This window comes from Sodiomyces alkalinus (assembly GCF_003711515.1).
Source record: "Sodiomyces alkalinus F11 unplaced genomic scaffold SODALscaffold_8, whole genome shotgun sequence".
Lineage (NCBI taxonomy): Eukaryota > Fungi > Ascomycota > Sordariomycetes > Glomerellales > Plectosphaerellaceae > Sodiomyces > Sodiomyces alkalinus.
In genome coordinates this window covers 1-136,358 of record NW_021167086.1, presented here as the reverse complement: position 1 = coordinate 136,358, position 136,358 = coordinate 1, and the positions used below count along the sequence as shown (strand labels likewise).

At 47.1% G+C, this 136,358-nt stretch overlaps 28 protein-coding genes across 28 annotated transcripts in view; 12 read left to right on the top strand and 16 right to left on the bottom strand.

The window, feature by feature from the left end:
• The window catches only part of SODALDRAFT_334900 (eukaryotic translation initiation factor 3 subunit 3), a 2,104-nt gene extending 66 nt beyond the window's left edge, over nucleotides 1–2,038 (bottom strand). The window contains exons 1-3 of the mRNA XM_028612324.1: nucleotides 1,787–2,038; nucleotides 1,163–1,635; nucleotides 1–1,001 (exon numbers count right to left, since the gene is read on the bottom strand). The exon at nucleotides 1–1,001 is cut by the window's left edge and continues 66 nt beyond it. Of these exons, the coding sequence (XP_028464505.1) occupies nucleotides 434–1,001; nucleotides 1,163–1,635; nucleotides 1,787–1,840 (1,095 nt within the window). The 5' untranslated portion in view covers nucleotides 1,841–2,038 and the 3' untranslated portion in view covers nucleotides 1–433. The remainder of the gene's footprint in view (nucleotides 1,002–1,162; nucleotides 1,636–1,786) is intronic.
• Nucleotides 2,039–2,418: 380 nt separating this feature from the next.
• On the bottom strand, nucleotides 2,419–3,388 carry SODALDRAFT_340922 (hypothetical protein; the record flags this gene model as incomplete). Its single annotated transcript, XM_028613002.1, has 3 exons — nucleotides 2,419–2,632; nucleotides 2,722–3,105; nucleotides 3,333–3,388. The coding sequence occupies 3 exons, from the start codon at nucleotides 3,386–3,388 to the stop codon at nucleotides 2,419–2,421; spliced, it is 654 nt and encodes a 217-aa protein (XP_028464504.1).
• Nucleotides 3,389–3,573: 185 nt separating this feature from the next.
• SODALDRAFT_281150 (mitochondrial carrier) lies at nucleotides 3,574–4,802 on the bottom strand (the record flags this gene model as incomplete). Its single annotated transcript, XM_028608271.1, has 4 exons — nucleotides 3,574–4,012; nucleotides 4,049–4,400; nucleotides 4,509–4,692; nucleotides 4,785–4,802. 4 exons carry the CDS (start codon nucleotides 4,800–4,802, stop codon nucleotides 3,574–3,576), a joined length of 993 nt encoding a protein of 330 aa, XP_028464503.1.
• Nucleotides 4,803–56,250: 51,448 nt separating this feature from the next.
• Nucleotides 56,251–57,822, top strand: SODALDRAFT_314188 (casein kinase I isoform delta). The gene is made up of 3 exons (XM_028609255.1): nucleotides 56,251–56,432; nucleotides 56,495–56,974; nucleotides 57,076–57,822. The coding sequence occupies exons 2-3, from the start codon at nucleotides 56,560–56,562 to the stop codon at nucleotides 57,516–57,518; spliced, it is 858 nt and encodes a 285-aa protein (XP_028464502.1). The 5' UTR covers nucleotides 56,251–56,432; nucleotides 56,495–56,559; the 3' UTR covers nucleotides 57,519–57,822.
• SODALDRAFT_345417 (chaps-domain-containing protein) lies at nucleotides 57,808–60,923 on the bottom strand. Its single transcript, XM_028613201.1, has 6 exons — nucleotides 60,646–60,923; nucleotides 60,433–60,559; nucleotides 60,233–60,363; nucleotides 59,878–60,158; nucleotides 58,753–59,765; nucleotides 57,808–58,659 (listed from the first exon to the last, which is right to left on the bottom strand). Exons 1-6 carry the CDS (start codon nucleotides 60,666–60,668, stop codon nucleotides 58,117–58,119), a joined length of 2,118 nt encoding a protein of 705 aa, XP_028464501.1. The 5' UTR covers nucleotides 60,669–60,923; the 3' UTR covers nucleotides 57,808–58,116.
• A 397-nt stretch (nucleotides 60,924–61,320) lies between these two features.
• SODALDRAFT_334895 (hypothetical protein) lies at nucleotides 61,321–68,253 on the top strand. Its single transcript, XM_028612323.1, has 4 exons — nucleotides 61,321–61,454; nucleotides 61,523–61,597; nucleotides 61,661–65,631; nucleotides 65,696–68,253. Exons 1-4 carry the CDS (start codon nucleotides 61,452–61,454, stop codon nucleotides 68,091–68,093), a joined length of 6,447 nt encoding a protein of 2,148 aa, XP_028464500.1. The 5' UTR covers nucleotides 61,321–61,451; the 3' UTR covers nucleotides 68,094–68,253.
• A 247-nt stretch (nucleotides 68,254–68,500) lies between these two features.
• On the top strand, nucleotides 68,501–69,684 carry SODALDRAFT_334894 (hypothetical protein). Its single transcript, XM_028612322.1, has 3 exons — nucleotides 68,501–68,969; nucleotides 69,140–69,251; nucleotides 69,355–69,684. The coding sequence occupies exons 1-3, from the start codon at nucleotides 68,828–68,830 to the stop codon at nucleotides 69,392–69,394; spliced, it is 294 nt and encodes a 97-aa protein (XP_028464499.1). The 5' UTR covers nucleotides 68,501–68,827; the 3' UTR covers nucleotides 69,395–69,684.
• Nucleotides 69,505–71,456, bottom strand: SODALDRAFT_334893 (phosphoglycerate kinase). The gene is made up of 3 exons (XM_028612321.1): nucleotides 71,350–71,456; nucleotides 70,728–71,148; nucleotides 69,505–70,618 (listed from the first exon to the last, which is right to left on the bottom strand). Exons 1-3 carry the CDS (start codon nucleotides 71,413–71,415, stop codon nucleotides 69,852–69,854), a joined length of 1,254 nt encoding a protein of 417 aa, XP_028464498.1. The 5' UTR covers nucleotides 71,416–71,456; the 3' UTR covers nucleotides 69,505–69,851.
• Nucleotides 71,457–71,809: 353 nt separating this feature from the next.
• On the top strand, nucleotides 71,810–72,071 carry SODALDRAFT_361507 (hypothetical protein; the record flags this gene model as incomplete). The annotated part of the gene is made up of 2 exons (XM_028614378.1): nucleotides 71,810–71,865; nucleotides 71,966–72,071. 2 exons carry the CDS (start codon nucleotides 71,810–71,812, stop codon nucleotides 72,069–72,071), a joined length of 162 nt encoding a protein of 53 aa, XP_028464497.1.
• Nucleotides 72,072–72,772: 701 nt separating this feature from the next.
• SODALDRAFT_280926 (vacuolar membrane protein) lies at nucleotides 72,773–74,009 on the bottom strand (the record flags this gene model as incomplete). Its single annotated transcript, XM_028608264.1, has 4 exons — nucleotides 72,773–72,889; nucleotides 73,007–73,551; nucleotides 73,655–73,745; nucleotides 73,941–74,009. 4 exons carry the CDS (start codon nucleotides 74,007–74,009, stop codon nucleotides 72,773–72,775), a joined length of 822 nt encoding a protein of 273 aa, XP_028464496.1.
• A 7,399-nt stretch (nucleotides 74,010–81,408) lies between these two features.
• Nucleotides 81,409–83,602, bottom strand: SODALDRAFT_351966 (hypothetical protein; the record flags this gene model as incomplete). Its single annotated transcript, XM_028613566.1, has 1 exon — nucleotides 81,409–83,602. The coding sequence occupies exon 1, from the start codon at nucleotides 83,566–83,568 to the stop codon at nucleotides 81,409–81,411; it is 2,160 nt and encodes a 719-aa protein (XP_028464495.1). The 5' UTR covers nucleotides 83,569–83,602.
• Nucleotides 83,603–83,844: 242 nt separating this feature from the next.
• SODALDRAFT_314169 (hypothetical protein) lies at nucleotides 83,845–85,373 on the top strand. The gene is made up of 3 exons (XM_028609254.1): nucleotides 83,845–84,002; nucleotides 84,073–84,384; nucleotides 84,444–85,373. Exons 1-3 carry the CDS (start codon nucleotides 83,909–83,911, stop codon nucleotides 85,226–85,228), a joined length of 1,191 nt encoding a protein of 396 aa, XP_028464494.1. The 5' UTR covers nucleotides 83,845–83,908; the 3' UTR covers nucleotides 85,229–85,373.
• Nucleotides 85,374–85,626: 253 nt separating this feature from the next.
• On the bottom strand, nucleotides 85,627–85,940 carry SODALDRAFT_361502 (DNA directed RNA polymerase; the record flags this gene model as incomplete). Its single annotated transcript, XM_028614377.1, has 2 exons — nucleotides 85,627–85,651; nucleotides 85,720–85,940. 2 exons carry the CDS (start codon nucleotides 85,938–85,940, stop codon nucleotides 85,627–85,629), a joined length of 246 nt encoding a protein of 81 aa, XP_028464493.1.
• Nucleotides 85,941–86,315: 375 nt separating this feature from the next.
• SODALDRAFT_334889 (HIT-like protein) lies at nucleotides 86,316–87,545 on the top strand. The gene has a single exon (XM_028612320.1). It carries the CDS (start codon nucleotides 86,488–86,490, stop codon nucleotides 87,082–87,084), a length of 597 nt encoding a protein of 198 aa, XP_028464492.1. The 5' UTR covers nucleotides 86,316–86,487; the 3' UTR covers nucleotides 87,085–87,545.
• SODALDRAFT_298165 (GCY protein) lies at nucleotides 87,159–88,488 on the bottom strand. Its single transcript, XM_028608838.1, has 2 exons — nucleotides 88,346–88,488; nucleotides 87,159–88,237 (listed from the first exon to the last, which is right to left on the bottom strand). Exons 1-2 carry the CDS (start codon nucleotides 88,360–88,362, stop codon nucleotides 87,358–87,360), a joined length of 897 nt encoding a protein of 298 aa, XP_028464491.1. The 5' UTR covers nucleotides 88,363–88,488; the 3' UTR covers nucleotides 87,159–87,357.
• An 831-nt stretch (nucleotides 88,489–89,319) lies between these two features.
• Nucleotides 89,320–90,375, top strand: SODALDRAFT_205013 (ubiquitin-conjugating enzyme). Its single transcript, XM_028607236.1, has 2 exons — nucleotides 89,320–89,425; nucleotides 89,515–90,375. The coding sequence occupies exons 1-2, from the start codon at nucleotides 89,402–89,404 to the stop codon at nucleotides 89,992–89,994; spliced, it is 504 nt and encodes a 167-aa protein (XP_028464490.1). The 5' UTR covers nucleotides 89,320–89,401; the 3' UTR covers nucleotides 89,995–90,375.
• Nucleotides 90,376–90,546: 171 nt separating this feature from the next.
• Nucleotides 90,547–91,878, bottom strand: SODALDRAFT_314154 (sterol desaturase family; the record flags this gene model as incomplete). The annotated part of the gene is made up of 1 exon (XM_028609253.1): nucleotides 90,547–91,878. Exon 1 carries the CDS (start codon nucleotides 91,570–91,572, stop codon nucleotides 90,547–90,549), a length of 1,026 nt encoding a protein of 341 aa, XP_028464489.1. The 5' UTR covers nucleotides 91,573–91,878.
• A 2,327-nt stretch (nucleotides 91,879–94,205) lies between these two features.
• SODALDRAFT_281636 (alpha/beta-hydrolase) lies at nucleotides 94,206–97,031 on the top strand (the record flags this gene model as incomplete). The annotated part of the gene is made up of 2 exons (XM_028608297.1): nucleotides 94,206–95,943; nucleotides 96,007–97,031. The coding sequence occupies 2 exons, from the start codon at nucleotides 94,206–94,208 to the stop codon at nucleotides 97,029–97,031; spliced, it is 2,763 nt and encodes a 920-aa protein (XP_028464488.1).
• An 8,601-nt stretch (nucleotides 97,032–105,632) lies between these two features.
• Nucleotides 105,633–107,440, bottom strand: SODALDRAFT_361495 (hypothetical protein; the record flags this gene model as incomplete). Its single annotated transcript, XM_028614376.1, has 8 exons — nucleotides 105,633–105,922; nucleotides 106,045–106,148; nucleotides 106,189–106,280; nucleotides 106,351–106,785; nucleotides 106,872–106,961; nucleotides 107,054–107,107; nucleotides 107,188–107,255; nucleotides 107,368–107,440. The coding sequence occupies 8 exons, from the start codon at nucleotides 107,438–107,440 to the stop codon at nucleotides 105,633–105,635; spliced, it is 1,206 nt and encodes a 401-aa protein (XP_028464487.1).
• Nucleotides 107,441–108,086: 646 nt separating this feature from the next.
• SODALDRAFT_361493 (hypothetical protein) lies at nucleotides 108,087–108,393 on the bottom strand (the record flags this gene model as incomplete). Its single annotated transcript, XM_028614375.1, has 2 exons — nucleotides 108,087–108,099; nucleotides 108,212–108,393. 2 exons carry the CDS (start codon nucleotides 108,391–108,393, stop codon nucleotides 108,087–108,089), a joined length of 195 nt encoding a protein of 64 aa, XP_028464486.1.
• An 813-nt stretch (nucleotides 108,394–109,206) lies between these two features.
• Nucleotides 109,207–113,953, top strand: SODALDRAFT_380188 (hypothetical protein; the record flags this gene model as incomplete). The annotated part of the gene is made up of 11 exons (XM_028615093.1): nucleotides 109,207–109,227; nucleotides 109,351–109,698; nucleotides 109,795–109,861; nucleotides 109,964–109,973; nucleotides 110,052–110,108; nucleotides 110,285–110,411; nucleotides 110,474–110,566; nucleotides 110,787–110,868; nucleotides 110,900–113,732; nucleotides 113,799–113,859; nucleotides 113,927–113,953. The coding sequence occupies exons 2-11, from the start codon at nucleotides 109,498–109,500 to the stop codon at nucleotides 113,951–113,953; spliced, it is 3,558 nt and encodes a 1,185-aa protein (XP_028464485.1). The 5' UTR covers nucleotides 109,207–109,227; nucleotides 109,351–109,497.
• A 1,019-nt stretch (nucleotides 113,954–114,972) lies between these two features.
• Nucleotides 114,973–117,505, top strand: SODALDRAFT_325290 (hypothetical protein; the record flags this gene model as incomplete). Its single annotated transcript, XM_028609970.1, has 2 exons — nucleotides 114,973–117,074; nucleotides 117,184–117,505. The coding sequence occupies 2 exons, from the start codon at nucleotides 114,973–114,975 to the stop codon at nucleotides 117,503–117,505; spliced, it is 2,424 nt and encodes an 807-aa protein (XP_028464484.1).
• Nucleotides 117,506–117,721: 216 nt separating this feature from the next.
• On the bottom strand, nucleotides 117,722–120,764 carry SODALDRAFT_334883 (hypothetical protein). The gene has a single exon (XM_028612319.1). It carries the CDS (start codon nucleotides 120,349–120,351, stop codon nucleotides 117,949–117,951), a length of 2,403 nt encoding a protein of 800 aa, XP_028464483.1. The 5' UTR covers nucleotides 120,352–120,764; the 3' UTR covers nucleotides 117,722–117,948.
• Nucleotides 120,765–121,237: 473 nt separating this feature from the next.
• Nucleotides 121,238–122,578, top strand: SODALDRAFT_204714 (hypothetical protein). The gene is made up of 3 exons (XM_028607233.1): nucleotides 121,238–121,259; nucleotides 121,402–121,630; nucleotides 121,739–122,578. The coding sequence occupies exons 2-3, from the start codon at nucleotides 121,555–121,557 to the stop codon at nucleotides 122,239–122,241; spliced, it is 579 nt and encodes a 192-aa protein (XP_028464482.1). The 5' UTR covers nucleotides 121,238–121,259; nucleotides 121,402–121,554; the 3' UTR covers nucleotides 122,242–122,578.
• SODALDRAFT_204735 (hypothetical protein) lies at nucleotides 122,540–123,589 on the bottom strand. The gene has a single exon (XM_028607234.1). The coding sequence runs from the start codon at nucleotides 123,422–123,424 to the stop codon at nucleotides 122,837–122,839; it is 588 nt and encodes a 195-aa protein (XP_028464481.1). The 5' UTR covers nucleotides 123,425–123,589; the 3' UTR covers nucleotides 122,540–122,836.
• On the bottom strand, nucleotides 123,589–125,096 carry SODALDRAFT_204800 (hypothetical protein). The gene is made up of 2 exons (XM_028607235.1): nucleotides 125,056–125,096; nucleotides 123,589–124,979 (listed from the first exon to the last, which is right to left on the bottom strand). The coding sequence occupies exon 2, from the start codon at nucleotides 124,756–124,758 to the stop codon at nucleotides 123,754–123,756; it is 1,005 nt and encodes a 334-aa protein (XP_028464480.1). The 5' UTR covers nucleotides 124,759–124,979; nucleotides 125,056–125,096; the 3' UTR covers nucleotides 123,589–123,753.
• A 1,813-nt stretch (nucleotides 125,097–126,909) lies between these two features.
• SODALDRAFT_401571 (hypothetical protein) lies at nucleotides 126,910–128,566 on the bottom strand (the record flags this gene model as incomplete). The annotated part of the gene is made up of 3 exons (XM_028615331.1): nucleotides 126,910–127,893; nucleotides 127,966–128,204; nucleotides 128,291–128,566. The coding sequence occupies 3 exons, from the start codon at nucleotides 128,564–128,566 to the stop codon at nucleotides 127,386–127,388; spliced, it is 1,023 nt and encodes a 340-aa protein (XP_028464479.1). The 3' UTR covers nucleotides 126,910–127,385.
• Nucleotides 128,567–131,041: 2,475 nt separating this feature from the next.
• Nucleotides 131,042–132,681, top strand: SODALDRAFT_334880 (hypothetical protein). Its single transcript, XM_028612318.1, has 2 exons — nucleotides 131,042–131,515; nucleotides 131,610–132,681. Exons 1-2 carry the CDS (start codon nucleotides 131,158–131,160, stop codon nucleotides 132,365–132,367), a joined length of 1,116 nt encoding a protein of 371 aa, XP_028464478.1. The 5' UTR covers nucleotides 131,042–131,157; the 3' UTR covers nucleotides 132,368–132,681.
• The last annotated feature ends 3,677 nt before the right edge of the window (nucleotides 132,682–136,358 follow it).

The window sequence follows — 136,358 nt, the reverse complement described above, 5'->3', positions numbered from 1 at the left end:
TCCCAACTTGTCACTTTACAACACAGGTCCGACCTAAGTTTTCGTGAAAAATTGCTGCCGATAATTCTTACCAGAGAGATCATCAACACCCCAGGTCATTGAGATGTCGATTATCTGCACTGCCCGTCATACCTATGTAAGAGACACACAGAGAGCGGGCAGCCCCGTAAAACGCCATGTAGAAATGCTGAAATGATCCGCTCCCCAGATCCAGATCAACCATCCCTGACCCAGACCGACATCCGAGGACCTTCACGTCTATGTGCCGCCCTATTTCCCCGATAAGTCGTTGTTCGGTCATCAGCCCAGCTGTCCCTGTCCTTTTGATTCTCCCAGCCTCCTCGTTGCGTAAACCTTGTGCTTTTTGTCCCCTTTTAAAGCCTTAATTCATTCGCTTCGCCGGGGGAAACCCAAATTCGAAGCGCCGCCCCCTCTACGCGTGCTTGGGAAGCAAGTTCTCCCGCACGGCAAACATCTTGGCGCTGATATTGGCCGTGAACCCGTCCACCTGCTTGCTGTACTGCTCGACCTGCTTAGCGTTGAGCATGCCCTCCAGCCGGCTCGGCTCCTGCGGCAGCTTGAACAGCCGCTGCCACTCGTCCTCGGGGAGCAGCTGCTGCTTGGCCAGCGTCCGCTGCGCGTTCTCGGCCTTGCGCTTGGCCTGCCACTGCGAGATCTTGGCCTGCTCGCGGCCCAGCTGCCGCTGGTAGAACTGGTAGTTGTTCACCTCGTTGTAGTGCGCGTCGATGCTGTCGAGGAGCAGGTCGCACGTCTTCTCCAGGAACGGGTCGATCGACAGGTCCAGGTTGTCCACCGACGGGTACAGCGGCTGCCGGGACGGGTCGTCCTTGAGCTCCGAGATGGATGTTGGTGGCTCCAGCGTGTCGGGCTGCGGGGCCTGCGGGAGCTGGTGCAGGAAGGTGGTGAGGAGGTGCGTGTTGTGGACGGTGACGGGGAATTCTTGGAGGATGTCCCTGAAAGTGAGTTTGGATTTCTGCAAGCTGCACATCCGGAAAGGTACCGTTAGCATCGGTGACGAGGTAATACCAGGGGCGCATACACGGCGAGTTGACACATTGGGAGAGGGAGCAACGGTAACAGAAGCAGAACCATAAAAAGGGGGGGAAAAGAAAAAAGAAAAAAGAAAGAAAAAACACCATACCTCTCCGTCGTAAACTTGCCCTCCTTATAGGCAGCCATAAACGCCGGCGTCAGCTTGAAAGCACGAAGGCTCAGAGAACCCTGCGAGGTGCGGCTGACGTCATGGACGACGGCAACGGTTTTCTCGTTGTCCTTCTGGTAGTGGTACTGGTTCTCGATGAAGCCGAGGTTGACAAAGTTGCCCATGGTGGCGCTGGTGTACCAGCCGACGTTGTTCGCGTCGACGTTGACCTCCTTCAGGTGCCTGATCATCTCGTTTTGGTAGGCGATGTTGGCCTTTTGCCTCGGCGCGGCGACGGCCAGGGCCGAGGCGTCGTTCTGGTGGGAGGAGGAGGAGTCGGCCGAGGTCTCGACCGTGGGGAAGTGGAAGGAGTTTGTGATTTCGAGGACGCCGTTGCGGTCCATGCCGACGATGGACCCGGTCGCGATGGTGGGGAAGTTGGACGAGCCATGCTTGACGATCTTCATCACCACCTAGAGATCGAAGAGAAAGAGAAAGACGGTCTGGTCAGTCGACTATGGGCGGCTCATGGAGTGGGGCGACCCTTAGAGGGGAGGACTGGGAAAAGCGGCTGCGCTCGCGCAAGGAAGAGTGAGTAGGCGCCTGCAGGACGGGAGGACTTACTAGGGCCTCGACGACCACCGAGGTGATGGGGACATCCTTGATAACGTCCGCCATGTTTGCGATGTTGTTTTCTCTCGTCTGCTAGGAGGGTGTGGGCGGGGACCTCTGTGGGTAAGGAAAAAGAAAAAAGTGCGGACGAGGTATCGGGAGTCGTGATATCGCGCTCGGTTGGAGGGGCGGAGATTACGGTTGGACGTCTGGAATATCAACATATCCAACTTTTTCGCCCATGGCTTGGAAAGTGGGATTGTGGGCGGAGAGGTGGTCAAGGGCGGCAGTATTGCCTAATTAGGGAATTCTTGCTGGATTACCTCATCCTGTCCGATGAACTAATCAGTCCGCGCGACATGAGAGACCGATGGTGAGCATTGAGTATTGAGAAGAGACAGACATGTCTAGGAATTCATGCTTTCATCGCCATTCAAACGAACTCTAGATTCAATGTTCTAACCACAAGACTGCAACTGCAGCCAAGTTCTGGCATCCAATTACCTTGCCAAAAAAAAAAATATAAAAATATAAAAAAAAAGAAGAAGAAGAAAGAAAGAAAGAAAGCCAATCGCTATGTTCTTTTCCTGTCGCAACAAATAATTTTCTAAAAAGAACAAAGACATCCCTCTCAGTATCAGACGTCAGTCCTCCCAGTCGATAAACTCGAAGCTCTCGGCACCCTCGCGGACGGTCAGTTTGTGGCGGTCAATCCTCCAAAACGAATACATGGACGCCGTAGCCCTCGCGGCCTTCCGATGAGCCGGGCCCTGTCCTGCCCTGACAGCATCTCCCCGCGATCGCCAGAAACAGGTCGCCAGGTTCCGGCCCTCGGCGGTCGGTTCCCCGAACCAATACCTATATTTTTCCCTCTCGCGTAAGTCCAAGGGCACGGGGGGAACTCTTTCTCATTCACGCGGTTCTGTTCTCTTCTCCCGTTTTCTTACTTCAGAAATCCCCCAACGGCATTGGCTTCGCGATGAGCATCCTTATCCAGTGCACCGAGGTCGGCGTAGATGGTGGTAGGCGGGATCTGTGACCGGAAGGCCACGACGTAGAAGGACGTCTCCCTGAAAGGCTTGCCCGACTTCCGCACCAGGTGCTTGAGTTCCCCGAAGACCTCGTCCCAGTTGAAGGACTCGGTGTAGGGAGCGGTGGCATAGTCCGGCCGAGTGTTCTTCATGCGAGCCAGTGCTTGGGCGACCAGTGCGTTCTCGTGGTCGAGAGTGTGCAGATCGAGTTGGTGCTCCGGCTCCTCGTAAGGCGAGTGAATAAACCAACGGGGGGGATCTTCCTCATCTTCCGGCTCTACGTCGGCGGTGGTGATAATGCTTTCGCTCTTGGTATGCACTGGGCTTTGCCGCGGGATGCTGGTGGTCAACTCTGCCACAGAGCTCACGGTTGCTGCCATGATGGATATCGGTGAACGAAGGAGAAATCGCTAGCAAGCCCAGTGAAACCCCCAAAGACAACACAGGACGGGAACACTTTGTTTGACATGGCAGACCAGACCCTTGTGTAGGATGGTCCGGGCTTATAAACTGTCGTCGGACTTAACAGACCAAAAAGCTGGCATGCCAGGGCCTCGGGACGATCGCGCACGTCTTCTGCCATGACGATTGCCTCACCGAACTCGAGGTGGGTCCCTGGCACACGGAACAAGTCGGTCACCTTGAATCGGCCATTTTTATAGCGTTCGTGGGGCTATGGCGCCATCGGGAGTAATTCTGATGCGAGAAGGTCCTCGAATCCTTTTATCAGCGGCATTCCCCATTTTGACTCTGGCCAGTGAATGAGGATCAGGATGGCTCCCCGAGAACGTCTTGCTCGGTTTTATCCCGAGTCAGCCACACCTTGGACATCTCGTACGTCCCCAGGTACAGACCACTCCCCAAGGCCGTCCATACAGAACGCAGCAGTCCTCCACGAAAGAGGCCTCGCAGTCCGTTATTGCGATACACTTCGCGCGCAGTCGACCAGCTGCTTCTGCTTCTGCTTCTATTCTGACAAGTCTCCGGGTCTGACCTTGACCTTGTTGACGCAGGATCTTTGGGGTCTTCACCATCGCCCGCGCTTAACATCATCCGCGTCTTGACAACATCGCTCGGTGCTGTGACGAAGGCCGCCATGGCGCCCGCCGCCCCCGCACTCACGCCATTAACGACTGCCGTCTCCAGGAGGCCGCGCTCTCGTTTCCGTTTCCGTTGCCGTGACCGTGCCTGCGACGGATCTGTTCGGCTTACGGTGACCCCTGGCGGCGATTGATCCCGCCACTCCCAGATCCGATCCCGCAAATGCTCGAAGATGGGGAACTGCAGGGCCGTGAAGGGGAGGTTCCGAGCCACCAAAGCCGTGTACCCGGTGAACAGCCTCTTCCGGGCTCCCGAGGCAGCGATCTGATAGACTGCTTGCAGAGACGTGGATGAACTCGCCCTAGTCCCATTCTGCTGCTGCCTGCGTAGCATCTGCGCATTCTGCTTGACGACCTCTGCTGGTGCCAGCACCACGCACGAAGCCATCTCGGCGATGGCGGACGCGGAAGAGTGGACTAGCGGTTGCGGCGCCATGGGGACGGCCAGAGATATGCTCTGTTTCATGCTTTCGTAGGTGGCAAAGAAGATGCCCGCTGTGTATCGTTCGGTCAGTTGGTCTTTACGAAGATCCATCGTCCCCGTCTGTCACAGCCGTGGAATGGAAGGACGAAAAGGAAAGAGGCAGGAGTGGACGACTGTACCCGCTGGAAGGGTTGCGACAATGACGCTGCCGATGCCCTGGTATAAGCCGCGAAATACCGGCACCTTGGCCTCGCCCGGACGAGAGGCAAATGTCTTGAGAAAATCCTGGCTTTGGTAGCGTGTCTTGAGCGTATCGAGTGGGTAAACGAGGCAGTCAACGGTGAAGGCCGCCGCTGCACCGGCCTTGTGTGGTCCATCCTCGTCAGCAGGAGGCCAGGGGCGGCAGGGCCCAGCAGCTGGGTCAAGTTGAGAGGACTCCGGGGTCCGGAACTCACGGCGTAGATTTCGTACATGGTTTGGTCTTTCCGATGTTGGTCTGTGGGCTCATTTCGATGGGGTTGAGAGCTTGATTAACAGGTCTAAGGTAGATGTGGATATGAGCGGAAGTTGGGGAGTGGCAGATGTGTGGGATGGGACCGATGGGACCGATGGGTACCGGTACCTCAGAGAAAAGGAAGCTGATGACATCATATGTACGGACGACAATTCCAGCTCTCATTTTCAAAACAGCTGCTACCAAACCACCATGTATTTGTTACGGGTGTCACGTGACTTCGCTCGTGACTCCGCTCGGCCAACCAATCAGGTTACGCCGCCTAGGTAGTCAGACCTCCTATAACCTGTGCCGAGGCTATGGATAGCTTCACACACACTTAATATACGTAAGTGTTATACTCTCTATAGGTTATAAGCCCCTACTTTCGTAATTAAGAATAAAATAGGTTAAAAACCTAATAGGATCTCTGATCCTTAACCCTCTATCCTTTTTCCCAGATTAGATACCACTTCTTTCGATCCCTTTCTAGGATTAGAGTATAATTTTCACCGAAAGCGCATTCGTCAATTTAATAACGAGTGGATAAGATAGCTCGCGAAACGCTATACAGCTAAGCAGGGCCCTTAAGGCCGTAAGAGTCACTAGAAATAATCCTAGAAGAAGACGACTACGATAAGACACGCCTTTAAGAAGAAATAGAAGCTAATATATAAGCTTAGCAATAATAGTAATACTAGAGGATAACTCCTGATTAATAGAGAGCAGGCATAGATAACATATAAAGCCTTATTAATACCCTTAAGAATAACTAGAAGGATATACCCTAGGATATTAGAGAGAGCCTTAGGCATTCCTTTAGCCCCTCGTTCTTCGAAACAGGCGAGCCTTAAGATATAAGGTATCGTAACCCCTACTCCCTGGAAGACGATTAACCACCTCCACGATAAGGTAATCCATAAAACGACTTTATAAAATAGCTAGTTATAAATCTAAAGATATAACTAACATAAATTAAGTTCCCCGTTCTTAAGGAAGATACTAACTATAACGATTAGGAGTATAAAGTCAAGGCCTCTCTAGCCAGCTATAAGCTACTAGATATTATCGACTACCCTTAAAATCACTCCCGTGATACTATAACACGTTAATAAAGGGTAATAGTTTATAGCGCACTTCTAACTATAATTAAGCCTATCAAGCTTCGCCTAAAGGGCTCTATATAGAAGAAGGACGATATAGATCCGTATAAACTACTTAAGGCAGTAAAGTGTAACGGCTTATCAAAAGTTGTTTATGTATTAAGGCCGAAAATATAGATTATTCGAACTAAGAAAGGAAAGGAGGAAAGGAAAAGTCTACGCGGTGTGTAGGCGGCTAAGTATATATAGAATCGCACGGGCCTTACTAGGAGGTCCGTGCTCCTTAGTCCCGGCCACTGCCGGGGACTATTCCGCGGGCTATAGCCCGTAATATACCCCCCCCCCTGCCGGAGGCGAGGTCGCAGTCGTATTATAGTCGTATAGTTACAACCTTATACTACCCTAGCCTCCCCGCGTATAATCTAAAAATAGCTTTCTTAATATGCCGTATACGGCGTCACAGGCGATATAAACAATCAGAAAATATAAAGACGTGAAGATCTAGAACTATCTCTAAAGCTCCTAGAGCTCTATAGCAGAGAACTAATAAGTAGTCTCTACCACCTACTAACTTATCCACTAATACTAACGATATGTCTATATAGCTATAGCTATAACTATATATCTACGCGTAGTAATACCCTCCCCTATAAATATAATCATCCCGATTACTATCCGTCGTTAGATTATTCCGTTAGCCCCTAAGTCAAAATTCCTTCCTAGGACTAAAGCAAAATTCTTAGCCTCTATAACCTAATAACCTATCCTAAGTAGCCGGATCCTCCGTCTCTTAATCACCTTATAGTTATCCTCCGTTCGTTAAATCCAAAGCGTCTACTATTCGTTATCCTCCTCGTTATCGCTAATAATAATCGGTAGCTAAGGTTACTAAGGCTACGCCTACGCCTACGGTTAAGGCTATAATTACTTCTATATAGCCGGTTTTGATTTTATCTATACCTATTATTATTATAATTATATATACTTTTAGATAACGGGCTACGGCTACGACTATTTCTATACAGAAGATTATAACTACCCTTACGACTAGTTTAAAGACGATAAAGGCTTAGAATATAGTTATGATTTCTTAGGTATCGATATAGGTATTAAAGTCGGCGTGAGCTTTTTAATATTCGCCTATAATTAGCTCACTACTAGAGCCGAATTTCCTTATCGAACTATAAAATCGTTAATCTTTTTATACAGATCTTTGAATTACTTAATGTTATTAATCTTCTGTGTGTCGACTAATTACCTTACTCTATTAATACTTTACTAACAGGTATCTCGATAGGCTGTTATCGTCTATTATATAATTGCCTAGAAATTATCTATATTATCCCGTAACTATCTAAATTTATCTATTATCTTTTTCTCGAGTGCCTTTATATTAGTCGTAGTAGTTATACCCTATAAAATAGTCTGGTTAGTTATCGTCGTAGGTTAGGAGCTAACACCTTATTATACGGGAGGTATCGTCGAGGCATTTCTAATATTCGTCTTCTACCTTTTCGGGTTTACTTTAATAAACTCTAAATCCTCGCTTAGGGATCCTAGTCTCTTACTATATCTATTAGTAATACCCTCGTCACGCTATCTAATGGTTTCGATTATAATATTATCTTTATTAGTTATTATAGGCTAGTTAGCTCTAATCGCGCCACTATCTCTTAACGCTAACACGATAATATAGTAAATAAAGTATTTATATCCCTTAGCGATCTTGATCTTTAGACGCTATACTAGATCCGTGGGATCTAGCAGTATAGATCCGATTAATCGATCCACTCTAGTAATAAGGTGCTAGTTAATAGTCCTATTAGCACCGGCGACTATAAAGCGCTAGTCTATAAATATCCGCCTAACTAGCTTATCTATATATAAGACTATACCTGTTGTGGTAGTAGCCGTAGGTTATTATTATATCGTATATTAAGGCTACGTGGTATTAGGTTATTACTGGAATGGCTGTTTCGTTTACGGTGCTATAGGTTATATCTAAGCTAGTTATTATATCTATAGTATTATATACTATATTGGACTCGGAGACTACGGCGTGGTTATCTATAGAGCTGGCGATACGGTTATCTATATCTAAGGTACGGCTATCTGCGGGACTTGGGGTATAGCTATTTATAGAGTCTGTGGTACTAGTATCGTCTATATTACGCCAGTTCCGGTTATATTTGTATAAGGACTATAATCATTATCTCCGTATAACTAAACATTTTCATTATCTATCTTGAAATTACCCTTAGATATCTTCTAGCGTCTCTTATTAGGTACTAAGTCTAGATCCTATATATCGGTCAGGAATTCTGGATCTTTCTAGTATCTATATAAGGCTATTACCACTATAGCTTGCTCGAAAAGATAAAGCGTATTTTAGTCGTCTAAGAGATAATCTTTATCGTTAATACGCGGCTATACTATTACCCACTTATTTATCTAGCCCGGGAATTTCCGGTCTCCTCCTTTTATTTATATATAGTATACCACCTCCCACGCCTCTAGTATATAAGGACTAATACCGTAATCTTTAGTATCTTCAATAATATTTTACAGCTTATTCTTATTATTACCGGTGACTACTGCTTAGAACGAGTAAAATATGGTCGTTATACCTTTTTCCTAGACTATGCGAGACCACTATACCGATAGGAAAAGGAGAATATCGTGAAACTATTCGTACCTGCGGTAATTCTTATATAAGCACTTAGAGATCTTATAAAAGAACTGAATATTACTTCTAGTAGTGTTAACGATAAGTAATTTCTTCTCCTAATAATTATAGTCACCGGGTATAGGGTTTATCGGTCTAGTATAGGTAGCTGCCTTACCGCCTTTTTTTGAACCTATATCGAGGTATAATATAGGGGAATAGAATAAGTAGATAAGGGAGTAGGGATTTAATGAAAATAAAATTAAAGAAAAGTATATAATAACTATCGAGTATACTATAAATATATCGGGATTTGCTAATAAAGGAAAAAGCGTTCTATAGTACGAAAAGATATAGAAGAGAAAAGGAAAGAAAAGAAGGAAAAGAGAAAGGAAATTAAGTTAAAGAGGGTATAGAAATAGAATTAGTTTTAGTGCTATAGGTTATAACGTTAGAAATTACCGCGTGACTAGAAAAGTGAATAGGATTTAAGAGTATTATAGTATTGATAATATAATATTTATACTGAATTAAAGGAAAAAGAGCCCTATAAGGGACGCGTGAATAGAGATAGTAAGGAGTTAATTATTAATAGAATATAAAAGGTCGCTAATAGGAAAATAGATAATAACTTACGCTATTAATCGCTCTCTATATTATACTACCACCGGGATAGGTAAATATATTCCGTTTACGGCTAATCCGTCTTATTAGAGGTTATCGTCGTCGAAATCCCGATACTCGGAATTATCCGCCCGTCGCCGTCGTGAAATCTATACTTTGACTAGCCGTTAATACTTTATCGCGCTTCGTTCTAATAAAATCCGGTTATCGGTAGTCTCGCTTCCTATTAATTCCTCCATGATAATAGGCTATCGTTTCTTAAATTCGTATACTAAATAGCTCGTATTTTCTATTAAAATCTATCACGGATACTACTTATTATACTAATCGGGCTATCTCCTCTATCGGATTAGGTATTCGGTATATAGATATCCCCCTTATCAAATAATACGCCTTTTTAGAAGCTTTTCGATCTTATACGAAGACTACTCGTTATTATTACTATTAATAGTAATCGAACCTGCTTTATTCGTTCTCGGCCGAAAGGATCCCTAACTAGGGCTAGAATAAGCTAGGTAATTAAGACGACTCTATATACTCGCTATAACTATAGAAAATCAAGCTCGTAAGCTAGAGGACTTACTACTCGTATAATACGGAAAGGTCCTACGCGCTGCTAGGACTATTTACGGGAATCCTTAGTCTAGCCTAGTAACTTATTTCCTCTATAAAGATATAGATATACTATTATATTAACTTTAAATATATATAATCTATATATAATATTATAACGCCTTTTTATATCCGCTATAGCAATCGCTACTAGATATTCCGCTTCCTAATAGTATAGTTGCCGAATATAATCTATCTATTCCTTATCGAATATTTATAGTAAACCTATATTCGCTATTATATCTACTATAGATTACGGTCTAAAAGTAAATAGAAACTCGTTCGGAGAAGTATCTAATATCGCCGTATAGGCCTAATTAAGCGCGTACTATACCGCGGGTAGTATATCGGGCCACGGAATATCGCTTATCGATATATAGTATCGTAGAATAATCTTAGGGAAGGATTACGGCGCCCGGACGTTTTACTATTGAGCCCTGAAATGTGGATCCATGATAATATAAGTCCCCTTACCTATAAACCCCCTATTTTATAATACTAAAACGAGGTCCGGCGGGGATAAGGTATATACCGTTATATACCATTATATTTAACCACCCTTAATTAAACTATAGTTAATTTGCGTTAATTATGCCTAAGGTAATACTATAATAATAATAATAATAATAACCTAAGTAGCTAGCTAATCTATTTCCGCGAGCTCCTTAAGAGCCTCCTGCAGTGCCTCTTCCTTAATCTGTCTTAGTAGTGTATCGATAGGACCTTTAAACTCTGCCGAAATCGTGATATATAGATACTCGAGGGAGTTAATAAGGGTATCCTCCTCTACCTCGGCCTCCTTTTCGTAGATCCGATAGCTCCTACGTGGAGCCACGGTCCCCGGCTTATATATATTAATAGTAGGGAGCGCCGGAGGCACTATAGATAGAGGGGTAATTACCTCGTTCTGTTCTTCTGCTTAGACTATCTCGAAAGTAAAGGGTAGTCTCCGTATACTACTCGCCCCGTGGCCTCTCGCGTGGCTCGAATTCGATATTGTAATAGCGCCTTTTAGGCGGCCTTTTCCACGAACGATTATAGGATCTAAGGGCAATTAAGGCGTAAAGGGGCTAGGCGTATCTCCGCCTTTAGTAGTGCTTCCTTCGTTATTACGATCCTATGCATTAATCTAATCTTAATCCTACCGCTAGTATAGATTAAAAGACCGGATCTTAAGTAGCGTATTATCACGTATATAGCGGGTAAGTATGTGATAATAAGGTAGGCCGTGGGTTTACTAAATAGGGCAGGATAAGTAGGCTATAAGAGGTTAGGGTTAAGGTTATTAATTATAACCTTATCTCTCCTAGGGTAGGCGAGGGATTTCGTCGCGTTATAGAATCTAGAGAGCCTAGGAGATAAGTTAATAGCGAACTAGGCTAAAGAGAAAGCCTTATATAGTAAACGCTACCTTATTTATTCGCCTATTCCTCTTAAGTAAGATCTCCTCCTCTTAGTTTCTTTAGTATAGCTTTAGTTTACGAAAGACTATTACTAAATCCCTAGTCGGATAGTATAGGAAGGTCTTAAGGCTTGCGTATAAAGATTCTATAATAGATATCGTGAAGTGCCCAAAGTAAGGTACTTTATTTAGCTAGTAAATAATAAACCTCTCTTTCTATAGTATAATCCAGGTATTCACCGCGTAATTAATAGCGTTTCTTAGGTAAACGCTATCACGCTAGAACTCTCCTAGTTACCGGTTAAACTCCTTCTTTATACTGCTATTAATTAAGGTATTCTAGGCCTTAAGGAAAATAACGAACTAAGGGTAGCGCTTAATCCGGCCGTTAGTTATTCGAGTTAGCTTCAGAAAGGCGCTTTTAGTCTTAGCCAGGATATTAGCGTTAATATACTAGCGGTATAAAACGAAGTTAATACTGCTCGACTTTAGGTGGTTCCGAAGGGCTTTAATTAAGGCGAGTTTACGGTCCGTAATAATATGACGCGGTATAGGGTAAGAATCGCCTAGGAACGCGAAAAGGTATTCTAAAGACTAGTTATATTAAGCCTCTTTTTCCCCGTTTAGGAAGGTATAGGTAATCTAAAACGCTTTTCGGAAAGGCGTGATACCGTAGATACTAAGTAACGGTATATTAAAGCGATTAGTCTTATAGGTATAGTTAAATAGTAAAAGGTCGGGGGATTAACGTAGTAGCTTAATAAAAGATCGCGGCGTGATAAATAAGTATTTAACGCGGCCTAGGTCGTCTTAAAGGTCTCGGTAGAAGAAGCTCGACGCGTTATCTAATTACTATAGAAATAGTAGGTATTAGCTAGGTTTCCGATATCTAAGAGAGAAAGGGTTACCTTATAAAGCCACTATAATGGGCTACGGCTAGTAAGCTCGTCTTTACGGTGTTTAGTAAGTAAGTTTATAATATCCGAACGAATAACCTAAAATAGTGCTTATTCTGACGATTCTGGGTTTCGGAGCCTTATTATAATCTACTAGGGCCGAATACTAGTATTCTATATATTAACGACCTTATCTTTAAATACAGAGAGCTATAAGTTATAAAAGGATAGGAAGGACGAGGCTTTAGCCTATAGGTGGTTATAGAAAGAGGCCGTATCGTTTCTATGGCCACGAATAGGATCTATAACCTATCGCCCGCCCTACTCTTTAATATTAATCCGAAAAGGATAGTTAGTTATCTACGTAGAGGTCTTCCTATGCTTAGTCTCGTGGACTTAGGATAATCGAGCGCTTTTAGAACGTCCTTTCCTATACCGGAACGTGATTCGTATCGGACTTCTAACTATAAAGGCGGGCAGATACTATTCTTTAATAATAAGAGAGTAGCCGTTCGAGAAGGTATATTCCTGAATAGCTCGTTAAGCCTCTTCTGCTAAGCCGTAGGTGGTAATCGGCGGCGTAAGGCCGTAGGGTCGTTCTATCGTGGGCGTGGTGGTGATAGTTATAGATTTTAGGTAGAGTGGTTAAAGTCTATAGTATAAGGTAGGCAGGTAATTAAGGGTGGTTAAATATAATAGTATATAACGGTATATACCTTATCTCCGCCGGACCTCGTTTTAGTACTATAAAATAGGGGGTTTATAGGTAAGGGGACTTATATTATTATGGATCCACATTTCAGGGCTTAATAGTAAAACGTCCGGGCGCTATAATCCTTCCCTAATCTTAACTACCTGATGTTTTCGCTCCGAAAAGCTATTTATTTACGAATACTATACCGTGGCTAACACGAGCTATATCCCTAAGCACTTCTAGAACTCCTGCTAAGATTCTAATATAAATTTCGGATCTTAATCCGAGATAATACGGACTAGTAGACCCTAATCTATTAGTTATAGTATTCTTAGAAAGACCTTCGCCTAATTTTTTACCGTATACATTAAGTGGCCAGGTATTAAAATAGTCTTCTTACTAGTCTTATATATAACTATTAGCAGTATATTAAACCTATTAACGGGCTTATCTTTAAGCGCCGAAAATAAATATTCATATTTAACTAATAGTAAGCCGACGATAAAATTAATCGTGATCGTTAAGAAAGGTATAATAAGTGGTATAATTAGCTACAGCTCGCCTAAAGGCTTTTACCGATCCGTGGTATTTTCGAGATATACTAGATAGTATTATACCTATTCCGTGATTACTACCCGTTTTCCCCGGAAGCTAAAGCTATCTAATACGTGGATTATCCGCTTAACTCCGAAATAATAGTTATCGTTATATATTATGTAAAGTATCCTAGGTATTAGCTTTTATAAGACGATTAATCGTAATCTATCGCCTTCGCCGACTATATATAGTAGTCCGTTCTAAAGATAAGCGGGTAGAATCTTCTATCTACGACTACTCGAATTTTTAGTGCTATCCTATTATATACGTAGTTCGCTTATAATAGGTTTATATTTTACGTCCTTTTCGTATACCTTTTAGAACTCGTTTTATAGACTATTAGATATTATATAATCGACCGCGATATAAGCTAAAGCGGCCTTATGTAAATTCTTATATCTCGATATAATATATACTTATAGAGCGTCGGTATAGACGGTCTAAATATCGTCTAACTTACTAGTATCTAATAGCTTTACTTTATTTATACGCTTAGCTTTCTTCTACTCTATTAACTCCTAAGAGTCTTTATTATCTACGATAAGTAATCTAGATAAAGCGTCTAGAACTAAGTTTTACCGACCAGGAATATAGCGTACCTCTAGCCTAAACTAGCTAAGGAAAGTCGAGGTAGCTATTAATCGAGGGTTTAACTTATTAATATCTATCGTCTTTAAAGACGTCTAATAAACGATACTTCGCGTCGCTTAGTAATCTATTAGGACTATTACCGGTTAACGATAGAATTATAGTCTAGTTCGTAATATTTTATAGGCCTAGACTAAGGCATAGATCTCTAGTTCTATAGCCTTATATTATATCTTTATAGCTATAAGCTTCCTGGATAGAAATAGGATCGGCTAAAGTATATTAACTAGTACTTTACCTTCATCCTATAGCACCGAGAGATAGAAAAGGAATATACCTAGTCCGCTTCCGCTAGTATCCAGGTTAAGGAACGTTATTTAGTTAGGGTTATAGTAATATAGTCGTATCTCCTCTATAACCTACTTCTAAATAATCTTAAAAGCTTATCTTTTAATATCTATCGGTTTATATATTAACCTACTTATCTATCGCTGCCTTAGATACTTCGGAGCTAACTACGTAATCTGGCCGGAGTCTTTAGCGTTATTAAGTAGCGTAGTCTTACGTTTTTATAGCGGGTCGACCTTAACACAAAACTAAGGCATAAATCGTCGTAGAAAACCGACTTTTCCGATATAAGTCTCTAAATCGGATAGCTTTTCGGGTATTTTAAGCTATCGTAGAGCTTCAATACGATTAGCGGTTATATATAGACTAAGTCTATTAACTTTAAAACCGAGTAAACGCACTAAGTTATACGTATAGAATAATTTTACTAGCGATAACGCGAGTCGGATATCTTAAAATAGCTTTATAATAATCCGTAGATACTTAAGGTGCTCCTTAAACGTATTAGAAAAGATAATAATATTATTAGTATACGCTTTATAGAAATACCTATACTTAAATAGACGTTAATCTATAAAGCGTTATACGAACGGCGGGGAGTTACGAAATCCTATTAGTATAACTTTAGAGCGTTTTAATCCTTAAGGAGAGACAATAGTTATTCGATCCTTATATCCTTCCTATACCGGTAGCTAGTAAAAGAATAAGCTAGCGTTAAACATACTAAAATACTTCTGCTCTTAAAGACACTAAATAATCTTATCTTATAACGGGATCGGATATACGTTGGGGAGTATAGCGGCGTTAAGTCTTCGTAGATTAACGACTACTCTACCCTTACGCGTCCTGTTCACGGTACGCTAGACTATAAACGCCGGATATATAAAGGGAGTAGGCTTATATTACTATATTATTCTACCGACTTTATATATATCGTTAAACTTATTATCTAAATAGCCTTTATCTTCGGTACTAAGTTAATACGGACGGGAATATAGACTTATACCTTATTAGTTATCGACTAAGTCGACGCGTATACGCTTATCGGATAGTAGAGGAATAATTCCCCTATTACGCTATATATTAAATTCTTTAAGTAATTTATAAACCCGTTATGCCTTATTAGGTAATATAGCGTAGATATATACTCCGTCTTTTATCTTAGCCTTTAACCGCTATTAACGCGTAAGCGTTCGCCTATTTAACTAGCTCTGCCTTATTATTATTCTATAAGTCTATAATATAGCCTACTCTATTATTCCGATAAACTATATAGCCCGTATTACTATAGTTAACGTAGTAAACTACTTTAGGAGTATATATATCGTATATACAATATAGTATAGTATACTTAGGATCGGGTACGAAATAGTATTCATGCCCTATAAGTAGACTAGTATAGCTACTAGGATTAGAGTCAAGGATATTAGTAGAATAAATACTATCTACGCTGCTATCACTCTACGGATGTGATATCCTATAAACTTCTTCCGGTATCCCGAGATTAGAATCCTTATACTATAGTATCCTACAACGCGTACTTACCCTATGGAATAAAGGATATTAATACCGTAGGTGCTAAGGAATACCGCTCTAAGTAGTATTTTAGCCTTTAACTTATTAATCACCTATACCGTTACTATATAATGCCCTAGATTTAGTATATTTTGGATATAGCCGTTAATATAGAAATCGAATATCGTAATCTCCTTAGTAATAGTCTTCCTAGCGATACCGTGTATCGGTCTTAGCTTCGCTGCCTCGGCGAAACGAATATTATACGTATAGTTCTATAGCCACTATCTATCGACTATTATCGTGGTATAACCCGAGTCGATATAGACGTTTATAGTTATCCCTAATAGCGTAAATTTTATCGGGATTTAGTAGTATATATATACCGATTAAGACTTCTAGCGACTAACGCCTAGGCGTTAACTATATTGTTTAGCCGGAAAGCATAAAAGCTATACAGGGTATCTAGCTTTAATAGCCTTAGCGGTCTATTATCTACTAATCCGTTAATAGACTCCTATCTTAAGTCCTAACCTTATACTGAGAAGTCCTCGGCCTATAAGTAGGCGGGTTCCGGTATCGCCGGTTCCTTAGCCTATATAACCGTAGATTACACGGCGGCCTGCTATATATCCGTAGACTCTCGCACCGAAATAGATAAAGCGTTAGTCTAACCGATCTATTACTCGTAAATCCGATATAGATTCTATCCTTTAGGTTTTGGTTCTATACACGTGTTAGAATAGACGTACTAATAGAGCTAAGAGTTACTAAAGAAATATACTATATATTTACGATATTAATACGTAAGGGGCTTTATATCGGGATTTACGTGTGGTTTTATCCGCCTTAGCGAGGTTTACTTATAACTATTCGTCTATAATCTCGTAGCCGTATATTTAAAGGTCTAATAGGCTATAGAAGATAACGTTTAAGAAGAAGAGGGATAGCCTATATAGCCTATAAAATCAGAATAATAGATATTAATTTCGTTAGAAACTACCTTATCGGTCTCGTAAAAGTATGTCTCTTCTCCCTCGCTTAAAACTTCGTCGATAAACTTAAAACCTTTAGCGCGAAGGTCCTCCTTATCTTATAGTCTATAAGGATTATCTATAATAACGTAGACTACTTATTTACTACTATTCGATCGTCCTGGTTTAACCTACTATCTTATACGATAAGTATATAAACGTTTTATTTCTAACGGTAGAACCTAATACCTCTACGAACCTAACGGCCTCCGCGGCTATAATATCCTCGATTATTCTAATTTCCACGGCTACCTCGGTTATTCTAGTTTCCCTAATATCTACCGCAACTAAAATAATTATCTATAGACCGGTTACCCATGAATCGGTTATTAAGACGGTTAGTAGAGCCGCCTTTACCGCCGTAACGACCCTAATTAGCGTTATTAGTGTTAGTATCCTTATCTATTACCGTGTATATAAGTATTCTATTATCTAGCAGAACGCTAGTAATAGAAGTAGCGGATAGACCTCCGAGTATATTTACACGGATTATACCGTATCGAACTTAATACTATAAAAATTATTAGCAATTAGTAATCTAGTCCTTAATAGTATATATAAAATCGTTAAAATATTTATCGATATCCGGGCGAGGGCAGATCTTATAAAGTAAGGGATCGATACGGTTCTAGATTTCCTGCTATAATTCGACGTTCGTACGAACTATAGCAGCTAAAGCTTTATAGTAGCGAGCTACTCGGTTAGCCTATTCTGCGAATAATTTTCCGTCTAGAATATCGTGTGCTATAAAACGTATATCGCTTATCTTATTAGCTATAATCTCCGGTTTAATCCGCTAACGTCTATGGAGTAGAGTATATATATTATTAAGGCTACGATAAACCTTATTACGCTATACGGCTATAATACTACTAACCTACTAGGTATTAGCTTTACCTAGGAAGAGTGTATCGAGATTAATATAAGCCTCCTCTCTTAGCTCGGGAGTATAAGTAACTAGCTCCACCTTCTTAATAAATAGATCGATATTATACTAGATTACCTTATCTTTAGAGACTATCTATATCGCTAATAGATTTAAGGGGTTTACCGGTAGACTAAATTACCCGATTAAGCTTAGCTTATAGCGAAATAAGGATTATCCGTCTCCTCCCGTGCTATTATAGCTAGCTTAACCGTTCTTTACGACCTGGATTAGAGTGCTAAAGAGTATCTAGAATTAGTTATTCGTTAGTATTACTAAAGGGGCGGGGACCTACGGCGCCAGTAGCTACTATAGGAACTAAGTCTACGGAATCTGCTACTACGGAAATTAGGGAGTTTACTAGCGCTATCTATATTACTACAGGATATATCGCTACTTAGTTTACCGTTACTATTACTCCGTATACTATCGTTATTCCTCTACTAGCTACTACTAGCGTATAGTATACTATTACTCCTACGTTACTTACTACTAGGTCTACTACTATTAGCCCAAAGTCGGCTACGTAGCCTAAGTTATATCTATATCTATATCTATAGAATTCTGCAGAATCTCGGCTAGCTCGGAATTAATATTAGTAAACGGTTCCTAAGACTAATAAGGAGAGGGCGAGGATTATAGTGAATTAGAGTCCTATAGTTATTTAACGCGAGGATATAATCTAAAAGATATTTACGAATAAAGAATATTAACGGAATTTATCGGAGATACTCGGGTAAAACTAAATAGCTTATAAGGGTAGGGTTCGAAAGAATAGAAAGAGTTCTAACGCCTATATTTCTACTAGTAAAGCTATAACACTTTACCTATTTATGGGGAAGACTATAATACTTATAGAGGGAGAATCTACTATACTCCGATACTCTATTAGGAAAAAGACCAAGGCACTTTACTTATCTACCGGGAAATAACTTTACTGGATAGCCTACTCTTAGTGATATTAAGAAACTTAAGGACTATAGTTAACGTTCCTTATACTTACTGCTAATCTATTAACCACGCTATAAGAAAGGTTAGGCCGGAATCTAGCGATTAGCTCCTAGCGCGGTAGTTAGTAGATCTCGTAATCGCCTACGATTACTAATACTCGGCTTTAACTCTTTACTATAGGAGAGATCCTTCCTATTCGATAACTAATAAACTACTATTAGGCAGGTCCTGCTTTTATACCTAATCGGAGTATTCCTGGATAAACTTATAAATATAGAGAAGTTCCTTCTCCTTAGAGGATAACGTGTCTATCTACTATAGATATAGGTAAAGGAGGGTAGGAGGAAAATAAGAGTAGTAGGTATGCTCTGCAGGATTATAGATATAGAAAAGAGGATCTATAGCTAAGAATAAGGTTTAGTGCGGAGGTATAACTATCGTGTTACTAACTATTAATAACTGGATAACGTTAATAAAAAGAGGGGTAAACACGATATAAATAAACGCCTCGTGCTCGTAAATATATAAAGGCGGATTATATAAGAAATAAAAACGTTTAGGGCGTTTAAAAGTGTGAAATCGCTTAATTAGTAAGTTAAAAAGCTATAATAGTGTAGACGTTAAAGTTATTAAAAATACGAGAAAATAGCTACACGTCTATAGCTTAGCGCTATCAGATCTATAGAACTATAGGGGTGCGAGATATATACTAAGGATCTACGAGGACGATAACAGATTAGGTAACGTTATTAATAAACGCGTGGAAAAATACAGATACGTAAAAATAACAGAAAAGGATATAGTATAGTAAAGGGTCGTAATAAACAGTTACTACTATTAATACACCGTATACGGCGTTATAGGCGATATGAATAATCAGAAAATATAAAGACGTGAAGATCTAGAACTATCTCTAAAGCTCCTAGAGCTCTGTGGCAGAGAACTAATAAGTAGTCTCTGCCACCTGCTAACTTATCCACCAATACTAACTATATGTCTATATAGCTATAGCTATAACTATATATCTGCGCATAGTATTCCTTTATCCGATTCTATTAAAGGGCTCCTTTAAAGGGAGGTAATCCGTAGTAGCTAAGATCCTTTTAAGGCTACAATAGTATAAAGGAGCTCTTATATAGCGGTGCTATTGCGAGCTCCTCGCCGGCGTGTATACTTATCACGAACGATATACCTACCGAATATATAACCGGGGGTTATTCCTTCCACCTAAATAGCCTAGAAAGGGTAATAAAATATACCTCCTACTATTCCTCGTTTTCCCCTATTTTCTTCCCCCTCTATAGCTTCTTTTTAGGCATTTTCCTATTTTTTTTAATTAATTTCTTTTATACCGTGAGTAGCCCCGAGATACCTTATAGGTCCCTTAATAGTATAACTAACATCGCCGAGTAATAGCTTATCTATTAGGCCGCCTATATCCTCCTCGCTATAAATTAGCACGCCCCCCGCCTATAGTTTAGCGCCGTAGCTAACCGTTAGTAGATATCGGATTTTACCTCGCCTAGTAAGCGCCCTTATAAGGGTAGTAGTAATAACGATATAAGTTCCGCCTATATTATTATCGGTTACGAGGTCGGCCGTAACTAATACTAAGTAGACTCCGACCCCCCCTCCTAAGAAGCGTAGAGCTCCTAAAAACCGCCCGGTCCTCGCCGCTTAGCTCTCTATGCGTAGTATACTACTCGGTAGTGTAACTAATAATATACCGTTAAGTATTAATACTAGTCGGGCCTTAGCGCGGCCAGGGCCGACGCTAAGTATTATAAGTATTCCTACCGAATATATAAGTGCTCCCTTATAGGTAGTCCTTATTAGGTATAAAGTGACTATAACTCATAGGCGATATAGCTCCCCGCCGCCGTCCACGATGCTATTAACGCCTTATAGAATACCGCTTATACTATAAATAAGGACGATACTAATAAGAATATAAGTTTATATCGGCCTTTTATATCGCAACTTCTATACTAACTATCTGCGTAGAATCGCTATTAGTTTTAGGAAGTATACGGTCGCTTCTAAGTTACTCTTAGTTAGGCTAAATTAGGCTAGAGCATTATAGATCCCTTACTAGCTCCCGCCCCCGTCGTCGCCCCTACCCCTATCGCTACTCCCGCCCCTACCGCTACTCCTACTCCCGCCGCCGCGCCGCTTACCGCTATCGCCCTACCGCCCGCCGCCGCTACCCCTATTACCGAGTTCTAAGTAAGTATAGTATATAATTGTAAGGAACTAAGTGGCACGGTGGATTAGCACTATAAATAATCGGGGATACGCTCGGATCGCCGAGCACTCGGCGAGACTAAATTACCACGTTAGCGTAGAGGGGGAAAAGTCCCCTTTTCCTCCTTAAGTTGAAGTCTTAATAATATACGACTATTAAGTCGGAACTATACTATCCGTTACAGTGTATCTTTTCCCTGGTATTACAGCCTATTCCTTCATAAATTCTTTAACTTCTATACCTATAAGGTTACCGGGCCGAAGATACTATTAAAGCGGACTTTACGAAGTACTACTAACGCTAAGCGGGCGGATACGGGCGTATAATAAAAAGAGCCTATTCGAGGTATCGAAGAGCATTAGGACCGATAGGATAATAATAACGATACGGCCTTATCGTTATCCCTTAGTTCGGTGCGAACGCGGATATTATCCGTGGATAATCGTCTACGGAGACTCGATATCGAATAAGCGAGAAGCGCTAAACGGTCGGCGAGCTACGCGTCTTCCGACCGTATAGGGGAACCGTCCCCGATAACTACTAAGAACCTATTCGCCCTACTAACGCGTTAGATATAATAGCAGTAAGAGTTTAACTAGTAGATATAGAGGCAGAACGAAGCTATCCTATAAAGGCTTATTAAATACCCGGCGACGAACCGCGAATATAAAAAGCCACCGGTTTATAACTATAAAACGCTAGGAGAGAACGCGACTATTATTAAGATTAACGACTAGGTATCTGCAGTTAAGGCTAAAAGCCGTTTTCGGGTAAAGGCCCCCGTGCTCTAGCTAATTAAATAGGCTTTAACTAAGCTAGAACACTCTACTAGATATTATAGCGGAGCTATAAACGAAAGCTCTTATTGCCTATATAGGACGACTTTAAGGCGTTTATTCGGCGAGAATACCTATCCTACGACTTATAGTATTTCTACTACCGGGAGGAGCTATATAAGTTATATATTATCGGCGAGATAACGCCGATAAAGTTATTCGAATAATAGGATAACTATTATCGCCTATTAGGGTAAGAGACGTATAGTAGCGAAGAGCGTGCGTATAACTATTTTCGACGACTACCCGCACGGTTCCGCGATAAGCTTTATAAGCGGCGGGTTAAGCTTAAAAAGGCTTACACGGTAGCGTAGGAGGCGTAGTTACTTTAGAAGATATACTCCTTAAATAATAGGTCTAATAGCCTGAAAAGGTCCTACTCCTACTATTAGAAGGATAACCCGTGTTAAAGGGGATAGTATCCGTCCGCTAAATAGTCGGAAAGCACCTTAAAGGGGTAGTAATAAACGATAAAATCTTTATCGTCGACGACTACGCCTAACGCCTAAAAGACCTCTAGGTTAGATAAACTCTTTAATAGAGAGTGCTATAACTATAGTAAAAAGAGATACTGGTCTAAGGACTACTATAGTAAAGACTATAAGGATAGCGGTAAAGACTTAGCGAAGAAAAGCGCTAATATAAGTAATATTCAGGTTTAAGGGAAATTAGCCCTTAACGACGATATACGGATTACCGAGATCCCTAATAGCCCGGGAAACGGATCGGCGTAGTATAGGGGATAAGCACTATATCCGTAAAAGCCCCGAAATAGGTCTTAGTTGGTAAAGTCGTGCGAGGAGTTACGTACGTTATCCGAGAAGGGCGCGAGGTTAAGCTTAGCGTTAACCTTAATACGGGTATATAAGTTAATATTATTAGCCTAGCACTAGTAGAACGGTTAAAGTTATAGCCGTTAGGCGGAATCCAGGCCCCGGCTCTAAAAGGTTTTAATAGCTAAGCGGCGAGTAGTCGCGGAGTATACGGCTTAGCTTTTTATTTAGTAGACTCTAAAAGGAGGCCCTAACTCTTAAAGAGACTATTTATTTATATAGACCGGCTAAAGGGGTTAGGTTATTTACTATTATCGAATAATAGTATAGGTTAGGAGAGTATCCTAATTAATACGGCTAGCCGAATATTCGGCTTTAGACCGCTCTTTATCGCGGAACCCGAGGCCTAGGCCCGGGAGGTAGTAGAGTAAAGGGTAAAGGCATACGTTATATACGTTATTATAGCTACCGCTATCACGGGTAGTACCCCGGATATAACGATTCCGTTAGTAGATAACGATAAACCACGGCCTAAAGGCGTGCGTTTACCTTTTAGTCTACGATAGTTCGAAGATATATTTTCGGAAGAAGTAGCGAAGGAACCACCTTTATTAGAGGACGTAGAATATTCTATTAACCTATAAAAGGGGAAGGAGCCTCCGTTTAGGCCCTTATACCCGCTATCGCCTATATAGCTCGAAGAGCTAACAAAGTATATCGCTAAAGCCATAATAAGTGGTTGTATTCAGAAATCGACTAGCCTAGCGGGGTCGCTAGTCCTATTCGTGCCGAAAAAGGATAATAGCCTCCGCCTATATATTAACTATTATAGGTTAAACGCCGTCACGATTAAGAACCAGTACTTACTCCTACTAATTAGGGAACTACTAAATCGCCTCTTAGGCGCCTAATACTTTTCGAAGGTCGATATCCGAGGCGTCTATTATAGGATCCGTATTAAGAAAGAGGACCGCTAGAAAACTGTATTCAGAATATAGTATAAACACTTTAAGTATACGGTTATACCGTTCGGGTTAACGAACGCGCCCGCGACGTTTTAGGCGTATAGTCACCGAGTACTCGCCGGTTTACTTAATATCTACTATATCGTATACCTTAACAATATCCTGATTTACTCCCGTACTAAGGAGGAATAAACGAAGTACCTATAATAGGTCCTTAGAAGGTTACGGCATTACTAATTATATACTAAACTATCGAAGTGCGAATTTTATAAGGACTAAGTAGACTTCTTAGGGTTTATAGTAAGCCGTAAGGGTATTACGATAGACCTAAAAAGGGTATAAACGGTAGCCGACTAGCCGGCGCTAGAATCTTTTAAGGACGTGTAAGTCTTCCTAGAATTTATAAATTTCTATAAGAGATTTATTAAGGGGTACTCGAAGGTTATAATACCCCTATCCGCGCTATTAAAGGGTAGTAAGGCCGGCGTAAAGAAAAGGCCGTTTTATTTTCCGCCGGAGGCTTAAGAAGCTTTTAAAAGACTAAAGGTCGCCTTTAACTTAGCGCCTATTCTACGCTATTAAAACCCTATACTAGATTCTAGAGTCGAGATAAACGCGTCGGATAAAGTAGTATCCGGAATTTTAAGTCCGAAGCACAATTTATAGTAGGGACTAATCGCCTACTATTTACGAAAACTCACCGACACGGAATAATAGTAGGCTATAGGATAATAGAAGTTATTAGCTATCGTGGAAAGCTTGGAGTACTAAAAATACTACGTTAAAGGTACGGGGTAGGCGTTTACAGTCCTAATAGACTATAAAGCCCTAAAGGGCGTGCTGCGGGCGCTAGTATAAGACCTTCGCGGAAGGCTTGCTAGATAGGTGTATCGGCTTATATCTTTCGATTTCGAAGTATAATATCGCCCGGGAAAGATAAACCCGGCGGATAGTCTATCTAGGAGACTAGACTATATAGGGGGGGGAATATCCTATAGCAATATCCTCCCTACTCTCTCTAACAAGCTAAGTCTAATTAATAATATATAGGCGAGCGTTCGCTGATAGATCGTATAAATCTATATTACCCTAGAGAAGGCGGTTCTTTTCGTATATATATAGGCTATTAGGAGGTTATTTTAGGAGAAGGACCTTAGACCTAAGAGATAACGGGTCGCTCCGCTAAACGAAGATATCGCGTAGCTAAGCTTTAGAGTAGGGCGATAAGGGTAATAGCCACCTCTAAGCCTAGAAGACGGTACCTCGCGTGTCGTCTTTATAGTAATTATATAGGCTAAGAAAACCCGCGGTAATAATATAACGGCCCGGCGGGCCTTTACTAACTATACGCCAGAGGAGGAGACTAAGGCTAGAGTTACTATAATCCCGGATTAGTATATCCTATACTCTATAGTATAGGAGCTTTTTAGGGGCGAAACAGTAAATCGTTTTATATCTAATAAAGAGTTTAAGTAATTAGTTAGAGGGCTATAGACTACTAACGCTAACTATATATCTTTAGCGGCGAATATTCGATAAAAGACCAGAAAAAGAGCGGGGTACTCTCTCGATTAAAATGGTATACTACGTTATAGGGGAAGACTAATAATCCCCGAGGAGACGACGATTTGGAAGGAGATTCTACGCTAATACTATAATAACCCCTATACGGGGTATATAGGTGCGAATAAGATATTAGAGCTAGTATTAAGGAAATTTTATTAGGTTAACCTAGCGTATAATATTCGCGAATACGTCGCTATATACTCGGCTTATAAAGGCACTTAGGTATTAAGGTATAAACGGCACGGATAACTATAATCGCTACTATTACCGTTATACCCGTTTCAAGAGATCGCTATAGACTTTATTACGGGTTTCCTACCCGTAAAGGGTAAAGACGGTTAAACCTATAACGCTATACTAGTAATTATCGACCGCCTAATAAAGTATATACTTTTTATACTAACCTATAAGATACTTATAGTACCCTAGTTAGCTGCTATCCTTTATAGCGAGGTTAAATATCGTTTCGAGAGCCTAAAGGGAATTATAAGTAATAGGGATAAGCTTATTACGAGTCGGTTTTAGGAGGAGTTCTGCCGCGAAAGGGCGATTACTCGCCGACTATCCACTACGTTCTACCCTTAAACGGATAGGTAAACCGAATAGATATATTAGACGCTACTTAAGTTCTTGAGGATAATAGGAGCGGGGGCCGCCGAGTATTAGCCGATCTAGTTATAAAAGGCTAAATTTATATATAATAATAGCCTATATAATTTTATTAGGGTATCCCTATACAAGGTACTCTACGGGTATTACCCGAGGATAATAGAGTACGTTAAACCTAGAGACGATACCACGGTATAAGACGTTAAAGAACGCGTTAAACAGTTAGCGGACGTCCGCTAACGGGTCCGCGCTTATTAGGAGGCGGCGGTTCAGACCTAGGCTAAGCACTATAATAAGAGGTATAAGCCTAGGAGTTTCGAAAAGGGAGAATTCGTAGGGCTTACTATTATTAATTGTCTATTTAAGTCCGGCTTAAAACTCATACCGCGGTATATCTGGGTAGAGGTTTTAGAGCGGATCGGCGAGCTAGCGTATAGGGTTCGCCTATTACCGTAATACTCGAGGATATATAATATATTTTCGGTATCGCTATTAGAATTATAAAGAGACGGGCTTATAGCAGAAGGTTCAGCGATTAACCTATTACCGCTTATAGAGGAGTAGGACGAGTAGAAAGTCGAGGATATTATAGCTTATAAGGAGGAATAAGGATGGAAGTTCTATATTATAAAATAAGCGAGCTAGCCGGTAGAGTATGATACCTAAGAGCCCGAGGACTACTTAGGAAACGCTCCGGCTATTATAAAGCGATACTAAAAGTAAAAGAAATATATATATAAAAAGTAGGATAACTATTAGCGCCGAATAGCCGGTATATAATTAGAAAATATTAGGAGAATCGATACTATCTTATATAGCGGAATAATATATAAGGTGAAAATATAGGCTATAGATATAGGAGATAACGCTAAAAGGCGACTATAAAATAAATTAGATCCTAGCCCTATTAGTATAGCGCCTTATAGCCGCCGATACTATACCTCTTAATTATCGAAACCCTTAAAGGAGTCGTTATCGCTGCTAACGATAATAACCTCCTTTAAGGGATCGGTATCCTTTATCTCGATATTATCGGAGTCGGGCTTAATACCCTCCTTCTTTATCTCCTCCTCCTCCCCCTCGAATAGGGCGGCCACGGGTAATAACTCGGCGATAGCCTTAGGGCTATTAGCGGCTATAAGCGAGGCGGTAGGGGAGATAACGCTAATAGCGCTAATATCGTTAGCGGTATTAGCGGCGGTATTAGCGGTATCGGCGGCGGGTAAAACGGGAGAGGCGGTATTAGCAGAAGTAAGCGGCGACTACTCGATAATACCCTCCTTATTATCCGAATAAATATAAATCTAAGGCCCACGGGCGGCGGTATAGCGGCCGGCGAAGGCGGCGGATATAAGGGGGCGACGATAAGGCTCGCTAGCGTTCGTGAGGGTAGCGGCTAGTCCCCGTAGGCGAGGGAACGAATGTATACCGCGCTGGTTAAGGCCGGCGGTTTAAGCTAAACGCTTATCGGGGTATTCCTCGATATCCGCGCCCCGAAGCTCACGGATAGCACGCCGTAACGTGGTAAAGGTGATAAGGCTATAATCTCTAAGGAGCGTAACTATATCTATAAGGGAATAGGCCTTATCGGCCTAGAGGTTATCGACTTAAAAAAGGTTAGTATAAGCTAACCGAATAGCGAACGATAGGTATAAACCCGTATTATTAGGTCGATAGTTAATAAAGACCGAATTAATAATAGTTTATCGAGTATAAGACGATTAGTGTTAGCGGCGGTGGGAGGGCGAGTAGCTTTATCTAAAGCTTTACGGAATTATTTATATACGGCCTAAAGCCGTAGATAAAAGTAGCGCCGATTAATCGGCGTTAGCTCTTCGTCGGCCTCTTTCTAAAGGATACTAGTAGTAATATTCTAAATAGGCTAAGTAACTCCTAAAAGACCGTCCGGAATCTAAATACTTTAGAAGCCAAACGCTCGGTAAAAGTAAGGATAAACTTATAGATATACACGCCTAGTATAAATAAAGATAAATAATATACCTATATACGTTAGAGTTAGAGTAGTTAATATAATCTATATAAATATCGCTAGCTGGGGAAGCTATATAATAATAACTATAAGGCAGATTATTAATAAAGCTCCCTAATCACCTATTATCGGTATTATAGGATATACGATATAACTCTCGGGTAACGCCGAGTAAAAGAGATATATTAGCGATTAGTCGATATTAGGAAATAAGAAGAATATAATAGCGATTATTCGGCTATAATATAGATATAGATATAAATATAAATATATAGTAAACTAAAATATAATATAAAGAATACGGATTATATAACAAAAAGAAAGAAAAGAAGAATAACTACGGGGGAGCTATAAGAACTTTTATCTACGAGGCGAACGGTCGCCTTAACTATAAATCCGGCTAGAGAGGGAGTAAGTATAAAGAACGGTAAGAATAAATTTAGTAATACTATATACCACGATAATAAAGGAAGGTATAGCGACGAGCGCGATATTATAAAACGCGGCGAGTAATCGACGGCTATGACGCGGGATGCTAGAAAAGGGAATAGTATTTAGTAAACGAGTCGGCTACGTAATTACCGCCGACGGTTTACCGATTGCCTAATAATACGTGGAAGGAAGTTATAATATTTAGAAAGAGGTACGTAGCCTTACCGGTACCGACTAATTATAAGCGCCGACCGGATAGCGGAGTTTGTATAAGGTTAGAGTCACACGTATATTCTGCCCGGTAAGGGGGATAGAACAGGCTTAAAGGACTAGCCCCGTTAAAAAGGGGGCAGTATAAGGAACTAAGTAGTATAATAGATTAGTACTATATATAATCGGGGATACGCTCGGATCGCCGAGCACTCGGCGAGACTAAATTACTATATCAGCGTAAAGGGGGAAAAGTCCCCTTTTCCTCCTTAAGTTAAAGTCTTAATAATATACGACTATTAAGTCGGAACTATACTATCCGTTACGGTGTATCTTTTCCCTGGTATTATAGCCTATTCCTTAATAATAATACGCCGGAATAGCGTAGGACCACATGCACGGATAGTGCTCGCGCGCCAGGCACTATACGTATATATAGTCCTCGCGCGCTAGACCCTATACGAACGTATAATGCCTACTAACCAGGACCTAAACGTATATTTAGGGTCTAGGCTAGGTTCCCTAAACGTATGTATAGCCCCGAAGACTAGGAATAGACCGGGCGTATAGAGAAATAGATAGTCCGGGGCTTACCGAGAATATATTCCCGGTAAACCCGCCTTTAGATTAGTAGAAGATATCTTTATTATACACTATTTTCTATACCTAAAGGTTACTATTCCGAACGCTAGAAGCCCTAGGTCCGATAGTACTGGCTAGCTTGAGATATACCTGGATAGGGTATATTAAATAGTGGTAACTAAGCTTTCGAGCGAGGTTTATATACCGCCGCTTAACGCGAGCTATATATCCTATAACTATATAGATACGTAGTATACCGACGGAACTATATAACTATTAGCACGCCGAGCGAAGACGCCTCTCCTTTACTAGACTAAGGCGTGGAGTATATAAGAACCACGGCCTACAATTCGTACGTAGGTTCGGCGACTATACTAACTCTACTAAACGAAAAATCCGCCGTAGAACCTAAAACTCCGCTATTATAACCGACGTAAACCTCCTTAACAACTATCCTTATCCGCGAAGCGCTAAAAGCGCGAAAAATCTTATTAAGTTTTTAGATAATTTCCTGGACCCTATCGCTAATCTCCTTACGCCCGAAGATATAGCTCTGCTTAATATAGCTAGGAGGGCCGTGTACGCCTTAGGGATAGCCGGCGCGAGCGGCCTAACCTTAAGAGAAAGAATCTCGTGATCGGAGTCCGTATCCGATATGTCTTACCTAAAGAAATAGATCCGAAGACCGGATAACTTCGTGGACGCCTTCGAAAAATAGCTTAATAAAGAACCTACTTACAAGAAGATCCTAGCGGGTATAGAAGAACCCCGCGATATTAAGGGGAAATAACCTATTTAACCGTTTACTATTAGTCCCGCTCCCTATATAGGCGAACTAAATCCTAAGGCTAACCTAATCGACTATATTAGAGGGAGCCTCGCTAATACTAGCCTTACTAGCACTAGCCTTATTAGTGCTAGCCCCGCGGGTATTAGCTTTACTCTATCTAGCTTCGCCTAGCTTATCACGATAGGGCTCTGGATATACAAGCTAGGTAGTTAGCGTCGCCTCGAGATCACGGGAGAGCTAGGGGAACTGTTATTTACTATAATAAAACCTATTATACTCCTAATCCGTCCTACTATAAAAATAACGGATAAGGAACCTATAATTAAAGAGGAGGAATTAATATACTCTCTAAATAAATCCTCCTTATACTAATCGCCCGTATCCTATATATCTCTTACTAAAACTATTATCCGCTATTCGAACACTATAGAACACTAAATATCTAACGCCCTTAGCCGTGCCTTTTTAGCCGACTATCCGGTTAACTCCGAGGGCATAGTATCTAGTATAAGTATACCCGGACCTAGCCGATAAAACGCTTACTATGGCGGCGGATAGCAGGATAAAACGCCTCCTCCTTCTCCACCAATAATATAGCCGCTTACTTAACTGCCCCCTACGGGCGGAGACTAAACGTATATATGCTAATTAGACTTATTAGCTATTATCGGCGAACTCTAGCACGGATCGTAGTTATAATAACCCTAAGTTCGCTTTAAGGCGGATAACCTCGGATACTTTAACCCGCTAGAATACTTTACCGCTATTTAGGATATCCGCACGGAAGATATTAAGCTAGTCTTCCTTAACGTATTCCGCTTTATAGACGCTATAGAGTAGTATATTAGGATAAGCCCCGGGTATAGCGAAGTCTTTACCCGCGGTATCTCCCGCTACCTACTAAGTAAAGCCTCTAAGTAGCTAATAACTATAGACCCTAGACTCCGCGAATAGTATAATAAGAATACTACCCTAAAGAACTAGAAGGATAGTTTAGAGAGCTGATTCCAGCTCCCGCGCGAAGAAGCTAAGTACTCATTACGCCGGGAAAAGTATACCCTAAAAGATATAGTAAACCGCTATAATATCTGCGTATTCGCTAACGGGGTTACCCGACTCGCGAAGGCTACCGATAAACCCTAGGGAAAGCTCTTATCTATTATATAGGATAAGCCTAACGCTAACCTAGCCGCGACTATAATCTAACCGGGCCCTAAGGTAAAGTTAGCCGACTTCTTAAATTCCTTAGCGAACCTAATACTAGGATAATACCGGAACTATACCTAAAGGGCTTAGAAGCACTATATTAGCTAATATAGCCTCCCTAAACCGGACCGCGGAATATATACCGCTTTACCCTCTATTATAGTAGTTTAATAACCCGCGCCGTAATACTACGATAAGCGCTTAATGCCTAAGCGCCGCTAAACGCCGTATCCGAACCGCTATTCCCCTAGTCCTAGCTAGCTTTATCGCCTAAGTAAGAACTGCGTGCTACTAGCGCCGAACGCTAACCATTATACTAACGATAAGGGTTAGCGACTCCTAACTAATAACGCTAATAAATAGTCTAACCGCCGATATAAAGACTATCGCCGCGATTATTCTTAAGACTAGGTTAACGCCTCCGCCGAAAAAGCCGCCGCTAAGCCTATATTCGGAGGTAAAGCTAATATAGAACCTAAGTACTACTATACTAAGGGGAACTCTAAGGGTTTTATAGACTCTAAGGACGATAATAGCGCGGATAGCGAATAAAGTAACTAACTATATTAGGTCGCTAATAAACCCGGATTTATACCTAAGTACGCCGATCTTTATTAGGTACGTTAGGAGTATAGTAAATACTACTAACCCATAAGATTAAATCCAGAGACTATCCGATATAAGAAGACCTACTCCTAGCCGAACCGATTAAAGGAGTAAAGCGGATAGGACTCGCCGCTAATCAATAATACTATCTAGGAAGTTAGGGATTCTTCTAATAGTCCTTACGGGTATATATACGCCCGGATCTAAGCCCGTGGCTCCCCTACGGGCGTACCGTTTAATATTTACGTCGACTTAGGAGCCTCTTACTATATAATAAGCTAGTAGCTCCTTAGTCGATTTCCCGATAAGTATATCGATTCTACTAAGCGCGCCGTGTTATAAGGTATAGGATTAATAAAGACCCTAGGATAGGCTACCTTTACTATACTGGTTTAAGGTATAGTAGGTAATAAGAAGAAGATTATCTGCCTTCATATCGGGGCCTAGATTATCCCTAAGCTTAACGCTAGTCTTCTCCTAGAATAAGAGTTTAATTATCCTAATAGGTTAGATATCCTTAACACGTAGGAAGCTATTCGTATTAACGCCTACCGGGGCCTAACGGTTCCCGTAAGGGTATTCGCTAAATATTCTCTACTCTAGCGAAAACTTAAGGCCGCTAAACGTTTAGTTATCCCGCCACGAATATATAGGTTCGTGCTAATTAATAAGCCCGATATTAACCTTAATTCTATAGAGTTTTTCCCGGATATAGAGGGCTCTCCGAACTATATTCTTAGTAACTAGTCTATAATACCTATCTTTAACGCCGATAACCGGCTATTAGCTATCGCTAAAGGTATTAAGCTAGGTTATATAAAGCTATTCTAGGTAGATAATTATTACTATACTAACCGTAACGATATGCGAGATATCCTACTTAAGCGTATAAAGGAAGAACTACCTAGTAAGGCCGAAGGGGATATTTTCCGTGGGTATATTACTCCTAAAGGTAAGCTAGGTATCGCCAAAAGCCTAAACGCCCCTACGGAGACTATTAAAGATAGAGTAATAATCTACGGCTATAACGACCGGTTTATACGCCGGTTTAGTAAGCTTATTAAGAAGTATCCGAAGGTTTAGACCGATTAAGGCGTTATCGATATACCTCTGGAGGAGTATATAAAGGTCCCTTTAGTTAACGGATAGTATAACTAAAAGATTAGCTAAAAGCTATACTCCCTTAGCCGTGACGACTAGCGATTTTTAGATAAGACCCTTAACGAACTCTATAAGTAAGGACGAATAGAATAGCTAACTTAGCCTACGCTTTTTAGGGCCTTAGTATTTATTATATAGCGAACCGTAAACAAGAAGCGTAAAGGCCGAATAGTAGTTAATCTCCGTGCCCTGAATAAGGTTATTATTCCCAATATATACCCGATATCGTTATAGGATAAGGTAATCCGGCGCCTTTAGGGGAAGAAGTTTATTTCCGTTATCGACGCTTAAGCTTTCTTCTACTAATTCCCGGTATATAAGCCGTACCGTGAAAGGTTTACTATCGTCTTATATCGAGGATAAAAGCGTTTAAAGGTCGCGCTTATAGGCTTTTATAATTCGCTAGCCTATATTTAACGCTATATAGATAAGCTACTCCGACCATATAAGAAGTTCGCCGCCGCCTTTATTAATAATATCGTCGTGGCCTCCGATACTAAGGAGAAATACGCCTAATATCTAGAAACTATCCTATCGCTATTTAGCCAGGTGCGGATCTCTATCTCCCCGGATAAATCCTTTATTAGCTACTTATCGGTATAGCTTTTAGGATTTAAGGTCGATACTTTAGGCCTCTTTAATATAAAGGAATATACTCATACCCTATAAAGGATCTATCCGCTATTATCGCTCGAATCGCTCGAGTAATAGATTAGTATAACTAGATAGCTATAATACCTTATCCTAAGGTTCGCTTACCGAATCGCCTCCTTTTAATAATAAAAGATTACCCTACTCGCGGAGGTTTATTAGCTCGGAAAGGACTAGGGCTAAGTATATAAGGCCTATACTAAATAAACGGTATTCGAGCGTATAGCCGAAGAGATAGCGTTATTTAAGGACGTTATAGGTACCCTTACCTCGGATATCTGCCTTTTCTACTATAACCCAGGGAAGATCCTCTTTATTTAGTTAAACGCCTTTAAGAAGCACGGGTTCTTAGCTATACTATTCTAGCTCGTCGATAAGAGCGAATAACTCGCTAAAAGCATTATTAGTAAGACCCTTATTCGTTTAGTACTTGATATTGGTAAAGGCCTTAATATAGCTAAATAGAAGTACTAGCCGACCGAACTAAAGATCGCCTGCCTAGTATAGGCTATTCGTAAGACCCGAACTATTATTTAGTCCGCTCGTTATAATCCGACCGTCGTTTTTACGGACTACGCCGCTATTATTAGTATTATAAAGTCCACCACGCTATTTAGCACGGATAAGACTAGGCTAAATATAAAGCTTATTCTTTCCTCGGAGTTCCTTAGCTAGTTTTAGTTAGATTATCGGTATATCCCCGGGGAAAGAAATATTATAGCCGATACCCTATCATAGCTACCTATAACGGACCTATTACGACGGCTTCCGGTCCTCTATAGTATAGCGGACGATAGAGGACTAGCGTCGAGGTTTTAGTTCAAAATAGAAGAGAATATTAACTAAAGAGCAGTAACTGTCGTTCGTAGTGGTCTGGTCGTAGTTGCGTCGTAAAGAATAGGCGTCTTCTTCATAAGGTAGGTTTAAGCGTAGAATAGTAGTCCAGGTAAAGACTTAGATTAATCGATGCCTTGTTCTCTAATAGAAGCAAGGCCTAGAATACTCTAGTATATATATCCACGAGATCACGAACGCCCTGGTGATCCCTTAGCCTAGGATCACACTAGATCACTTCCTTAGCTAAGTGATCGTTAGTAATCCTAGTGATCCGTCTATACTAGTATATTCTCTATACCGGCGCTAGGCGTGCTAGTCTATCTTCCTTAGTTATCTATTACGTAACTTAACACGTGATATTATCCTGAGTTATCCTCTGGTTACGTCCTAGTACGTTATATACTAGTATATCCCTCGTGCTAGTGTATATTAGGCCTATTAGCCGTAATATTACCTCCCCTCTTCTAAGCGCTATCCTAGCAGTCGTATAAATAGGTTACCTATCCTAGGTTTATCGCCCCTAAGGTTCTCTTTTCTTTTCCCACGGCTGACCACTATATCCGGCCGTATCCAGAAGTCGTAGCCTTCCTGTAAGACGCAGTATCGAATTAAGCTATCGCGCACTATTAAACTCTCTGGAGTGGAAGTTATGCCTTATTTCTTTTACGAGTTAAAAGGCTTTCGGTGCCTTATAGTCGAAAATATTTCTCGTTATAAGGAATACGTCCGTTATAGTCGATCGTGCAATAGTTCGGGGGTTCCTCTATCTTCTTATAGGTGCCTTCCTGTTCTTCCGAGTCGCTCTCCTCGTTAATTACTTTTCTAGTAACGCGTATTAATAAGGAAATAAAGCGTCTTAAGACGGAGGAGGAGGTAACCGAGGCCTCCCTCCTATCTGCTTATCGCGCGTTAGAGAAGGCCTAGAATTAATAAAATATTCGGTGCTATCTAGCGTCTCTTAGTAGTCGAGGATTCGTTCCGCTTTATATATATCGCTAGTGTCGACTACGATCGTGTCTTATATTATTTTTATATTCTTTAGTGCTGGTTCGAGTAGTGAAATATAGAAATTATTATATATTCCTATTATCGGAGGCAGTAATAGGATATAGTTCGTATCTGATTTTTTCTCTAGGATTTTGAATAGTCCTAGTTTTTTAAAATCTAATTTATCGCTTAGTCGTTGTGTTTCAATGTTTTTGCGAATAAGGTAGACGCGGTCCCCCCTTAAAAGGGTTAGTCCCTTAATCCTTAATTAATTTACGTATCTGCTTATTCGTGTTCTAACTATCTCCAGGTCGGTTCGTAGTTCTTCGTGTAGTTTTTTTATACTTTTAACTATTTTTATCGCTCTTAGTGCGTCTAGTCCTTCTAAATGTTTTCTAAATACTATTAGGGTATATCCGTAGTTTGCTTCGAACGGTGTTTTGTTTATTAACTCGTTTAACGAACTATTATATATAAACTATATAAGTAGTAGGTATTATACCTAATTATCTTATTCGTACTCTATATAGCATCGTAGGTACTATTCTAGGACTTAGTTTATAATTTCGGTTTATCCGTCCGTTATAGGGTGAAATGCTATTAAATACTTATATTTCATTCCTAGTTAGCTTATAACTGCTTTCTAGAAGTTACTAGTAAAGAGTTTATCTCTGTCCGTGATAATTTCGTTCGGCGCGCCGTAATCCCGGATTAGGCGGTTAATAAAGATACTTACTAGTTCTTCTACTATAGTATTTATAATATATAGAATATATAGAGTATATTTCGTGAATCGGTCGATAATCACGAATACGCTATCGTAGGCGGTTCCTATTACTAGGTCTTTAGATACTAGGAATCTTGTTATAAAGTCTATTATAATTAATTTCCATAGTCCGTCTACTACTAGTAGTAGCTTTAGTAGTCCGTAAGGTTTATATCGGCTGCTTTTTACTTTTTAGTAAATATCGTAGTTACGAATAAAGTCCCTAACTTATTCTTTAGTTTCTATATAGCCGTATTATTATCATAATCGGCGGTAAGTTTTATAAACTCCTTAATATCTATATATTAGCGAGGCGTGTACTTCTTTAAATATAGTGTCGATTACCTGATTAATACTATTTATTTCTTTATTTTTAAGGGTAAGAGCTTGTCCTTCCTATTAAAGTATAGCTTATAGTTTAGGTAATTTATCAGATATTCCTAATTAGCTAAGTGCGTCTACGCGACTATTTTCGCTTCCTTTTATATATTAAATATAGAAGTTGAATTCGGATAGGAATTCTGCCTATCGGATCTATCGTTTATTAAGAACCTTAGTAGTGGTAAACTATACGAGGTTCTTATAATCCGTGTAAACCTATACCGGGTATTTTATTCCTAATAGATACGGTCTCTATTCTTTAAAGGCTTCGATAATAGCTATTAGCTCTTTATCGTGGATCTAATAGTTAAGTTCTAGTCCACTAAGTTTTTTAGATATAAAGGCTATAGGATATAGTCTTTCTTCTACGTCGTGTTATCCGAGTTATACTCCTAAAGCCTAGTCGGATATATCTGTTTCGAGTTCGTATTCTTTATCGGGGTCTAGTATTACTAAGATAGATTCGCTAATAACCCTTCCTTTAAGGGCTTAGAATACTTCTTCTATTCTTTTATTCTATTCGAAGTCGAGTCCTTTTTTAGTTACTTTAGTTAAGGGGTTAGTAATCTTACTATAATCCTTAATAAATCGTTAATAATAGTTAATAAGTCCGAGGAAAGACTGAATATCGCGAATATTCTATGGCTATAGCCACTTAGAGACGTATTAGATTTTCGCCTTATCTATATAGATTTCGTTAGGTCGTATCGTGTACCCTAAAAAGTTAACTTCTTATGTATAGAATTATACTTTTTCTGATTTAACTAGTAGGTCGGCGTCTTATAGGAGTTATAGGATTATATGAACGTATTATCGGTGTTTTTCGAGTATTTTAGAGAAGATAAGCATATTATCCAGGTATACTATAATAAAGTAGTCTAGATACTTTCTTAGGATATCGTTGATAAGCGTTTAGAATAATGCCGGCGTATTTATTAATCTAAAAGGCATAATAAGGTACTCGAAATATCCTCGCTTTATTCGGAACGCTATTTTCTATTCTTCTCCTTCCTTAATCCTAATTAAGGTATAGGCTCCTTTTAAGTCGAGTACTATAAACTATTATACTCTAACTAGCTAATCTCGTATATCCGAGATAAGAGGTAGTGGGTAGCGGTTCTTAATAGTTATATCGTTAAGTTATTGATAGTTAATATATAATCGTAGTTTACTGTTTTTCTTTAGTATAAATAGGATCGGGTATCCTACCGGTAATTATAATACTTTAATATAGCCTTTTACTAGTATTTCTTCGAGATATTCTTCTAAGGTATTTAATTCCTTTTAATTTAGCCTATAAATTAGAAAGAATTTTAGGTATGTCCTTTCCTTAAGGGGTATCTCGTGATCGTAATATCGATATTTCGGTAATCTAGTCTCTAGATTTTCGGTAAATAGCTTCCCGTATTTACGGTATTCTAGTAATACCTTAGCGAGTCTATTATAACCGCTAGCTATTAGTCCTTTTTCTGCTTAGACGATCTAGTAGATTCCTTTAATAATATTCGTTACGCGTTGGTTATTATGCCGTTACTGCTATCTTAAAGTTTTTTAGATTTCCTTTGCCTTAGTCCCTAACTTCTAGCGGCTATCTAAGTCTCCCTAAGGCTCCTTTATCGGTAAGTCTTTTTATTATATTCGACGGATATCGGGATCGGGTAAGGTTTCCTTCGTAGTCTCCTACTTACTCTTTAATCTCCACTAAAGCTAGCTAAGCTTCTAGTTAATATCGGGATTCTATTCGTTAAACTATAGTTTACTAAGGATAACGTCCTTATAACCTATATCGTATATATCGAACTTTATTATTCTAGTCTTATTCTGGATTTTAACCTAAAGGTGTATAGTCTCCTAGTTAATAATAACTTCTTCGTGGGACTAGTTCTTTCCCATATATAGAGTAATCTCGTACTCGTCTTCTAGGTGCTTCCTAACCTAGGGGATAAAGAACTTTCTCACGGCCGCTAGTAAGATAAAGTTTCCTGCTACGCCTATATCTAATAATACGTTTATCTTATATCTATTAAGTCGTATTCTAATATAATAATACCCTATACTACTACGTATTATAGAGTATATCTATTAAGTACCTCTCGTGTACTCCTTACGATAGTTTACTCCTAGTTTTTTACCCGTTTAGCTCGGTATTTAAGGGATATCTCTGTATCTAGGAACCCGTATTAGATTAAAAGCCGTTCTATCTATCGTAGGCGCTTATTAAAGGCCTAGAAACGTGATTTCTAAGCTTCCTAGTCTTATTCTAGTTATCGGATTTTCTCGGTAGCGTATACTATATAGCTAGTAGTATTATACTCGCCTAACCGGTATTCGTAGTAATTATACCTAGGTAGTTAGAGGCGAATCTCGCGTTTAGCCTATTTACGTTCTATTTATCCTTTCTCACGCGTTTAGTACTCGGGTAGTTAATCGTCCGACTCTCGTAGGCTTATTATTAGGCCGGTAAGAGTATCTTAGTTTTCCTAAGTATAGTAAGGTCGCTAATATATAGTTTATTACTATTCTTCGCCGGTATTTATAGGTACTTTACGTTAGGCATTATTAAAACTAAGTTTAGTAAAACGGACTTAGTAGGTTTATCTAAGGGGTTCTTCCGCGAGCTAGTCGAGTATCCGTAGCTAGATAGTTTCTTCCTTAATTAGGTCGGCTACTTCTATAAGTTAGTACTAGAAGTTCGTGTTATTATCCGGAACTCCGTCTAACTCCGTTTCCTAATCTTATTCTTCGAGTTTAGCGATTTCCTCTTATATATAACGTGTATAATCTTCTTTCTTAAGTTAGTATTTCTCCCCGGGAGTAAGTCCTACTTCCTAAAAGGTGCTAAAACCTCTACTATTAGTATTCGTGTAGGCTTCCTATTTCTTCTAGATCTCTAAGATCTACTTCTATCTTTTAGCTTCTTCTTTCGTCTATCCGTATTTTTAAAGAATTTCTGCGATAATTTATAAAACTAGTCTATCCTTATCCTAGTCGGGGATTTTAAGGCTATAGTCGTTATCGTACCCGTTACTAGATACTATAACGAGTATCTTCTAGGGTCTCTTAGGGTAGTATCTAGCTCCGTCTTTCTTTAATTAGTATACTAGATAATAGTTATCGTAGTAGATTATCTAATAGAGGTTAACGTATAGTGTTTTATCCCTATAAATTTCTAGATATCTAATAGCGTTAATTTCCTTCTAGGGTTTTTCTCTTCCGATTATATTAGCCTATTATTATAATCGCTCCTTCTTAGGCTTATAATAATCGCGTACCCAGTAACCCGGCTTATTATAGTTATAACACTTAACTTTCTTTATATCCCTTTTACCCTGCTTATCGCTCTATCGATTAATATTATTAAGCTTTATAGGTCTACTATAATACCTATATAAGGTGTTTCCGAACTAGCGTGGGTATAGTTTTTTTTTCTTCGAATCAGCTATATAGAATAGAACGCCTATTTAATACTTCTTCTAACAGCGTTATTTATAGTTCCGGTTATCGATACGAATTACTATTACGGTATATTCGCTAAATATCTTAGGTTAGTCTAATCGGTATAGTTCGTCCTTTACTTCTTCCTTAAATCCTTAGTAATACTAATCTATAAGGGGTTTATCCGGGTAGCTAAGCGTTAACGAGATTTACTAGAATCTCGTGGTATAGTCCGTAGCTAACTTAGTTAAATAGCGCTAGCTTAGTTATTCGGCCGCGACTTATTCCTTATCGGGCTAGCCGAAGATAGCGTTAAGTTTTTCGATAAATACGTTAAAGTCCTCGAAGATTTCCGTGGTCCCGGGCTTCCTTAGGATTTCTATTCCTATATTCTCTAGGTAGTCTCTATGGATAGATTCGAATTATTCGTGCGTATCCCCCGTAAGGAGTGCCACGGTATAGAGTACTTTAGTTTCTTCCGTACGGATACTATCCTAGTAGAATAAAAGATAGCCTCTAAGCTAGGTAATAAAGCTTTAAAGCTATCCTTAAGTTCCGTCGTATTCAGGGGGTGTAGGGTACTTATACTTAGCCCTAATCCTAGGATGATTTAACTAAGCTTTTAGGGTGATGTTCTCCCCCTAAAGCTGGGTGATTATATTACGAATCTGCTAAAGGTCGTTATTCCCTTTAGCGGCGGTAGTAGGCGTTATAGCGCTCATAGCGCTCGCGGTACGGTTATTATTATTCGATATATTAGAAGAGTGATTACTAGCTACTTTATCGTCTTATTAAGGTTATCCTGGTTCTTCCTCTTCGTCGGAGGAACTAGATTCTTTAGACGATGATTCTTCTTTAGATAAAGTGACTTCTTCTTCCTTAGGCGAAGTAGCTTCTGCTTCGGGCGTACTGCTTATTAGCTATTAAGGTTAGCTTACCGAATAGGATCGATTAAAATATTACGACGGCTTCCGGTCCTTTATAGTATAGCGGACGATAAGGGACTGGCGTCGAGGTTTTAGTTTAAAATAAGAAGAGGATATTAACTAAAGAGCAGTAACTATCGTTCGTAGTAGTCTAGTCGTAGTTATGTCGTAAAGACTAGGCGTCTTCTTTATAAGGTAGGTTCAAGCGTAGAATAGTAGTCTAGGTAAAGACTTAGATTAATCGATACCTTATTCTCTAATAGAAGTAAGGCCTAGAATACTCTAGTATATATATCCACGAGATCACGAACGCCCTGGTAATCCCTTGGCCTAGGATCACACTAGATCACTTCCTTAGCTAAGTGATCGTTAGTAATCCTAGTAATCTGTCTATACTAGTATATTCCCTATACCGGCGCCGGGCGTGCCAGTCTATCTTCCTTAGTTATCCATCACGTGACTTAACACGTGATATTATCCTGAGTTATTCTCTGGTTACGTCCTGGTACGTTGTACACCAGTGTATCCCTCGTGCTAGTGCATATTAGGCCTGTTGGCTATAACAGGACCCTCCGGAAGCGGAAGATAATAGGGGACTAGAACGGATTTAGCGGGATTAGGCTATTTATTACTTCTCCAAGCTTAAAATAAACGCCGATCTACGATAAAGGATTAGCGATAATTATACTAATAATACTAAATAAGGACCTATCCTTACCTAGCTATAGAATTATAATTCGCCGGTTAAGATTCCTTTTAAATTAGAAAACGGTCTTCTTTACTATCTAGAATAGAGCGGGAAGCGTTAGCTTTATATCCTATTCTCCCTACGTTAGGAGTTTATTTAGGCCGCTTATGATAAGCGTTACTACTTCGGCATTAAAAGAACCTAGTATAAGCTAGTTAACCGATTCGCTATTCCTAAGCTCCGTAAAAAAATTATAACCTATATCGCTAACTATATAATATACGCTATTAATTAGACTAATCGCTAACGCCCGCTTAGCGAAATATAATTAATTATAACTCCCCCTATTCTATTCCATATTATCACTATAGATTTTATTATCGGCTTACCTAAGGTGCCCTCGGCTAGCTCTCCCTAATAAAGGGAGGGCTTTCCCCTATTTAACTCCCTCCTTATAGTAACGGATAAGTTTACTAAAGCTACTCTCCTTATTTCGGGGTATAGCTCCTATACTACGGAAGACTAGGCTTATATCCTCTTTTAGTTCCTCTAGCTCGGTAACTAAGGTATCCTCCGAGGTATTATTTTAGATTATAACCCTAAGTTTCTATCCGCCTTTTAGATAGCGCTCTAGAAGGAGGCGGGCACGCTATTTAGGTTCTTAATAGTATAGTACCCGTAGACTAATAGACTATCTAAATAAAAGAATTAGATAGTCGAAATCGCTATCCGTATATTCCTCGCTATATACCTAGACGCACCGTGGATAAAGGGTATCGTCGCGTTATAGTTTAACCTAAATAACGCCTTTAGCGAAGTCTTAGGGTATTTACTAAACGAACTACTATACGGTACGCGGGTAAATAGTCCCTTTAATATAATCGGTGATACGAACCCGTAGTTCGCTTAGGAATTATTCTAGGAAGACGCTAAATTATCTATCGCCTTAGCCTAGATATATATAAAAAGGCTATATAATAAGAAGCACCGTAGTATTCGGTTCGCTCCCGGGGACTTTATCTTTATTAAGCTTAGGTATAGCTACTCGCTATCCGGTAAACCCTTAACAAAGCTTAGTTAGTAACGAATAGGACTATTTAAGGTTAAGAAATAGGTCTCGCTATTAGTATACCTGCTAGAACTACCCGTAACGCTTAATATCTATTCTGTTATTAGTATTATGTATTTGTTACCGGCGAAGGAACCGGGTATAGACCCGTTCCCCGGCCGGATAGCCGATAAATGGCCCGTTTATCCTAGTAACCCCGATAAGAATAGACACGAATAGCGCGATTTATATAAGTACTATAAGATTAAAGCTATCCTAGATAAAAGAGTTACTAAGAAAGGCCGTGGTAAACCCCGCGTCGAGTACCTAATTTATTAAAAGGGATAGCCTAGTTAGTACAACGTTTAGATACTAAAGAAAGCTATAAATATACTAGAAATAGTTAAAGCCTTTAAAGAATAATAATGGGCCTTAGATATACCACGAGTAGCGATAAAGGGAGTAAAGGCGAATAAGGCACTTAAGCTAAAAGACGTTAAAGGACTCGGAGCCTTAAAGAATACTCGAGGCAAAGAACCTTTAACGACCGCTAGTATAGCCGCGTAGCCGTGTAACTTACCGAGGTTACCGCTCGAATCACCCATGGTAACCGAACACTATTTACGTATAGCGAGGAAGGTATAAGGGAAGGTATAAGGGCTATTATCTTATATTTAAAGAGAAGGCACGCGTAACCAGAATAATATAGAATAATAAAAAACTCTACGCCACTCTGCTAGATTAGCTATACCCCTACAATAGGTATAAAACTTTACACTAAAGCCACCCTCTCCTATATTCTCCTACTCTTCACCACTATAATAAGCTTTATATATATCGTAATCCCTAGAGTTCCCTTACACGTTTACTATTACTACTCGTAAAGTAAGTAAATATAGACCCCTAGTTATCTTTTCGTTATATTAAGTATATACCCTTTTATATTATAACTAGATGAAGACGTAGTGGCACTAGATCGTCAAGACAAAGATCAGACAAAGAGGTCAGTCCAGCGAAACCACGATGCATAACCAAAACATAACCAACACCGCTACAACCTTCAGCGAAGAAGTAGGTCGGTAGTCACTGTTCTGATCAGGGCAACGTAAGTTAAGCTGGAAAGATACCTCAAACGTGGAACAAGTAATTGCGAAAGAGGATGATGATTGTGTGATGGTCCCTCGATGGGGATATCCGGCGCCTGTCCTTAATATATATATGGGAGGTGGACCCCGTAGCCTTAAGAAGGGGGTCACGTGACCACCTGCCAAACCACTCCAAAGCCGCATCTGCGCGGTTACAATATATATTTCGTTTTCTATTATATTTATAGCCCGCTAGTACGTTATTAAATATCTATTAGCTATTAATCGGTCGAAGAATAGTATATTCGAATACTAATTCTCCAGGTTCTTCTATAAAGGACGTATAGGCGAAGGCCTGCCCTTTAAGGGATATTTTCGAGTAATAACTCTATTCGGTAATAAAACCCTACTTATCTTTAAACTTTCGTCCACTAATACTACTTTCCGGGCTTAGCGTAAAGATAATAAGGAAATTATCTTAGACTACCGTAACCGCGCGTTAGCTTTAGGATATAATAACCTAATAAACCGTGCTTTACGTTATACCGTGTTTACTCCCGCGTTCGAAGCTAATAAGGTTATTAGCATAAACGACGCTAAAGCCCTTATACTCGTCTATCCTTAGCCCTAATTCCTACTAGACTATAATCTCGACGTGTAAGGTTAGATAAGACCCGCCGAAACTTTTAAGTAATATCTCGCTAGTATACCTTAGTATAACGCCCCCTAAGGCCCCAATAGGCGTTTTCTGCTAAATACCCCTTTTACCCCCTATACCGCTATACTAGCTATACCGTAGAATATTCGCACGGACTTTATACCCTTCCCTATTCGATCGGGTATAAGCCCTATTAATAATACTACCGCTAGTAAACCCTCGCTGATCCCTATAGCAGATAGAACCGTTCCCGGCCGAGTTTTACTGGAGATAAACGAGTTAGCCTGCCTAGCTCTTAGGCTAGCGAGCGCTATAAAGGCTCGCTACGGGAATAAGGTGGACGATACTATGTTCCTTATAGGCACTTAGGACTACTATAGCCTTATCTAACCCCTCGCTACCTCTATCACGCGTTTTCTGTAAACGCCCTTATAGACTATAACGTCTAGTATCTAGCATACTATAGATATCCTCGACTAGCTCCGTATAGGCACTACTGCTACCCCTTAGACCGTGACGGCCGGGCCTTCGGCTACTCCGTTTATCGGTATAAAACGTCCTTACTAAGGATACACTAATCCCCCGCTCCTAAAGCGTTTTATAGCGCGACCGGGTAAGGAAATAATCTAGATAATAGGGTATAAATATCTCGCTAAATATCTATTTAATTCTAGTATAACGCTTATATCCGAGGAGTTTATACACGATAAATAAAGGTTGGCTATATTTTTCTAGCGCGGCTAAGGTATTATCCTGCCGGTGCCGGTTACGGCGTGCGTAAGAAAGTTCGTCACGGAATAAGTTATCCCTAATAAAACTTAGACCGCTATCGGCTTACCGTTCCTGCTCGGGGTATAGCGTATAGAAGATTATACCTAAATTACTAGGCTTAATCCTAATAGCACTATCGATACCGATAAACGTATAACCATAGCCGATTACTTTACTACGCACACGATATAAGCGTAGGACCTAATACTCTATATAAGCGTCCTCGCGTAATATTTCGATAAGCCGGGTAGTAAAGGCCTTCTCTTATCGTATAATATTGGCCAGGATAAGATCGACCGACACGCTATAGAACTAGGTAATAAGGACGTCGAAACTATCCTAGGCTACGATAAGGAAAACTAGGGTTTCCTAGACGATAACGAGGAGCTCCCGTAAGTAGAAAAGGTCTAAGGCAAATATCTTTTAGGGGATAAAGGCACGGAGTTTGTTTAATTCGCACAAAATATTTAGTATTTAGGAATAAGTGTATAGTTAGCGAACGAGGAATTAGACCCGGGTTATATCACTTATAGTTTAATTCGCGAGTTTAGATTTTAGCCTATAATAGAACGAGTATACGCGGTAGAAAAGATAGCGCACACGTGCGCTATTATAAAAAGATATATAAGTAGTACCTTTAATTATATTAGTTTACTCTTTTTCTTTGTATTATTTATTTTAATCTCTCCTATTATTCGCAGTTATATAAGGCGCGACATTATTATATAGCTATACGCATAGCACGGAGATTTAGTAGATAGCGTAGTTAGCGCGAAATTATAGTCTATCCCCTATTTCCTTTTATTATAAACGCCGTCCGTTTATATAGGTCGTAAGTAACGACTACTCTGCCCGGCACGCCTAACACGCCGGCCGCGCACGCGTCGTATACCTTATCGCCTAACGGCTCCCTAGGACGCCCGCGGGATATAGGGCTCTTTTCGCCCAGGGTATATAATACGCCGGAATAGCGTAGGACTACACGTATAGATAGTGCTCGCGCGCTAGGCACTATACGCACGTATAGTCCTCGCGCGCTAGACCCTATACGAATGTATAATACCCACTGACCAGGACCTAAACGTATATTTAGGGTCCGGGCTAGGTTCCCTAAATATACGTATAGCCCCGAAGACCAGGAATAGACCGGGCGTATAGAGAAATAGATAGTCCAGGGCTCGCCGTAATATACTCCCGGTAAGCCCGCCTTTAGATTAGTAGAAGATATCTTTATTATACCCTATTTTCTGTATCTAAAGGTCGCTATTCCGAACCCTAGAAGCCCTAGGTCCGATAGTATTAGCTGGCCAGAGATATACCTGGACAGGGCATATCAGTATAAGCCCTTAATAATATCGCCGCCTCTATATATAGTATAGATAAAACGCTTAAGGAGGTATTATAAAAGCTAGAGGATAAGAATAATGATATTACTATAATATCGTAAAAGGTGTATAACCTGTTTTACTCCGTCCGCCGCGTTTATAAGTATTACGTGGCTATAACCCCTTTTACTACTAGGGATAATCCGGAGGCTACTCCCGAGGCTATACTCGCCTCGGCTCCTTCTTAGGAGGAGTTCTAGGTAAATACCGCTAAGGACGGCATAGCCTCGTAAAAGGAGGAGCTAGAAAAGGGGGATATTATAGGGGAGTAGGTTATTTATATCGTTTTTAGGGGTTTACTTAGTTTTTTTCTACTCCTAAGTTAAGTGGCACGGGGGTATAACCCTAATATAACCTTACTCTTAGTCCTTATCCTCCTCGCCGTCGCGTTAGCCTTCTTTCGCATCTATATCTCCTTCGTATATTATTATAAAGGTCTATTATTTAACTATACCGGGCCGTATATCTTCTCGAATTTATCGAGTACTTATATTTCTCGTAGACTCTTAAGCGGTTTCTATATTAATTCTATATAGCCCTTCTATTATACTAATACTTCGTGGACCTTACCGCGACCTCGCCTTCGGGTATAGGTATAAAGGACTTTTTTTACTACCTATTCCTCCTCCCTATCTAGCCCTTCGCGGATTAGTGGCGGCTAGGGGTCTATTATCGCTTACCCTAGTAAAGGGTTATAGTCGGCTCGCTATAAGAGATCCATGCAGAAACGGTTATAGATCTATAAGGGGACGTTTAGTTCTATAACGTAAGGGTTAATAACCTTTATAACCTTATACTTATAGTAAAGCTAGGTAAGTTTCTTTAATAGCCGTGGCAAAGAGTAGTTACCGATATCTAGCTATATAAGGTTATCCTTTTCGAACCTCTTAGCAGGGTAGTGCTAACGGTTTACTGACTCCTTTTAGCGTAGTTATATAGCGGCTATCGCGGCTTATATAAACTAGGTAGCTTCCTTAAGGCGACTTAATAAGTCCTGCGCGGAAGCCTTATACTTATTAATCGGTATAGTCTTATTAACTTATAGAGAACTCGTATAGTACCCGTGCTATAAGAAGAATAGGCTTATTTAGATTATCGAGTTTACCCGGTTATTTAAGGCTAGTTACGCTACCGGTAACAGCGTATTCTAATCGTCTTAGGCGTAATAAGTATACGCCTATAAGTAGGCTTAAACTTCCTAGTTAATATATATAGGACCTCAGTCCGTCTACGGGTAGTATACGGTGCTTAGTTATTATTTAATACCCGCGGGTTTATAAAAGTATCGCTAAAAGCGGCTAGTCTAGTTTAACCCCCTATCGCTAATAATAGACTTCGGTATTCCGTAGAACCTATAATAGTATAGTAAGAACCGTTTAGTATAGGCTTTGGTATTTATAGTATTTATCGCTTTAAGCGTTACCGATTTTAAGAGTCGGTCGGTGATTACCTATAAGTATCTATACTTACCCTCGTGGGTAGGTAGTAAGTCTATTATAAAGTCTATTATAATATCGTAGAAGATTCGCTCTAGTATAGGGAGTAAGCGTAGTAATTCTCTCTTCGCACCCTTTTATACGTGGCTAGCTCGGTATATATTATAGTTCTATATAAACCTTCTAATATCTTAATTTATACTAGGCTAGAAGAATTAACGGGCGACTAAGGTAATAGTATTATCCTTATTTAGGTATCCGCTAACCACTAAGTCGTGGATCGCTTATATAAGATAGCCTTATAGCGGGTAGCTAGCCTTATCTTTACTATCCCCTAGTACCTATAAGCGGTTATAAAATATTAGCCGTCTTTAGTCGATTCTATACTCGGCGATTTATATTTTAAGCTTTAGCTTAGGGGGAAAACTCCGTTCTCCCGTTATTACTATAGTAAGGGTACCTTAATAACGCTTATCGGTAGCCTTAGCTTTATTCTATAATCGCTATAGGTTAGGGTCTACTTCGAAGACTATAGTTACCTCTAATAATATTACTCTTACTAAGTATACCCGGGGGAAGATAGCTATATTAGGGATTATCTAGATATACCTCCCCTACTCTTAGATATCGGAAGAATCCTTAGGTATATTCTATTCTTAATATAAGAGCGTATCGGCCGCGATATTATTAGCCCCTTGCCTATACTCTAATATAAAGTCGTATTAGGCGAGCTTAATAGCCTAGCGACTTTAGCGCTCGGTTAAGGCCCTTTTTATTATAAAGTACTCGAGCGCTTTATAATCGGAGTAAATCTAAAACCGGCCGCTACTTATAAGCTCGGCTTTCTAAGCCTATAAGTAGTCTATAATCGTTAGTATCTCCTTATTATAAATCGGGTAATTATACTTAGCGGAGTTAAGTCGGCGTAAGTAGTATATAATAACGCACCTACATCCTTATTCGTCTTCCTATAGAAATACACTACCTAGCGTAAACCCTAAGTAATCCGTTTCTAGCTAGGTTTTCCTTCCGGGTTACTATTATTAAAGGTAAGGCTCTTCCTAAAACCTCTACTTTAGTTCCTTAAAGGCTACCTCTTATAGGGGGCCCTAGTAGAACAGGGCGTTCTTCTTTATTAGGGCCGTAAGTAATACCATAATAACTACGAAATCGCGGATAAATATCCTATAAAAGTTAGCGAACCCTAGGAAACTTCGTACTCTAATCGTAAAGACTAGCGCTTTCTATTCTATAATAGCCTTTAGTTTCTCGGGGTCGTAAAATACCCCTTTTTCCGCCGTGACGATAAACCCTAGGTATGTAACCGTCTTAACGCTAAACTCGTACTTTTTCGGGTTAAGGTTTAGCTTAGCGTTTATAAGGGTACTAAGTACTCGCTATACTTTCTCCTCATAGTCCTTAAGAAATCCGTCTAAGTAGACTAGGATATCGTTTATATACGCGGAGACGAAATCGTTAAGAAACTCCTATAAGGATAAGTTAATATATTGCTAGAATATTATAGACGCGCCGGTTAATCTAAAAAGGTATACTAACTATTTGAATAGTCTAAACCGAGTACGGAATACGGTCTTATACTCGTGCCCGGGTGCTATCCGTATCTTATAGAAGGCGGTAACGATATTTGATTTAATGAACCACTTCGCTTTAGCTAGGTTATATAGGGTCTTTATAATTAGGGGGAGTAGGTAGCGATCTCGCTAAGTAATCGTATTTAGGGCGGTGTAATCGTAGTAAAATTAGAGACCGCCTCCCGGCTTCTTTACGAATAGTATAGGCGCGGAGGTAGCTAAACTACTCGCACGAATAAATCCTTTATCTATTAGATCCGTTATCGTCTTCCGTAATATAAGGAGCTCTTTATATAATATATTATAGAGTAGGCTCTACGGTAAGGCTTATTTATTACTATTACTATCCTTCTATAAATAGACCTTATAGTCGGCGCTAGGTCGGTATAGAGGTGGGCGTATAGAGTACGAGGGCGCGAATAAGTCGCCGAACTCTCGTATAATACTTTTAGGGACGTATTCTCGCGGGTCTATAAATTCCTTTATACTTAGGGCCTTTTCGATATCCTCTAGCGATATAGCCCGTGAACTCTTTTCCTATCTTTTTCCTTTCCGGTACTATAATTATCTATATAGTCCTATAAACACGGACTCTATTATTAATACTATAGTACGGATCTCTTATACTACCTTCGGCTCCTTTTCGCCCTAGAGTCGGATATCGATATCGGCTACTCCGTAGCGGAGTCTTTATTCCTTAGCGTAGTGGACTATATTATTATATTCTATCTATAAAAGCCTAAAGAAAAGGTCTTAGTCTAGACCTAACACTATATACGTAAAAACGCGCTCGGTATACCCTTATATATCTAGTGTAAAGACTATGATACCGGCGTTATTAGCCGGTTTAGTCTTATCCGAGAAGTCTTTTAATAGTCGTTTCTTCTTATTAATTAACAGTAAATATATTTTTCGAGTAAACTTCTTATTTATAACGGTATAGCAGTTATAACCCGTATTTATAAAAGCGTTTATTAACCTACTATTATTAACTTTTACTTAGATTAATACTAACTCGCTCTATAATAGCAGTTTAAACTTCTCCTACTCGTATTACTCTTACGCTATCGGCTCCGGTACCCGATTTCGTACTAGAGTTACTCTTTTTCTAAGTCTTCGGTATCTTTAGGAATATCTTCGGGTTCCTCCTCTTAAGGGGATATTCGGGCCACTATGTCCTTCTTACTCTTATAATACTATTAAATATAGCCTTTCTTCTAGTAGTTCTAGTATATAATATTCGTATAGCGGTTAGGTTTTTATTAGGTCCCCTTAGACTCGCCGACCTTATTAACCCCTCTTATAGCGATATCGCTATTAGCGTCCTTAGCTAGTTTACGGGCGACGGGAATCGGTCGGTATAACTTACTAATACCTTCTTATCTCCACGCGATTATCTATACTTTATCCACCTACTCGGAGTAAGTATCGGGGAGGTCGGTTATTACTAGGCTATTACGTAGCCTATTATTTAGGGCGCCGTTAAGGAATAATATCTCAATATAGTCCACCTAATTATAACCTCCTACTTATGCTAGGTTCTTTTTAAAAGTTGGTAGGAAACGCGCGAATAGCTAGTCGGGGTTTTACTTTATCGCTTTAAGGGCGTTAGTAGTATAACCTTATTCGTTACGGTCTTTATACGTACGGTTAAGGTAAACTATAAATTCCTCCGGGTTAAATTCACCGTTTATACCTCTATTACCGAAAAAGGTGCTAACCACCTACTAAGGCTAGGTATCTAAGCACGCGTTAATTAAATACCACGCCTTTTTATTACTACGGAATAACGGCGTATCGAGTTTAAGATTTAGTTATATAGCCTAGGACTAAGCGGTGTATTCCGTGCGTTTTCTACTAGATTTTACGGGAATAACGACCTACTATACCCGGTATAAGAGCGTAGGTGCCGGCGGCGGTAGCGGAATAGGTATAGTAGTCGTTGCCTTTAGTAGCCTAGGTAAGGGCAAGGGCGTAACGACTAGGGTAGGCGCTAGGTACGTAGTAGATATAAGGTACGGGTTAAGTTAAGACCTTTTAAAGACTATTTATAGACTAGCGATTATATTATAAATAGGAGCGATATATATCCTTACCGCTTTCTATATACGTTATAACACGCGTTCGTCGATCTTATTATATAAGGTCCCTACGACTTACCCTTAGCCCCTTAATAGGCTCGGGGCGAAGTGACCGGGACCTCCTTCTATATAAGCATTAAAGCTTATAATCTTATAAGTTCGAATATATAATGGCTTATTAAAAGTTATTCACGTATTAAGGCCGAAAATATAGATTATTCGAATTAAGGAAGGAAAGGAGGAAAGGAAAAGTCTGCGCGGTGTGTAGGCGGCTAAGTATATATAGAATCGCACGGGCCTTACTAAGAGGTCCGTGCTCCTTAGTCCCGGCCACTGCCGGGGACTATTCCGCGGGCCATAGCCTATAATATAAAGGATATAATTCCCCGTGTATTAGAAGAAGCTATAATAGCCTTAGTACAGGAATAGAATACTATAAAAATCAAGGAATTTAGATTAACCTCTATTTACCTATAGAGGATATACGCCATCAGGAAATAACTAGACGACTAAATTGGATTAATTAATAATAAGAAAGACGTCTATATAATCCTTATAGCTATTAAAAGTAAGTATTCGGCACTCACGGAACGATATATAAGTAAAAAGACTATTAATTTAAGAACCCTACTCGATAACCTATATCTAAAGGCTAAGTCCGAGGACTTTAAGATATTAAATAACACCGTGATTAAGCCGTAGCCTAATAAGGATAAGGACTAAGACTAAGACCCTTCTAAGTGCGAGGCGTGTAACGGCAGATATCTAAAAAGCTAGTACTTTATTATCCACCTAAATAAAGCCCCCGAATATAGAAGAAAAGCCTTCTAAAAGAAGAACGAGGAATATAAGAAAACAGGCAAGTACGTATAGCACCGCTAAAAGGATAAATCCGATAATAATAAACCCACGGAAGCTAAGTCCGAGGATATAGGAGGGGTCTAAGTTAAGTCTAAAGGCTTAGCCTTTAATTAATAATCCTTTTATAATGCTCTCCTTATTATAGTAGTCTAACCCACTATAATAGCTTATAATAATCTAGTCTAGGACTCGGGCTATTAAGTCAGCACCTTTAACGATCTTAAGTGGTTTAAGACGTACACCCTAAAAGACGACCTTCCCTATATAAGGGTCGTAGATAGTAATAGATCTCGACCGTTAGGTATAGGCTTAGTATTCTTCAAGACTAAAGACCTTATAGATTAAATCTATAAATAGACGATAGACCAGATTTAGTATTATCCCTAAGCACCCGTGAACCTTATCTTATTAGGATACCTCTGTAGCTAAGGGATCCGTTATAGTAATAAACAAGAGACCCTCTTCGCTAAGAAAATAGGTTAATAACTCGCTAAGATCGACTAGAAGAAGGATATAGCCGTTATCTAAGTGGATATAGATAGAGAATATAAAATAGAAAACACTCTCGCCTACGCTATAATCATAATAAAGCATCTTAAAGCCGACTTTGGCGTGTGATATAAAAGACTAGGTTATATTAGTAAGGCTAAGATCGTTAAAGCCTATAAAGGTATAGGTATCCAGTTTAATCCTGCCTAAGTAGAAGCATACTATTATAAGGCCTGCTATTTAGCTAAATCTAAGGAGTAACTATCGCGAGAAAAGCCAGCTATACTATTAACCCTAGGAGACTTCTATATAGACCTAATTAAGATTAAACCAATAGCCTTCGGGGGCTATAGACATACTATTCATTAGATCGAGTAATACACAGGCTACTATTACCTAAGGTGGCTAAGAAATAAGAAAGCTAAGACTATAGCAGATAAGATTAAGGCCTTCAAGCCTCGCCGGGACTAAACCCTCCCGGGTCTCTTTTCTTAGTATCGTCGCCGAGGTTACGTCTGCGTCGCCCTTCCGTAAGGGGTAGAGAAGGCTATCTCGAGTCCAGATAAATAAGAGTTAGGACACGAACTATATAATTTAGCTAGCGTGGCGCCTAATCAACGTCTATAGCCCCTAGTCCATAGCTTCCCGCTCCACCAGGAACAAACCCCGCCGTCGGTTATAGCGCGGATAGTAGTCGTGATATTAGGAAATCGTGATATCTCTACGATTACGGCTATAGGGTTCCTTATAGATAGAGGAACACGGTGCTACGATGCCCCTATAGTTACGGCTATATGGCTCCTATAAATAAAGGAGCGCGACTACTTCGGTAAGGAGATAGCTAGTAAAGAAACTGGAAAAGAAGCTAGTGATACGGTGCTGCGATACCCTGTAGTTACGGCTACAGGGCTTCTATAAATAAAAGAGCGCGCGCCCTGCCTAGAGACAACCACTGGATATCAGCATTTAACGCCGGCCGGAAGCTCTTCGTAATCCGGCCACCCGGTACCCGGTTCCCGGGAATAGATAGAAGACCGCTTATCGTGGCTATCTCCAGAACCACCGGAAGGGCCGAAAAACGGTGCCGGTAGACGTCGCAAAAAAACACTAAGTACTCGAGTCTATATAGCAATAATATATAAGGCTAATAAGCATAGATTTATATATAAATACAGGGCGTAGGTAAGTGGAATAAGTTCAGAATAAGCAGTTGTGTAAGGGGGGGGGCTTATTAGCTTATGCCTCTGCAAAACGGCCTTACTCCACCCCTTTACTGCTAAGCATTATAGACCGCAATCCCCGGGGGGAAGGCATCGGTTTAAAAGAGAACCTAAGAGTATATTTGTTAAACAGGAGTGTCTAGCGTGGAGTACGCCAGCCGGATAAACAAGTCCTTTAAATAACGCCTGCTTTCTCGTAGGATTGTATTAGCTTAATATCACTCTCGCGGGTATATTCGTTACGGTCAGGGCTACCACTTAAAGCAACCACTGTAGGAACTCCCGTATAGCGGCGTAGATATCTAATGCCCTCGGTTTATAATTATAAAATCGGAAAGATCGGTATAATCTAACGTAGGCAGGAGCCGTACGTGGTTATAAAATCGGAAAAGGATCGGTATAATCCACCGTAGACAGGAGCTATATATGGCTTTCAGAGGATATCTAACCGTTCTGCGGCCGTAGTCGCAGAGTGGTTAGTATCGTTAAAAGCACGTAGATATATAACGGTTTAATCGTGGAGATAACTTAGCTTATAGGGTAGATCCCTCTACTCGTAGACGGTAGTGGATTAGCAACGCCGTGCTGCCGGCGACCACGCAGTTACTATATACCGGCCTCCGAATAGGTTAGGCGGCCACTCTTAAATAGCTATTAAAATAGGTCCTCCAAAGCAGTCTTGCGGTCATCAGTTTCGGGTCTGGATAAGTAGCCGTTCGACCTACGGACTTAAAAGGATTCCTTAAGCCCACTCTGGAGTAGGCTATTCAGGGAATATATACCAGTCTTCTTCCAAGGTCGTGACTTATCTTCGGCATATATACCGTGTTCTTCGGTTATTATTTAACCTTGTAGGTGGCCGTTCCGGCAACCGTCAGATCTGCCACTAAGGCATCCTCGTCCAGTGGCCTTTCCGGCGGTGGTTAGATCTGCTATAGGAAGCAGGTAAACCGTTAACGTAGTTAAGGGTATACGCGGCCGTTCCGGTAACCGTTAGATCTGCCACGAGGGTATCCTTGTTCCGGCAGTCGTTAGATCTAGCGCGGAGGGCGGTATAGTGGTTAGAAGAAGGGTAGTATTGTTAATGTTATACGCGGCCGTTCTGGTAGGCGGCGCGGTTAATAGAATAAGGGTTATAAGGTTATCGAAATCAGGGTAAGGCTCTAAGGCCGGGTTTTTATAGAAAAGGGGATTATCTTTAAGGTTAGTAAATTAGTTCCGGACGCTATAGGCTATAGCCGTCGTATTATCACTTCGTTTCCAGAACGTCTAGTCGCTTTAGGTATAATTTTATATAGTATTAACCCCGGATATCTTATAGAACCGTGATCTTAATTATCGGTTAGCTTCTTTAAGCCGTAAAGGATTCGGTAAAAGGTTCGCTACACCGGCTCGGCTTAAATAGCTCTTAATCGGTAGTTCGAGAGGTAAAAGGGATAATATCGATAGTATATAAGACTCTTAATTATTAGATACAGCGTAACCGTACTAATAATATAGAAGAATAGTAATAGGGCAGTTTATCGGTCGATTTAATTAAGGCTTGTATATCTGTAGATTTGTGTGTGTAACTTAATTAAAATCCTGGACCGTTAGGGAACTCCTGCCACCGTAATTTATATAGTGAAGATTCTGTAGGTGTCCACCCGGATAACTAAGATTATAATCCTTTAGTTAAATCCGTGCCTATTACGTAACCGTATCTTACGGCCTATCCGATAGTATAAACGCTAGGCTACTAAAAGTACCGGACTTTAAAGCGGGCCAGCGTTAGTGTATTCTTAGATACTTTCTATCACACTTAAAAACGTACTACTACACTGAAAGAGAATCCTCTAATATATAGATACTTCTTAAGGTATATAGTTTAATATACCCCCTAACCTGTATAAGGACGATCTTTGTGCTTAAAGGCTGACTAAAAACACACTTATATCGACACGGCTTGTTTTGTATAAGCGGTCTCCTAGGGCACTAAAGCTTATTTAAGGTATCTCCTCGGCTAGGTTTCGAACGGGTGGTCTTAGCAGGGGAAGTTCCAGGAATACACTAGCGTATTCCTCCCGGGCTTATAACTGTCACACTCAAAAACGTACTACTACACTAAAAGAGAATCCTCTAATGTGTAGGTACTTCTTGAGGTATATAGTTCAACACTTTCCCTTGGTTTTGGTTGCACCCTTCACTTTGCAACTTCACCTGCCATCTCACCATGAAGGTACTGATCTATGACCCCTCTAGTGAAACAGGAGAAAGAGAAGGAGAAGAAGAAGAAAAATAAAAGAAAATAAAAAACCGCTCACACACCCCTCCAGGACATTCTCATCGCCGACAGGTACCGCGTTGATCACAAGATTGGTGCAGGAGGCTTCGGCCTCGTCTATTCCGGTACGGCATTTGTCTCGCCTCTGCCAGCCTCCAGAGCCCCTCGCTAACACCCCGAGGGATAGGGACTGATCTTTAATCGGGCGAGGAGGTCGCCATAAAGCTCACACATGTCCGAGCTGGCCCGGACATGCCTCAAGGCGAGAAGGAGACCTACGAGGCGTTGGAGGGCGGGGTCGGAATCCCACGCATACACTGGTTTGGTGACGAGGGCGACTTCTACATACTGATCCTCGACGCCCTCGGCCCGTCGCTCGAGGATCTCTTCAACTACTGCGGCCGGAGGTTCTCGCTCAAGACCATCCTCCTCATCGCCGACCAGGCCCTCTCCCGCATCGAATATGTTCATTCGAAGGGCTTCCTCCATCGTGATATCAAGCCGGACAACTGTCTGCTGGGGGTTGGGAAGCAGGGAAACACGCTTTACATCATTGATTTCGGCCTCGCCAAGGAGTTTAGTGACGCCGAGTATCACAGGGATGTCGAAGGCCTCCCATTGGGCGGCACGAGGCGGTACGCGAGCATTAGCAATCACAATGGCCGCGGTAGGTTTTTTCTTCCTGTTTTTTCCCTGTTTTGTTTGTTTGGTTGTAAAAGAGAAAAGGCCCAGTTGTCACCTCGCTAAGACGCCGCGACCGGTGTGTAGAGCAGTCCTGGGGCGACGACCTGGAATCCCTTGGATATATTTTCGTCTATTTCGCCCGCGGCTCGCTGCCATGGCAGGGCCTGCAGGTTGCCACGCAGTACGAGAGGAACATGCGGATCAAGGACATGAAGGAAAGCCTGTCAGGCGAAGCGCTCTGCGACGGCTTCCTCCCCGGAGAATTCGCCACCTACATCAACTACACCCGGGGTCTGGCTTTCGACGACAAGCCGGACTACCCGTACCTCCGCACCCTTTTTAGCCGTCTTTTCCGAGAACAGGGCTTCGAATATGATAACGTCTTCGATTGGACCCCAAAGCTGTTCGACGAGATGCAGACCAAGGTCAATCACACGGCGCCATCAACGCAGATTCGTCACCCAGACCCGGACGCAGATTTCGCAGATATGAGCTCCCAAACGAAAGAGGTCGGAGAAGCACATTAAGTGAGCGAGTCGTTACCAATTACCAGTGGACCCTTCTTGGCGGGCCTTCTTCTAGATATAAGGATCCGAGGTCCTTTACATGCCATGGGGCATGTCGGCGCAACGCCAGACGTCTGCCGCTATAATAGCAAGATCCAAACTCCCCAGGGGCTTGTCAAACCTAGGAATTTGGCAGAAACTCCTTGGTATACAAATACTAATCATTCATTCTGCATGTACTTAGTTATCAGCACCGGCATGTTGCCGTTATTGACCCGTAGGTGGTCTATTATTCGTCCATTTTACCCGTCGCCTTGAAAAGCCCACGTACTTTCAGATAAGCATGTGAATAATAATAGAAAGATTATATAACTTGACTAGGCTACCTATTTAGGCCATCTCGGGAAGTGTGGGCGTATGCGTATATAGATATTACGTTCCCTCGTTGAAGGAGGGCGCTGGCGAGGAATACCTTGTCAGACTCCCTATCCGCCGCCGTTTCTAACAGAAACAAGAAGACACTCCCCACGTCGTCTTGACATTGGTCTTCTCATCTTGTGCTCCGCGTTCTATTTCCTATTTCACCATCCCGTCAACCGATGATGGGTCCACGCAAAACCTAACCATCCGTCCCGCTGCTCCGAAACGTTGCGCAGAGGGCGGCATAGTGATGCGTCAAGTCGACAACGTTCTGCGGCAAGCTGGTGGCCTGAATGATGCTCCGGACCTTGACCGCCCCTTCGTCCTCGATCAACGACCGGATCACGTGGAGCAGTTCCGGCGAGAACTCCGAGTACCACCGGTACTGCCACGTCACCAACCTGATGACCGCAGCCACCGTGTCGCGCGTGCTCTTCGACCTCTCGTAGTGGCGGAGGATGCTCGTCAGCGCTTTCGGGCTGAACCGCAGCGCCAGGCAGGAACGGTACGCCTCGAGCGCCTCGTCCGTGTGCTGCAGCCGCTCCGCCAGCGCCCCGAGGATCTCCCACTCCTCCGGCGACTTGCGGTACTGCATCGCCTGCGCCTTGTACTGCGCCATCTGCGTCCTCCAGATCGTGTAGACCCGCAGGTCCTCGTACAGGACCATGAAGAGGCTGTCCAGCCACCTTTCGCAGAGCCGCTTGTTGTTCAATTTCGATAGATGCTCATCGCTCTGGTTGCCCTAGTACACGTTGATTGTTAGCAAGAAAAAGAAGAAAAAAAGGGGGAAAAGGGAAAAAAGAAAAAGAAAAAAAAAGGACAAAGGGGCCCTTACGTTCTCGGCATCAGACTTGACCTCGCCGGGATCTATCGTGTGCGATGGCTTCTCCACCGATGTAGGTCCGCCGGCCTCCACCTCCGCCTCCGCGTCCCCGTTCACAGCCGCCGCATCACCCTCAGCGGACTTGGCTTCCCCTGCTACAGCACCGTCCTCTTCATCTGTCTGGTCTCCATTCGTAGTGGGATCCGGTGTCCCGCGCAGTCCGTCGGTACTAGCCGTGCGGTTGGTCGGACCCGACTGGCCGGTGGTCTCCTGCTTCTCGGTGCGATACTCGTCTTCCATGACGAAAACGGTGCTGCGGATCCTGAGCAGCTGGTCCCATCCAATCTTGCGCGCCATCTCGGTGAGGATGCAGTATGCCTGCTTGAAAGTGCCCTTGTACGTGGCGGCGCGGAGGTTCAAGAGGTTGGGGTCCACCTGCTCCGAGTACCTGGACTCGGGCTCGCTGTCGATCTCGTCCAGTCGCGTCTCCGGCAAGGTCGGTAGGTGGATCTCTCTCGGCTCGGGCATCTGGGGCGTGTCCTTGTCCTGGTAGGTGAACATGGGGCACGAGTTCAAGATGGTCAGCGCGTTCTCCCAGTCCTCCATGGCGACGTACACCTGGGCAAGCCGGGCCCAGGTGCCGAATTCGCTAGGGGCGGCGACGGTGCTGCGGTCGGCGCATGCCAGCGCCATGCGGAGACACTCGTCCTTGAGCTCTGGGGAGTCGGCGGTCTGGGCCTTCTTGAGGAGGAACTCGGCCTGGGTGTCGAGCATGACGTAGTCCATGGGCAGTTCCTTGAGGGCTTCATGCAGGACTCTGACGCCCTTGACCTCCTCGTTACCCATGAACAGAAGCTTGGCCAGGAGAGAGGAAACCTCGATGTTCTGCGTGCGGAGTTTTTCGAAAAGGTTGATACCCGATGCGTAGCGCCCCGTAGTCTCGAAGTAGCTGAGCAAGCCGGCAGTGAGATGATTCGAGACGTTGTTTGGTACTTGGACGACCGAGTCGGAGCCCAGTTGCCAGCCTAAATAGAGATGTGTGAGCATGACGCCAGGCCCCAGGCTGTCCCCGGAGGAGGATCAGGGGGGTGGGGGAGAGGGGGGGAGGAGGTTGTTATTTTCTTTGTCGTGAAATACCTCTGAAAAAAAGCTGCTCGGCGGCATTAAGGAACCGATGCTCCGTCTCCGTGTTAGTGACAGGGTTGAACCGGCGCACGCCCATGATCTTGCGAATGGTCTCGCCGCTGCCATCGTCCGCATACGAGTAGGCCCTAATGACACTGCAGAGGTAGGTCTCGAGCCACAACTCGTCGGTGGCTTTGCGCCTGTCGCCTCGTTCGTCTACGCAGTAGCTCTCGACCGAACCGGGAATCGTCACATGGACACGCATATCGAGTCGGGAAAAGGCGTTGTAGCAGCTGCGACGGGGGGTCAGGCACGGGGCAACAATCCCCTCAGAAAAAAGGTCGTCAAGGTGGTCGGGTGGACTCACCAGTATAGCCCCTCCACTACCTTGTTTTGCGCCGAGGGTCCATGTTCTCGATTCGTCAGTGTGTTGATGAAAGCGGCAAGGCTGGCGGAGGACGAGGCATCGACACCGGTGATGTGGTGATACACTCCGATCTATGGGGGGCAGAGCGGTGTTAGCAGGTCCCGCTAGGTATAGCTATAGAAGACGGAGGGACGGCGTACTTGTTTCGCAGGGGTCCTGACGGATTGCTTCAGAAGATGCACCAGGTCGGGAGGACCGAGTTCGCGCAAGGAAATTAAGGAATCGGTTCGCGCATCAATCGACTCGTGAATGACATCCTCCGTGAGCCTGAAGAAAAAAAAAAAAAGAAAAAAAAGGGGAGGGTCTGTTAGCTTAGCCCGAACGACAAAGGACTTGGACAAGCTCAAACGCACTCGGGAATAGCTGGAGCAACCATGTTGGGCAGCCAGGTCAGCAGCTATCTGACCTCCGGTAGAAGGGGGGGGCGGGATCCCAAAGTCTTTGGACAAGGGGGAAGTTGATGCTGCGCCCGGCTGTGATTGAGAACCCGTGCAACAAGCGAAAGATTCAATTGAAAGGAGAGTGCTCGCCCCGAGAGGAGACAAGGAGTTGACGGGTGGTGAAAGCCCGGATTTGTGTTCAAATCGTTGTGGCAGTTGGTGGTTAGGTATTATGGAAGAGAATAAGAAGTAACAGTTCCGTGCAGACAAAGACACGCTGCTGATTTGTCGTCGAGGGGAGCTATGGGCTCTGGAGGAGGTACGAGGTACGAGGTACGAGGACACGGGACCGCACAGACCAAAGGCGAGCATCCACGTCAGTGGTGGACGAAACGGGGTTGTCAGCCTTGCGAAGCCACACTTTGCCCAAGGTACCCAGCACGCCACAGATTCTCCAGTCAAGCCACCTTCAGCTATCATGACAGGGTGGGGTCCGCTTCACCTTTGACCCGATGGGCAGGTACGGATGTCCGGAGTATCGGTACCTGCACGTACTCGGTACCTTATCCCTGCTGCCGGTACCAGAAGCTCGTATGAAGTAATTACGCGACGCGAAGAAGTTGCTACCTTAGGTACTCTGTAATACTTCTACAAATCAAATCCAAACCACCTGCTTCTCGGCGAAAGTACCTACCAATGCGTCTGCCATATCACGACTTGCGTCTCTTCTAGAGTCTATACATCTCCTTACTCTTCTACATCTCGTTCAATTTTTCACAATGGTGCGTCCGGCCTATCTTTCTTCGTTCTTTATTAGGGACATCTGCTAATAACTCAGTTCTCTTCGCAGCCGACATTCCAAGCCATCAATCTTGAACCCGAAGAAAACATCGACGATGAAATCGATAACACCCGCCAAATTCACGTAAATATTTTGTCCTGGTGGACCAAATAATATCCTGCGACTTCCCACTGACCCGAGAAATAGATTGACGAAGCCTTGAAGCGCTTCCAAACGGCGCTTAAACTCCATGCGCAGGGTCCCAGATTCTTTGACGAAGCTGCCGACGCCTATGACGACCTGTTCAAATCCGAGATATTCCATTACCCAGAAGCAGCCACCGAGTACGAGCGTGCCGAGCAGCAGCCAGGTCCACTTACCCCCGATGGCTTCGTTGCGGGAGTCGATGTTCAATCCGGAGAAGTGGACGGCGCAGACAGCACCTTGCCGCAAGCTCTTTTCCTGGCACACAAGAACCACGGACAATTCGTCCTCGACCGGATAAAGAACAAAGCGCGCAGAATTCCCGTCTCTTCCAACGACTTCTTTCAGACGGACGAGGTACGGAAACAAGCCGAGACCGCCCTGGCCGATTTTACCGCCGCTCTCGACCGAGACCCTTCCGACGCAGAGCTGTGGAGACGCACCGCACGCGTCGCCGGCTTTCTTCAGAGTGCCAGAATTCGCAGGTACTGTCTCGAGGCAGCCATCGAGTTGGACGATGATCCTGCCGTGGACGAGGTCCAGCCTCCATCCCTGGCCGAGGGCTTGGCCGGCGAGGAGCTCAAACAGCAGTTGCAGGTTCTCGACGACAACGTGGCTCTGTCACATCCTATCATGGGCCCTTGGTTGAGGGGAGAAATGCCAGACTTCATCCGGAAGAACCTGGATCCCGTTCCGTTCTTGCCGAATCCGACCCGGGACCTGATTGCAATGCGGAATACGATCGAAGAGGCCCCCCTTGCTCGACTGGCGCTCCCCTGCTCGACGGCCACATGGTCCCAACTTGGCATGGCTCTCCTGCAATTCGTCGCGGAAATGGGATTTTCTGGCCGGGCCGTCGTCATCGAGCATCCAGAGGCCGACGATGAGGAGGAGGGAGAGGGGACAATAGGTACGACGGAGGCCATCCAACGACGGTTGAACGAAGAGGCGAAGACAGAGACCACGGCCGAAGCGGCACCTGCCGCCATGATGGACGTCGACGACGGCGCCAAAGAACGGGAAGGCTCAGGAGGAGAGGCGCGGAAACCCGGCGGGCCGACTCGAAAAGGCCGGAGTAATTCGAACCCGACCCTCAAAAGGTCTCAGTCGCTGGCCGGTATCGGTGATGCAGCCGAAGAAGAAAACACAGTCGAAAAGCGCAGCAAGAGAATTCGCCGGCGGGAGACGGCCGGAGGGGAAGTGGCCGATCGCAGCACGCTCCTCGCCACTCAGCTCGCCGAGTACCAGGCGGCAGACAGCAATCTATTCCAGATGATGCGCGATATACTCGAAAACATTGGCGTCACCGACTCGGATACTCTGGCCGGCATTGCTTGTGTCCTAGAGACCTGCGCCTCGGAGGATCGCCCGTCTAAGATGCAGGACCAAGCCACGAAGGACCTACGGAGCACCATCGTCAAGTTTAATGCAGAGAATGCAAAGATTCTCGTCAACAAGAAGGAGGCTGGCACCCTGGGTATGTCGGCATTTCTAGAACACGCCAAAGGAGGCTCCCAGGCAACCCTCAACTTCCCCGCCTTCCGAGACGCCCGTGGCATGGCCGCTTTTGCCCGAAGGATCAATTCCGGCTGGATGACCGCCCAGGAAGTGGCATGGGAATGGATCAAGGCCATTGCCCCTAGCTACTCGGAGTCCAAGTGGCCGGAAGACATGAAGACCACCGTTGTACAGGTCGCCAGCCGATTTGACCAAAGTCTCTACGACGGCGCAAGGTATGAGATTGCCCTGGCTTCGGAAGGTCGACTTTCGGAGGAAGAGATGGACGCACTACATGAGGTTGTGGAGATGCTATTCGAACTGCATCTAGACGTCTACGAGCGCATCACCAACCCAAACAGCGCTGTGGATTATCTCGTTCGCGTGGAAGCAAAGGGCCGTCTCGGGAGGTGGCTGGACCTTGCGTCGCAGATGGCGCCGCGTCCCCGAAACACGAAGAAGAAAGTAGTGTCGATCCGCTTCCTCTGGGCGGCCGTCTTTTCCACAACGCTCACAGAAAACGCGTCGCGGGAGTACATCCTGCAATGCTGGACCAGCCTACGAGACTATCTGGCTGACGAGCAAGTCAGCCCCCTGTATCTCCAGAATAATGCCGTACTCCCCGAGATTTCAGCAGCCGCTGCAGACAGGGAAATCTCCAAGCTGACCACCATGGACTTCTTCCTCGGCCTGTTCCAGGATGACATCAGCGATCCTGTGGCCATCATCGATAACTTGGAACCCGTCCTGAACCCCGACTCCGTCTTTGTCTCCAGGGCCGCCGCCTCGACCGTGGGTGCGCAAGCGAAGGTGGGCGAGAAGCAAAAGCCGAGGCAAGACAACATACCCATCAGGGATTGTGCCAGCCAGAGTCTACAAGATCTTTGGAAGTTCGTCAAAGGCACCAGTACCGAGCTGAGGCTTTTCCTTTGGACCCGTCTTAGCGATGCGTACGGGGCCATCAAATACGTGACGAAGCAGTTCTCGTGCCAGCTTCGAGCCATCGAGACCATCACTGCTGATCTACAAGGGAAGCAGTACCTCAAGACGTCGAGCGAGACGAGGCCTGCCTTGCTTTTGCGAATGCTGAAGTCACTAGACGAGCTTCTCATCCATGCCCTCTCCCTGGCCCTCAACGAGAGCACCTCCTTCGACATCATCGACGATGATCACCTGAAGACGACAGCCTCCGCACTCGCCGGGCTGAACTGCATGCTTCACGTCGCCGCCATGGTGGAGGACGAGATCCGCATCGGGATGACCCGACCCCCATCCAACAGTTCCCTCTTCCAGTCGTTCCTCACCAAGCTACGGGAGCTCCAAGTGCGAACTTGGTGTCTCCAGTATACCGTGCTCAAAGTCGGCATGAACCAAAAGCCCGATCTCTTCCCCAGACAAGAGAACCATTTGGCCGAATATCTTGCCGCGGTGCATCAGGTCCTCGGCCTGCGCAAGAGCTGCAAGGTTTCGAACAAGATCTTCTTGAAGATGATGCGAGTCGAAATGCTTCGTTTCAGGAACATCGAGAACTGGGAGGATTACCTTGGTCAGGTCCTCTACGACCTCCACGGGCTGAAGCTCGGCGTCGGCATCTGGGAGGTTCAGGATCACGGCTGCCCCCCGGAGAAACTTGAGAGGCGCAACACGATCCAGCTGGCGGACAAGGTCACGGTGTTAGCCCGCCGGATGCCCATGAGAGACCTGCTGAAGTCCGATCTCAAGACTACCATCGAGCACATGCAGGGCGCCATCGGACCCATACGATCGACTCCCCAGATGGTCCACAACCTGAGGAACTACACCGAGTACTTCAAGAAGCCGATCCACCCACTCCGTCTCTACCAGGCTCTCAGGGGGGAGGTGGAGCTCGACACGGTCTCGGTGAATGCCCCGGAGATGGCGCTCGCGAGGCACGGCTGGTTCTATCTCCTCGGCACGATAGCACTTAGCAAATACAAGCACGTCGACCTGAGCAAGAGACAGACGCCGGGCGCGATGGACGAACTGCGTATCGGGGCGGCGTTCTTGAGGCACCAGCTCCAATTTACCCCGGGCCACTGGGAAGTCTGGTTCCGCCTCGCCGAATGCTTCGACTACGAGGTCGAGGACGCGGTCGTGTGGACGGCCGACAAGATGAACAAGGACCGCGCCGAGCTGGTCAAATTCCAGCGCAACTCGATCCATTGCCACACCTTGGCCTTGTCCAAGTCGGTGGGGGCGGAGAAGACGTACTCGGAAGACGGCGACCCTCTGCATGATCTGTATCACAGTTTCGCTATGCGCATGTATGCTTCCAGCCGGGAGCCTTTCGCCATGGAACCTTTTCAACATTCCGATCACGAACGGTTCTTCATTCAGCCGGAGGAGTTGGGGACGTTCCAACGGGTGGCCCACGACCAGATGGGGGACTTTAAGGTGTGGAAGTATGCGTGTCTTCTCTTCAGGAAAGCCATGAAGAGGAAGCCGCAGGATTGGAGGTGAGTGGATATGGACGGGGTGGATGGTCACCACGTCGGACCCAACATGGCTAACGGGACACAGGAATGCCTTCATGATATCCAAGTGCCTCTGGAAGATGTATCAGAAGCCGGATGACTCTCTCAGTCCGACCGACCGAGAAGCGAGGCCGTCGATGGAACAGCTGATAAGAGCGCTCGAACACACCATCGACGTGGTGGCGGCGATGCCAAAGTCGAGGCATAGCGAACCAGTGCTGGAACCGCATTACAAGATCCTTTCTATCGTGCACAAGCTGGTTCTGCGGAAAGATCTGAGCCCTCAAGAAGGTGCCGAGATCATCTCGCGCCAACCTCACGGTCTCGGCTGCGACGACGCGGAGATGGATGACATGGGAGACTGGGAAGAGTATCTTATCAAGAACCTGCGCCACCTTCGCGACAAGGACAAGTCCAACTGGCAACACCGCATGATCGTGCGGCACGCCCGCCTGCTCTTCGACGAGGAGGCGCAGGAGTCGGGGGATTACATGCAGGCCAAGGCGGCTTTTGGCGTGCTCCGCGAGTCGATGTTTACGAAGACCATGGTGATGAATGTGTGGAAATGCGACGCGGAGCGACCCGGCCGCCACCACGTCTTCACGGAACAGTACGTCCGGTTCATGGTCAAGATCCTGGTGGTTATGAACGACCGGGTCAGCTTGGAGGCGCTGCTGCGCCGCATCCGCAAGAAAGGCGGCGATTTCTACCACTTCACCGACCTCTGGCAGACCTGCTGCCACGCGTACCTGCGTCTTTTGCGACAGACGCACAAGGTGGAGCAGAACGAGGAGGACCGCTTCAAATCCGTCGCCCCCGAGGAGTACGAGATCGTGACCGATCGCATCGGCGACTGGGCCCACGAGCAAGGGAACAACGACTCGTCGCCCATCTTGCAGTGCATGAAGGAGGCGATCGAGCTGAAGAAGTTGAACGGCGGGTTGATGAAGGCCGGCGCCATCGACGACGTCATCTGCGACGCCTACACGGCGATTTACTTCAACATTGCGCCTACTTTGCCGAGACCCGACGCGTCGGAGGTGATCGAGATGCGGGCCAAGGAGCGGGCGAAGGAAGAAGCGCAAGATGATGCTGAGGCGAATGACGCGAAGCAGCTCCCCAAGGGGTCGGACAAGGACGACGGGAACCCGCCCAATGGCACAGGGCCAGAGACGGCAGTGAACGGCGGCGAAGCGGCGGACAAGCAGGCCGAGGCGGCTCCTCGCAGGAAAACGGGCATCCGACGGGCTGATGTCCTACGCAAGGCCGAGCAGGCGTATCTCCGAAGCTTGGAGAGGCCCAAGTCGGTAGGCCCCGGCGGCGCTGGCGGCAGCGGTAAAACGCTGGTCGGGTTGATAGCGAGCGGGAAGCGGGGAAGCCATTCGGCCCACGACGACGACGACGACGACGAGGACGACGACGACGAGGCAGGAAGCGACGCCCACGACCATGACGGGACGAAACAGGGCCGAGCGCTTGGCGGTCAGGACGAAGACGTGACTATGAAGGACGAAGAAGGCGAAGAAGGCGAAGGCGCACCTGCGGACACAACAGCGCTCTCGAGCCGTCGGGGTAGTATGCACGATTCGGCGGATGATGAGAGCGATCTGAGCGATGTTCCGGAAGGGTGGGACGAAGAGCCGCCGCCTTCGCTGATGTTTCCCAATCTCCGGAGAAGTACGGGGCCGAAGACGGCGGTTTCTGGCAGTTCGGAACAGAGTGAAGATGAGGAGAAGGGAGAGGACGCGGAAGCCGAAGTCAAAGAGGGGGATGAAGAAGAGCATGAAGAAGAGGGGGAGTATGGAGAAGAGACCGAGCAGCAGGGAGACGGAGATGAAGATGAAGAGGATGAAGGGGAGGAGGAGGACGGCGATGGGACCGACGAGGAAGAAAGGGATGAAACGCAGGATGTAAGGGAAGAAGAGGGCCTGGATGAGATGGAGGGAGACGGGGAAGGTGGCGACGAAACGATCGAAGACCATTCTCTTGAAGAGGCCGACGAGAATGTGGAAGAAGGGGTTGACGAGGGGGCTGATGAGACTATGGAGGATGCAGACGAGCATGTCGAGGACGAGGAAGGGGAGGAAGGGGAGGAAGAGGAAGAGGAAGGTGGAGAAGAAATAGAGTATGAAGCAGAAGAGGAGATATCAGGAGAGGAAGCATCAGGAGAAGAAGCATCAGGAGAGGAAGCATCAGGAGAGGAAGCATCAGGAGAGGAAGCATCAGGAGAGGAAGCAGAAGACGAGGCGGAAGGAGAAGACGAGGCGGAAGGAGAAGACGAGGCGGAAGGAGACGCGGATGATGAGGATGAAGATGAAGATGAAGAAGCAGAAGAGGAAACAGAGGAGGAGGCAGAAGAGGATAGTCGGGAAATGGAGGAAGCAGGAAGCGAGGAAGAACAGGGTGGGACGGAGCAGGACGAAGCCGTTGACAGACGTTCCTAGAGGGGACACGGACGAGTACCGACGTGGGGATGTGGGCTTAGCTAGAGCCTGAAACTTTATCACTTTAATGGTTCGCAGGCCGTTGTCTGAATAGAATAATTGTTGAATACTTATAGTGGTTTCTTGCTAAGAAACTCAGGGGGACGTGTCTAAGCCGGGGAGTTCTTAAAGGTTGCGTGTGGGTATTGGTTTACATAATGCTTCCAGCGAATGAATTCTGAATTTCAACACACCAAAAAAGTCTCATCAAGTTTCAAACGGTCTCTTTTATTCCTCCGATTTCACGAATATGGATACAGAATATTCAACGGTATCCTACTGGCCTTTCTTCGTCCTGTCCATCACGACTTGAACCGAGTGAAGATGTTGATGCACGGACCAAGTTGCTCTCGCATGAGGTTCTGAGTAAGGACGACGGGAGGTGGGTACGGGTACGTACTGCTTTGCAACCTGCCTTCACGACCTGTCGGTACTTCGAACTTTGTACACTACAGCCAGAGCTCTCCTTCGCAACTGGCACTGCATCCTCCTAGATCGCATCATCCTTCAACCTTCAACCTCCACGACGTCTTCTTCCCAATTCCCACCCCACGATCACCATTTCCCCGTCTGCCTACTACGTCGCAGAACACAGAGACGAAACACTCAACACAGCTTCGACCATAGCGCGAACAACAAAACACAAAAACCCGAGTCCCGTCTAATATCCGTTTGAGAGCCCCCTCCTAGACAAAATGGCATCCTCAGACAGCAAGGCCACCACCACACAAGAAAAGGCGCCGACCCAGCAGCAGTCCAAGCCCGAGGAGGAGCAGAAGCCCTCCAACGCGGCGGTGCTAGGAGAGGACGACGAGTTTGAGGATTTCCCCGTCGACGGTACGCTGCGTCTATTTCCTTCCGCTACCTTTCACGTTTCTTTTTTTGGGTTTTTTTTTTGGCCTTCGTATCCATCTGCCCATCCGCCCATCCGCCCAACCAAGAATTCCCGCCCTTGTCCCGACCTATTCTCGTACTCAAAGAGGAGAGAGCTAACGTTTGAACCGCAGACTGGGCCGAGGAAGAAACCGAAGCGGCCGGCGGCAACAACACAACGCAGCATCTCTGGGAGGAGAGCTGGGACGATGACGATACCACCGATGACTTTTCCACACAGCTGAAGTCTGTTTTTCCTTCTTGCCCCGACCTTTACTTGCGTCGAAAACCACACCCCCTATGTCCCAAGAATTGCTGTGTCGAGTACAATCGCTAACGCCCATCACAGGGAGGAACTCAAGAAGGTCGAGGCGTCGAAGCGACGATGACTGCTTATCCGCCTGGCACACGGGGGAAGCGGAAGAGCAGAATTCACGCCACGGAGAATAGATCGGGCTAGATGGCATCATGGCCTTGAAGCATAGACTACGAGGCCCGGATAGGGAAATTCAATGTCCTTTATTGCAATGGCAAACATACATACAACACCTAACTCGTAAAGACCCACGAGTCATGAGTTCTGGTTTGTGCTGTTCTACTTGAAGTGATGGTCAAGGCTTTCTTCCTTTTTCTTCTCTCTCTTTTTTGCTTTTCATTATCTTATTCAGCTACGTGACGTTATTTTAAGGATCCGGACTGTTTGCCGGAGAAAAGCCATCTCATCAAAGGCTAGGCCTCGTCTCATCCATTCGTCTGGTTCGATCTTTTTCCACAGTCGGCGGAAGAACCCTCGTTCATCAGACCCCGGCCACGATCATGACTACCACCTAAGGAGGTCCAAATTGTTTACTTACTCGACAGGGCGACAACACCGGGCAGGGCCTTGCCCTCGAGAAGCTCCAGGGAAGCGCCGCCGCCGGTGGAGACGTGGCTGAGCTTATCCTCGACACCGTACTTGGCGGCAACGGTGGCCGTGTCACCGCCACCAATGATGACAATCTTGCCCTCCTCCGAAGCCGCCACGGCGGCGTCAAGCGTGGCCTTGGTGCCGTTGGCGAACTTGTCAAACTCGAAGACGCCGGCCGGGCCGTTCCACAGGATGGTCTTGGCCTCCTGGATGGCCTCCTTGTAGAGCTCGATGCTCTTGGCTCCGCAGTCGAGGCCCATCCAGCCGTCGGGGATGCCCGACTCGTCCGTGGCGAAGCTCGTCTTGGCGTCCTTGTCGAACTTGTCGGCCGTGATGTAGTCCACGGGCAGGACCACCTTGACGTTGTTGGCCTTGGCCTTCTCCATCAGCTTGCCGACCGTCTTGGCGCCGTTCTCATCGAAGAGCGAGTCGCCGATGGAGACGCCATAGAGCGTCTTCTTGAATGTGAAGGACATGCCGCCGCAGATGATGAGCGTGTTGACCTTGTCGAGGAGGTTGTCGATGAGCTGGATCTTGTCCGAGACCTTGGCGCCGCCCAGGATGGCCAGGAAAGGACGCTGGGGGTTCTCGAGAGCCTTGGCAAAGTAGTCGAGCTCCTTCTTCATGAGGAAACCGGCCGCCTTCTGCGGCAACTCGACACCGACCATGGACGAGTGGGCGCGGTGCGCAGTGCCGAAAGCATCGTCTAGGTCGAACGCATCAGCATGTGGCGGACCACGGGAACAAAAAGAGAGGTACAGAAGAGGTAAAGACGAGGTAGGAGACGGAAAGCGCAAGACAAAGGGGCTACATACTGACGTAGATGTCGCCGAGAGCGGTCAGACCCTTGCGGAAGTCCTCGACCTTGGCCTTGTCGGCCTTGACCTTGTTGCCATCCTTATCCTTGGAGGAACCCTCCTCCTCGGCGTGGAAGCGCAGGTTCTCCAGCAGGACGACCTGGCCGCCCTCGGCCTTGTTGACGATCTCCTCAACCTCCGGGCCGACGCAATCGGGGGCGAAAATGACCGACTTGCCCAGCAACTTCTCCAGCTCGGGGACGACGGGCTTGAGGCTGTACTTCTCGTTCACCTTGCCATCGGGGCGGCCCAGGTGGGACATGAGGATGACGGCCTTGGCGCCATTCTCGATGGCGTACTTGATGGTGGGAAGAGCACCGACAATGCGCTGGTTGTTGGTGATCTTCTTTTCGGCATCGAGGGGGACGTTGAAGTCGACCTGGCGGAGTGGAAGAACAATGTCAGCTTGATTTCATTGGCATATCTTTCATATTCCAATGGTCCCGTTTTCCACAGAACCCCTCCTTCTTTCTCCTTCGCCATCATGCTCCTCCTACTCTCGTCTCAACCCAAGGAGGAGGGCTCCAATCAACGCAATAAGGCCGGATGAACAAAACGTATCGAATTGCCAAAGACTCACCCGAATCAGGACGCGCTTGTCCTTGAGATCGACGTCGGTAATGGAGAGCTTGTTGGCGAGAGACATTTTGGATGAAGAGGGGCGGGGTATCTTCTGGCGTAAAGGACGAGAGTGCTGCGGGATATGGGGGGACGTATTATTGTAAGTGAAATTGAGGGGTTTTCGTAAGAAGAAAGAAGAAACCCAATAAGAAGAGAAAAAGAACGCAGCTGTTTTTGAGATGGCGATGGAAGGAGAGGGAGGGTGGGAGGTGGGAGGCTCGACTTTTATGGTATGGTGGGGTGATTTGATAGTACGAAGTACCTTATTTAATCACTTTCCAAGACTTCCAGGTTCTTACGACTTATTGTCCCGCAGGTCGGTCCTGCCTGCACTCTGTTCTGCACTCTGCACTGCGAGTAACGGAGTAGGTAGGGAGTAGGTGGGGGAGGAGCAAGATCGAATGGAGGGGTAATGGCCCATGGGTAACACCTTCCATCAGATCCGCAGCTTGGGCCCCATCATCAGGACCCCATAGTACTGTTAGTATCCGTAGGTACACCCGAATATGGAGTAATTATATTTGACCAGTGATTTCCTACTTGTACATGGCATTATAAGACGATGCCATTTTCAGCGCCCCACCCAAAGCTCTTGTCGAGAATGCAACCAACCCCAATTGGATTCTCGATCCTGCGCCGTCACCCTCTCAGTCCCGGTATCAGCCGTCATTCCGACCCTAAACCGATCTCTCCCGTCGTTCGCTCGGGATTTACCTCTCGCACTAGTAAACGAAAGGCTGATTGTCCGGGGCAACTGCGAAAGTTGATGCGTCATTGTCAAGAGATGCACCATCGTGTCTTCTTAGGGCGTCTGTACTGGTACATCAGACATCAGCAATGAACTCGGTTACAGAGAGCTGGAGACAATTAGAAAATCCATCAGAAGGCAAAGAGTACCATTGACAGCCATCTAAAATACTATACCAAAGGAAATATCAATTCTTTCTAAACACTGCCCTTGTCAATGAAGAGGCAGGGACATGCCCATCGTGTTGCCGAGGCAAAACAAAAAGAAGAGAACAAAAAAAAAGAGAAAAAAAAAAAAGGAGGAAAAAAGAAAGTATAAGTGAACCGTCATTACCGCCCACCGTCGAACGCCTGTCCCAAACCCAGGTAGAGTGCACAGCAAAAGAGAAATTTAGAGACTCGCGACAAGCAACTCTAAGCTGGACATCAAGCCAAACGAACCGTAGGCACCCAGGCCGAGAAGAATCCGTAGCACCGTAGCAATGCAAAGACAAAAACGCCCCGAAATATGATCTTGACCAGTGCAGGCACTTTAGTCTGATTGCCCTAGTCCGTGGCCATGCCCTGAATCCGATAACCTCAGTTGAAAGAAGCGAAAGAAGAGATAGGTCAAAGCTTTTATAAGTCGAGAACTTTTAAGAAAGACGAATGTCGGAAGGTCCGTTTTGGCTTGTTCGCATGTCGACATCTTCAGCCGAGTTGGTCAGAGAGAGGTATGCCGTCCAAGCAATACCGACAGTAGAGACGAAGGGCTGTACAACGTGGGGAGGGAGGGCTCCATGTCAGCCACTTGTCCGTTGAATACGAAACGATACGAGACAACTGAACCAGAAACCTGATACAGGGCAACAGAGAACTGAAAGACTCACCAGCTGGAACTGCACCGGCATCAGGCGAAAGTTGATGACCTGCACGGCGGGCCATAGCAGGAAGTTGGCCTTGAGCGTCGGGACGTACATGTCGCGAAGCTTGTTGCAGACGGCCCTGCGGCCGCCCCCCTCGGCGACGGTCATGACGGTAAAGAAGCAGGCGATACCGAGCGGCGCGAACACGAGCTGGTCGAACGCCACCCGCTTCATCGCCGGCCCGAACGCCGCCTCCTTGGTGATGGGGAACGCCTTCGACAGGAACTTGAACCACTTGAACTGCACGGGGGCCATGCCGAAGCCGTAGGCCATGAAGCGGGTGAGGCGCTCAAAGTCGAAGGGCGGCGGCAGCAGCTTCGACTCGGGGATCAGGTCGCGGTCGAGCATCGGATTCTTCCGGTCGAGTTCGTGGATCTCGATGGCGATGTCGTCGTCTTTGCCTACGCCGCCGGGTTTTCGGAGGGCTGTCTGGCGGAGGATTGTGATGGTTTGGGCGGTCGTGTCGGCGATGCCACCCAAGATGGCGTTGGTGACCATCATCGTGAGGACTACTCGAGGTGGTGCTATCCGTCAGCTTTTATTCTTATTCTCTTCCATCTAGCGGACAATCCAAGGAAGACCAAAAGACGATGGGGGAGGAAGGAAACATACGCGGTCGTTCTTCATAGTAGGCGTTGAACCGTGCGGTCAGCCTAGCGAGGAGGGCCATTTCGATGAAGAATATGATGGCGTGCAACAAAGGCTACAATGTGACGAGAAGAGAAGACCGGGTTAGCACAAGAGTGATGATGGCTTCCTGAATGCTGTAAACAAATTACGTCGACAGGAAATAAAATGGGAAGGAACAAAAAAAGCATGAAACGCGAAGAAGGAACACGACGGAAGGTAGTGCGATGCTATGTCGAGGTACCCTGTGTTCTGAGTGGGGAAACCGTACCAGACGCCCGTAGATGTATTTGCTGTTAATGACCCGAGCGAGGCGACGCCGCGACAGTTCCCAAGACATGTTGAAGGGTGGTGTGTGCTCTGAGAAGCGGAACAAAACCGGAGAATATGATGATCTTGCTGCTCTTTTTCCCACCACGTTCGACGTTGATGTTTGGGAAGGGAATGTGAAGTGCGTTCCCGGTTTCCTTGTCGAGGGGGCAAAAGCGATGAGGATTTGATGACGAAAGAGGGCTGTTCGGAATGGGGAGAAACGTGTCGCCGCCAAGGGGTCCCACAATGTGATTGTGGTCGGTGGCTGGTGGCTGGTGGCCCTGCGTCGACAGAGATTTCAACAACAAAAAAAAAAAAAAAAAAAAAAGAGATGCTGGATTGAATATAGGGTTGAAGAAATGGTCGAATTGTCGACTGCTATTTGTATTGTAATGTCTTTCGGTAGGACAGGAAGGCTATAAAAAGGTGAGGAAAATGATGATGATTAGAGAGGAGGGCGGGAAATAGAGAACGAGAAAAGGAGGGGACCATAAGAAAGGGTGTCCTGTTGCGGACTAGAGCGCCCAGTCGCGCCAAACATCCTGTGCACAATGCTTTATTACCTAGGTAGCTGAGGTAGCGCCTTGGACAACTCGGCGCTGTGGGGTTGTTTGACCACAAGGTTCAATGTACTCTGTACCTTAAGGTGATTACGGATACCTTGCAAGTCTCCCGAGATAATTTTAGTTTGGTCTTAAATAGCGCTGCCAAACAGTGGGTTAAGTAATGCTTAATTAAGGGAAGATCCCTCGAGCTAGCTATAGGCGGAGGAGTTTAGGCTATAATAGGCTACTCTAGGGCAGGTCACCTAATCTACCCTATAACCCGTCCAACTCGATAGCAGCTTATCCCTAAGCTGGATAACTTAATAGAACCTGTAAAACCACACCAGAAAACCTCTATAAACCCTAAATCCTGCTATCGTGATACCCTTAAAAACCACTGCCGATATCCTCCTCTTCCAGTATACGTATATAATATAACGGGGCTACTTGTAAATTAATTATCTGAATCCCGTTAATCTACGTCCTAACTGATACTCTCTTCCTCTAAGCATTAGCCGCTATAATATCTCTATCCCGTAAATAGTATAGTCTTACTATAACGGGCTTAAGGTAGTCGATATATATCTTTCTATAGTTATCTTTCTCCACTTAGCGTAGCGGATACTCTAGCTATATTGTGGTCCACTAAGATACCGGAGACGCCGCCTTAAATAGCCTATACGGACCGACCTAAGTCGGGTTAAACTTCGAAATCGATTTACCTAACTTATCCGCTAATTCCTATATAAGTATACTAGGGTGTATTTTCCGCGCGACTTATAGTAAAGGTATTTCGTCCCTATCTATTATCCTAATATCGAACCGGTTATATCGAAGTTAACGCTTATCTTAATCCTCTATCAGAATATCTAAGGACGTAAAGTGATAAAACCCGTCCAGGTCCAATAATACCTCTAGATACTCTTCTAGCTTAATAACGCGTAGAAGAGTCCCCCGTTTAGTTAGGAAGTATTATCGTAGTGTCGTGTATAAGGTATCCATCCCTCTATCACGGTACTCTTAAGCCTACTCTAAGTCCTCGCTCTCCACTATAGCGTTATCGCTATAAAAGGGGCTAAAACCGAATATAGCCCTCGCTAGTAAGGTGCTAATCACCGCTAGGTAACTAGTATTTAGTCTTTACGCGATATTAGGCACCTCTAAATACTATCGGGAAACGTCTCCCCTTATCTTCTTATTAGGCGAACACGATATAGCGTATTTTCGTAGCTATACTTTTACTAACTTAACTACGCTTTCTAGTAGGCCTATCGAGTTTAGGTATAAAACTAGCCCGAAAATTATCGTCGAGCTATAAAAACGGGTAATAGCCTCTAATATAATATTCTTAAAATATAATCCGTTATCGTAGTAAAAGAACTTAGGCCACCCGAAAACTACTACTATCCTAGTACATAGCTTATTATAAACTAACACCGTATCTACCACCGCTATCGGGAATAACAGGATACAGCGTATTATATAGTCGATTAGTACTAAAATATACCGATCTCTATCTTAGGAGGGCGCTAAGATTAGTCCTATAAAGTCTATACCCACTAACTTAAAAGGATAAGAGACTATAACGCGTCCTAGCGGAAGTTTCGGTAATCGAGGCGAAATTTACTAATAGACTTCATAAAAGCGAACGTAAGTTATTAAATCTTTTACTCTATTAGGCTAATAGTATCTGCCCTTGAAGTTCGCTAATATAATCTTAATACTATAATATCCGCTATCGTTATAAAAACGCCTTAGGATTTTCACTATATCCTAGCGGGAGATATAATATACTAGCGAATCGTCTAACTCCACCTTATATAGATAAATACCGTAGATATAATATATATCGCTAATATATATAATCACGCGACGCTATTATTTATTCTCCTTAGTAAAACTATCCGGGTCTAGAATAATACGGCGAATAACCTACCCGTACTATTCACCTAAACCCTATATTCTAAGGAGCTATCGTAGCAAATCTTACCTTATCTCCTATAAGATATCCGTAGGCCCTGCTATAGGCCGTAGTAATACCGACCGCTTCCGTAAATCCTCTAATATAGCTATACTAGCATCTAAAGTACTGATCTAATTGCCGAGCTATATCCCTCCTTTACCTAATTTAAAGAGCGATTTATCCCGAGTCGGCTTAGTTGAAGTTAATATAAGCCTATCCGGAGTAATAACGGTGAGTTAGCCTTCCTTAAAGGAGTATTCTAACGCCTAGCGCCTCTAAAATAGTCTCGGGTTATCCTAAACCCTTACGGGTATACGGCTAAGACCGTCCGTAACTTTAATAACCTTTTATATATTTAAATAGTGGATATAGATATAATCGAATTCTATAAGCTTCTCTAACCACTTAAGAAGCTTAGTCTATATTTCGGTAAATTTATTTATAGATTATATAAGGCTAAGATAATCTATATATACTATCACGGGGTAAGGACTAGACAGTATAAGCCACTATATCTCCTAAAGCGCCCGTAGGACGGCGAGGGTCTCTTTTTCCGGTATAGTATAGCGACATTTAGCCTCTATAAGACTAAACGATATAAACTAAATCACTTTAACGGAGCTCTAGTTCTTATTAGTAATTTATAAACTCGCCGGGAATCGATTACTATCTAGTTATAGCAGCACCGCTCCTAAGCCATAGTTAGATATATCCGCTAAGATATAAAACTATACTCTGTCGACTACTCCAAAAATCACCCTATACTAAATCTTTTCACAGAGTTTCTAAAGAGCCTCCGCCTACTCTTATCCCTAGGCCGGTGTTACTCTTCGGACACACTACTTACGAATACTTAGCTTACTAAGCGGGGTAGTAGTAAGTATATATTCCTAAAAGGCGTCCTTAATAATATCTTCGAGCCCCGCTCGGCCTAGGATAAATTTCCGAAAAGGCGGGGTGTATTATAAGAGAGGCTAAATCTCTTCCCAGGATATTAGGGGCGCCTATAAGAACTTATAAGCGAAGTCTAAAAACTTATCGCGATATTTATAGCTAGGTCGAATTCGTCTATTATATATATATATACCTACCGGGTCTAGGTAGTTAAGGAAGAAGTGATATTTCTTTATAGAGAGGCCGATCAGTCCCTAGACTACTCTAGGAAAATAATATACCTAAAGGTAAATAAAGTGTTAAAAGAAATTAGTACTGCTTATATTATGGTTATTGATATAGATAAAAAGTTTTATCTCTAGTTCACGTATATATCCTAGGATAGAAGGATAGTATATATTCGGATCTAGTATACCGTTTTTATCGTCGAAGAAGTCTCTAAAGATAAGGTTACCGAAATAAGCGTATATACTAGGGGAGCCTAAAAGACCTTACGGTATACGGGTATAATACCAGGTGCTATTAGGTCCGGTTACTATAAATAGGTCTCGCGAAGCCGGGTCGAGTTAGATACCCTAAAACCCGTTAAAGGCGTCGTAGCTAGAGTATACTATAGGGCGGCCCTATTACACGGAATCGATATCGGTTTCCAGATTATAATAAGGATAAGCAGGCCACTCTAAGGCGGCGTTAATAATTCGAAAATCATAGACTACTCGCAGGACTTCTTTCTCTCTAGGCTTTAGCGGGTAAAGAGTCGGCGCTACCTAAGGCGCTAAGAAAGCCTTTATAAGAATTCCGGCCCGCTCTATCTCGGGTATAGCACGCTTAGCGAATTCTCGCTATTAGTGCCTATATCGCTATTAACGCTATTTTAAAAGGGGTTAAGCGTCCGGTTTTAAAGTAATCCGGTATATAAGTCTAGGAGTAACTTTAATATCCTAGAGCGTAGTAGCGAAAACGTCTCGATAAGTATATAGAAGGACTTTTACTAAGCCCCTTTTCTTAGAAGTATCGGCTATAGAACCGATATCGATATTCGAGGTTTTAAACCAGCTTTTAGCCTTAGATAAAGAAATAAAGGCTAAATCTCGAAATATATAAAGAAAATCGAACCGGTATGGGGACCTCTTAATTTTTAAAAATCCTATATAAAGTGAATCTTAGGAGGGAGGCGCTAGGTTCGCGTAGTGATATTAGGGCGATAGTCTCGGAATACTTAATAATACTATAAGTAGTAGTATTTCTCCCTACTACTCTAGTATATATAGCTTATATTCCTCCTCTTCCTAAGGAGCGTCTAGCACCTTATCTTCTCCTATAGATTCGGAGGCTATCGCTGTAAGTATCTCGTCTTTACGTGCTTCCTAGGTCTCCCTTCGCTATTACTATTATTCCCTTAAGCCTTTTACCGGGTGATCTCGGAGAAGATATCCCTACCCGCCGTAACTAAAGCAGAAAACTCACTCTATATTTAAGGGGTATAAAAAAGCAGTCTTTAGACAGGTATTAGAAGAGGAAAAAGAAGCGTTAGGATTATATAGGCGGCTTTACGCTAGGCGAATACTAAGATCCGCTAACTTATAGATAACCGCGTTTATCTACTTTTTATAGGACTTACTAAACTTACTAATACCTTTTAGAGCTTCTACTATACTAAGGTTATTCGTACTATCCTTATCGTCTAAAAGGTCGGATATATCGTAAGTACCCTTAGCGACCTGAATAATAGTATATTTAATATTCTTAAATATAACGGACTTATCGAGAACTCCGTAGACCGTCTTACTAGAAGCTATAAGCCGGTCCTTAACTTATTCCCTAAGGTAGGAGTTAATCTTACTATCTACTATATACTCGTATAGGCGTTAGGCGAGGAGGAGATATAGCTCCGGGGATATAGGCTTTATATTTAACTTAAACGCTCTTTTAAGGTAGTCGATAAGCTACTCTTTAGCCTTTCGTTAGAATATAGAAACTTCTATAATCGCTTAGCCGTCTCGCTAGCTTATCTTATCCTTAAACTTAGCTTAGAACTTTATCTTAGTTTTCTCCTAACTATTACGGGTATCTGCGTCTAATATTTACCACTACGCCCGGGCGTGTCCGGCTAAATTAATACGTATTAACCGGAGTTTCTGCCTCTTCTTAGCCTCCGGAGAGATTCTATCTAAAAGTATATTAACGATATCTTTAATATCGCTTAGAAATTCCGTGGTTAGATAGGCTATACCCGTGCCGGTAAACTTAGACACGGCTCCGGCGGCCTATCCTACTTAGCTTGTTATATCGAAGGAGTTAAAAGGAGAAAAGTTTATTTATAAAGTAGCGGCTATAGTAGGAAAAGTCGCCGTGAAAGTCACTTCCGATAAAGAAGACGAATATTAAGGAGAGGGTTACCTCTATATAAAAAAGGGCTTAGTGATAAAAGGAGATATAGGAGTTATATTTATAAGAGTAATAGCAGGTTAACTCGACCTCTTAGACGAACTTAGTAATAGAATTTTTAACGCAGGTAAACTGTCTTATCCCTTAGATATAAGTAGCGGGAGAAATAACGGGTACTAGAAAGTAAGAAGAAGAAGGTATTTTAGCCGATATTAGCTAAATAAAAAGAGACTTATAATTTCTCTTATTAAGCTAGTATTTAAATTCTATAAAGTCGTAAAATAAAAGCTATCGAAGATAAAGAGGAGAAAAAGTAATAGAAGAGATTCCTCCACGACTATCAGGGGAAATATATTTATCTAGTCCTTAACTAAACGCGTTATAGCTTCTAAAACAACTTTATCTAATCGCTTCGTCTTTCCCTAGCTCTTTATAGCTAAGGAGTAACTTTATCTAATCGGCGTATACCGGCGAAGTCGCTAGCTCGCTCTTATCCTTATACCTAGGATAGGGAAAGAAGTACCCCGTCCTAGAATCCGTTCTTAGAAATCGCGGCTAATATTCTAAGGTTTAGCTAGCAACTTACGCCTAAACGCCGCCGTATCGCCCGAAAGAACTTTTGTCTTTAGACCTAAAAACGGAAGAGTCGGTTTTTAGTAGGATAAGGATTTCCTTTCCTAATACTAAGGCGATATCGCCCTAATAAAAGGTTAGTATAGTAAAGATATATCGGCTCTAATAGCTTTAAAGGTCACTCTCTCCTCCCGGGGAGAGAGGGTATCGTAATAAAGCTTCCCGAATTATTTTTATATCTATCCGAGCTTCTCTAAAACGCCGTCCAGGAGCCGTCCTCTAACGGTTATAACTCTAAAAACGCGTCTTTAGTAAAATTTTCTCTATTCACCGCGGTAGGTATATATTAAGAGGATTTAGCTTAGCTAGAAAGAATACCTCCTCTTTTATCTCCGCTACGAGGTATATCCCGAGAAACTTATAAGTCGAAAACACTTAGTAGATATCTACTAAGGTTTCTAAAGAAAGAAAAAGGGAATAAATAGTCGGTAAAGAGTTCGTTAAAAAGAGAATAAATAAATATATATAAGATAAGCCTAGCTAAAGTAAAATAGCTGGTTCCCTTATACTAACCACTATTTAAATAGCGCTACTAAATAGTGGGTTAAGTGATACTTAATTAAGGGAAGATCCCTCGAGCTAGCTATAGGCGGAGGAGTTTAGGCTATAGTGGGCTGCTCTAGGGCAGGTCAGGTGACCTGCCCTATAGTCTGTGTAAATGATTGTGAGAAGTAGTAATCCGATGGACGTCTCCGATGGACGGAGTACTTCCATTCCTACGAAGTACACTACTTGGTACTGTACCCACGAGCCGGCACAGTCTTAATGTGGGTCCGGCACTGGCCTTTACTCGCCTTTGACCTTGACTCCCCTTGACTCTGCAGGCCGTGTCCGTACTGGGTACCGCCTCGTCGGGATGATCGCAAGCCAGGGTCTCCATCCGTACATTAACGAGGTGACAGGGCTCGAGCTACAAGAACACATCCAGCAGAACAAGAGAAGAAAATGCTAAAAGAGTCAATGTTGTTGTAGTATCGCCGGCGACATGACCTATTATTCAAAGCTCAATCCTCCGTAAGCATCCGTGTCCAGTCAAACTTCCTCCATCCCTTCTTGAACCCTTCCACCCTCGGGTCTTCTCTCCTCCAACGACCCTGCTTCTTGATGACGTTCGGCGGCGCGTCCACGATGCCGCCCACGACTTCCCTCACGAAAAGGTCGCCCCGCGGCCACATGTCCGCATTCTCAATGATGTGCCCCAACCCGCCATCGAGGTTGAACCACACGTGAAAGTACGGCATCTCCTTGGCAATCGACCGCCGGAACGCCATCCGACCCAGGCCCTCCGCCGCCTTGGCCCCCGTGTCGATGACTTTCCGGTGCTGCGACCACTCCTCGTCCGCCGTCAGGAACGCCTCCCGGAAGTAGGCCGGCACCATGGCCCCGTCCTCGTACGGGATCGGCAGCGCCGTCATGGCCGCGTGCAGGTGTCGCTGCGGGGCCGCCGCGTTTTCGTAGAAGATGACGTCCTGGCCCCTCTCGTGGTACATCCTCGTCAGGGACTTCATGAAGTTGCGCATCTCCTCCCACTCGTCGTCGTCGCACTCGAGCAGGTTCTTGCGGTGCGCCAGGGGTACGATCACCGCGCCGCCCTCGCTGACCTCCGGCTCCGTCGGCAGCGTCATGTACACCCGCGTCCCGAGCGAGACGACCGGCGCGATGGGCAGCTGGCCTTTGTCTTCGTGGTAGCAGAGCGGGCAGTTTTCGAGGATGCGCGTCAGCTTCTGGTACTCGTTGACCGCCGTGTTCTTGAGGTTGATGTCCGACTTGTACACCCGCTTCGCCAGCTTGTCGGCGTTCTCGTCCATGTATTCGAGGTCGTCGTCGAACCGCGAGTCCTTGGCGATCCGTTCGGCCAACCTCATGCCCTCGCCTCCTGCTTGTCCGCGCGTCCGCCGCTCCTCGCGGACCATATCCTCGATCGACATGTCCTCATTCTCTTCGACTTGGCCTCGGTCCCGGCCCCTCTTGGTCTCGACTTGCTTGACCTCTGCCCGCGTGCCTGCCAGCATCCGGTTGTCCTGCACGCCGAGCACCACCGCCTGAGGCCCGTTCTTCGCGAAGCTGGCCGCAGCTTCGTTGTATTCCTTTTCCAGCTTTGCGGCGTCGGGCGCCCTGCGTAACTTGGCTTTGACCATTTGCGCCCGCAACCGGTTGAGCGTGGTCTGGTCCATCGGCGTCTGCATGGGAGGGTCGGGGATGACGGCCCCTTGGACAAGTTCCGCCGCGGAGCTTTCTGCTTCTCGCTTCTGCGTGGCTCGGTGCTTCTCCAGACGCTCGCGGTACAGGTCTCCCGTGGGCTGTTCTTTTCCGACGTAGCCTTCGCCGTATATCTTCCGCCTGTCTAGCTCCATCTTTTCTTCGCGAGCGTCGTCAAAATCTTCTAGGTCGCCGTACCGCTCAAGGGCCACGTCTTCCACCGAGCGCCCAGTCTGCTCTGCCGCGGTGCAGACAGCTCTGAGCTTCATCATCCTCCACTGTGATCCCTGGTCCCCGAACTTGTAGGTAACCTTCCGCTCGGCAGGGGCAGAGGGCATATCGTTGTCGAGGGGGTTGATGTTACTCAAGTCCCCGATGTCTCGATTGATTTCACGATCGTGCACCACACGAGGGGCTTCTTCCCGAGCCGGCCGTTCAGTAGCTTTGTCGCGACGCTGCACGTAGTCGACGTCCAGTGCCGAAGGCGCGGTCATCCAAGCATCCCTCGCGAGTGGCCCACGGTCGGCAGCAACCGCATCTGGCGTCTTTTCCTCGTCTGGCAATGGAAGCTGTTCCTTGGGATCCGGGACATTGGCAAATGTATTTTCTTCGGTGCTGGTTCGCCTCTTGCGTCGTGAACCGTGATCATCCTCGTCGTCTGAATGCCTGCGTCGCTTGTGTCTGTGGTTGTCATCATCGTCGGCGCGGCTTGACCGATGATGGCGATGCCGCTTTTCCTCCTCTTTGTCTTCGTCGCGGTGACTTGACTTGTGGCGATGATGCCTATCACGGTCTCGATCTCTGTCTCGGTGACGCTGGGAATCTCTGTCGCGGTCTTCGCGGTCGTGTCGGTGATGGTGTCGGTGCTTCTTCCTCTGTCTTCGCTCTTCCTTTTCACGCTCAATACGCTCCTTTTCTCCTTTCTCTGCAGCAAGCGCCTTTTCAAACTCATCCAGGCCGTCCATATTCGGTGCAGAAGTGTCAGCCGTGTTGTTGACCGGTGGGAATTTCTTCAATTTCCTGTACGGTAATTACGGAGTACCTACTTAGGGTACTTAAGCAGAGTGGCCCCATTCGCTCGTGCACTGACGTATGTGCTCTCTCAAGTACACGTAAGGTACCTAAGGTACGTAGCTACTCCATACGGTACGAGTACAGTATGCTTACCTTACAGTGTACACAGGCCCTGCAATGCCCCACGCGGGGCAGCTTCATCGAACTTTCCCTCCAAGCTCGTTTTGCAACGACCGGGTCTTCTTTTTCTCCCCGGCCCTCTCTTCAGTGTGCGCCCTCCAATTGCTACAGATGGCTTCCACATCCTCTTCTGCGCCCTCTTCAGAGGCAACGGGCTCGTCAACGGGCCCGTCGCCCGTCGCCATTGTCTGTGTCGGCATGGCTGGTATTTTCCCCTGCTCTGCGCTCGATGATCCTCATGGACCAGGATTGAGACTGATACATGGGTTGCATAGGCTCGGGCAAGACGACTTTCATGCGCCGCATCAACTCGTACCTCCATGGCAAAAACGACCCTCCTTATGTGATCAATCTCGATCCAGCTGTTCTCAACGTCCCTTTCGAGAGCAATATCGATATCCGCGACTCGGTCAACTACCAGGAAGTCATGAAGCAGTACAACCTAGGACCCAACGGAGGCATTCTCACTTCTTTGAACCTGTTCGCCACCAAAGTCGACCAGATCGTCAACCTTCTCGAAAAGAGAACAACACCAGATCCGAGCAATCCCCAGAAGAAACCCGTTCAACATATCCTCGTGGACACACGTGAGGCATCACCTCTCCCCCCCCTTCTTTCCATACGTCGTGAGCTAATACCCGTACAGCTGGACAGATTGAAGTCTTCGTCTGGTCCGCGAGCGGCACCATTCTTCTCGAGTCTTTCGCATCATCATTTCCGACAGTCATTGCCTACATAATCGACACCCCACGTACCGCCTCGACGAGCACATTCATCAGTAACATGCTCTACGCCTGCAGTATCCTCTACAAGACGAAATTGCCCATGATCCTCGTATTCAACAAGACGGACGTCAAGGATGCCAGCTTCGCAAAGGAATGGATGACAGATTTCGAAGCCTTCCAGGCCGCGCTGCAGGAGGAACAGGCAGGCGACGGCATGGGGGAGGGTGGTCCCGGAGGCTCCGGTTACATGAACAGCTTGGTCAGCTCGATGAGTCTGGTGTTGGAAGAATTCTACTCCCATCTGAGTTTCGTCCCCGTGAGCTCGCGGTTGGGCACCGGCATGGAGGAGTTCTTCGCGGCCGTGCAAGAAAAGGCCGAGGAGTTCAAACAAGACTACTTGCCCGAGTTGCAGCGCAGGAGACAAGAGCGGGACGAGCAGAGGCGGAAGGCAAGAGAAGAGGAGCTGGACAAGATGATGAAGGGCATGTCGGTGAATGCGGCCAAGGGTAAGGGTAAGGAGAAGGAGAAGGAGGGAGAGGAAGATGACATGGATGCGGGCGACGACGTGGACGACGATGATATCCCTGACGATGAAAACGACCGGGAAGGCCTGAAGTCAAGGTACGAGGCGGCGCTAACTTCGGAGGGAGACTCCATCATGGCGGATGCAAGCTTCGCGAAATATCTACACCAGCAGAGACGTTGATGTTGTCGACAACACTCCAGGGGGTTTAAAAAAATTGAAAGCAGGATACCGATCACATTGGCGTTTGAGGAAGGGGCACCAACTGCGCAAATGGATACCTAGGGCAGAAAAGAGTAAATACTGTGAAATGCGACATGACTGCGAAAATCAAATTCAGATGTCCCTGTTCAATGAACTAACACCATGCGCCCTGATGCCTGAAATTTACACACACAACGCCTCCCATATCTCTACTTCTCAAAAAGGTGATGTTTCCCGCCGCTTCTCCAATGCCCTAAGCCCCTGCGTACCTAAAAGCGATATGGCGACCCGTGACATCAGACGTGCATGACGTTAAAAGTAGCCGTCTTTGCTCTTCGGGAACGACCGAGGTAAAAAGATGTGATGTCGAAATGGTATCATCGCGCCTCGAACTGGACCATTCTGCGCAACTTTGTTAGCCATCGCAACGTCGTAGCCACCAGAGGCATAGCACATCTCCCTCCACTCACCTCTTGGTGCGCTCCTTGTAAAGAATGCGGCATCCACACTCCTTGCACCGAATGGCATCGCCGCGGCGCATCTGGAACTTCAGCCCGCAGTCACCGCATAGGTACTGCATCTGGGGGCCGACCTCGGCGGCGCCTCCACCGTAGGCATCGAAGGACTTGCCCACGGCTGCTGGGTTGGCGGCTTGGCTACCGGTCGGGACTTGGTAGGCTTCGCGAGACATGGTGGAAAGAAAGTATTTGCGTATCGGGAAATCGCTTCTTTCGTGTCTTTACTCGGGGGTTGGGAGTTGGATGTTAGGAGTTTGCTGCTTGTTGTGCAAGGAGGCGGGGGGCGTGAGTGTGATGGTTGTTCAACTTTTCTTCCAAAGAATGGAATCTACCCAAGGTACCATATGGCTGAACTGATAAATGGGACCGGGTGGGGACGATTTCTTTTAGCTCATAGATATTTGATTGGTCGGAGGCTGGTCGGATAGCCGGCAGAATATCTAAGCGGTCAACATGTATTTGAGAATGTTGGAACTGCCGAGATGTACTCCCGTACTCCGTATTTCCTAAGCTAGGTACCTTAATAAGGTACCTATTCCGCTGATCCTCTTCAAACAATTGCTTCCACCACCACGACGATGTATATCCATTGATTCTATTCTTCTGTTTTCCATCGCGTCATACATCATACATACAGCTCCATAGGTGGTCCTGTAATTGGGATTCTTCTATAATGCTTTTGCTTCCATTCACTCTTACGTCGATTTACCACCGCCCATCATGACACCATCCGAATTCGAGGCAGGCGTCGATGCTCCCGAGTCGAATTGCCCTTTCTGCACCATCGCCGACCACTTCCCGCCGTTCAGCGCAACCAGCCCGCCAAGAGATCACGACCACGACATTGACCCGACCAAGACAACCCCCCCGGCCTTCGTCGTCCTCTCCACAGGCACCCTCGTCGCCTTCCTCGACATCATGCCCCTCTCCCGTGGCCACCTCCTGCTCTGCCCCCGGACACACCGCCCGAAACTCACCGACGTCTCACGAGATGAAGCCGCCGATCTAGGCCGATACCTCCGCGTCCTCTCGAAAGCCCTGTCGCGCGTCACGGGTGTGGAGGACTGGAACGTCGTCCAGAATAACGGCGCCGCTGCGGCGCAGGTCGTCATGCACATGCACTTCCACCTCATCCCGCGGCCCGAGATACGTGCGAGCGGGAGATACAGCGAGAGTTTTACCATGTTTGGCCGGGGTAAGAGGGAGGATCTCGACGAGGACGATGCGGATCAACTAGCGCGGGAGCTGAGGGAAGCTGTCGCTGAGGTCCTGCGGGAAGAAGAGGTCGAATCACAGAAGGACAAATCGAAACTCTGACATTTCGTTTCTGCTGCTGTTTTGTTTGGCTCACATTGGCATTGGCATTGGCATTGTTTCATGAATGCATTTTTACTCTTTAACTTTTATTCTTAGTTTTAGCGTGCCATCGGGCGTGTCATCTATATATATACCCCGGAAATACCAGCGACACGGAATGCCAACAGTATTTTCTTCTTGCCATGCCCCACGCACACACACACACACACGCACACACACACGCACACGCACACGCAGAAACCGTTTCTTCCATCATTTATGCTTAACTTCTCTCTATTCGTCATCACCCAGGAAGACCTTGACACCATCGGGCAAAAAGGCGCCATCGCAGACCTTGAATCGCTCCGTGAAGCTGGACAGCTGCTTCATCTCCTCGTCGGTCAGCTCCCAGCCGTCCAGGTCAAAGTTGGCGTCGATACGCTCCTTGGACACGGACTTCGGGATGACGCTCGTGCCGCGCTGGAGCCCCCAGTGCAGGAGGACCTGTTGCGGGGTCTTCCCCTTGGCCTTGGCGATGTTCTGCAAGGAGTCGTTCTTGTACAGAGGCGAGTCGGTGCTGCCGAGGCACGAGTAGGCGGTGGTGTGGATGCCCTTGCTCTTGTTGTACTCGAGCAGCTTGGGCGAAGGGTTGCAGGGGTGCAGCTCGACCTGGTTCACGGCGGGCACGATCTTGCAGGACGGGTCGTTGAGCAGGCGCTCGAGGTGGGTGATGCCGAAGTTGGACACGCCGATGTTGCGGACCTTGCCGGTGCCGACGAGCTTCTGCATCTCGCGCCACGTGTCGACGTAGTCCCAGTCCGGGTAGTGCTTCTTGAGGTCGTCGGGGTCGGTGCTGGAGGGCCAGTGCATCAGGTAGAGGTCGATGTAGTCGGTCTGTAGACTCTCGAGGGAGGAGGCGAGGCCCTCGGGCACGCGCTTGTGCCAGGGGTTGTCCAGCTTGGTGGTGATCCAGATCTCCTCGCGGGGAACGCCCGAGGCCTTGATGCCGTCGCCGACCTCGCGCTCGTTGCCGTAGGCCAGGGCCGTGTCGATGTGGCGGTAGCCGCGGCGCAGGGCGGCCTCAACGGCGTGCTTGACCTCATTGGGCTTGGATTGCCAGGTACCCAGACCAACGGCGGGGATCTTGTCCCCGGTGTTGAGGGTGAAAGTGCGCCTTGTCTCGTCGTCAGTCAACCAATATTTAACAACAAGTCGCCTTCCTCGCCCATGAAGAAGACACACGTCACCGCGATTGGTGACGGCTTGCGATGATCAAACTTACGTGGTTTGTTGAGACATGGTTCCTGAGGGCAATAGAACGTCACGTTGAGAAAAGAAAGAAATTCAAGTTACAGGCGAAGGTCTCGCAGTAGCAGCAAGCTTGAGCCGGTTGTACAAAAGCAAAAATTGGCAGCTTAAGCTTAGGTATATATATAAGGTATATATATATATATATATAGTACCTGGAAGCCATTTCCGTTGCCCCTCCCCCTCCACTCGTGGCTCCCCCACCAACAACAGCCTTGCCCCTCTTTCATCTCCCCTCCTGCCTTGCTACCAATGCTGCCAATACAAGCGCACCTATCCAATTGAGGAAATGATGCGATCATGGAAGAAGCGTGTCGGTGTGGCCACTCAAAGCCGCTCTACGTGTATCGTCCGACTGAGGAAATACTACGAAGTGCGCAACTACGAAGTAATGCCATCTTCAAGACGGGGCGTAACGTCATCGCACCCACCCTACCACTAAGAGACTGGTCTAGATGGTGATGGTGCGACGCCTCGGTACACGTAGACGAAGAACGTTGAAGAGGGAGCCACATGTGGCGCAAGAGGTTTGTCCCCTATCAGGCCTTGGAGCAAAGAACAGATGCCTGGTAATTACCTACCTTAGGTACTGTATAGGAGGGTACCTTACTTTACCTCAGGTTAAGTTTGGGGTATTCTTCGTGCCTAAGGTAATTAGGTACCTAGTACCTGCTGCCTGCAGCACTGATGGCGTGTGACGTGCCTGTATCGTATCGTAAGGTACACTGAGCTCTGCCCCGCAATAGCTTCACCCCGGGTCTTTACCAGTACCGAGTGTCAAATCAGTGGAAGCTTCCACCGTCAACAAGTAACACCAGAACACATCGCAGCCGTCCGAACAGTTCTGTCGACCAACAAGGCCGAATCCCGCAACACATTCTTGACTCCGCCAGAATCTGTCCGCCGCGGCCCTTTGTTTCTATTTTGCTGGACGCTTACATCTTACATCTAACGACTACCCCGCCTCTTCCTATATCTTGGCCCCCCCCCAGTCGCCGTCGAAACACCCGAGTCTGGAACTGCAAGGACAATGGCAAGCAAACGAATTTACAAGGCAAGTCTTGCATCCACCGCTCCTGCACGGCTCGATTCACGGCTATAGGCAAGACAGGGCTAACCAAGTCGCTCGGTGACCTTATATAGGAGCTGACTGAATGCACCACCAGCCCACCCCCAGACATGAAAGTGTGTCTTTGGAACGAATCCGACCTGCACACATGGAAAGTGGCACTGGCTGGTCCGGCGTCAAGCGTCTACGAAGGCGGAAACTATGCCGTGCTGGTGACCTTACCCACGGACTACCCTTTCAAGCCACCCACCGTCCGCATTCTGACGCGCATCTACCACCCGAATGTCACCAACGATAACCTGGGCAACATATGCCTCTCCATCCTCAAGCCGGAGAACTGGAAACCGGCAACCAAGGTCTCGGCCGTCCTGCAAGCGGTGCGTCAGCTCCTCGTCGAACCCCAGCCGGACGATCCGCTGGAAGCCCGCATCGCCGACGAATACCGCAACGACCGCAACGAGTTTGAGAAGAACGCCAGGCAATACGTCACCCGCTACGCTAGAGGTCCTCCCGTCTTCGGCGATGCTCCTCCCGCGGCGGAAAAGTCGAAGTAGAGTGACGACGAACACGAGCTGGAGCGTCGCTACGCGGAAGCCCTGGCGTGTGAGCCCGGCCTCATACCTACCGTTCCTCGGCCACCCAAGGGCATTTACGCTCGACGGAATGCTGTCACAGGCGGTGACATGGAATTCTAGGGCTTCGCTCTCACCTAAGAAGCAAAGGCGGCGGTTGGGGATGGGGCGTTCTGGCGTTGAACAAGGCATGTTTTAGCTGGCGTCCAGAGCATGGGATGCTACCAGCCGCCCGGCTTTGGGAAAGCAAATACCGTCTTGGGGATGCAGAATATGTCCAAGAGCAGACTAAGACTAGAAGCTCCGGTGTGCTGCTACCATTGGGGAATGTATTTATGGACCGTAATACACAGACTTAAAAGACCGCGGTGGACCGGTGGTCAGTACAGAATTAGCCTCCCCATTGTTTTGTGACTGCTAGACATAACGCTAGCAAACATACAGACTGTGGTATAGCTCAAGAAGACCTGCCAGATCATAAATACACGTAGTAACGCATTATACCATCATACCATGTCACACTTGCCTCGCTTCCTACGAGTCCTCTTTCTCGGTCTTAGTTTTCCTCGGCCTTCCCCTTCCCCCTTTCTTCAACCCGTTCATCCCCTCCTTCACGGCTGATAGGCCGTTGCTCGCAGCGTTCTCCCCTCTTTCCTTCACCGCATGCTTCTCTGCCTCGTCCTTCATATCCTCCATGACATCCTGCCCGCGAGTGGTACCATGTGCCCAGTCCAGGATGCCCCAAGCACCATAGTTCCCCACCCCGCCCGATGCATAGTGGGCGGCCGTGCGACGGGCAATGCCTCCCATGATAATGCCAGGGACCGTGGAGTAACCACTCATAGCCAGGGTCTCCTCGCCCGTACAAAGCGCCACGTAGAGGAAGTAGACGAGGAGGTGGGGCCGCAGCGCCACGGCGGGGAGATACAACGGCACGAAGCGGTGGAGGAGGCACGGGACGGGATGGTCCGCGAAGAGACGAAGGGAGAAGAGCGGCGTTTTGCGGGCGTGGGCGTACTGCGCGTGCCATTTCGCGGCCCGGTTCGGGGACGAAGCGTGCAGGACGCCGCGGTGGATGTAATAGGTCAGCAGTTCGCGGCCGGCGAGGAGGAGAGCGAGGTGCTTGACGAGCTGCCAGGGGAGGGGCAGCGTGGTGGAGGTCTTGAAGACGGGGGATCCGAAGGCGTAGCACGAGAACGTGGTGGCGGCGGCATCGAGGGCGGCGGAGAGGGCGAGGTTGAAGACGGCCAGGGCGAAGGTCCGTAGGAGCTGGGTGCCGTTGTTCCGGGTCGAGGGTAGGGACGATGCGCCGCCCGCCTTGAGAGAGGCGGCGACGGAGGGGAGGAGGGTATCGAAAGCGAGGAAGAGGAGCGATGGCGCGAGCCAGAGGACGAGACGGATGGCGAAGAGGCCGATTAGCTGGATTTTGAGAGCGCCGTGGGACAGGACGAGGGTGGACCAGGTCATGTAGAAGAAGAGGAGGTTGAGAGAGGTGGACCAGGAGGTGATAGCGGGGGCGAGGAAATAGGACACGATGGGGAGGGAGAGTATGAAATCCATGGTGGGCGATGAGGGAGTCCTGGTATCGCTGACTGGGACGGACTTCTCTGAAGGAAAAACAGGGACCACTTGGGTTTGTTGGATTATATCCGTGCAAGTCTGACCAACAGCTCTATGTGACTGATGTCGGGGATTAATAAACAAAAGGACAACCGTGCGAGTAAGGGAAATAAAAAGAGGCGATCCTGTATATGAGCTAGATATCAGGCAGAAGCATCGTTCAGGTGAACCAGGTCGAGGTAGGCAAGGACGAATGGTAGAAGCTGAGATAAATATGTTGCCTAAGGAAGAGTCGAGTTGTCTGCACAAAAGCGTTTCATGAAGGGAATAGAGTTCGCAAGGGTGATTCCTATGACGTCCTGCCCAACTCTGTCAATACGAAGTACGCGTTACCGACCGAGTGGTGTCCCATCGAAACAAGTTGAATGCCCATGTCAAACCGTTCCCGGTGGGTGGCTGCAATCGAGGAGGGACAACCCCTATTTCGATATATGACGTCGTTGGTAGTGGCTCGTTGGATTCGGTGAAGGATCGGTGAAAGACCGGTGAAAGCCGGGTGTGTTGCGTTCTCGGTGACCACCGGTGTGTCAGCTGACCACACCGAGGAGTTGGGTAGGATAACCTACCTATTGGCCTGATAATATAATTTCTCAGTCTTCGTACGATCTGCTTCGTAGTACTCGGTTCGGCCAAATACTTGTAAAGCTCATTCTCGTCGAAGGTCTACCAAAACGAGTCTCGTGCCCTGGTTCCTGGTGACGATAATGAGCCACCAACTCCATCTAATTACCTACCACATGGCCTTTGCCGGAGCTCAATATCGAGTTGCTACATATGAAAGCACCAAGTCTCACCATCCGGGCAGCTTCATGAACATGCCGCATACCAATAGCCCGATTTTCTCGATGCAGCAAGGCAGTTAGTCAGTGTATGCCCAGAGTTGTCTCGGCACAGGCTGGTACCAGTACGGATAGGTAACATTATGTCTTGTTTGGCGCTGAGACCTGCTGGACGGGGTCCAAGTTACCGTTGTACTTCGTATGTAGGTAAGTACATAAGGTAGGTACGGATACCCCTGGGGAATGCAGCGTCCTAGGACCCCCACATCGGTGGCCCGCTGGAGGCCAAAGAAAAGGGGGAAGCCGGGTTCTCCCCAAAGGGACAAGCTTCATGTCCAGCACCCCCACAGCGGAGGAGACAACGCTGAGTGATTGGCCAATTACTGGTAGCCCCTGAGTCTGCTGAGAGACCGGATACCGACGTTATCACTCCATGGCCATGACCAATACCTAACGCATCTTATGGATGGTCCGCGCAGACCCAAACATGGGGACAGAAAACGAACCTGGATGCTGGTACCCAATAAGGGGCATAAACACTTCGCTGCGGCTGCAGAGGAGGGGCTCTTCTTCGGCAACCTGCAGACATCTGTACGATACTCAATACCTTTGACGGATACATAATGCACCGTGGCATTGCGCGTTGTAAATTACCTGGTTACGTGACGACTTAGGACAGGGTTGTACCTAATTATATAAGGTATATAATACCTTCGTACAGATACGGAGATTGCACATGTCCTTCGTACCTCATCGAATGTCACCATGTAAGATCTCTGGTCATGTTCCCTGTCTGCGACTTGGTTTCTTTTCCCTTTAACCATACCTTAGTGTCCTACATCCCGTCCCCGTCTTTGTTTCGCTTTCTTATAGATTGACTCGGAGACAAATGCAGGGAAATACGTATGCGTAGAGCCATTTAAGCCAAAAGGAAAAGCAACCAGCTCTCGTGCAGAATCGAATTCATGTTCCCGTTGTCGCTGCCTGGGCCTGCAGCTAGCTACCTTACAGGTACCCGGACACCTAATTTAACTACTTCGTCATACCTCCAGTTACCTCCAGTTACTTCGTATTTCTTCGTACCTACCTAGACAGACCTCCTCTTGTTCTTGCCCGTTTCAACTCCTTTTTCTCCCGGCCCGACCTTTTTACGGAGTAACTAAGGTAATTGCGACTTTGTCGCCCGTTCCCCGTCCCCCGTTGCTGCCCGTTGCTTTGGATTTTCCAGCATCTCCTTTTTACTTCGTACTTCCACTTCCACCGACCTCAACCTCCTGCAGCTTGTTGCACGTCCGTTCCTTTACGACTCGGTCGGCTTTCTTCCCCCCTTGCAACTGCATACGCCCCTGTTTCCCTAGAAGGAAAATAAGAAAAGCAAAGAAGGAGAAACGAGAAAGCAGCCAAAACGAGTTGGGATATACTTAATTTAGACCGACCCTCGCCTCCATATCGAAAGCCTTGCCTCTGCAAACAACCTCGAGCAATCGGACAACGCCCCGCACGATCTTGTGGGCTCGCCCTCTATCCTCCTCTCCTTTCCCCGTTCGTCCTTGCATCGACCTGCAGCCTGCGAAGCCTGAACGCCTGAAGCCCAGCCCAGCCCACACCGCACTGCACCACCCCGGCGCTATCTCTCCATAGTGTGCAGCGAACTGCGGCTAGTTCGGTTTATGGTCTTGTCTTTCGGCCCCTTTCGTTCATCCGATCTGGTAACCCGGGATCCCCTCTGCTTGTCGGTCGTGGCTGTTGTTTGTTGTCCGGGACGTTGGGGACATACAACGTACTCGCCGAGCCATGGACAACGTCGATCCTACGCCCGCCATCCCCCACCGCACCCGCCATCACCACAATACCACCAGCCTCTACTCACGTCGTCGGTCCTTGCAAGGCCCGGCAGGCGTAGCTGGCTCGTCGTCCCATCGATCCTCCGACGTGCAGCCTGCCTCCCCCGAAGTCATATCCTCCCTCATCAGCAGCCTCTCCGTCATCTCCAAACCCGCCGATCGTCACTTTGAAGGCCCTTCTCTCACGAGCCTCTCCCTCCCCAACTCGCCCCGAAACGCGAGCTTCGGTAGCTTCGGCGTCGACTACGGTGCCTATTCCCAACCTTCCCTCGACGACCTGCGCGAGGAGAGCGTTCCCCTCGACGAGCTTGCCGCCAGCCCACCCGTCATCCGAACTGCCAAGCCGCCCTCAGGCTTCTCCCCCCTCACCGCCCCGAAATCCCCTTCCCGCGAATCCAGCGGCGGGCTCAAGTCTATTCTGCGAACCGGCTCCCGTCCTTCCTCCAAAGGATCCCTCGGTTCTCGTGACGATGCCCAGAGCATAGGCAACCTTTCCATAGAACGCGGTGTTGCTCCCGCCTCCGAATCGACCCGAAGCCGGTCGCGCTCACGCGATAGCTGGGGCAAGAAGCAGAGTAGGAGCAACAAGGGCCTCATGTACATGAGCTCCAAGGAAAGGCTACGCGAGAGAGAATACGAAAAGAGGCGAGCCAGCAGCCAGTCAGACGATTTTGTCGCGCCCCGTCCAGACCCCTTCCTCGCCGAAACCTCGATTAGCGAAGAACCCGCCGCCGCCAGCGAGCCCTCCACTCGAGCAAACGCGCCGCCGACCGACGACTCCGCCATGGATGCCACCTCAGGCCCGCGGCCCATTCCCGCCCGCGACTCGTCACTGCGCAAGTCAACCAACAGCGCCAAGCGGTCCTCCGCTCGTGGCGCCCGCGTGAAGAGAGAGAGCGAGACCGTCAATGAGAAGATACCCGAGGTTGAGGAGCGCGGCCACGCCAAAAGTAGCCAGAGGCAAAGCAAGCACGAGTCCTGGCGGCGGATATCGGACTCTGGCTCCCGCAGCAGGTCGGCTGACCTCGTCCGCGGCGAAGTTGACGATGCCCAGCTGTCCTCGCACGCCGCTGCCACCACCACCACCACCACCACCACAACAACAACAGCCAGAGTCCCTCAATCTCGAGAGGAGCTCGAGGATAGCGCGCCCTTCCCCGCCGTGGCACAGGGACGGCGACGTGACGAACATGGTGCGGATAAAAGCAAGAGGAAGTCAGGACGACAGACCCCTGACCCTAGCGACGTGGTCCGCCCCAAGAGGAGCAGCTCTAGGCTAAAACGGCTCTCTGCGCCTCTGAGTCCTCGTCCCGACGGCGGATCCGCCAACGCGCCGAACGAAGCAGCGACCGAACCCGAACGGGCAAGCACCATACCCGCCGGCTACGAACGACCGCAGAGTGCCGACTCTATCGACGACGCTGTCGAATCATACCTCTGCTCCCCACGCCTGTCCCAGAAAATCAAGCACCCGCAGACGGGTAGAGTCATCTCCTTCTCCGAGGTCGGCGATTCCGAGGGCTCGGCCGTCTTCTGCTGCGTCGGCATGGGCTTGACCCGGTACATCACCGCGTTTTATGATGAACTGGCGTTTACCCTCAAGCTCCGCCTCATCACACCGGATAGACCAGGTGTAGGCGACAGCGAACCCTACGCAGACGGGACGGCCACGCCGCTCAGCTGGCCTGGTAAGCTCTAATCCGCGACCCTCCTTCCTTTTCCTCACTGCTAACTCGGATCTTGTGTTTTAGACGACGTGTATGCCATTTGCCAAGCCCTGAAGATCACAAAGTTTTCCATCCTTGCGCATTCGGCCGGTGCCATCTATGCTCTTGCGACCGCGCTCCGAATGCCGCAGCACATTCGTGGTCGCATCCACCTCCTCGCGCCTTGGATTCCGCCTTCTCAGATGAACGTCTTTGGTGGCTCCCAGACCCTCCCGCCGAGCAACGCCATCCCGACATCTCAACGCATCCTCCGCGCCCTCCCGACCCCCTTCCTCAAAGCCGCCAATAGTTCCTTCATGACGGCAACGAGCAGTTCCATCACCAGCTCCCTGCCGAAGACGCCTCGGCGTGGCAAGCGCAAATCCACCCCGGCTACCGGCCGCGATACACCGGCGCCTGCTAGGCGTGACGTGACGCCGAGCTTGGACAAGGAAAACATTGGTCAGATGGGAACACATGCGAAGTCCCGGGAAGCAGATGTCGGTCGCTCTCCGGCGCCGGACGCCATGGATCGGCTACGATCGCACCCCTCGCATTCGGCTCTCCAAGGCTCCGGCTCAGGCTCCGGCCCGCAGGGCACCCCGACGGACCCCGAAGCCACGATCCTCGCCGCCGCCGCCAACGCCATGGCCGACAAGGAGCGCCAGGTCACGTACGACACGCGGTTGACCCACGCCATCTGGGACCTCGCGACCACGGGCGCCAACCCGGCCGTCGATCTCCTCGTCTGCCTCGAGCGGCGGCACACGATCGGGTTCCGGTATGTCGACATTACGCGGCCGGTTGTCATTCAGCACGGCAGCCGGGACACGCGCGTCCCGGTCGACAACGTGCGGTGGCTGGGCAAGACTATGCGGAGATGCGAAGTGCGCGTCTTGGAAGGGGAGGGCCACGGCTTGATGGCCAGTGCGACGGTCATGGGCTCCGTGCTGATGGAGATTAGCAAGGAGTGGGAGGATTGGATGCGGGTGACGGGGCATGGGGGGAAGAGGGAGGAGAGGGGTCGGCGGGCGACGCTTGTGAGGTGTGAGGTGAGAGGTGAGAGGTGAGGAGCCGGTCTGCTACGTGCGAGAATGCGTACGACCGACGCCGAGTTGGCAGCTTTTTTCCCTTCATTTCTTCATTTCTTTTTCTGTTTTTATTTTCCCAACGTTTCTTGGGTTTAGTTGATTTGAAGGCGCCAGCTGTCAGGGTAAAGATTACGTGAGTCCCGGGTCGATTTATTTTTCCGTTTCCCCCCTGCGCTGGGCATGTGTTATTAGTATTCCTGTGGCCTATTTGCCTGGAAGGTATCTAGAGGGCATGTCCCTGATATATGGGAGGACTGGCTATGACCCAGTGGATCGTTGAAGTATGTATCCTAATGTCCTAATACGATAATGTCTCCAAGTCGGAACCGGATCCTATGTGAAGTGGCTGCGATGGAGGAGGAAGTAATTATTCTATCGGTCAAGGCTTCGAGGAAACCCCACGTCTGTTTAGAGACTTTTATAGCCAAGTCAATGGTTGGTATTTCAGCGTGCCGTCGAGAAAAAACGCAACTTCAACAGAACGAATACATAAGACAGGGGTATATTATCGCACTTAAAACACGTGAGCCTGTTTTCTGTATTTCTATTAGCTGGATTAGCCCTATATTCCTCGCGTGGAAAAGGGGTAGATATATTTAGAATATCTATACCTTCCTATTCTTCTTTCCTTTATATAACGAATATAATTATATATCTATTAAATTTCTACTCCGGCCGGATCACACGCCCGTTAATCCAATAGTTATAAGCCCGGGTAGTAGCAGTAACCAGTAACTTCCTGCTAATCTATTATCTACGTGTATCTATTTTATATATACTTCCGTAGCTAATTAAGGAGTATCTACCCTATTCTCTCGCTTAGAAAAGCCCTTATTCGCTAAACCCCTGCTATAAACTATATCCACGAAGCTTAAAGTCACCGCTAAAGCGCTTAGTATACCGCGGCTAGAGTCTATTAGGTAGTAGGCCAATTAGATCTTCTATATTAAGTTATATACGCAGAGTATAAAGGTCTAGGCCTTACTTAACCCTAATACGCCGGAGTAGCTAGATAACCGACCCGAGTACGTTATACTTATATCTATCGACTAACTACGCGAAAAATACACCTAGGTTATTAACGGGGTACCGACCCCTCCTACTGTAACGGAACTAATCAAGCTCGCTAAGCTAGAAGGCTATAAGGTTACGGTATATAATTAAAAGCTCGCCCGATCGATTAAGGCGCTTAATAAAGCTAATTATATACTTAAAGCGATTATTAAGATCTCTACCTACTAATAAGCTGTTAAGAAAGCTATTAAGAAGTACCCTAATTACGAAGAGGGGAAATAAAACCGTTACTTCACGATACGCTAAGTAATAAAGGAATTAAAGAAATACTTCGCTCTTAGTGTATTATTTTCAGTTAAGGAGGTTTATCGAGCCTACGATAAGTACCTTTAGGATACCCGAAAAGCTAATACGAAGGTAGTAGCGTGGTATACGGAGTAGAATACTCTTATCCGGCGCTATCGTTAGTATAAAGTAAACGATGTTAAGGGTTTTATAGCTATCCGTAACTTCCTTATCGTAGTTAGGTAGCGCTTTACCTTAGCTTAGGTAGAGGCTAAGTTCTACGAACTAACCCGTAAGGAGAATAAGGACGAAGTAATTAACGATATCCTAATATACGGCCACGAATTTAACACGATTATAAGCACTCCTAGCCTTAATAGAACCAGGTATAGCGTTTACGCTACCCTAGGCGACCGCTCTGATAAAAACGACGATAGTAGTAGAAAAGAGAAGAAAGGTAAGAGTAAAGGGTATAAATACCCCTATAATAGGACCTATTTATAGAAGCCGGAGCTCTATAATAGAGTAAAGTATACTCTTATAGGTAAATACGAGTAGTAGCTATCCGTGCAGATAAGCGATAATTATATCGAATAAATCCGGAAAAAGCTATAGTAATAAAAGTGGAAAAGTCTACGAGAAACCCTATTAAAGAAGGGATAAGGAAACGCCGGTAAGAGTAGCGATAAGGGTAACGGATACCCCTTAAAGGTTATTATAACTATCTTAGACCTAACCCTTATTTACGACATAGGGGAAGTTCCCGGTATCTACGCGGCGCTACGATCTAGCGCTTACCCGCTCTTATATAGCACCCTTTTAGATAACTACGGCGCGATATACTTAGTTAACTTAATTAACCTACTCGTTCCCGGATCTTTTATCCTGATAAATATCACTATTAAATCCGGTACTACGGAATTCCCTATTATCGAGGTAAACGGATCTTTAAGGGCCTTCTTAATAAACTATTAGGTACTCCGAAAATCGATTTAGAGCTTAACGACATTATCGTGGTGGAGGGATTTTACACGAATATTATCTCGGAAGCTCTATTATATAAGGTTAGGATCTAGTATTCGGGATATAACTACTTACTACGATATAGAATAGCGGATAAGAGCGTGGTTTTATTAAAGCTATTATGATGCTTTAATATAACTATTCTTTAATATAAACTAATTTTATCCTCTTCTTCTTCTTACCCGTATGTTTAACTAATACTATAAGGCGTGATTCCCGTAAGCTACGATTATATTTATATACTAGTAATAGCTATCGATTAACTGATAAAAGCGCCGTTTCCGAAGCTATTTCGACTATCTTAAGATTCCCCTTATCCACGTATTAACGAAAAGAGGCTATAGCACCTAAGGGCCGGCTACTTAGGACTAAAAGCTCTCCGAGCACTAATTCGTAACGCTAGGAATATACTAATATAAGGCATTAAGCGGATTAAGTGTAAGACTTATACTTAAATATAGGTTTATTAGGTCGTGTCTTATCGACTATTAGATTACCGCTCGTCTAGGCCGTTCTAGCGTATTTATTAGGACCTATAGGAATTACCGGAGAGTTATAATAGTTTACGTTATCTCCTTATTATAAAGGAGGAGTATAGCGGTTAGATTTATATACTGCTTTTAGCGTTAAAAAATAGCGTTATGGTCTATGACGCCCTTAAAGCGTTTAAAAAATAGGTTACGCGTTAGTTTAACCTATACGTCTATAAGATACGTAGTAATAATAAGCCTTTAATCCGTGTATATAGTAGGGGATTCGCGGACCTAGCTATAGACGAGTATAAAGGGTATTAATATAGAGATCACGCCTCTATATACCTATAAACCGAATAACGCTATCGAGAGGGTAGGATAAGCTATTATTATAAAGTCTAACGCTATACTAAATAGCGTAGGTCTTCTAGGTTTTATATAGCCGGAGAGTATAAAAGCGGCGGCGTAGCTTTATAATATAAGTCTATCGTAGCGCCTAGGTTAGAAGTCTCCTATCGAGGTACTAGACTTATAGTTTAAAAAGCACGCGCCGCTTAAGATAAAAGAGTATTCCGCCGACCTATAGCTAGATTAGAGTAGTATTTATACCTACGGTTACCGTGCCTATCCCTTAGATAGGAATAGGGAGGCTAGAAGAGAGAGAAAGATATATAAGATTTAACCAAGGGGCTATATTAGGTATCTTATAGGATATATTACCTATAATATCTATAGGATATAGATCCCGTAGCTTTAGAAGGTTATAATGACGCGTAACGTATAGTTTAATAAGCGGTTATTTTATAACTTAAAGCTCGAAGAAGTAGAGTAGATTATGGAGGCGGAGGCGAGGAACTAGCTTATAACCTACGAAGACTATAAAGATAAGAATACCGAATTTATCCTATAAGTAGAACCGCCCGCCGGCCTATTTAGCAGCGTATCTTTTAAAGATTAAGTAGAGTCTACGGGTTTAGACTCGGGGGTAAGAGTAGCTAGTACTATTCTAAAGGCGCCGGAACTATTAGATACCGATATAACTATTAACGGCTATAATAGGCTACCCGAACCGCCCGTGCTAATAGGACTCTAAACCCTATACGCTATACCTAATCCGCCGAGCCAGAATAACCAGGACTAAGGCGCCGGGCCGTAGCTATAGTAGGAGGAACTTTTAATTAAACCCTTTTCTATATAGATTATAGTACCCGAAGGAGACGCTGCTATTAACACGTTAAAGCTATATATACTAGATCTTAATATAGATAATCTGGAGTAATAAAGAGGTATAAGAAGTGCGTAGACTAAGGTATAGGAACTAGCTACTCCTAATCCAGGTTATAGTATTAACTAGCCCTTAATATCCAGATCTTAAACTAACATCGACCCTAAGGTGACCATGTATTAACGTAAGCGGAGTATACAGGTTAAGGATATAATAAGGGTTAGCGCCCGAATTATAGATTAACGTGCTTAGGGGAAGACTATTCGGATTAATCCACGGACGCACGTAGTAGAGCCAGAAATACCCTTAACGTATACGTTCTTCCTATCTAATTAATAAGAAGTACGCAATAATAAGATATAAGGGCTCTTATCCTTTTACTTAGTAATATTCGGAGTAGCCGATATAAAAATAAAAGCTTATTCGAACGCCACGGAGGATTTAACACCGAAATCCTTACTTGATAGCAGGGTCTATTAAGACTACCTAAAGGCTATACTAAGGTATTAGAGAGAGCTTTATAACCACCCTATACGCGACTAGTTTAAGGAAACGGCGTAGAAGAAGGTTAATAAGCTAATTAAGAAACGTATATAGAGGGAAATTAATAGGGTAGCGGCGAAGTCTAAGCCTCTTCCACTTAAATAGGTATTTACCTATAAGTTTAACTAAGGCGGGTATCTTAAGAGATATAAGGTAAGGCTATATATCCGAGGGGATCTCTAGGAAAGCTTAATAAATAAGGGAACCTATATAGTAATACTCGCCATAAGGTCTTTTCGTATTATTATAGTTTTAGCCGCTTAATTTAACCTAGAGATTAAGTAACTAAATATCGTTAACGCCTTCGTTAACGCCGAGAGGAATAGAATGGGAACGCCTATTATATACGAGCTTCTAGATAGGTTTAAGCAGCCAGATAAGTGCTTAAAGCTTAATAAAGCACTGTACAGCTTATAAGATTCACCTCGATTATAGTTTTATACCTTTATAGCGACGTTATCGGATCTAAGAATAGTGGCTAGTAAAGAAAAGCTATACCTGTTTTATATAGTAGCTTAAGACACGTTTATTATCTTTATAAACGATATCCTCGTCCTATTTTATAAGAACACGGCTATAAACGCCTTTAGGATTATTAACGGTATTAAAAAGAGATTTAAAGTATTAGAAAAAGGTAACGCAGAATAGTTCCTAGGGATTAAGATTACGCGAGATCGCCCCCGGCGTAAGGTTCTGCTTAGTAACGACTTATACATTAAGAAGATCGTAGCCAGATTTAATCTAAACGCTATAAATATATACCTAGTAATTCCCGTTCCCGTTATAGAATACCAGAAAAGAGAAGACGAAGACACGGCTTAAGAGGTTAAATCGTACTAGGAAAAGGTCGGATTATTACTATATATATTAGTAATAATACGTCCTAATATAGCTTTTACGGTATCTATCCTTTCCCGCTTTCTTAGAAATCTATCCCCGGAGTATTATAAAGCGGCGGATTAAGCTATTCGCTACCTTTATATAATAAGGGACCTCTCGATTTAGTACGGATTAAGTATTAGTTTATAGACTATAATAATCGCGAGCGACGACTCTTTTACTAACGATATCGATATATAATAATCTTTATAAGGCTATCTTATTAGCTTATTCGGAGGATTAGTTATATAGAAAGTAACTAGGTAAGTAACCGTTACTACGTCTATAACCGAAGCAGAGCTACTCGCTCTAAGGTAAGTCGCGAAGGAAATAATAGGATTAAAGCGTCTATTCGTAGAGATACGCTTTAACCCCGAATCCCCTTAGGATATTAATTACGATAACACTTAAATAATCAGGCTTATAGTAGATAATAGCTATAGCATTGAAACCCGGCTTAGATATATAGATATTTAACGCTTATAGGTTTAATAGAAATATAGTAAAAAGACCTTTAGGGTAGTTTATTTAGCTATAAGTCTTATACCGGTAGACGGATTAACGAAGGCACTCCCACGATAAAAGTTCGAGATCTTCCGCGTATATCTTAATATAACGAGTACACGGAGGGGGTAGACCGGAGAAGTTAAAGGTTAAAATCCAGCGCCGGAGGCGCGCCGCACGCCCGCGGCTTAGTTAATTCAGTAAAAATTCGTGGTATCGCTATATACCGCCGCCCTAACGTCTAAAGCTAATTACTAACACCTAAAAGCCAGAAGTAAAAACTAAAAAATAACGTCCGGCGAATATAAATACTATCACTACGCTTTATTAGGAGTACCCGGAGCTATAGGCTTACCCGTAGCCTTACTACTATCCACCGTAACCGAATAACTATTAATAACGGCGCTATTTCCCGGCGTAATAACTTACCCCTAAAGGGCTCCGGAAGATATAACGGGCGTAATATTTTACTATTACTGCTATTATTAGAGCTAATCTCTAAGACGGCGGGCTATAACTTCTTCTACTAAGCTCTTAGAATAAGCCGAAAAACTAGGCTTAGTTAAGCCCTCCTCGCTAGGAGCCGCCACGTATTTAAGCTTCTTTTTATTAAAAAAGCGCTTAGTATTATCCTCCTCTAGGTATTTAACCTGCTACTTAATATACTACTTTAACTTAGCTAAAAACTACGCCGGAAATATTAGCCGGAGCACTCGAGTTAAGGAATAAAATAATAAAAACGCACCTTACGGTCCTTATTAGCAGATTCTACTCTAATCTTATAAATACATACTATATTAACTAGTATCTTAGTAAAAGAAAGTATACTAATATAACTAGGATCGGTTATTAGTAAATAGAATCGCACCGGAGCACGGATCCTTAATCCGGATTTAAACCGGAGCTTTTATCCACGGTCGTAAATCTCGATAACTAAGGGGTAGAAACTTATACCTAAGAGTATGTATAGTTACCGTTATAACACTTACGGTAACGGTTTAAGCGCCCTTTAACGGTAATATAATAGTTAAATAAGCTTTATTTACCCGAATAAATACCTTTTACGTATTATATATAAGGAGGATTAAAGGGGACCGGTATAAAATTTAGATTAGGGGCCTTAGTCGATTTCTTAGTAGGCTTCTTAGGAGTCTACTAAACTATTAGTAACCAGAGCCTTACGACTATAAACAAAAGCACGAAGCTAAGGGACCAGAGCACTTATATTAGGCTTTTTACCAGGGGTCTTAGTTATACCGGAAGGCTTAGTTAGACTAGCACTAGCGACCTTAGCACTAGACGCACGGGTTAAAGGGGCCTAAATAAGCACTATCAGTACCTATATTAAGAATCAGAGCTCCGGTAACTTACTATAGCGCGTTTAAGGGACGAAGAGCGGTTATTTAAGGAGGGAAGAGAAGAAAAAAGTCCGAAAATTAGGTAAGGTATAAAATCCACGAAAAATCATTAAAAATAGGATTATAGTTATAAGAGGGGAAAAAAGGCTACGAAGAGCCTAAAAACCCTCTTATTTATATCCGGCACCTCCCCTATCTACTAATTACTTTAAATAGTACTTTCCTTTATTATTTACTACTATTATTATTATTCTTTCTTATTTTATAGCTTCCTTACCTGCCTTTTAACTCGACTTTAAAGGATACATAACTACTCTTTAAAGCTATTTTAAGATTAACTATAAGGCTCCGGCGAGGTTAGGCTAAGTAATTACTAAGCTAATCAGGGTATAGTAATTAGGGGGTGTATCGCACTTAAAACACGTGAGCCTGTTTTCTATATTTCTATTAGCTAGACTAGCCCTATATTCCTCGCGTGGAAAAGGGGTAGATGTATTTAGAACACCTACACCTTCCTATTCTTCTTTCCTTTATATAACGAATACAATCATACATCTATTGAATCTCTGCTCCGGCCGGATCACACGCCCGTCAATCCAACACATATAGAGAGTGAAAGGCTCTCCAGGTGCTATTGGTTCTGATAGCTGCCACAGGGGGAAGACTGGCTTATGCAAGACGCAAGACGGTGGAATCCTCTACGACAATAATAGCTTTCGGTCACCGAGCCGACCCGGTTGCTGTGCATGGGTGAGATAGGGCGGGACTACCTTAGGGACTAGCAGGAGTCATGACAAGACCATAACAAGACGGCGGAATACGGGATCTAGGTAGGCTGGAGACTGCTTGGCCTCGGTCGGGTCGCATGGTGTGTGCGGAGTGCAGAGGACTACGTATGTTTTTTTTTTCTTTTTCTTCCAGGTACAGACAGATTAGCCGGATCTCGTCCTTCTACTGGAGCAGTTGAACCAAGGTGGTAGGGGTCTTGTGAGGTATTGCATTGCATTGATACGATTCGAGGAGCTGAATGGATGAGGATAAGAGCTTGGACCGGAGCTTTGTCTTCTCAGCAAAACGGGCCGCTGCTCTTCGTTTCTTCCCCTAGAAGGGGCGTCTTTTGGTCGACGAACACCATACAATAGAACCTAATCTAGATAGACCGCGAAGCCCCCAAATCGGGCCGAGGACCGTGATACCAGAACAAACGACATAAAAGAAGAAGAGCAAAAAGGAGGCACAGCGACAGAAAGCGGCGCTTTAATAACAGGTGTGCGCTTCACTCCTCGGTGTGGTGGCCGTTCGCCGCCACAGCCTTCGCCTCGGTGGTGTCGCCAGGCGCCTCGGTAGCCCTGATGGCGCCTTTGGCCGGGGCAGAATCTTTGACTCCGTTGGTCGCTTCCTCGTCACCTTCACCCTCTTCCTCTTCCTCCTCCTCTTCCTCTTCCTCCTCCTCTTCCTGCTCCTCTTCCTGCTCTTCTTCCACCTCGTCCTCCTCACCACCTGCATCCTCTTCGTCCTCGTCCTCTTCTGCCGCGACTTTCTGCCGTTTGGCCGGAGGTTGTTTGTCTGGGCAACATGGTTAGCAAATGTTCAGGGGTTGCAAAAGGATCAAAGGGATAGACGCAGCATGTGCAGATAGTAGGTAACGATGGAAAGAAAGTCTTGGGCCGGAAAAGCCATGGACTTACGTTCTACACCATTCTTCTCAGGCCCTCCTTCTCCCCCGCCTTCGTACTCCTCGTCTTCCGAATCATCATCGACCTCTTCTTCCTCACCCTCGGTGTCCTCGTATCTGTGGTGGGTCAGTCAGCTTGGTTCAGCGTCTCCGTAACTCGTTGCGCAAAGATGGTGATGGGGGGCCTGTTAGGGTGAGGCGCTGGCGCATGAGATTGCAAAGGGCGCCCTCCATCCACGGGAATGGGAACTATGGGGGCGCGCATGTCGGCGCAACGGGGGACAACGAGTTTTACAAGCTACGCGCAGAGCGCCAGCACGAGGACATCCCGGTGTAGGTAGAAAATGAGGAGGCGCACCGCAGTAGGGGGGATATGCGGAGGCTCGTGAACAGTGCGGATGGGCTTACTCTTCTTCCTCGCTGTCGTCCTCTGGGAGAGAGACGAGCTCTGCCTCTTCTTGCTTTCTCTTACGAGTAGACATGGCGAGCTGAGGTAGCTTGATTTGATTTCAATGGGCGTGACTAGGAGGGATTTTCGAGGGGAAATAGGATGGTTCGGCAGGGCTGTAGGGTAGAATCTGGGTGGGAAAGGGAGAAGGAAAGGGGGAGGAGAGTCGATGGACCTTGGGGGGACCTTGGGGGTTAATGGAGGAGGGTGGGCGAGAGAGATGGAGGGCTGGCTAGAAAGTAGCCGGTACCGAGAGAAGAGAGCTCTGGGGGTCCCTCGGAATGGCTGAAGACAGGGGAAGAGATGCTCCGATGGTAATCAGGCAAAGAAGGGAGTGTTAGTGAAAGCCATGGGAGGCAAGGTAAAACCTTAACTCGGGGCCCGGTGGATACATGTGGCGCATAGTGCTGCTTGCGTCGGATGGGGAACAGAACGTGATAGAGAGAGAACAAGAGAGACGGGAGATCGGGGCAGAGGAGGGACTGTGGAGGAGGGACTGTGAGAGCTCAGCTTCCCGTAGTATTCGTACTCTACTCGGAGGTGCGTACCGTGCTTCGTACATCGTACTTCGTACTGAGGTTAGCAACCCGGGCGTCGCATCAATCATCTGGGGCCTGGTGGGCGGAAGCTGGAAGAAATCAATGCAGCAACCGGATTGGCTCCTCTAAGTGGTCGAGACAGGGAGCTCGGGCCCCCCTCTACCTGTACTGTGTGTGCGTGCATGTCATCATCCTTCGTCGCGACCTCGATCAACTCCGCGTTCGTTTGGTTCGTCTCTCAGCCGTGACTTGTACCTAGTCCGTAGTCCGTACTCCGTACGAAGTAAGCTCTCCCTCGTTGCATCCCCGCCCCACCCCCTCTATACGAAGTTATCCGTACTCCGTGCACGGTTCCAAGTTCCTTGTTGAACCCCCCCATCTGACGGTAGGTGTACGTACTGCTCATAGGAGTGTGTGCTCATGGGAGTGCGTACTTGCCCCGTTCCTCCCCTTCTCTCCCTCTGCTTCTCGCCTTTCTTTCTTTTCGTTTGTTTCTTTTGGACATGTTCTGGTAAAGCGTACCGTGTGTCAACCGAATTTTCCCCCGATTCCAAAGCAGTGACAGAAGTTGAAGTAATTTCTTTTCGTCTCCTTCTGGGGTATTGACGAGCGCCACTCGGGAGAAGCTTTTCTATCTTGTTTGTGCTGAGAGTCCGAGTTCGAGAAACCGGGCGACGCCGTAGTATCGACAAGGGGATATAGTATTTCCATGTCCGAAAGGCCGACCCGACTCGAGATGGCCCGTGCCCAGCGCCAAGGTCAGAGTGCGTATCGGGTCACCCAGATAATTCTCACCCCGTCAGGCTACAAGAGTGGTGTCGCGGTGTCGCTTGGCCATTTGAACAATTCCAGGTAACCTAGGTAGGTACCTTAGGTTGAGATACAGGGAGGGACAGTCCTGGTGACAAATACCTCACAGTTGGAAAGACGAGTTCCTTAGCCTTTATGTCTCGGACATCTCGCCGGGAAGGGTGCGTTTGACGGCGAATCAGCATCGCTGAAGTTGCGTTGAGATACTGCCAAGAGCAGTGTAAGCTTAACGGTCTCAAACAGAAACGGACTTCCACTTCATAAGGTGCAACTAGGTAAGCAAGGGAGTTCGATAAGAGTCATGCGTTAATGTGCCGCCAGTCTAAGGCGGGAGGCCGAATAATATGGGAAAAAGAAATGAAGAAAGGGAGAGACTCGAGAACGAATGCTTTGCAGAGGCCGTGCATCGGATGTTAGGCATGGCGATGGTCGGGATAAGACCCAACCTCGGCGTTGTCAAGTTGGGATAGCGACAGACTCGGCGCGAAGGCAAAGGGGACATTGGAAGCCATTTGATGCCTGCTGATTGCTGCTCAACTCTGAAGGGGTTACTGGCCTGGTCCATTCCTGTCAAAACACCAAGTCATAAATGCAACGGGAGAGTGTGAAGGCAGCAAACGATGCCAGTGGGAAGGAATCTATTGATCCGTAATAGTGTATGATCCGTTTATTATTAACGCGACTGTCTAACAAGTGTATTGTTATGTCTGGTGCGTCATCTCTGGGCTTCCCCTGCTATCAGTAGTATCAGTACTTAATACCCTTTACAAACACCTACCTAGGTAAGGTACGGGTACGGGCTAATGATACAGTACTTCGTCATGGATTCCAGAAGCTCGGGAAAGTACAGCCCGTAATGGGGGGGTAAATACGGGGCCACTACCTCCTGTAAGGTATTCACTTTTCCAGGCACCCGACCTACCCGGTGCTAGCTCCCTGCGTGTTGACGGGATGTCTTGTTGGCGTTTGTCCGCGACGAAGTACCTATGCCCAGCGGGTGAGTTCTGATATGATTTTAGGACCTCGCTGTTTGAAGGGGATCAAACAACTAAACACGACTTGGAATAGCCCGCGTCGAGACTGTTACGAATTTGGACGAAGTACGGATACTTCGTGCTTCGTTCGTGCTTCTACGGTTCGAGGTCGGAAGGCGGGATCGACGTTAATCAGGTAATTACGGTTATTACTGCGTTATATGGTAGGAATGCAGGAATATACCCATCACTGCACAGTATTGACCTCATCATAATCCTCCGTTCGTCGTCAAAATTTCACTTGTACATATGGCAGGTCTTTATGGATAGTGGCTGCTGAGGGGATTTTTTCCCCCTCTCTTCTCTTTTGCGTTTTCTGCTTTGACATCGTCTCCGATGGAAACGAGAAACGTCATGTTTTAGAGGTGTGTACTTCTTCATTTCCTGTCCCCAGTTCCCCTTTCACCTTCTTGGTTTTCTCTCCAACTTTTTCTCACTGGCGGGCGGGCCACCAATGCCGACGGACTGTTTAATAATATCGTGTCAAGCCCATTTACCACGGAGTACATACTGTCATCGTCATCCACTACCTTATCGGTCTTCATTCCGCTAAAAATCGCTTGTATTGATATGCCTGCATTCCGACTCCCCATCGGGCACTCCCTCCCTCTTCGGCCAAGAGATGTCCAATTCTTATGATGACGCCTGCAATGTACCTGGGAAAACCTCGGGGCTCAGTATCCTCAATCTGTTACTGGCCAGAAGTTGGGGGCCTGAGCGCTGGTTGCACAGCTAGACGGATCGACCTGGTTGACGCGACTCAAGCCCCAGAAGCCCAAAGCCCAAAGCCCGCTCACTCACTCTCCAAGCCTCCACACACAGAAGAGTCTGTGGCTGTGAGTCTGAGTTCTGCGAGCCAAATCCGAAGCCTCCCTTTTATTAACGAGTCAAGGACCCAACGAACAGGTCAAACGCATTCCTAAAACACGCAGTTGGCCGGCTCGCGTCCGGGACATTCTGATCCCCTGATTCTCTTTGTTCCGTTTGTCTCTCTTCCTGGTAAATTAACCTACCTACCTACTCTTCAAGGAGCCTGGGAGATTTCTTAGCCCCTGGTTCCTGGCCTGACGAACCCCTGAACTGAACTGACCCTCTCCACAGATTTCCCGAGGTACTCGCGTCGGGTACCTACATACACATAGGTACCTTACATATTGCATCGTATCGCTTCATGCCGCTTCCCTATCAGGATTTGCTTCCATTCCTACCGCCAACAATATACGAATGCCGACCCCAAGGAGCGACGGTACCGCCACTCGAGACAAAAAAAAAGCAAACCCGGACGATCCGACATTATACTACGAGCCCCTCCGTACTCTTTGAATATTTCATCGAGGGGTTTTTTTTACGCTCACCATCACAGGATTCTTCGAGCATCACGGCACCACGTCACTATTGACCTTTGACTGTGCTGCCTCCCAGAACAGTGCCTCCGGTTTCCTGTCTGCAAAAGAAGCCCCGGATCAAAACCAACCGCGCTGTCGTCTCTAGCCCCCGTCGATCACACCCACAATCTCCTACGGCGGAAACCCAGCTACGTCCGAGCCGGGTATGTAGAGACTGAACGATTCAAGTTTATACACACAAGTCGCCATGATCACTGGATCAAAGCACCGATTCCGATTCGATGCCGACTTGCATGACCCAAACAAATACCTGACTCTACTGCTCCTTGGCCCCGGCGATCACGAGCCAAACATTCGAGTAGGGCATTAAACGAAAGTGCGTGGAGAAAAACGAGAAAACAAGAAAAGAAATTCCACGTTGCACAATAAAGGGGCAGGGAAAGAAACACCAAAACCCGCCCCCCCCTTTGAGCCCAAAGAAGAAAGAAAAAGGAAAATATCTATTACCGCCCCGTTTCCGGTCCTGGAATCGTCTCAAAGCTTGGGGTGGTGCCCGGCCTCTTGTCCTGACATTACAGGGCGTGGGCAACGGGCTGAAAGCGGCTCTGGGGGCTTTGCTCGATATTCGGACGACAGTCAAACCTGACGCTGTGGCGTTGTGTGAGCACTATGGACGACACAGGCCCTACAGACCCTACCCTCGTGGATCGCCAAAAGAACCTCGGAACCCGCCCCTTCAACTTGTATCCTTCCCGACCGCCGAACCCCCCGATGCTGCCTTATTGGTCCAACGCCGACCTTCCCCCCGCCGCCCCTCTTCAGACTAGCTACCACGTCTCCCACGAACCACCTCCGCACCAGCTGCCCCCTTTGCCCATGTCCCCGCGTTGGGATGCTCTGGGCAACTCGGGCACTTATAACTTTCCCAAGTCCAAGGCAGCCCTCGCCGTCGCTTCTGCTTACGACAACCTTGGCTCCCCCCACGATGCATACGCCGAACCTCCCCTGTCGGCAAGGACGGCGAGGTTTCCAGAGACGGAGGATCGAATCTCTGCCCACCCCATGCCGAAGCAGAACTTTTCCCGTCCGCGGAAACCGAGCCTTAGACAACCACAGCCACAACCACAGCCACAACCACAGCTACAACCACAGCTACAACCACAGCTACTACAATCACAACCAGCCCTCGACCCCCCCACAGCCAGACAACCATATTTTCCCTCTCCCTTCGCAGCACCTTCCGACTACTCTGCCGAACTGCATTTGCCACTGTCTCTTCCTCGACCACAGGCTCAACCTCAGCCTCAGCCTCAGCCTCAGCCTCAGCACCCTCAGCATCGTGAGGAGCCCAACACGCAAACTGCAACCAACCCGTCGTCACCCGTGACCTCGACACCCCTTCCGCCTTGTAGCGACGTTCACGAACCTGGCCGGTCGAAACTACGCCACGCTGCCGGCGTCCCGCCGACAACTCGGACCCCACCGCCCCCACTGACGAACAGCACCGACGGTACGGGATCATCTAGCCATGGCCGCGACATGGCTCCCTGGATGAGCGCAGACGAGTCCCGGTCGAGCTATCGTTCGCAGTGGACGGCATCGAGCGCCCCTGGAACGGCGACGACGGAGAGAAGTAGTGTTGCGACGAGGGATAGCTCTGTCGCCTCGATGTGCACTGGCTCGGAGGAGCCGAGCATCGAGGACGTCATGGGGCTGTATGAGAAGGGCTTCCATGACTCGTCGTGCGCCGAAGACCACGATGATGATACAAACAAGGAATCCGAGATGACCAAGAGAAACACGCGAATCCTGGAAGCCCTGGATCGGTCCCTGCTCGCAGAGTCCGCCACGAGAACCGGGAATCGTACAGTTCCTGGCATGTTACCTCTCGTCCGTGAGTCTACCGAGACGTTCAGCGCCACCGCCGCAACGCCGCCGTCACCACTCGCCAGCGACACGGATGTCACAGACTCGGGAACAAGGGAGGCCGAGAGCGACAAAGGGTGTGCGGAGAGTGACAAGCGGGATTCGGCGAAATCGTTACACGGAACGCAACCTTCTCCATCGCCCTCTCCATCGCGTCCGCCTTCGCCTTCACCTTCAACTTCGCCCTCACCCTCACCCTTACCCGCATCCTTGCCTATGCGTCATGCGAGTAACCTCACCAGCGTCACCGCATCTTCCGCGCCATCCTCGACGGTAGAATTAGAAGATCCCAACTCGAGAGACCGATACGGATTTCGGAAACAAAACCAGTACATTACGAGGGAGCAGTACGATGCCTGGAACGATAAATACAGCGACTACCTCGCACGGAGGCGGAGGAAGTGGATAGCGTTTCACAAGGACAGCGGCCTCCTGACGGACCGACCTATCCGGTTCCCACAGCCAAGCGCGGCCAAGACGAAGCGGTTTGTCCGTAAGGGGATCCCTCCCGACTGGAGGGGCGCTGCCTGGTTTTACTACGCTGGCGGGCCGGCGATCCTCTCGAAGCACTCGGGCGTGTACGAGGAGCTGTTGCGCAAGACGGCTAAGCCGGTGGACGTGGAGGCGATCGAGCGCGACCTGCACCGAACATTCCCGGACAATATTCACTTCAAACCGGCGAACTCGGCCTCGGCACCAAACACAGAGCCCGGCAACAGCAATGAAAATGGCGATGCTGTCGAGTCTGAGCCCAGGATGATCTCGTCGTTGAGACGTGTGCTTCAGGCTTTTGCCATCTACAACCCGCGCATTGGATACTGCCAGAGCCTCAATTTCTTGGCGGGGCTTCTTCTGCTGTTCATGGACACGGAGGAGCAGTCGTTCTGGCTCCTCAACGTGATCACGCGGGTCTATCTCCCCGGCACGCACGAGACGAGCTTGGAGGGCTCCAAGGTGGACTTGGGCGTCCTCATGAGCACGATACGAGAGACTATGCCGGCGGTGTGGGCTAAGATTGGAGACGAGATGGACGCCGACCCGAACGCGATACGCCCCACGACGAAGACGACGACCACGGGAAGCTCGCTACGCATGGTGACATCGCGACGCAAGCACGTGCCGACCAAGTCGACCGACCGGCTTCCCCCGATCACGCTCTGCATGACTGCGTGGTTCATGAGCTGCTTCATCGGCACGCTGCCGATCGAGACGACCCTCCGCGTGTGGGACGTGTTCTTCCTGGAAGGCTCCAAGACGCTGTTCCGGGTGGCCCTGACCATCTTCAAATTGGGAGAGGCGGAGATCAAGGCAGTCAAAGACCCGATGGAAATGTTCGGGGTCGTGCAGGCGATGCCCCGACGGCTCCTCGACGCCAACGCGGTGATTGAGGCGTGCTTCAAACGGCGGAACGGATTCAACCACCTCGACCAGGACACGATCGAGACGCGTCGTCGGGAGCGGCGCGACAAGGTGCATGCCGAGCTGGACAGGGAAGCGAAGGGCCCGACCCGTGCGGGTACTACATCCGCCAGCGGACGGGAGGAGGGAGCCGAGCCAAGAGTGCGCAGGAAAGGTACCTTGTTTGGGCTGAAGGTCAAGTGAGATGCTGGCGCCGGAGGGCTGACGGTGGAATATGGCTTGAAGGAAAAAAAAAGAAACTAAAGTGGAAAGAATATTGTGAGCTTGAGGCTTGAGAGCCGGGGGATGGACGAGATCTCTCGCATCGTGGCATGGATGCGAGTTTACCTCGTTTGTATAAAGGGGCCACCTGTTCATTGCGGGTACGGCACAGGTTGGCGTTCAGGGCTACTTCATCTGACGGACAAGGAACTTATCATGATGCTACTAGAGTCCGTAGTACTACTACTCGGAAGACGGAAAGGATATACGGGGCATTCTGGTCCATCAGCTACGACAATATGGGCCAAGGAAATGGAAACACTAGAGACAAGATCATGGATATACCAGGCGGTCTTTGTATATCTGGGTCAGGTAGATTTAAAAAAAAAATGACCCAGGGATTATAGTCAATGTTTCAATATTTGGGTTCTTTGTGTCTGACTTGTCTTTCTGTTTCTTGTTTATATCATTAATAATTTCGTGGAATTCTGGGGGAGTTGTTGTCGACCAAGACAAAATACATAATAAATCACAATACATAAAAAGGGGTTGATTACTAAGAGTCCGCGGAGGTGCGGGCAGCTCGGCATTGCCGGAGGTCCGGGCGCGTCTAACTTGACGGGATTCCGCTTTTCTTTTGAATCGGGGGTAGTTTCCCCCTTCTTATTTTCGCTTGCGTCTCTTTTCTTTTCTTTTCTTTTTCCTTTTCCTTTTCCTTTTCTCCTTTTTGTCCTTTCTCAAACCCAAGCCCGCCCTGATGCTTTATGTCTAACTTTCATCATCTCGCGACTAAACAAGCTTTTCCGGGGTCCCATCCGAGCTACACTCTATGTCTAAGGCAAGGTACAGTTGGTCTCTGGTACATCACGGCTTAGAAGGGTTTGGGAAGATGTTCCTTTGACCTCCTTAGCCCTCCCTATCCGGCCCCTTGGGTTCGTTGTACGTATATCGCCCCATTCAGTTCCTCTGTCGACTTGAGGGTTGAAGTCTGGACCCCCCACGCATCTTGGTACATTCGAAGTACTGAGCACGAAGCGAAGTACCAGACTGTACGAGTACATACTTTCATTTCAACCTGCTGAATAAGACGAGGAACCCTCGAAAGTACATCATCGCGGAGGTTTATTTCTCACTCTCATCTCAGCCCTTGAGCCTTTTACTTCTTATTACCCCCTACACCTAAAGGGCGAAATCTCGCCCAACTCTAGCCTCTTCATCATGAGCAAACTCAGCTCCTGGTTTCGATCAACACCAGCCGCCGTGTCTGCTGATTCCTCCGCCGGTGGAAGCAAAGGGACCAAAGGATCCAAAGGCAGCAAAGGCGACGCCACCAGGCTCAGCATCCAGGACGATGATGTCGACGCCGAAACCAGATTCCGCGCCACCAAGAAGGCTGCCGAACTAGAAGATGCCCTAGCCGCCGTGAGCCTCGTGATGAACGACGACATCGAGGGCGCGACGGAAGCCCTGGCCAAGGGCGACTCGCCGTTCCACATGCTCGGTCTGGCCCTCACCTGCTTCATGCGCGCCGTTATGGGCTTCGAGAAGGACGTCATGGCAGAGGCGTCCGCGAAGCTGGCCGAATGCGAGGCGAGGGCCTGGGCCGAGCTCAAGGCGGCGCAGAAGAAGGACGAGAGGCATAGCGACATCTACGCCCCCGGGACCGAGTACACCCTCCTTGCCGCCGAGACACAGCTCATGTCTGCCGTCGTGTCTGTGCTGCATGAGAGTTTGACGGAGGCTCTGAAGGGTTTCTATAAGCTTCGGAAGGCGTACCTTACTTTGGATGCCATTGCTCAGGCGGAAAGGAAGGCGTTTTCGCCCACGTCTGGCTCGACATCGGCACCGGGATCGGTACCGGCGCCGCTTTTTAACCCGGTGGAGGATGACCCGATGCCTGGGAGTTTTGACGAGTCGGAGTTTGCCGACATGTTCCCCAAGACGGTGAGCGGCAACAAGAACGGCGATGCCGTCGACGTCCTTGATGAGAAGCGGGCAGCCGCAGAAATCCCCGAGGCTCAACCAGTCCCCACACAATCACAATTACCCCTAACCGATGCGCCGCCTCCTTCCTCGCCTTCTACGCTCGAAAAGGACCTGTCGCAGTTGCGACTGCAAGAAGGCGAAAAGTCCCGACCACTCGCTGGTACGAATGTCAACGCCAATGCCGCCACTCCCGCTCTCACCAACCCCCTCGACATTTTCATCCATTCCGGCGCCAACATGTGCTATGGCCTCCTTCATATCCTCATCAGCATGGTGCCCCCGGCCATGTCCCGGCTGCTCTCCATCATCGGTTTTCAGGGCGACCGGTCTCGTGGCGTGAGTATGCTATGGAGCGCCACTCGTTTTCACAATATCAACGGCGCCGCTTCCGGCCTCGTTCTGTTGGCCTACTACAATGGTCTTCTCGGTACCGCCGACATTCTACCTCCCATCTCGCCCCCCTCGTTATCCTCGTCGTCGATCTTGGACCAAATCCTCTCGGCCCGCTGTGATGGCGACACTAGCCATGACACAGAGACGGACGTCGTCGGCATCCCCCGGGAGAAATGCGCCGCCCTTCTCGCCGAGATGCGCCGCCGGTACCCGGAGTCCCGGATTTGGCGAATCGAAGAGGCCCGCGGACTCGCCCAGGAATGCCGCCTCCGCGACGCCATCGAGACCCTGACCACCGGCCCCGCCGCCAAGATGCGCCAGGTCGCCGCCCTCAACGCCTTCGAGCTCGCCCTGGACGCCATGTTCGCCCAGGACTGGCCGCTCATGCGGGACTCGGCCCTCCGCTGCCTCGAGCTCAACGACTGGAGCCACTCCCTCTACTACTACCTCGCCGGCTGCGCCGAGCTGGAACGCTACCGCGACGCCGTGCACGAGGCCGAGGCCGACGAGGACGAGACGCGCAGGCGGAAGACGCGCGTAGAGGAGCTGTGGCGGAAGGCGCCCACCGTGGCCGGCCGGAAGAAGTTCATGGCCAAGCCCATGCCGTTCGACATGTTCGTGCAGCGCAAGATTGACAAGTTCGAGGCCCGCGCCAAGGAGCTGGGCGTCTCGCTCGCCGACGCTGCCGGGCCCAGCCCCGCCCTTGAGATGGCTGCCTTGTGGTGCGGGCCCAAGAGGATGGACGCCGAGGAGCTGCGCCGTATGCGCGTCGGCCTCGCCTGGGAGCGCTGCACCGCCGGCGAGGAAGGGGTTCGCAGGATGAAGGAGAACCCGGATGAGAAGGCCGTGCGGGCTGCTAACCTTGCTGGGGTGCTTCGGCTTGAGGGGAAGCTGGAGGAGGCCAGGTCTCTGTTGAAGGATGAGGTGCTCTGTTATGACCGGTACGTTTTTTTCCTTCTCTTCTTCCCCTTCTTTCCCCCCCCCCCTTCTTTTTCTCCCCCTTCTTTTTCGTCTTTGATCGATGCAGGCTCAAAGCTGACACATGTGCAGATCATTATTAAAGGGAGCACTACGGGATGACTATTCCTGGCCCCTGGCGCACTACGAGCTCGGTGTCATCGCGTGGGCCGAAGCATGCGCGGTCCAGGTGGACGGGGCGACGGGAGCTGATTCCCAGAGCGAGAAGAGCAACGGAGAAACGTCCGAGGCGAAGCTCCGGGCGTGTTGTCTCGCGAAAGCCCGAGAGGCTCAGGAGCATCTGGACGTCGTTGTACGCGGCGAGGCGTTCCTGTTCGATGCCAGAATAGGCATGCGAGTGCAGACGGGGCTGGAAACGTTGCGATGGTTTCAAGCTCGAATGGAAGCCAGTTGAGAGGGCTCTGTTGGCTTGGACTTGGGCTTGCTTTTGGGGGTGATATTTCCGGCATTACCATGATCGGATAGAGGGACTGGGACTCGGGAGGTAACACGAAGGAGCTGGAACTTGTTTAGCGTTGGGATATGGGCGGGGAATTGCCTGGATTTTGGCATTATTACAAGTAGAAACGCGTTGCGTAGAAGATGCAAAACAAGGAGTTCCAAGGGCTTCTTATTAACGACGACACCATATCACACGCTTCATCCGTGTCAACAAGATATCACGCCATCACTAGACGAGGGCCAAGAGTCGGTCTGATGAATTATCGATTCCCCATGTACATGTACGCTATCAGATATCCGCCTCACCAACTTCGCCTCCTCCACCAACAACTATCTTTGCTCTATCAGTACAGTAGACCCATGGCAGTAGACTGACAGCGTGGAACGAGTCGACCACTACTCGTCCTCCTCGTAGCCTTGCCCGTAATCGTCTTCGTCCACGTCCGGATTCTCATAATCATCGTAATCGTCTCCGTAGTCGTTGTAGTCCCGTTGCGCCTCGTCTTCGTCCCCAGCATCGGAGTCGGAAAACTCGTCGGCCTCGTCCTGGGGAGGTTCGTCCTCGCGGAACGCATCGCCCAAGGTGCTGTTGGCCTTGCTGGTCTGGCCGCTGGCGGTGGCGGTGGCGGGGGCGGGGCTGCCCCCGGGCCCGCTGCCGAGCAGGCTGGAGATGGCGTCGTAGTTGATGCGCTTGGACATGCCGTGGTGCTTCATGACGTTCTGGGCGGCCTCGATGGGGGTGCCGGCGGGCGAGGTCTGGGCCTCGCCGGGGCGGGCCTTGGTGCGCTTGCGGGGCCGCTTGGGCTTGCCGGCGTCGAGCTTGCGCTGGAACATGCGCTGCTGGCTCTCGCGCAGCCAGTCCTTGTTCTCGTTGACCCAGAGGAGCTCCTTCAGCTTGGCCTCCTCGGGGGTCAGGATGGCGTTCTGCACCTCCGGGTCGTCGGCAAACTCGTCCTCCTCGACGACGGGGGCCATGGAGACCTCCTTGTGCGGCTCGTTCTGGAGCGCCCACATGGCGTGCAGGCGGGCGCGCTGCTCGGCGCTGCCGTAGGCCTTGGCGTGCTCCATGGTCTCCGGGTCGTTCATGATCTCGGAGATCTCGTCCTCGATGTCTTCCTCGTCCCCTTCCCACTCCTCGTTGATGGGCAGGGTTGGCCGGGGGGCCTTGGGGCGTCGACCGCGAGGTCTGGATGTGGTCGTAGACGTGGGTTCTCCGTCTTGATCGCCGTCTTGATCGCCGTCATGATCCCCGTGCTGGGAGTCGTCTTGTTGCTCCGCAGCATCCATGGCTTCTCCGAATTGGTTGATGAGGCCTTCAAAGTCGGCATCGTCGGCGCCGCGCAAAGCCGGTTCCTGGGCGTTGATTTGAGGCGGGACTGGGGGTATGAGATAGCCGTCCTTGTCTCGGCGGTACGAGTCTGCCGGGTTCGGGACGGAAGAGAGGTCGGGGCCGGAAGAAAGGCCGGTGGTTGGGGCAGACGAAGCTGGTGTGGTTGCCAATGTGGACTGTGATTGTGATTGTGATTGGGATTGGGATTGGGATTGTAATAGTGATGGGGTTGATGGAGTGTTGCTGCCGTTAGTCGACCGGGAAGCCCCCCGCTCGATCTCGGTGGCGGGATTAGGGCGGCTCGCGTCTCGAAGGCCATCACCGGTATCGGTGACGGGGCGTTTACGTTTCCGGCGCTCCTGTATCCTTTGCTTGTAGGCGTCGGAGTTGCGGTAAAAGGAGGGCGGGTCGTGGGACAGGGCGGAGGACTGGCGCAGGTCGACGGCGAGGAAGTCGTCGACGGTCATCTTGCTGGTGGTGGTCTCGTTGAACTCCTTCATGCGCTCCATGATGGTGTGGCTGGTGACTTTGACGACGTAGACGACCTCCCGGACGGTGCGACGGTAGTTGTTCATGCGGGCGGCCATGAGCAGGCAGGCGCCACAGATGCCGGAGGGACGGCGGCCCATAACGATCCAGTCCCGGCGCATGGAGTAGACGAGGCGGAGGGCATCCTCGGCAACCTTGGTGACGTCGGTGCCGAACTCGAGCTTGGCAGCGAGGCGGTGGATGATGTCCTCGGGGAAGACGGGGTCGACGCCCGGGGTGGGCACCTTGGAGAGGAGGACCTTGAAGGCGCGGCCCAGGCGGAAGACGTTGATCTGGGTCAGGTCGGCCAGGTCCAGGAGCATGACGTGGTTCTTCTCCTGACGACAGGCCAGGTAGAGGCAGGCGGCGCAGACCATGGGGAGGGGCCGGCCCTGGGTGAAGCCATGCTGGGAGGAGAGAGTGAAAGTGCGGACGGCGACATCGACGACATGCTGGGCGGCGATCCTCAGGCGCGATGCGTAGCCCTGGATGATGGCCTTGGCCTCGGCCAGGGATTTTTGGCGGTGGTCGGAGCCGCCGGCGCGTCGCATGCCGGGACCCAGGGTGCGAGCACCGCCCTGATCGGCGCCGACGTAGCTACCCTGGACCATGGCGGCGCCGGAGGAGGTCTCGCCGAACTGGACCTCGGCCACGATGTTGCTTTCGTCGGCGACGACGCCGCAGTTCTGGCAAACGCCATCGACGACCTTGGGCTGGGTACATGCCTTGTTGGCGCACTGAGGGCCGGTGGAAGCGACGGCGATGGAGTGTCGTTGGCTCGCGGCGGCGGCGGCGGCGGCAGCGGCAGAGGCAGCAGCAGCGGCGGCGGCAGATGCTTCTTTGGCGGCGCGGGCATTGGCCTCTTCCCGCTCAGCGCGGAGTCTGGCTTCGCCGATGCGGCTTCTGGGTTTGAAGTTACTCTTCTTGAGCATGGGCGGCATGGTGGATCGTGGAAGTGAATCTGATGCTCATGAGATGGTGGTAGTGAGGTAAAAGTCTGCTTAGGGTGAATGAGATGGACGACTATGAGGATGATCGAGACGCCGTTGTCTAAGTACAGGGCTCTAAGAGTTGCTGTGCGGTCGTGTAGTTGCACGTGTTCTTTGAGTGAGCGATGGACGACTCAGGACGAGATATAATGATGGTGTTGATGATCGTCCCCTGTTCTTCCCCTTCCCCTTTCTGTGGGCGTACTGCGCGACCAGGGTTCGTTCGTTCGCTGAGGATGTGCTCGACCTTTTGTTGGATCCGGCCTCTGCTTCCTCGCTCAATTGGGCAATGAGCTGTAGGCCGGTACGATCGATAAATAGGATGGGTGATGCTGGCGGGATTTGAAGGACGCACTGGAGGTGGCGGGGGGGGGGGGGGGGGGGGGGGGGGGGGGGGGGGTTGGGTAGTGCGACGAATGGAGGAAAATTTCATTGATGGTCGGCGACGAGACTCCTTTGGCCGAGGGGAAAAGACGCGAGCCCTTACCCCGCATTCGATAAGAACACTGGTGGCGGCACTATCTAAGATGACTCATCATTTCTATGGGGCTTCTCGGTTCGAAACCAGACCTCGACTTTTCTTCCTCCATACTCGGTTATTTTCCTATTCTATTCTCCTTTATAACCATGACCACAACCCGTAGCAGTTTACTCTGATCATAAATGAAATAAGTCAAGATATACTTCAATAGACGGCTACACAGTACTGTACACACCCCCTTCTTCCCGGTTCCGAGGCTCGATATTCCGTGGAGCACGGAAAGATCAGGTCCATGTCTCACATTCGTGATTCGACATCATATTTCACGGTTCACCATCAATTCACTACTAACGCAGCGATGCGGGGAAGCACCCACCACGTTAGTTGATTATCCCCAAATCCCCCCTGGGCCCTGGCTTGGCTAGAAAGTTTCCGGCTGTTCTTCCATCCTTGTTATCCCTGACTATTTTGTTCACCCCAAGGACTGACTTCACTCTATTCATCTCACTTCACTTCAAAAGACTTCAAAGAATCAAAGGACCGTCTGCCCAGCGTTTTAACTCTCAACCTACTCGAGTCCTCCACTCGTAATATCTTCAGTTTCTGCCTCGGCCTCTTCCTATGCTTCGGCTTCTACTTCTACTTCTGCCTCTGTTCTATTCCCACTGCCTGCCATGCCGTCATTCACCCTCTCTGCCAAACCAGGCACCGATATTTGGAGGAAACCTCCTACCACAGATGTCTTCAACGGTATGTCACATGTGCCTAGTGACTATTCTTTCCCATCCCCCTCGCTCCGACAGTCACTACTGTGAGAATGGGCCATGACCAGCTGAACGAGACTATGTGATATTGCAGCTCCCACAAAGCTGAGATCCACCAAGCCCCTCTCCGCCTTCCACTCCGCCAGCGTCACTTTCAGCGGTAAATGGACCGAACAATACGACCAAGCCGGGCTCGTCCTCGTCCTCCAGCCCCGCCATTCCTCCAACACCACCCCGCAGAAATGGCTGAAGACGGGAGTCGAGCTCTACAACGGCGTGCCCCAGGTCAGTACCGTTGCTTGCGACCGCTACGCCGACTGGAGCGTCTCCCCGCTCGCCGCCCTCGGTCCGCTCGACCACAACGTCACCGTGACCATCGAGCGGGAGGAGGACCATAATGGCCACAGCGCCTGGGTCTACTACGTGCATCCCGAGAGTGGCGAGAGGAAGCCCCTGCGGGAGGTGTGCTGGTTTTCCGTCGAGGAAGGCCACGGCGAGTGGGACTTGTCCGTGGGTGCTTATGTGGCGAGGCCCGCGACCAATGTGACGGACAGCCTCACCGTTGAATTTTCCGACCTCGACATTAACTGGCGCTGAGGAGTTGGAGAAAATGCGAGTTTTTTTTTTTTGTGCTTGAACACGCCATCCCCTTGCAGAGAGACAGGGCAGGTACATGAGACTTGATATATGTGGAAGTGTGGAAGTGTGGAAGTTCAAGGGAACACAAACAATGCAACGTCAATCAGTCACGGTCATCCATCAGTCATCACCAGGGACATGATCATCAAACAGGGGCGGCCGGGACTTTTCTCATTACCTCGCCCTGATTAGAGGGCTCAAGCCGGCCGGGTGCCGCGCGCTCTACAGACGACCTGCTCCGCTAGGGAGCTTGTCTCGGCGCGGCCCGACAATCATCAAGATCATCCATCTCCTTCGCCTTTTTCCACGAACAAAACTGCAAGTGTGTAAAATACAAAGAAGACCGCTAGCTGTATCGCAGTAGCGGGGTTGTTGTTGTCGTCCTTGTGAAGTAGACTCCAACTGCAGGCCAAGATCCCCTCCCAACATGAAATCTCCATCCGTTCATTAGCGAAAGAAACAAAGGAAACAGACACCAGTCCCGACGTTTCTTCGAGAATCTGGTTGTCGTGCCAGCGAAAGGAGGTTCGCCTCCAACCTGTGGAATGCTTCGTTATTCGTTATGATTTGTCTTTGTCTTTTTCCCTCCTCTTGCTGCTGCTCCTTGCTGCTCCCGGGTTGATCCAGGACGGAGTGGAGTGGTGAGTGGTGAGTGGTGAGCGGGGTTAAATACTGAGGGGCGCTGGAAAGAAACTGATATGAGCAGTCTGGTTGATGGTTGTTGCGCCTTGCGATCGTGATTCCTTGAAAACAGAGTGAAGACTGCCGGTACCCTTATCCTTGTATTCCCAAACACCGAAAAGAGCAGATGAAATTGAGAGCAATTTGGAACGAATGTTGGTGGTTCCTGGGATTTTTTTTTTGTTGTTTTCGTTTTTTGTGAGACGCGCAGCAAACGTTCTTCTTCTTGGGTTTTCTGTTTCGATCCTCCCAGCTTTCGGTTCAGGGACAGTCCAATTGGAGAGCCAGCTCGCCGAACATGGTTCAGAGGGCTTCTGTTCCCCGGCCCGGCCGTGGAAAGACGAGAGTCGTGTCGAAAGTCCGAGACTGCGTGGAGAAGCAGGCTGAAGGGGAGGATAAGATCTGAGGATGTCGGAGGCAAGTTCCATGCTCGGTGCATTAATTCCCTCGCAAATCCCATGTGGCAATCAGAAAGAAACGCGAAACCAACCCTCTCGCGAAGTGGAAACGAGACCAAAGCAAGTCCCCCGAATGGTAACTGTTTCAATCTGATGGGGGGGAACCACAAAAAGAGCAATGAGATTGATGATAAACCGAACGCCTGCCCACGCTATCCTGCGAAAATGAATCCGCCGTCTTCCTTGTTGCACTTCTCTGGGGTATCACAATCTGTAGTTGATGACGGCTCAAAACACTCAACACGAAAAGAAATCGAGTAAAAAGAAAAACACATGACCTCTAGGGCTTGTCGTTTTAGTCGCCTGTGAAGCAACAGAGCATACCACCGTCTCAGATGGTCTTCGGAGAGCGGGCGTTGCTCACGTCGATGACGTCGTCGAGGTGGTTGCACATGGCGACAAAGAGGTCGAAAAAGAGCTTGCTGCCGCCCCGCTCCATCTCGGCCTGCATGGTCCCGCTCCTCTTGAATGTCTTGCGACACCGGATGATCAGGGCGAGGTAGTGAGCGCGCAGCCGCGAGTCCGTGTCGGGCGTGTGCGCGTAGGCGTACTGGGCGGACCGCAAGATGGTGCCGACGTCGATGCCGGCCTGCAGACCCTGCTTGCGCAGAGCCACCTTCTTCAGCTCCTCGAGCCCGTACCGGTCCGCCGCGCAGTAGACCGCCGTGTCGCGGAGAATGTCCTGCCCGCACGCCGCCACGTACAACGTGGCGTCAGGGGCCGTGGTGGGGGCCGACGGCCCGCGAGGGCTCGCGGCGGCGCGGCCACCGCCGTTGGGGTAAGGGTTGTTATCGACGTAGGGGGGGGAGTAGGGGGAAGACGAAGCGTACGGGGTGCCTCGACTGACGGGGGCATCCTCGACCTCCCAAGAGTTGCGCTGCCTGTTGTGCACCAGGCGCGGGTAGTAGTCGCCCTTGTAGAGGTATTCGAGGACGGCCGAAAACACCTCGGGTTCTTCGTCCGGGAGGGAGATCCTCTTGCTCTGTGCGTCGACGAAGTGACGGTCCCGGCAGGCCGCGTCGAAGAAGGGGGCCTGACGCAGGACGTCCTCGTGCGCCGCGAACAGCCGTCCCTCTCGGCCCACCATCAAGGTGACGATAGGCGAGGGGGCCAGGGATTTGTTGCTCTTGCTCTTGCCATTGCCGCCGACCGGGGACGACGACGACGACAACGTAGCGGCGGCGCCCGGTTGCGCCGCCCGAGCTTCATCCGCAAACGACCGTTGTAGCTTCGCCAATCTATGCGGATCCTTGGTCGAGTTCGACTTCTTCACCAGCCGCGCTGCTGCCTTTTCGATGCGGCTACGGTCCTGGGACCGGAATGAGCGCTCGAACATGGTGGGTCGTGGGGGTTGGGTTATCGAGAGTTTGTTGATGTAGGAATTTTTCAGGATCGAGACATGAAAACTCGATGGGGAGACGACCGAAAGAAGCCACAACAGCAGCAAAGCTGTCGTGTTTTCGACAAGATTCGGATTGTTGAGTCAAAAGAGTGACGAATAGAGGGACAGAGGATCGGGAAGAGAGAGAGAGAGAGAGAGAAAGGAAGTGTGCACACGCAAACACGAAAAAGATTGACAGAGGGAACGGGCCCGGGCGGAATATCTCAAAGCCTGCCTGCCTTGAAACAGAACGAGCGGACTAGGAGATATCCTAGATATAACTTTGCGACCCTGTTTGTTTGCGGTGAGGGGGGGAAGAAGAACAAGAAAAGGGACTTCGCGATGGTGAGGGGGATGTTGGCCCCCTTTATCGGGCCGCCAGTGCTGCCTGGCTGCCGGGGGTTGGTCGCCGGGACTGGCAGTGGTACTTGGTTACCATTGCGTCACGCGACGCCACAACGTTCTTCGTAAATTAATTGTACTTGCGAAGTACCTACCTACCCCCGAAAGTCGTGCATTGCGGGAAATCGGCAGATTCGGTACTTTTAAGTACTGCGTATCATATAAGGTTCATTCTGCGCTTTAGTCCCTGGAAGGACGAAGTGGCTGGGGTAATATTCTCCTGGCATTGGCTACCAGAACGCATAGCCCCACTTTTAGTAACACTAATGGATGTCTAGCTGGTGTAATTGTACTCGTGATTGGCTTTTCTCCGTACGTCGTCCTTGTATCTTTGGGATCTATCGCTGAATTATGAATTTCCGGTACCTAAGGTACCCGATTTCCACTATGATTATGTTGATTATCTACCTTACCTATCCTAAGAAAGTTTGCAGATTTGATTCCTGCCTAATTAACCAATTCCTTCCTCGTGACCTTTTGTCATTGGAATGAATTCACGAGTAGTGTCTCGGTATATACATTCATCGTACTTCGAACAACGACCGATCTTGCGGCTCTCCCCAATTTGAAACAGGTACGGATACCTAAGAGACCCACCCCCACTTTCTCCAAGGCGGGATCTACGGTAATTGGGCACGGCGCGTTCCACAAACAGGGCGAAAATTGAATCGGTCACACGTTGCGGAATACCGGTACAACGGTGCACTGCGATAGATAGGTACGGCACTTAGTACTTGTAATCATTATTGTGCAAGTCGCAACGAGCGAAGTCATCTCTCAGAGAGGCATCGGTCACATATTCAACTACCAGTGTCCCCGAGACGCTGACAGCATTATGAGAGTTTTATTTCAGGGCTTGACGGATTGTTTGATTTGCTTATCTATTCGCCATACGAACAAGTAACAAACAGTCCATCCAGACATACCCTGATAATGCCCAAGTGGCGCATGTTCTTGAGTGGAGTTGAGTCTTGACGTGACGTCGCCTCGTCTTCAGACCGCCTCGCCCCGTGACGACTGACTACCACGGCGTCTGGCCATGACATGTTGTCGAAAACCCATTTCACTACGTACATATTGTGCTTCACCGATGATTTTTTAGCGTGGTGAATCGAGCCGTATTCCGTACATGCCTAACATATCAATGGTCAGGTGCCAAGATTCCCCGCTGGCGCTTCCAATAAACGTACTGGTCGCGAACAAGCTAACAGCAGTCCACGTCCACTGCTGTCCTTGAAACAGGGTCTGTCCAAAGGCCCAACCGATCATATTAGAATGGATAATTACGCACATGTGATACTTTCTAGATTAGATATCCTTTGCAATATGATGCCTAACTAAGATAAGCTGCCATGGATCTGAACATCTGAGTGCCTATTGTGACATGGTCTGTAGATTGAGTTAGGCGTCAAGGCGATACTGGGGTGACCACCTACTAGTCATTGCATCGGTCTTCCATTCTCCGGCTCTCGTCCAATTGTAGACACATAACCTAGCGATTCTAGAAGCGTGTCGACGAGCCATGCCATTGCTGCAACTGGATTCTGTGACCGTAGTAGACGCCGTTCGCACCCTACAGGCTCCCATCCCCATGCCCCGTGTCAAATCACCTTGTTTGGACTTGAGTCTATGACAAAATATTGTATGTCAATGTTAACGTATATAGCCGAGGACATCCATACGAAAGAAAAAGAGAGAAAGCCATGGCCGGCCTGTTCTGCTGTCACTTACGATTCAAACTGACCGCAGATCGATAATTACCAGGGCGCTACTTATTGATTTCTGGCATGTAGCGTCTAAGCATCCACCTGTAGGATGAATGACATCCGATGCATTGACATCGTGTGTGCGTTAATAATCTGGCAGATGACAAGAGCTTCCAGACTCACAAGAAACATGCTGCAGAGACTTGGGAGCCCTTGGGTGCCAACTTGCAATAGGAGGCCGCCTTCATTTCTTTCAATCTCGTGACACGACAAAAGCGCAGGGCTCGCCTAGAAACGACCATACGAAAAGGGTATCAATCCGACACGAGGTTATCCTGGCCAAGGGCCACTGGCCGAGAAGCCTAGCCAAGCTGACGCACAGTCTTGCTAGGTACAGTCCTGCAACGCCTTCCCAACCCGCTCGTGCCCATTAAAAATTAAGACTAGTGCAGAGTCATCGTATATCTCGACATTCTACCCTCGCTGATGATACTCATTTCCGGGACCATAGTATGAACCGTCCACAGGCGAGACTGAAGACTGGCGTTGAGGCGCAGACGGACCATTGTCGCTGGAAACAGTTGCATTTCCTGAGGTCTGGGCTTGCTCTTGGGTCCGAGAGAAGTCTGACGGGGAGTGGGTGGAGAAGTTGCCGGAAGCTCGAACTTGTTGCGTGGGAGGTGGGTATGCGGCAGGAGGGTAGGCGGCGCTCTGGGGCCCCATCGACTGGGGATATGTGTCTGGCGGGTACATGCCCGGCTGATACGCACCCGGCTGCTGGTACGGACCAGGTTGGTAGGCGAACGCGGGTTGTTGTGGCATGACTGCGGGTTGGTTTGCGACGAAGATGGGACCGTTGGGACCGTTTGCAACCACGTAAACAGGTCGCGCGGCACTGTTCCGACGGGAAGTATCGACGCAGGCACCGATGAACAGAGTGAGGTGCACAATACTGAGGGGTGCCGTCTGTGTGAGCGAGGCGCTAGACTTGATAGGACAGGTAGGAACTGGGGGAAGGGGGAAGGGGAGGGAGTTGGGAGGACCGTGAACCCACAGAAGCAAAGACGAAAAGGCCACAATTGCAGCCTGGGTGTCTATGACGCTGCCGTAACCTGTCACGTCGTAGTAGCCGAAAAGGGCAAAACGGGTAGCAATGAAACCGACCGCGACACACCATGCGAGCCAGATAATGAGGTGAAGCCCGACGTGGGCGCCGGGATGGATTCCGACCCTGCCTCCCCGAGCGCAGAGAGTAATGAATTCGGCGGTTTCCCAGATGATTGCCAGGATAGCCTATGAATCGGGCGTTAGTTAGATGGGATGCCTGAATGAACATATGGTGCATGTGTATTAAGTGGGCCGAGAATTTGATTGCGTACAGGAGGTGAGATAAGGACGATGGCTAGAAGATCGCCAAAGACGATGACAACGTAGATAGCGAGAGCCAGGACAATAATGCTGAAAGCGAGGTCGAGAGAACGGAAGACGATTTTCGTAACATGCCAGCCCTTGTGGAATGGCACGAGACGGGGCTGAGGGGGCTGCTTTGGATATGGCTGCGGTTGAATGGGATGATTTGTGAACGCTGGCTTCTGCTCGGGAGACATTTGCGACGGCTGCCCCTGCGAGGCTTGTATTGTCGGATGGGACGCCATGGCTCTGGATGTGATTTGGTGTTTTGAGTGATTAAGAATGATTTAGAAGCAAGGGGAGAAAAAAAGGGGGGGGGGGCAGTAAATAGGAAAGGGTGATAATAACGAAATGCAGAGTTCTGAAAGAGTGACGATGAATGCGACAAAGCGTCTCGGGAGGTAATTAGACGTGGTGGTCGACGACCGAGATCCCAAGATTCGGCAAGCCAAGAGAAAGAAAAAAAAAGGAAAGGAAGGGAGAACGAAGTGGACGACGGTGCGCGTTGCAAATAAGGAAAAGGGGCCTTGCACCCTTAAACTTGCCTAGCCAGTGCCAAGACGCCAGGAACCGAGATGATGTCTCTAACCCAATAGGCTTCAAGTTATCTCGAGGGTCCTGCTTTGGACAAGGGTCCTCCTTGCTCCGTGACTCTACATAGGGCTATAAATACGGAGTCGTGACTGAGCTCTAGCTGTTTATGGTCCAGGTGACTATTGGCTCGTGTACGAGCCGAATGAATGAATACCTAGAGAGCGAGCGAGCGAGCGTACCCAGCTACACTCATCGTTGCCGTCGCGGCTAAAAAATAAAAATAAAAGAGGACTGTGTCAACCCCTTTAACCCTTGAGTCTCTGTCTCCACGTGTATCTTAGCCATTGTGTAGATGATTGACTTGACAATAGCGATAAAGAAAGAGAGAGGAAAAAAGGAGGGGGAAAGGCGGACGGAGCTTGGGTTTACCCGATTGACAACACATTGGGGAATTGTGAATCGGTGATTGGCTCCGTTCGTTTAAGAGGAACAGGTTTATGTACATGATACCCCGGCCAGAGAGGGTCTCGACCTAATAATTATGGATACACTCTTGCACTCTTACTCCTGTACTGTCTGCACTGGTTCGTATGAGCTTTTACTGGCGGTTGGGTTTGGGAAAACACAAGACTGGTCTTTCCCGAACTTCCGGCACCTTGAACTGACGTTAAATGCATGTGCTGAACGGACACCAAGGGGAACATCGACTTGCTTGTCGTTTTCTATAATAACATGCCCCCGGCTCGGGTATTTCTCTGATCTTGGACACGGGTATTTCGACCCCCTGTGCCTAAGGTAATCTCTAATATGACTGTCCAACACGTGTTGATTCAAACCTGCTCAGAGGAGATCGTACGTAGCACGCTTGAGCTCCTACCACATCCTGATCTTCTCACCCCATGTCTTGTCAATCATTGTATTCGCACATCGAATGGACATGGCAGACCGCAGAAGCCGGAACTGCGACCTAGTGCCGTTGCTGCTCCGGAGCGTTCCCCGAAGACCTGAACTAGAGTCCTAGACACCCTTGTTCAGATTCTCTAGTTAGTTGGGAAGAGGTCGTCACTGCAACAGAGACACCCGAGAGAGACATACTGTAAGTATGTCGACCAGTTGCCGAAAGTACAAGAAGCCGCACCCGAGATATGTGGACGGGTTGGTATGTGTATGAGTGGTAGATGTCTTCAACCAAAATTGAGAGTTGTACTTAGTTTGACTGTCACAATGGCGATAGAGAATTCGAGACACACACAGAATTAGGGACATAAACTCTCTCTGAAGGAGCATGACACGAATGTTGAGTAACCATAGACCAAGACCCTCCATAACCTGGAAGTCTGTTTATGCACCTGGGTAGCAAGTACACTACGGAGACCCGTCGCTCGCACAAGGCTTCTCTTACACTAGTCTGGCTTCTTTGATGCCACTGGCGGCGAGACTTGGCAATGTCTATAGATATTGGGCGGTCCCAAAACGTAATCCAACGCTGTCTTGTGTAAAGCTTATTTCCTTATAGCGACGACACCGCAGTAAATCCCAGCGTGTGACTGCTACTGGTTCTAGGAGACTGGGACCAAGGGCGCAAGGCGACGACGGCCTCGCACCCGTCCGTGATGCCGATATTCGTTTCACCAAGGCCGGGAAAGACGGGCGCATTGCCACATGTGAGTCATTAATACTCCCAGGCCATGTTATAGTCTATGGCCGAGGCATACTCCGGCCGCATCGTTAGCTTCACGTGGACGCCGACAGAGTTTGACGAGTACCGACCCGGAAGGACCTACGGACGATTCAATAACATCTTCTGGTCACACGAGAGACACGTCCTGACACCCGAGAGACTATGTTTTCGCCGGCATTGCGAAACTTTCCGACCTTTACGTGGGTTCTGACAAATGTTAAAGATTCCGTCGGAATCTTTGCTTACTGGCTGCACAACATCTAGAGACCTAAGGGACCCTGGTCCCTGGCTCCCCGTTTCCCCTCCCCTTCAGGCCCTCGACTGGCCCGCATACTCGGTCACCATTCAGGCCAACCAACACATCTCTTCCAGGGAAATGGGACGCTAAACCAAGTGGGATTATCCCCCCTCTTCCTCTCTCCGAAGCCATGGCCCATAAACTGGTATCATAGGGAAGGGATTTAAACCATGCCGCTGGCGAGCACAATCGCTTTCATTCAGGGACATTATACATTCCCCTTTATCTAGCACTGCGCTTCTGTTTCGGGTTCGGTGTCACTCATTCATACACATCGTTTATATCTTCCCACTCTCCAAGATCCTAGCATAACGCCCTATCCAATGCAGACCATTACGCAACCCGACGGCACTACCAGGATTGTCTGGCGGGAGTATGGCAGCGGTGTACTCGTCGGCAAGATTGAGGCAGAGTATAACGACACCGGCAATACCAGCTGTTTCGCCAGGACTGCGGGGCAGTTTCTCTTGGGACAGTACGACCTCAAGCAGTATCTTGATGCAATTCTCCTGCACTTGAAGGCTGAGGAAGACGGCGGGGTCCATCATGCCTTTGACAGGCCGCCTGCCCGAGAAGTAGACCAGGAGATAGACTTATTACCCCTCCACCTAGTTGATATCTTCGCGGGAGCGGTGAAAGCACGTCTGTGGACTGAGGGCTTTCAGGCGTTTCGCGCCCAGGGTGCGTATACAGCGTCCTACTTTCCCTGCTTTATCTACCCTGCAATCTAGACATAATGTTTACACTCTCCAACGAGTACTTACGTATCATCCAGAATGGGATACCCTACGTGGCCTCGCCGGCTTGGCATGGATTATAGAAGACCCTGTGGCGTTCGACCGTCTAAGCGAGGAGCGCAGTCTTGCCTTGTCGGTTCTGTCTGCCGAAGCGGCCGATGTACTCATCATGGTTTGTTATGTGAAGAGGCACGTTAACCTCTTTAGACACATCTTGGTACGGGTTCCCGTGCCGACAAAGTCATCGTTTGATTGGTTTGAGGCGGCCGTCGTGGAATCTCGTTCGCAGGAACAGTACTACATGCATCAGCATTCTGCCCGAGGACCTGTCAACGTCGAGCTGGAAGCTTGGCTCTGGACACAGCTCCTCAACGCGGGGTGGATTCACCAACCCGTGGAATGGAGCCTTAAAATGGGCCTTCAGGTACTCGCCCATCAAGTCAGGCATCCAGGACCATGGATCATAGACTACGCATCAACCAACCTCGATGCGTTCCACGCCGCCCTGGGCGTCAATAATCTCCTCCCCGGCCTACGGGCAATCGGAAACTTCCTGTCCCATTGTCCTTCTCGGGAGCGCGCAGAGCAGTACTGTACCCGGTTCTCCCCGGCTCAGATCGCGACTAGCGAGGCATTTTACCACCAACATACCGGGGGGCTCCTCGTAACGATCATAGAGTCTGACCATCTCCTCGACGGATTGCGGGTGGAGTTGATCAGAAGGGTGCTTGAGGGAATTCCGGGCTTGGATCTTCAGGCGGGGGTCCAAAGACCTTGGGCAGAAATCCGCGATTAGGGTATGCCGGCACAGGTGGGAGACTATTTTAACGCCTTGCATACGGCCGCTTAGAGAGGCGATGTCGATGTTGCTAGGTTGCTCGTGGAGCATGGTGCTAGAGTCGAAGAACTGGATCGAGGACCGGGATTGAGTGCGGCGAGGATTGCGAGGGCTCGAGGACATGAGAATTTTGCCCAGTGGGTTGAGCAACTTATATCAGATATAGCGTAACCGGAGCCATTAAATCGGGTTATATTAAAGGGTACTTAATTAAGACGACTATGTATAATTATATTAGAATAATCGGGTTAAGGTATTATAACTACGCAGGGACGTTCCGGCTCTAGATCGTTAGATAATAATTATAATATAATAGATAAGGGAAAATCTAGAATTATTACGGCCAGCAGACCTAACATGCACCAAGGACATACTGGTGTGTGACGTACTGGGGCGGTCAGCGCACCAGGGCGTAACCAGAAGATAACTCAGGACAATATCACGTGCTAAGTCACGTGATGGATAACCGGTATAGTATGCACCCGCATAGGGAACCTATTAGCATAGGAGGATCACTGAGATTACTAGGGGTCACTTAGTCCGAGAAGTGATCCGGCGTGATCCCGAACCAGGAGATCACCAGGACACCCGTGATCCCGTAGATATATATGCCAGCATATCCTAGGTCTTGCTTCTATTAGAGAACAAGACATCGATCAATCTAAGTCTTCACCTGGACTATTAGTCTACGCTTGACTCTACCTTGTGAAGAAGACGCCTAGTCTTTACGACGCAACTATGACCAGACACTACGAACGATAGTTACTGCTCTTTAGTTAACATCCTCTTCTTATTTAAACTAAAACCACGACGCCAGTCCCCTATCGTCCGCTATACTATAGAGGACCGGAAGCCGCCGTAATATTTTGATCGATCCTGTTTAGTAAGCTAACCTTGATAGCTAATGAGTAGTACGCCCGAAGCAGAAGCTACTTCGCCTAAGGAAGAAGAAGTCACTTCATCTGAAGAAGAATCATCGTCTGAAGAATCCAGTTCCTCCGGCGAAGAGGAAGGACCAGAATAACCTTAACAAGACGACGAAGTAGCCAGCAATCACTCTTCCAACATGTCGAACAACAATAACCGTACCACGAACGCTATAAGCACCGCGACGCCTACCACTACCACTAGAGGGAACAACGACCTTTAGCAGATTCGCGACATAATTACTTAGCTTTAGGGGGAGAATACGACCCTGAGAGCTCAGTTAAACCATCCTGGAATCGGGGCTAAGTATAGATACCCTACACCCCCTAAGTACGACGGGACTTAAGGGTAGCTTTAGAGCTTTATTACTCAGCTTAGAGGCTACCTCCTATTCTACCAGGATAGTATCCGTACGGAAGAAACCAAGGTACTCTATACCGCGGCACTCCTTACAGGAGATACGCACGAATAGTTCGAGTCTATCCATAGAGACTACCTGGAGAATATAGGAACAGAGATCCTAAGGAAGCCCGGGACCACGGTAATCTTCAAGAACTTCGACGTGTTCGTTAAGAGACTTAACGCCATCTTCGGCCAGCCCGACAAGGAACGAGTCGCGGCCGAACGACTAAGCTAGCTACGTTAGAATAAGTCAGCTACGGACTATACTACGAGATTCTAGTAAATCTCGTTAAAGCTTAGCTACCCGGATAAGCCCCTTATAGATTAGTACTACTAAGGATTTAAGGAAGAAGTGAAGGATAAACTATACCGATTAGACCGACCTAAGACGTTTAGCGAATACACCGCGATAGTAATTCGTATCGATAACCGGAACTATAAACGACGCCGTTAGAAGAAGTATTAAACGAGCGTTCCGTTCTACACGGCTAATTCGAAGAAGAAATAATCACACCCACGCTAATTCGGAAACACCTTATATAGATACTATAGTAGACCCATAAAGCTCGATAACATTAACCGACAGAGCGATAAGCAGGGCAAAAAGGATATAACTAAAGTCAAGTGTTATAACTATAATAGGTTAGGTCACTACGCACGCGATTATTATAAGCCTAAGAAAGAATGACTATAACGGTAAGTAAATACGATTAAGAAAGAAAGACCCTAGAAGGAAATTAACGCTATTAAATACCTGGAAATTTATAGGGACGAAATACCACACGTTAACCTCTATTAGGTAACCTGCTACGATAACTATTATCTAGTATATTAATCAGGGAAAGACGGAGCTAGGTACTACCCTAAGAGACCCTAGAAGATACTCGCTATGGTATCTAGTAACGAGTACGATAACGACTATGGCCTTGAGATCCCCGACTGGGATGAGGATGAACTAGCTTTATAAACTATCGCAGAAATCCTTTAAAAATACGGATAGACGAAAGAAGAAGCTAAGAGGCAGAAGCAGATCTTAGAAATCCAGAAGGAAAAAGATTATACCCGAAAGAGAATCGCTAAGCTCGAAGAGCAAGATTGGGAAACGGAGTCCGACGAAATCCCGGATAGCAGCACGAACTTCCAGTGTTAATCCTGGGAAGCAGCCGACCTAGTCGAGGAAAAAACTATCCAGCTACGGATACTCGACTAACTCGCGGAAGAACCACTAGGATAAACCCACTAAGTCCGTTTTACTAAACCTAACCTTAGTAAAGCCTACCGTATAGTACCGATAAACACTAGCGGGGGGTGGTAACGAGCTACACGTTAATAACCTTACCACGCTTAGGAGGACCGAGATACTCTTACCGACCGGGCAGCGAGCCTACGAGGATCGGACGATTAACCACCTAGGCATAATTACTATAAGCACCGGTTAGACGAATACGACACCACCAGCCGCGCGACACATACTTCTAAGAAAATCCGATAACTAGGATAAGACTAAGAAGCTTAGGAATCACGCTTCTAGGCCCTTAACGAACGCCTACGACGGATAGAATAACTTTTAATCCAGTACGGGTTCTTAGATAAGGAAATATCTCTTAAACACCGAGCTAAACGGGTAAAAAACTAGGAGCATGCTATCGCTAGGAGTATACGAGAGGCACTCGACAGATATACTCCATAACACGTAGCAGTACAGGGCACTATTATGTTAGAATACGACTTAACGAACACGAGATAAACGCACTATTAGATATAGGCATAGCAGGAAACTTTATCTTACCGGCAGCCGTGAGAAAGTTCTCTATTCCCTGGGTTAGAAAACACCTAGAAGAGGAGTATAAGATTACTCCGTATACGGGAAAGAACCAGTCCCACGAAGAAGTTATTATTAACCAGGAGACTATACACCTTTAGGTTGAAATCCAGAATAAGACTGGAATAATAAAGTTCGATATATACGATATAGAACACAAGGACGTTATCCTTAGTAAACTATGGTTTAACGAATAGAAACCCGATATAGACTAGAAGCTTAGCTAGCTCCGGTGGAGATTAGAGAGTAAGTAGGAGACTACGAAGGAAACCTTACCCGATCCTGATATCCGTCGAAAACAGTAGAAAGACTTACCGACGAAGGAGCCTTAGGGAGACTCAGACAGCCGCCAGAAGTCAGGGACTAAGGCGAAAGAAGTACGAAAGACTTTAAGATAGCAGCGACAGCATAACCACCGACACGTAACCAACATTATCAAAGGAATCTACTAGATCGTCCAAGCAGAAAAAGGACTAGTAATAAGCGATCACGATAGACTCGCTAAGGTATTACCAGAATACCGTAAATACGGAAAGCTATTTACCGAAAATCTAGAAACCAGACTAGGGTTAGGGTTAGGGTTAGGGTTAGGGTTAGGGTTAGGGTTAGGGTTAGGGTTAGGGTTAGGGTTAGGGTTAGGGTTAGGGTTAGGGTGAGGGTTAGGGTTAGGGTTAGGGTTAGGGTTAGGGTTAGGGTTGGGTTTGGGTTAGGGTTAGGGTTAGGGTTAGGGTTAGGGTTAGGGTTAGGGTTAGGGTTAGGGTTAGGGTTAGGGTTAGGGTTAGGGTTAGGGTTAGGGTT

Excerpts from the sequence above, each read along its gene's own strand:
- SODALDRAFT_334895 (XM_028612323.1), top strand. Across the intron at positions 61,598-61,660 it reads ATAACACCCGCCAAATTCAC|ATTGACGAAGCCTTGAAGCG; the intron begins GTAAATATTTTG and ends CCCGAGAAATAG. Across the intron at positions 65,632-65,695 it reads AGGAAGCCGCAGGATTGGAG|GAATGCCTTCATGATATCCA; the intron begins GTGAGTGGATAT and ends AACGGGACACAG.
- SODALDRAFT_314188 (XM_028609255.1), top strand. The coding sequence starts at position 56,560 with ATGCCTCAAGGCGAGAAGGAGACCTACGAGGCGTTGGAGGGCGGGGTC. Across the intron at positions 56,975-57,075 it reads TAGCAATCACAATGGCCGCG|AGCAGTCCTGGGGCGACGAC; the intron begins GTAGGTTTTTTC and ends ACCGGTGTGTAG.
- SODALDRAFT_314169 (XM_028609254.1), top strand. The coding sequence starts at position 83,909 with ATGGCTTCCACATCCTCTTCTGCGCCCTCTTCAGAGGCAACGGGCTCG. Across the intron at positions 84,003-84,072 it reads TGTCTGTGTCGGCATGGCTG|GCTCGGGCAAGACGACTTTC; the intron begins GTATTTTCCCCT and ends TGGGTTGCATAG. Across the intron at positions 84,385-84,443 it reads ACATATCCTCGTGGACACAC|CTGGACAGATTGAAGTCTTC; the intron begins GTGAGGCATCAC and ends ATACCCGTACAG.
- SODALDRAFT_334889 (XM_028612320.1), top strand. The coding sequence starts at position 86,488 with ATGACACCATCCGAATTCGAGGCAGGCGTCGATGCTCCCGAGTCGAAT.
- SODALDRAFT_334894 (XM_028612322.1), top strand. The coding sequence starts at position 68,828 with ATGGCATCCTCAGACAGCAAGGCCACCACCACACAAGAAAAGGCGCCG. Across the intron at positions 68,970-69,139 it reads TGAGGATTTCCCCGTCGACG|ACTGGGCCGAGGAAGAAACC; the intron begins GTACGCTGCGTC and ends TTTGAACCGCAG. Across the intron at positions 69,252-69,354 it reads GACTTTTCCACACAGCTGAA|GGAGGAACTCAAGAAGGTCG; the intron begins GTCTGTTTTTCC and ends CGCCCATCACAG.
- SODALDRAFT_204735 (XM_028607234.1), bottom strand. The coding sequence starts at position 123,424 with ATGGGATTTGCGAGGGAATTAATGCACCGAGCATGGAACTTGCCTCCG.
- SODALDRAFT_204800 (XM_028607235.1), bottom strand. The coding sequence starts at position 124,758 with ATGTTCGAGCGCTCATTCCGGTCCCAGGACCGTAGCCGCATCGAAAAG.
- SODALDRAFT_334880 (XM_028612318.1), top strand. The coding sequence starts at position 131,158 with ATGCAGACCATTACGCAACCCGACGGCACTACCAGGATTGTCTGGCGG. Across the intron at positions 131,516-131,609 it reads TCAGGCGTTTCGCGCCCAGG|AATGGGATACCCTACGTGGC; the intron begins GTGCGTATACAG and ends CGTATCATCCAG.
- SODALDRAFT_345417 (XM_028613201.1), bottom strand. The coding sequence starts at position 60,668 with ATGGTTGCTCCAGCTATTCCCGA. Across the intron at positions 60,364-60,432 it reads TCAGGACCCCTGCGAAACAA|ATCGGAGTGTATCACCACAT; the intron begins GTACGCCGTCCC and ends TGCCCCCCATAG. Across the intron at positions 59,766-59,877 it reads CGAGCAGCTTTTTTTCAGAG|GCTGGCAACTGGGCTCCGAC; the intron begins GTATTTCACGAC and ends ATCTCTATTTAG.
- SODALDRAFT_205013 (XM_028607236.1), top strand. The coding sequence starts at position 89,402 with ATGGCAAGCAAACGAATTTACAAG. Across the intron at positions 89,426-89,514 it reads CAAGCAAACGAATTTACAAG|GAGCTGACTGAATGCACCAC; the intron begins GCAAGTCTTGCA and ends GACCTTATATAG.
- SODALDRAFT_204714 (XM_028607233.1), top strand. The coding sequence starts at position 121,555 with ATGCCGTCATTCACCCTCTCTGCCAAACCAGGCACCGATATTTGGAGG. Across the intron at positions 121,631-121,738 it reads TACCACAGATGTCTTCAACG|CTCCCACAAAGCTGAGATCC; the intron begins GTATGTCACATG and ends GTGATATTGCAG.
- SODALDRAFT_334883 (XM_028612319.1), bottom strand. The coding sequence starts at position 120,351 with ATGCCGCCCATGCTCAAGAAGAGTAACTTCAAACCCAGAAGCCGCATC.
- SODALDRAFT_334893 (XM_028612321.1), bottom strand. The coding sequence starts at position 71,415 with ATGTCTCTCGCCAACAAGCTCTCCATTACCGACGTCGATCTCAAGGAC. Across the intron at positions 71,149-71,349 it reads ACAAGCGCGTCCTGATTCGG|GTCGACTTCAACGTCCCCCT; the intron begins GTGAGTCTTTGG and ends CCACTCCGCCAG. Across the intron at positions 70,619-70,727 it reads TCTCGGCGACATCTACGTCA|ACGATGCTTTCGGCACTGCG; the intron begins GTATGTAGCCCC and ends CGTTCGACCTAG.